General features: G+C 44.6%; 4 protein-coding genes across 4 annotated transcripts; 3 read left to right on the top strand and 1 right to left on the bottom strand.

The window, feature by feature from the left end:
* Positions 1–4,481: 4,481 nt before the first annotated feature.
* Positions 4,482–7,000, bottom strand: xkr9 (XK, Kell blood group complex subunit-related family, member 9; the record flags this gene model as incomplete). The annotated part of the gene is made up of 3 exons (XM_080020395.1): positions 4,482–5,110; positions 6,215–6,417; positions 6,684–7,000. The coding sequence occupies 3 exons, from the start codon at positions 6,998–7,000 to the stop codon at positions 4,482–4,484; spliced, it is 1,149 nt and encodes a 382-aa protein (XP_079876521.1).
* A 3,195-nt stretch (positions 7,001–10,195) lies between these two features.
* tram1 (translocation associated membrane protein 1) lies at positions 10,196–17,922 on the top strand. Its single transcript, XM_080020701.1, has 11 exons — positions 10,196–10,501; positions 12,053–12,116; positions 13,339–13,460; positions 13,564–13,680; positions 14,055–14,113; positions 14,636–14,720; positions 15,060–15,130; positions 15,284–15,388; positions 16,010–16,153; positions 16,601–16,752; positions 17,345–17,922. The coding sequence occupies exons 1-11, from the start codon at positions 10,376–10,378 to the stop codon at positions 17,413–17,415; spliced, it is 1,116 nt and encodes a 371-aa protein (XP_079876827.1). The 5' UTR covers positions 10,196–10,375; the 3' UTR covers positions 17,416–17,922.
* A 42,310-nt stretch (positions 17,923–60,232) lies between these two features.
* Positions 60,233–100,688, top strand: ncoa2 (nuclear receptor coactivator 2; the record flags this gene model as incomplete). The annotated part of the gene is made up of 20 exons (XM_080020694.1): positions 60,233–60,321; positions 63,816–63,988; positions 67,148–67,251; positions 70,632–70,809; positions 74,967–75,149; positions 77,189–77,290; positions 78,440–78,580; positions 79,551–79,698; positions 80,511–81,870; positions 88,046–88,244; positions 88,849–89,055; positions 89,600–89,791; positions 90,256–90,385; positions 90,765–90,939; positions 92,827–93,123; positions 93,711–93,788; positions 94,747–95,209; positions 96,956–97,133; positions 97,906–98,116; positions 100,623–100,688. The coding sequence occupies 20 exons, from the start codon at positions 60,233–60,235 to the stop codon at positions 100,632–100,634; spliced, it is 4,620 nt and encodes a 1,539-aa protein (XP_079876820.1). The 3' UTR covers positions 100,635–100,688.
* Positions 100,689–106,763: 6,075 nt separating this feature from the next.
* On the top strand, positions 106,764–111,553 carry prdm14 (PR domain containing 14; the record flags this gene model as incomplete). The annotated part of the gene is made up of 8 exons (XM_080020396.1): positions 106,764–107,394; positions 107,776–107,829; positions 107,943–108,103; positions 108,910–109,177; positions 109,280–109,482; positions 110,151–110,252; positions 111,066–111,285; positions 111,393–111,553. The coding sequence occupies 8 exons, from the start codon at positions 106,764–106,766 to the stop codon at positions 111,551–111,553; spliced, it is 1,800 nt and encodes a 599-aa protein (XP_079876522.1).
* Positions 111,554–125,557: the final 14,004 nt, after the last annotated feature.

Below are 125,557 nucleotides of genomic sequence, written 5' to 3' on the forward strand. Positions count from 1 at the left end.
GGCAGCAGCACCCAGGGTGTCCGCTGGAGGACCGGGGGAGAAGCAGCCGCAGCAACCACCACAGGTAAACACTGGCAGCTAGCTTCTCCACTGAGCAGCCACCGCTGGGACCATCCAGCAGCCAAGCAGCCAGGCCACGCCTCCAAGCATCCCCCGCAACAGCCCAAGCCCGGCGACGCCTCCACCAGCCAACACAGAAGCTCGAGGCCCCGCGCTCGGGTAGGAAGGAGGGGAGTCTGCATCATCGCCCTGGGTGAAGGAAGCCGGTGGACAACGCTGTTCCAGGGAACCAGGTCCCCTGGAGGTAAATTTGGACATTTGTTGGTTTAAGGTATGGGAACCCTATTTCAGAGTTTATTTTATGTATAGTTACCCTGGGTCAGAGTCTGTATTTTAGGCGCTTTTAAATTTCTTTTTTTGTTCTCTGCTTGGTGGGGGGTGGGGGGCTGTGCTTCGGCCAGGAATTCTCCCTGGCCTCAGTTTGGTGTCGGGGGTATGTGATGTAGGGACGGTGTGGTTTGAGCAGCCACACCTGACCAGGATCTAGGTAAGTGGGGACCCAGGATCAGAGTGGCTGCAGAACTGTTGCTCGTTGGTTGTTTCTAACGAGCAACTGGTCAAAACCCCCATCCCCGCACACACTCAGGAGAGGGGAGCCCTGTCAGGACCCGTCTCCATCCGCTCCGGGGCTTGTTCTATCAAGCCCCCTCTCCACAATAAACATCCGTGTTTTCTACAACCTCGTCTTCTGTGTCTCTGTGCGGCAGGTCCCTGAACACGCCGCTTGGTTGGCGCATGGTAGGTGAAACACACACACGGGAACTTGGAAAACTATCATTTCTGTCAGTAGTCCCAAGGTCTGTTATCTTGTCTGGGCGGGGCCTATTTTATATAATGTGTCATATATCATCAACGCATTATGCTATCATCATCTGAGATGATATGTGCAGGGTATGACAAAAATCCGGTGGTGGAAATAGGTGGCGCTATGGCAATTATAACTCTCATTCTGGGTTTTTTTGCATTTGGTCCAGTGTTCACTAAAATTGGACCACAGCATGTCTGGACTGCCCCGAATATAATTTATCAAATGGATATTGATAGGCCCCATAGGTTGCCAGGGCCTAGTTGACATAATCTGCCATAACCCGTCAACGAATTGTGCTCTCATCATCCAATTTGGTAGATATGTGCAGGATATGACTCTGAGGCATTGTGAAATCTGTCGTACTTTGGTCAGAAGGTGGTTTTAGGTGCCCATTTGCGTCATGATTTTTCCGCCATTTCGAATTTAGTTCAAAACCTTTTTTTTTTTCGTAACTCCTTCTACAAATTTGGTCCAAATAATATACAAAATGGCCACCATCAGCCAATCAAATTGAAAATTCACTACGACAGATGCATCCATTTAGTGAACCATTGAAAGAGCCAACTAACTCCCCATACAAAATCATTTTGCACAATGTTCAAGGACTCATGCCTCATACAGAAGACATTAAATGTGATCGATGGTTTGTGCAATCAGATACGTTCTGCAACAGAAACGTGGTTAAAAGCAGAGCGTTCCCCAGAACACCCTCATCTGCCGGGGTTCTCCCTCCACAGCAAACCAAGATGTGTTTCATTTGATGACAGTGAGCCTATGTTTGCTGAACTGAAGAAGCAGCAGCGTGGTGGCGTTGGGGTGCTCTCCAAAATTGATCTCGAAATACATATCATTGCTTCACCATTTGTTTGTATTGAATGCCTAATGTTCAGTATAGCGCCTCTGAAAGTGTGGCAGACAACCTTCGTGCAAACCGGACGCTTTCCTTCAGAAATAGAAATCGCGGGAGATTCCGAAGGAAATCGATTTAATGCATGCTGTGTTCACAATGTCCTGCAGCGATGCAGATATTCTTCATCGGTAAAAGAGGCAACTACAGACAACGCCACATTAATGGATCATGTACACGTCAAAGATTTCACCACGCATTGCATTGATGTTAAATGCCAACATACTTCAGCTACCACGACAGTATTGTAATTCATAATTCTCCATGATGATGGCTGTTTCCGTAAATTTGAGAGCCCCTTCGAGGAGGGTGTTTGATATTTGTGGCGTTTGCAATTAATTCAGCAATTTCCTTCATTTCAACTAAAGCTAAATATCAACTACAGATGATATACGTATATGAAGTACATCTGCACGGTGGCGCGGTGCATTGCACTGCTGCCTCACAGCAAGAAGGTCCTGGGTTCGATTTCCGTCTGGGGCGCTAGTGGCACCGTGCTCCGGCGGGGTTTTCTCCCAAATAGGAGCCTTTCTGTGTGGAGTTTGCATGTGCTCACAGAGGGTTTCCTCCACCTACCATCAGTAAGGACACCCACCAAAAACATGCACACATCGTCGTCTGACCAGCGATGGACACTCGTCCCCAGGCACGTCGACCAATGCTGCCCACTGCTCCTGGCTGCCCGCCCGGAGGAGGATCAAGCCAGGATGGGTCAAATGCGGAGGCCCCATTTCACCAGCCACCATCCAAAGCGTGTGTGTGTAGGCATATGTTGTGGTGTGTTGCCTGACAATTAAAGATTTTTCTTCTTTCTGTATAGAGTTCACTTGTTTGAGAGCCACCATCTGCTGAGCGTCGATGACATTGTCTTCTCCGTCACCACCAACACCAAGGACATGTTGTCTTTTGTGGTGTTGCCCTTTGTGAGGAATATGCACAAACTGCCACGGTCCCAGAACAGTTGGAATACGAGTCAGGTGCAATGGCAAGTCCGGCCAACAAATATTGCCATGATGATACTGTTGCAGGCTTCTTGCACGGTATCACTCCCATCAAGATTTCCATGAAAACCCAAAGACACCGACGACAAACAAAACAATCCAAAGACCTTTTTATTTTTTATTTTTGCCTGCAATCTTCTCGTGACTAATTTTACAATGGCCTCGTCTTTTAGGCTCGAGGAGCATGCAAGGTTTTTGCAAGCAGACAGCAAGCAAGCGCCGGTGATGCTGCGAAAATGTTCGCAAGAGTTTGAGTAAGTGATCGTTTTATTTGTGGTTAACGGGAGGGTCTCCAGTTTACGTTGTGTAGTACGTTAGTTATCGTTTATATCCGTTTTTTGGCTTTTCTTTACATTTCCGCAATTGCTGCGACTAACCCGGACCCTGTGCATTGCTGCCTGCAGCGATATTTGTGTTCATATTTATTAATCCCATACAGTATATATCTATATTTAAAATTTATATTGTCGACCCACAACCACACGAGTAGCGAGTACCACTTAGCCCCAGCTAAAGCCTTTTAACCAAATTCATCCTGTGCATAGAATCCCATTTGGTATATGCTGTATATTTCTTCATTTCTTTTTTTTGTATATGGCTATTTTCTTTGGCTATTTGGCTATTTTTGCACATTTGGCTATTTCAGTTTTATGTTTCTGGATTTTATTAGGCTTTATTTTTTTATTTTCTTTATGCTAATTTCAAATCTATCAACACTGTAAATGGATGAATTCAAGGGTGTGGGGGTGGGGTGGCTTATTCAAGAACCAACCACCATCACGCTCCTGCGGTGCTCCCAGGTGATCTTAGGGAGGAAGTGCTCTTTCTCAGCTCTTTGACTCAATACACCATATTTTGATCCCAACAGTTGTCAAAACAGAATTATAATTAGCTGGTTTATAAAAAAATAAAATTATATATATATATATATATATATTACTCCTCTGTGGTTCCCACCATGTTGATGGCTTGTTGGTGGAAGATTAAGTTGCCACCCTGGACTTGGGATAGATGGGGTATAGTTTTATTATATGGACATTCACAGATTTCACTGTGATAAATGTGAATAACGGAAGAGCAGAGGAAAAAGAAAAGGAAAGAGACATGGGTTGCTAGAAAACAAATTAGAATGTACTTATTCTAAGAACATATAAATAAAGGTGTGTTTCTAATAAATACATAAGCTCATAAGCATAACTGGGCACAAGAGCCAACGTCAAAAACATCAGTACAATGGCACCACCTCGTGTTGAGTATGTGCCTTGCAAGTGCACTGTGCATTCCTGAGGCTCCACTCCCTCTGGAATGGAATGAAACTGACTTATCTTTGTACCAATGTCTTTTTTTTTTTTTACATTTGTATGGTTTTCAAAATGAGGCTTATGTTGTAAATGAGGCAACGTTGAATTGATAGGAAATGGATGGAACAGTAATAAATCATGAACGAATCATGAACCAAAATATCCGCTGGGAATTAAGGAAAATAACAACAATATTAACAAAAATAAAACTTAATCGTGTGACAAATTAGGGAAATACATGTTAACAGCACCTGAAAACAAGTGATATGGTAAAACATGTAATTAAATGCAATAATGACATCAAGGTAGAACGTCTCGCGGTGGGAGTTTGAGCTTTTGTGCTGCTTGCTGTTCAGCCTCTGGATTCTGACATTGTCACAGGACGTCAAACAAAAAAAACCCGATCAAGGCATCAAAAATAACTCTATTCGGACCTGGGTCTCCGGCTCCTCCCCCAGGCCGTCCAGCTCATCCGCCTCGCGCCACTGGCCTCTGGGATGCAGGAGCGCGTAGTACACCACGAGGCAGACGAGCCCCAGCGCCGCCCCACCGACGATCGCGCAAGTGACCGGCCAAAAATACGCGGCCGCCGCCGTCTCCGGCCTCAGGAGCCACAGCAGCAGCGGAGCCGCGGCGTTCACGAGGGAGAAGAACGCGTAGTAGACGCTCATGGCCACCTTGGTGCCTTGCCCTTTGACGTTGAAAAAGGTGAAGGTGAGGATGACCCCCACGACGGCCCTGTAGAGAGCCTCCTGGATCCTGCTGGAGCAGAAGCTGGTCTGCAGCAGGTTGGCCCAGACCACGCCCAGCAGCCAGACGAGGGCCAGGCCCACCGTGGTGTACTCGCTCAGCGTGAGGAGGACGCCGTAGCTGAGGACGAGGGAGGTGATGGTGCAGAGCTTGTAGGCGGCGTAGACGACGGTGGGCGTGCCGGACCGCATCTCCCTCGCGCTGGGCAGCGACCTGCGCAGGCAGCGCTGGTAGTCCACCAAGGACCAGGCGATGTTGAAGAAGGAAAACGCCATGGACATACCTGGGGTACGACAGAAAGTCAAGATTTGCTGGTTTCATAATTTCCCCCTCGGTGCCGATTGTTCTCCAATCTGTGTTTCTGTCTTTCGTTATTTCCTTCCTTCTTTTCTTCTTCCTCTTTGTTTGGACACTTTCAACACCCCTCCGTTCCGAAACACTATGTTGATTTCCAATTGATTTCTGATAGTTCTGACTAGACACTAACACTTTGAGACGCGGGTTTTAAAAGCAACGTCAGCCAACGAGCGGAATTCCGATTGGGCCAAATAGTCGGCGCCTCAATCTCAGGTCCAGCCGCAGCAAGAACTGCAGAATTATTTCAGGTGTCAAGGATAACGGTCGAAAATCATGGCGTCCTCAGCTAAACACGGACGAACCGCATCGTCAAAGAGGCGCGGTGCGGGTCAATGTTTACCAACACCGAATCCAACGAAATGCCAATGCAACTGGCACAAAACCTGGACCCTTGAGCAAATGGACAAATATTGTCTGATGAGTCATCTTTTACCCGACTTCCTAAACCTGGATGGATTTGTGTTCAGAGGAAACAAAAGGGTGGCCAAAATTTTTGCTGTGAGCTATTTAGCAAACGGGATGGATCCGTAATGATGCCGGCGGGGATCCTGTGGGAGCCGGCATTTGCTTTTCGCGGTCGTATACGTAATGGTCCAGAACCGCACGGCCGTGTTTCAAGACCAAAGAGGCAACCTGTGTTGGAAACACTGTTCCCTCATGAACACCAGGATGCAGTCAGCACCCAACAATGGCCTCCTCAGTCACCTGACGCGACCGTCATTAAAACTTTATGGGATGATCTGGGGCAAAGGTTGCAAAGTCGATGTCTGCCCCCTTCAGCCAACAAAGATACAGACGCTTTTCTCCTTGAAGAGCGCCCCACGTAGAAATGTAGCCGTTGTGAATGCCTGCGTGGCGGACAAAGGGGCGTGGTCAAGCACCGGACGGTTGTTGACCACGCCCTTTTGTCCGCCACAGCATGTAAAGGGAGAAATACTCTCAATTGGGTCCTCGATATCAATACGTATATTACCAGGTCTTTTGGGACACCCCCTTTCATGCGTATGCACACCGACATGCTCACACTCACACTGCATGACGGAGCCGTCATCATATTCCAGTCGGACGTAGAGCTGGAGGAGCAGCTGAGGAACGCTCTCCAGGAAGGCCTCGAACAGTTTGAGCATGCTCAAATCGGTCTCCAGCCCGAGCAGCCGGTGCGCCTCCCGCTGCGCCTCCTCGGAATTGCCGCACCAAACCTCGCGGTATCCGCTCTTCAGGAGGTGGAAATACCTGTCGACGGGGGGAGAGACGTGCTTATTAGCTCTTATCAGAACATCGACTGTGACATGCACGTGTCGCATTCCGGTCCGTGCACTGAGGAAGGAATTCCGAGAGACAATGCCCAAGTACAGCGGCGTGTTTCACATACTGGCACGATGATTAACGGGATAGAGGCTGGTTCCCATTCTTCTGCGGACTCGACGCCATAGCATTTCCTGCGCGGGAACAACAACCAACACCCGTTTAGAGGAAACGTGATCCTGATTCCACTGTACCTGGCGAAGATACCGGTGCCGAACAGATGGAGACCCACGAGACCGGCGGTGGACATGCCCCACGCCGCGGCTTCCCCCTCCGGGTTGAGCAGAACGTTGTTCATGTCGTCCCGGTACCAAGCCAGGCTGAAGAACTGCGTGACCACCAGCCCGCACAAAACAAAAGTAAGAGTCAGTGCGGCCCGGAGCAGGCGTTGGTCCCTGATGTATCTCAGCGCCAGTGCGACATCCGTCCCGATGTCCACGACGTACAAAATCAGGCTGGAGACGGTCAGCAGCCATCGCAGTTTGGTGTATCTGGAGTCTGAGGGATGCATTCCGGGTTTCGGTTTCAGTTTCCCCGGCGGAAGGTTTCAGTTCAGGGTGAGGCTCTTCGGTGAATCAGTCCTCATGATCCTTCCAGGTCCAGAGTGTTTGCCTTGGGAGCGGAGATTTGTGCACGCTGTGTGACTCAGGCGACATTATGATCCATCTGTGAATGTGACAAACAACGTGACAAACTCCTTGTATCTTGGGCATTGCCAACAGTGCACGAGGACAAGTTATCAATGGGGACAAAAACCTTTACACTGTACTGTACTGTTATGCAATCGACGAAACAGGCTCTGGTAGAGTTGCTCTCGTGCTCTGAGATTCTCCAAAGCAGACACACATACAATTTCTCAAATATTTTCGATCTTTTTTTTTTTTATTTCCTTCCGAACAGTTATTCTGATATTCCATTATACGATTAAGTTCTTTTTTACCAGGTTTTATATGATGTAATTGAAGGCAAACAACAAGCCCTAATTCTTATTCTCTTCAAATATAATAATAATTATAGGAATAATAATAATAATAATAATAATAATAATAATGATAATGATGATAATAATAATAATGACAATAATAATAATAATGATAAATGATAATGATGATAATAATAATAATGACAATAATAATAATAATGATAAATGATCATGATAAAAATAACAATAACAATAACAATAACAATAACAACAATAATAACAATAATAATAATAATAATAATAATAATAATAATAATAATAATAATAATAATAATGATGATAATAATAATAATAATAATAATAATAATAATAATGCATCATTTTGTTTTACAGGCACTAAACTATGAAAATATAATAGCATAATCAACAGAAAGTAAGCTCATATTTAAAAAAAATTAAAACAATAAAGTTAAACTGGACACAAGTCAGAATGAATGACTCTGAGCTCTATAAATGCAGATCACAATTTTAGACACAGCACAAAACTAGAAATTTAACTTACTTACAACATAAATGTTCCCAGCGTCGTTGCACTGTGAACCGACATGTAAAAGCGTCTTACTTCTTGACATGTAGATTCTATCTCCATTCCTTTTCCAAACTCCTGTGGGAAGCTCCTCCCAACCGGTGTCTGTCCGCATCACGGTCGAGCCAAGACAAACTTGTGACCTAACAAGGTTGTTACCTGTGATTCATGCCTCATGTCTCCTTCTGTAGCTTTATGTCAGACACACCTGTTTCTTCCTGACAGGCATGCTCCTTTTAACACGCACACACACACACACACACACACACACACACACACACACACACACACACACACACACACACACACACACACACACACACACACACACACACACACACACACACACACACACACACACACACACACACACACACACACACACACACACACACACACACATTATTTTACAAGGTTCAAGGTTTTTATTGTCGTAAGCACAACAAAAATACATCAGATATTACCGGCTACGGAATTCGTATACATAGAGCCAACCACAGCATTGTAAAAAACAAAAGTAATAAAAATGTGATGTATGTATGTGTGTATGCATATACTCTAAAATACAGTTAAAACAATAACCATGCAAATGATATATACTGGACACATACACACACACACACACACACACACACACACACACACACATTATTATACAAGGTTCAAGGTTTTTGTTGTCGTAAGTACAACAAAAATACATCAGATATTACCGGCTACGGAATTCGTATACATAGAGCCAACCACAGCATTGTAAAAAACAAAGGTAATAAAAATGTGATGTAGGTGGCACGGTGGCGCAGTGCGTTGCACTGCTGCCTCACAGCAAGAAGGTCCTGGGTTCGATTCCCGCCTGGGGCGCTGTTGGCACCGCGCTCCGGTGGGTTATCTTCCAAACAGGAGCCTTTCTGTGTGGAGTTTGCATGTTCTCCCCGTGTTCACATGGGGTTTCCTCCACCTCACGTCAGTAAGGACCCCCACCAAAAACATGCACCCATCATCGTCTGACCAGCGATGGACACTTATCACCTGGTCCCCGGGCGCGTCCACGTACGCTGCCCACTGCTCCTGGCTGTACCCCCGGAGGAAGGACAAGCCAGGATGGGTCAAAAGCAGAGGAGCCATTTCACCGGCCACCATCAAGCATGTGTGTGTGTGTGCAAGCATGTGTTGTGGAGTGTCGTGTGACAATTAAAGACTGTTTCTTTCTTTCTTCTATGTATGTGTGTATGCATATACTCTAAAATACAGTTAAAACAATAACCATGCAAATGATATATACTGGACACATACACACACACACACATTATTATACAAGGTTCAAGGTTTTTATTGTCGTAAGTACAACAAAAATACATCAGATATTACCGGCTACGGAATTCGTATACATAGAGTAGTAGTAGTACATAGAGCCAACCACAGCATTGTAAAAAACAAAAGTAATAAAAATGTGATGTATGTATGTGTGTATGCATATACTCTAAAATACAGTTAAAACAATACATTTACATTTTTACATTTAGTCATTTAGCAGACGCTTTTATCCAAAGCGACTTACAAGGGAGAATAACATTCAGCTACATTGCGACAGAGATTAGTGTAATAACAACATTAGTGTAACAATAAATACTGCAAGGTGGTGCTAAGTAAGCAAGGTGGTGCTAAGTAAACCACACTAACTAACACTAACACTAACAACACTAACAATAACCATGCAAATAATATATACTGGATAATTACACTGTTCTGTGCCGTGTTCAGTGACACGGTTCAGTGATAGATCCTTTATTCATCCCCGAGGGATGTTTACAGAAGCAAGCGTCAAAAACAATAGGCAATAATAATCATAAAAATCGAAGAAGAAAATTGGCAATATTCAAAGAACCTAAAAATGTTGAAAATAGAGAAAAAAAAAAAGAACGACTAATGGCTAATACATGCATGCCTATATATATATAATTATTGGTTATTTATTTGTTACTATAATAACATTTCATTCCGTTTCTTTAACTATTTATGGATTTCTTTTCCTATCGAAGGCCACCGCGCCACCCTCCGGCCCAGAAGATGGCGGTGGTCCCGCCGCGGCTCAGTTCTGCAGCCTCCGCTGGAGCGGAGGAGGAAGACGCGGCCGTTCTCCCCTCCCACCCAGAGGAAGAAGAGTGACACGCCATTCAGCCGCTGCTGCCTGCACCGTGGGCTTGCGTGCGTGTGTGCGGGAGAAGAGCGAGCGAGCGAGAAAGGGATCCCAGCTCCGATCGGCGTTTTGTTCCGCGGAGGAAAGTTCGGGGCTGAAGACACTTCGGGTCTTGTTTTTTTTTTGTTTTTGTTGTTGTTTTTTGTTTTCCTCTCCCTCTCCTCTCCTCTCCTCTCCTCCGATCATGGGGATCAGGAAGAAAAGCGCCGCGAAGAACCCTCCGATGCTGAGCCACGACTTCGTGATCCAGAACCACGCGGACATTGTTTCCTGCGTTGCTATGGTGTTCCTGCTCGGGCTGATGTTTGAGGTGGGTCGGCGTGGGGTTCCCCCCCGCGCGGGGTGTGCGGGGGTCGCTTTTGGGCGAGGAAGGTACGGGACGACGCGAGTGGAATCGCACCCCCCCCAAAAAAAAAAAAAAAAAAAAAATGCTTCGATATTTGTTGTTGAAAGTCGGTGCTGCAGGACGGGTCTCCCCATCCTCTTCCTCCCCGCAGGGAATAAACTCCCCCTTTGGAAGGTTTGGTGTTAATTATTGTAGGTTTATTTAGTATTGCTAACTTTTTTTTCCTCCCTGTTTTATTGTGGGTTTTTCTATTGTGTATCAGTGTGTCTGCATGCACACTACTATACATCTATCGTCCACATTACTTCCCGTGGTGATAAAGTTTTATTACGCACTCGAACGATCCTCTGTTGCCTTATCGTATTGTTGTTTTGATTATGCTCGTTTTCGAGCCCGCTGCCGTCCACCCGTCCCGTCCCGTCCCGTCCCGCCCTATCGATATAGACGGGTCCTCCATCGCTCCGCCACCTGGATTTACAGTCGCTAGTTCGCGTCGCTCCCCGAGTCGAACGACAAAATCCCGCACGGCTCCGCTGCGGTGTCGGCGGCGGAACGGCGCTGCGAACGGCGTTTGTTTGTCGCCGGTGCGTTGAGCGCGATGGACACGATTGATGCTCTTCGTGCGTCGCCGAGGTGAGTTTTATGTGTTACGTGGCAATCGGACAACGCGTGAGAGAAGGGCTGTCAAAGCGGCGCGCTGGGAATGCTGACGTAGTCTGGAAGTTGGCCCGACATTCATTTTGAGGGCATTGAACCAACTTCTTTGGCGCGCACAATTTCTGGCGACTAATATGTGGATATACTGTGAATCGAGCTTTATTAAACACTCAAATACGCGTTTTTTGGGGGGGTGGGGGTGTCCAAGCGTACTGCGCGCTGCACTTCCTCCAGACTTCAACGCATCATGGGAGTTGCAGTTTTTGCTTTTTTTTTTTTTTAGTAGATGAAGTTAAATGGCGCTACGCTGAAATAGAAAGTGGAAGTCGGGGTATCTGCGACCCACAAACGTAACATTATATATTTATAGGTAGACAAAAAAAAAAACAATTTTCGATTTTAATACGCCTGCCAAAGACTTGATATCGCTGTAGGTGGCCAGGTTTCCGTGCAGCCCTCGAACGTCCCATAGTGAAACGTGTACACACCTAATACTACTACTACTACTACTACTACTACTACTAATAAGTTTCAGGTCAGAATCTGTTTATTGGGCCAAGTACGTTTTCACGTACAATACATTTGTTTTGGTAGTAGTTGGTGAAATGTATTGTAGTTACAATAGAAAAAAAAAAAAAAAGTATAAGTCTAAATATCCATATGGTCACATCACAATATACAAAATATGCTGCATGCACCAGATATGGCGGTTCCTCTTTCATTATCCTTAATGTGTATTTCCATTCACATTCCCATGGAGGCTGTCGCTTCCTACTGTACTGTACATCATTCATGGCTTTGTGTTTTTCCCTTGTTATTAAAAGTTTTTCCGCCCCCCCCCCCCCCCCCCCCCAACAGGTTACCTCAAAGGCTGCAGTGTTATTCATCACCGTCCAGTACAATGTGACCATCTCATCCAATGGTAAGATATGGGACAGTCGGTAGTCCTGCGAAACGAGGCCCGCTAAAATGTACGTACGTACGAATAAATTTGAAACAAAAGTGGGCCCCTGTGGAGGCACTGTAAGCCTGTGATTTCAGGTTAGGGCCGGGAGCGTCTCATTTGGATTCTGGAGCGGTGCTTGTGTGGCCTTGCACGGAGCCATTCCAGGGCTCCGTCTCCTCCTCAAGCTAAATTTAGTCCGCCTGATTTATAAAGTTCTCTGGTGGCAAGGTTTTGTCGGGTGGATTTAGGCTAAGGTGTAACGCATGACCCTCCCTGGCCGTCTCAAGGTTAACCTCCCCCCCCCCCCCCCCCCCTATCTTGTACTCGAGTTTTCGCCCCGTTTGACCTTAGAATAGTTTATTCCATATGGCTAGAACATGCTGAGGGCTGGAGCTCGCTGCGTGTTTGTAAAACTGTCCCTTATCTAATACACCCTACCACATTCCGTCACTCATTTACAGTGAGTTTCTACTGAGATCAAATAAAAGTGTGTGTGTCCTTAACACATACCCCCTTTTGATGCAGATTTTTTTTTTTTTTTTCTTTAAACCAATTATTGGATGCAGTTGAGTGGGTGATCAGTGCCGCTCTCAGGCTCCTCCAATCTCCAATATTTACTAACTGTTGTAACTGACACAATCATGTCCAAAGATTTTCTAATTGCCTCCTTGTGACCTTGTTTCCTTTCTTCTTTAAGAATTGTTTTTTTTTTTTCTTTTTGCCCTTAATTTTCCCCGCACATCTCACATCTCTTCCTCTACAAACACTCCTCGTGTGGGATTTTGACTCCCATGAAGGAGAATTGGGGCTTGTGCAGAGAACTGGGTCGGTGCCTGTCTGGTCGATAACTGATTAACCTTAAAAATGGAAGCTGGGCTGTAGAAGAAAAAAAAACATCGCTGTAAAGATTTACAACAAGGAGCTACTTTCTTCTGGAAGCTAGTCAAAATTGAATAAGAGGTCAGCAATTACAAAGCACCCCGCAGACCATTAGGATAAAAAAAAAACAAAAAACGCTTAACAGTATGAAAAAAATGGAGAATACAAATATTGATAAAATTGACTAAAAAGTCAAATATATACACTTAAAGTTTCAGAATGTCGTGTTTTTAGATGTATTTGAGAAGAGCTGTGTGTGTGCGTGTGCGCGCGTGTGTGTGTGTGTGTGTGTGTGTGTGTGTGTGTGTGTGTGTGTCAGAAGGCCCAGAAGAAACTGCCGTGAACCACTTCCACCACGGCATCAAAGACTTGGCCACGGTGTTTTTCTACATGCTGGTGGCCATCATCATGCACGCCATCATTCAGGAGTATGTGCTGGATGTGAGTATTAGCTGGACACACACAAACAAACATTTTTTTGCTTTGTTTTTTTGTTTTTTTTATAGTTGTTTTAAGCCACATTTATTTTTTTTCCACTTCGCAGAAAATCAACAGAAAGATGCATTTCTCCAAAACCAAGCACAGCAAGTTCAATGAGTCTGGCCAGCTCAGCGCCTTCTACCTTTTCTCCTTTGGCTGGGGAGCGAGCATCCTGCTTTCCGTACGTACATCCGGCCGCTGTGATCGGTTAAAGATGGTTTCTCCCTAAATTGCATGTTTCGTGTTTTTTTTTGTTTTGTTTTTTTTTCAGGGGAAGCATTGTGTTTTGCAGACACTCTGAGGGTGCATCTGTTTCTAAGTATGCACGCATATGGAAATAGGCATTACTCGATACGAATGTGTGCCTTTTTATTGTAAATATAAGCATGACAAAGAAAAACGTCAAATGTGTGTAGAAAACACAAGCAAAAGATATGTCTGCAACCTCAGACATAGTTCTCCCTGGATTGGAGTTGTTTTGTTTTTCCTTTCAAACAAATGTCTATTAGGTTTGCGATTTAACCCTTTTTTTTTTTTTTTTTCTCCCCCCAACAGGAAAACTTCCTCTCCAATCCCGTCAGCCTGTGGGAGGGATATCCCCACACGTTGATGCCGTGAGTGTAGATTTAAATAATGTTGAAACTAGTGGTGTGTGCATATATATTTTCTAAACTTCGTGGTGTATTTAATGTTCTTTAAAGTGTTTTTTGGTCATAAATAGCTGGTATCAGTCGATGCAGGTTTTATGAGGTGGTTTTTGTTGTGCAGATTAACTTTAAGATTTGAGTAGGTATTAAGAATTGAAATTAAATTTTGAATTGAATACATATGTTTGTCTTTTATTTTTAACATTTTTTTGTTATGATATTAGATTTATCATATTTTTTGTCTTTGGCAAGTGCAATTCATTTTTAATATAATACAAAATATCACAAACTATATGTATACAAAATATAATTAAACCTTCACATGTCGATGTGTTTCTATAAGAATAATTTAAGGCATTGTTAAGAACAGCGCTGGTAATCCTAATGAAATATTTTGCACCCCGAAATAGTTCAAATAATGAACGTCAATGTTTAGTGTAAGTGACATCATCAGATCTCAGGAACTTGTTCTGTGTGATTATTGAACAGATTCCAGATGAAATTCTACTACATCTGTCAGCTGGGCTACTGGCTGCACGCCCTGCCAGAGCTGTACTTCCAGAAGACAAAGAAGGTGTGTGTGTGTGTGTGTGTGTGTGTGTGTGTGTGTGTGTGTGTGTGTGTGTGTGTGTGTGTGTGTGTGTGTGTGTGTGTGTGTGTGTGTGTGTGTGTGTGTGTGTGTGTGTGTGTGTGTGTGTGTGTGAATATAGGACCACAGGACATAGTCTCTCAGATTGGCCCCCTGGGTCCTAAGGATACATTTCCTTATTTATATTTCCACTGGTACTTCTCTAACGACAGAGGGAGGAGAGCATATATGAATTCTCCCTGGTGTAATTATTTCTCAATATATTTCTATTTCTCATGGTCTTTGTATTTTGCTTTTGTTTGATTTATATTTTTTTTAATTCAGGAGGATGTTCCGCGTCAGCTTGTGTACATCTCTCTGTACCTGGTCCACATCGCAGGAGCCTACATTCTGAAGTAAGACCCTCCCTCCTTATCGGTCTTCCTTGAGGATGATATTCTAATCTGAGGGGCGTTTCGTGTAGTTAGAACGCAGCTCGAAGCGGCCTGTCTGCCTGCATGTCTGTCCGTCTGTCTGTCTGACTGTATGTCTGTCTGGCCGTCTTTCAGCCTGAACCGGCTGGGCCTGGTCCTCCTCGTGCTGCACTACTTCGTCGAGCTGATCTTCCACATCTCCCGGCTGCTCTACTTCAGCAACGAGAACAGGCAGACAGGGTGGGTCCTCATTCACAGTCGCTTCCAACTTTTATACATTTTTCATGTACCGAGGAATTTGTTGTGGTGAGGATCGGTGCATTTCTCTATGGACAACTACCGTGTAAAAAAAAATAATAATAAAAAAAAAAAGCTTATCAGTCGGAATTTTTTTTAACAAAAGAACAGCCAAATGTAAAATAAAAAAAGAGAGAATATACAACATGTGATTTTATGCATAGGATAACTGAACTTAAAAGACAATATCTATGTGGCAGCACGGTTGTTAGTATGACTATGGAGGATGAATATAATGATACGGATGTGTGTAATAAAATAAACACAGATAAATGAAGATGGCCAAATATACAGAAATGGCCAAAAATACAGAACAGAAATAGAAAAATAAATATGTATATAGAAATATACAGAATAAACAAAGTGCGATTCTAAGCACAAGGATAAATTATTGGCAAAGGGTGTAAATGAAAACTGTACTTCCTAAATGATAGCGTTATAACTTCCTAGTTACGTTGTTATAACAGTGTTACACACGGTTACAATGTTAAACACGGGGGACAGAAAAGCTCCTCCACCCAGCGCTCTGTGCCGGGTGTCATGGCTGCCCCCTCCCTGCTCCAGGTTCACGGTGTGGGCGCTGATGTTCGTGCTGGGACGGCTCCTGACCCTGTCGCTGTCCGTGCTCACCGTGGGCTTCGGCCTCGCCAACGCCGAGCAGCAGCGCCTCGATCTGGCCGCGGGGAACTTCAACGTTCTCTCCGTGCGGTGAGTGGAGCTTTGGCGGGAAACGGCATCATACCGGGAAACGCTGCCCGCGGCATCGGGTTGGATTCGATCTGGACTCGACTATAATCCAGTCCAGTTTAAAAAAAACGCCCCTGCCCCCTCCGATCTGAGAATATATTTATAGGTTGGGTATGATTTAGTCCAAACCACCACGCCTGTCTATACTATAGTTACAGAGATAACCGTGGAACCAGGATCGAAACAGGACATTAAATAATGGTGAAGTTTGACTATTAATGATTTTGCTGGGGACCCCCAGGAGCCTCTGGGAGGGGACAGGGAGCTCTAGAGAGCCTCCATTGGGGAACATGTGTTTGATAATTGCCGTACCTTGGAGGAACCCCAGCGGACGTGCTCTCTGTCGTCGATCACCTCTGTGGGGCTCCCTTGGCCGAGGTGGTCACGGTGTCTTCCCGCTTCCCGCAGGATCACCGTCCTCGCCGGCATCTGCTTCACCCAGGCCTTCATGATGTGGAAATTCATCAACTTCCAGCTGCGCCTGTGGAGGGAGCAGGCCCAGCCGCAAGCTGCCAAAAAGAAGCAAGGTCCTGCCAAGAGCAAATCAAAGAAAGACAAGGGTGAGAATTTTTTTTTTATTTTTTTTTTATTTTTTTTACTATTATTATTATTTTTTATTTATGAGGTCAATGGCGCGTTGAACCAAACCAAACCAAAAAGTGTTTCACAAACTTTTTTACACACAGGCACAGATTTTACAATGAAATAATTCCACGGCACTGTAGCGCTTTCCTGTTCAACACTAAAAACACCACAAACCCATAGAACCGTCCTCGTTATTACAACCTATTAATAGTTAGCGATGAGAGACTCTGAACGATTCGCTCGCGGCGAACAAATCTTTTAAACGATTCTGGAGTCATAAGAGCGGGCGAGCGGGGGAACTGACGTCTCAATTTGAGTCCAAGGCCAAAAAATAAAAAGGTCTAGTCATTTGGCGTTATTCATATCGAATGTGGTTGATTTACAGTTTGTATTCCACCAAAATAAAAAATGACAGAATTTAAAGTCAGAATACTATTAACCACTCGGAACCAAATGACTCTTCTGGACTCTCTCTCGAAACCCGAGCTCGTTCTGATGAACGCAGAGCTGCTGTTCTGCAGACGAGTCATTGTTTTTGTTTTTTTTCCCCATTCTTCCCTCTTCTAGCGAACGGAGTGAACGGAGTGAGTGCGAACGGAGCCGATTCCCCACGAACAAAGAAGGAGAAGTCGTCGTAAATCCACACCCTACGAACGTTTCCTGTCTTTTTTTTTTTTTTTTTTTTTTCCCTCCCCCTCTCAGCGAACCCGCGCTGTCTCTCTCTCTGTCTGTCTGTCTCTCTCTCTGTCTGTCTCTCTCTCTCTCTCTCTCTCGCTCGTACCTCCTCCCACTCCTTCACCGCAGTCTGAAACTCCAGGTCCCGCAGGAGCGACGCCACCAGTGCACCTTGATTTGAGAATCATTGCTCCGTGGTGCCAATGCAAGTAAAGAAACAAAAATAAAAAACAAAAAAAATAATAATTTAAAAAAAAATTATAATTAAAAATGTAATAAAAAAAAAAAAAAAAGAAAAGATTAGAAAGACCTTATTTAAAAAGTGCCTAATGATACCAACTGTGTGGTACATGGTGTGTGGCTTCAGGAAGGACGACTCAAGTCTTTGCTTTTTCCAAAGTCTGTAAATGTATTTTTCCTTTTTTTTTTTTTTTTTTTTACAAACTACTTTGCCAATTGCATTTTTAAAATTCCATTCATATTTATCACTTTTAGTTCAAATGGTTTCTTCTCTTTGGCCCCCTGTTTTCTTCTTATATTCCTGCAGTTTTTTTGGTTTTTTTTTCCAGTTTGCTTGGAGTTCTTTGACTTTAAACCTACCCTCACCATGTTCCATGACAACAAATGTGTGGAAACCAGCCACTAGTAGCCATAAATAATATTTTTGTATTGACTGTAGCATAATTGTCGATATGTTTTGCTACGCCCCTTTACAGATGAGAGTATGGAGATGTACATGAGTAAATTAAACCATTGGACTAGATTAGTGAAGACGTACAGAACGTTTGACGCTGTGGCTTCGTGTTAATAAATGGATTCCTAATGGAAGACGGCCATGTTGAATCTTAAATTGACGCGCTCACCAAGGACGATATTCTTTGCTTTACAGTTCTGTTGCATTTGTTCCATTTCTGTTTGAAGCCCCGTCAACAAGTAAATACACCCTGTGTTCCATTTCATTTAAACAATGTCTTCAGGACAAGTTTCCTGCGGATAAAATATCCCGTTGTAAGCGTACCCGGTAAAAACCACATCCACTTTGATTTTTGCGTTTGAGGAATGAATCGCTGTGGTTTTCCTAATTTGTCCCTTGAAGAGGTTCACAGGAAATGGCTTATGTGTAATACGGACTGGGAATGCCTTCTACGATTATTATTATTATTATTATTTTATTTTATTTCCCCCCCTCTCTCCCCCCCCCCCCTAACCACCTGTGCCAACTCAATACAAGCATGATTGTGCATTTATATATCTGGTCTTTACCTTCCATTTCACTTGCCAATAAAAAAAAAAAAAAAAAAACCCAACTTTGCACAAATACGAGTTCTGTTCCACTGTTTGTAGGATTTAATTCCGTGCGTAATATCAATCCATTTACCTGGATAACGTCGGCTTTTTGCAAAGGCGACGCGTCGCATCGCCCCGAGCCGCGTTCTGTTTCCATCATATCAAGTCCTCGTGCTCCCGATCAACCCTGGGATTGGACGAGACACTTACCCAGGAGGGGCCTCCCGGGGCCCGGTCGCACACGAACACATGACCACATGATGAACAACATGAACACATGAACACATGATGAACAACATGAACACATGATGAACAACATGAACACATGAACACATGATGAACAACATGAACACATGATGAACAACATGAACACATGACCACATGATGAACAACATGAACACATGATGAACAACATGAACACATGACCACATGATGAACAACATGAACACATGATGAACAACATGACCACATGATGAACAACATGAACACATGAACACATGATGAACAACATGAACACATGAACACATGATGAACACATGACCACATGATGAACAACATGAACACATGATGAACAACATGAACACATGACCACATGATGAACAACATGAACACATGACCACATGATGAACAACATGAACACATGACCACATGATGAACAACATGAACATATGATGAACAACATGAACGCTGCTTTGGTGTGCGGTCCTCGCCTCGGCCTCTCGGGGACGCTGCGGCCCGCGGTTTGCCTGGCGTGACAGCTGACAACGTGCTGACGGGGGAAACGTAAACACGTCGGCCGAGAATTCGAAGTGGATCGCCTCAAAAAAAAGCCGAAAGCTGCGCGGAATGCGTCCGGCTTCGGCTTCCATGTACGTGCATGCATTTTATTTTAGGATAAAATAAAATGTTGAATATATATATATATATATATTTTTTTTAACTTGCACGTGTGCCGTTCCAATACCCGCTCCACGTATTTATGATGCGTATTTCAGTTCAAGCGGTTTCAGGTCAAGAAAAGAGAGAAACGACGAAGCGCGATGCAAAGATCGGGAGGTGTACGATCACGCGTTTTATTTCGTCGGATTTGGGGTTTTGTTTTTTTCCTCCTCTCTTATGTTGATTTTATTTGATTTTTATTTTTATTTTTTAAATCTTATTTGATAGCACGTAACCCGACCTGACGTGACGGACTGGGAGAGCCGCTGCTTCACTTTGATGTACTCTAACCCCGTGATGCGGCGTGTGTATGTATGTATGTATGTATGTATGTATGTATGTATGTATGTGTGTGTGTGTATGTATATATGCGTGTGTGTGTGTGTGTGTGTGTGTGTGCGGTGGGGGGTGGGGGGGGCGTCTCGCGGAGCTAAGCCCCCTCTCTCTCTCTCTCTCTCTCTCTCTCGGTGTCTCCCTCCCTCCCTCTCCCTCCCTCCCTCTCCCACAGTGTGTTCGGAGAGCAGCGGGGCAACATGGCGGCACAGGCAGCCAGCGCTAATGTTGTTTCTCCGCCGCGAAGGTCAGAGCCGCGGCCGAACCGCGGGATTTAACGGGCGGAAGACGCGACCGAAAAGTTTCCAACCGTGAGTAGCCGCACGCCGCGGGACTGCGGGGGGGGAGGAGGAGGGGGTGGCGCCGCTTGTTTTAGCGGCGGAAATCTGTGACCTAACGCAAGGGTCTTCAATCTCGGTTGTGCGTGTGTGTGTGTGTGTGTGTGTGTGTATATGTATGTATGTATGTGTGTATATGTGCGTGTGTGTGTGTGTGTGGCAGCGGCTCCCGTGTTAGCAGTTAGCATGTTAGCATTAGCTCGTAGCCTCGGCGTTTTGCTCCGAGCCCGGGCTGTTAGCTAAGCCCCGCTGACTGTCAGTCGGCAGCGACGGCTAGCGGGCTAACGCTTTAGCCTTTAGCTTCTCAGCGTTCCGAGTTGAACCCCCCCCCCACTCCTCCTCCTCCTCCTCAATCTCGGTCGGATCACGACCCCGTGCGCCGTGTGTTCTGCTCGCTCCCGGGAGCGATTGTTCGGAACGACGCGGCCCGCTCCACCGCAGCGAGCCGTACACATATAGATCGCGTTGTGGTGTTTTGTTTGAGTTTGACCGTGGGATCATCCTGGCGGTGGTGGCTCAGCGATTTTCTTTTTTTTTTTTTTTTTTTTTTTTTTTTTTTAAAACCACGCGAAAATACGAATTAATTTATTCCCCAAAGTTTTCCAGGCGAGCTGTCTTGCGTCCGTTGAAAAAGTCGACTCGCGAAGGTCTGTTTTTTTTTGTGTGTTTGTTTTTTTTTTTTTTGGTGGGGGGTTGTTTTTGGGCAGCGGGGGACACACGAAACAGGCTCCGATCGAACCTCGTTTAAACCGCCAGCGTGTGACTGTCGCCCCCCCCCCCCCCCCCAAAAAAATGGGAAGTGACACGGCAGATGTGGCAATGAAATAATATCCGCAGCTCGATGCGCGGTCACCCCGCTCGGCGCGGTTATATCGGACTCATATCCCAAATTGGGAACCGATCACCCCGGTGCGCGTCGCACGCTTACGGATCCCGTCGATTTAGTCGATCAAACCGTTTCCCTCAATGTGGAAAACAAGTCGCCAAAGGCGTCTGCGTCAGGCTGGTGCCATTCCGATGGTTGGTGTGTGTGCGTGCGTGTGTGTTACACCACCCTGCCCACCTAACGGTGCACAGCCCCCCCTGTCACATCACCACCACCGGCCCTAACGTGACGCGGTGTCCCCGCTGCCGCTTCGGCCTCGACTTCCATCAACCTCCGTCGCTGTTCACGACGGGGCACGTTTTATGCAAATCTGTTTAAAAAAAAAAAAAACACACACAAAAAGCTGCAAGAAAGAGAGAAACGAGTCCAAAGCCGCTTTTGGTTTATTCGCGCAGTGGTGAGAGAATAGTTCTTTCGAGAGATGATACTGTTTTGTGATGGGATTATTCATGCGATTGTAAAAGTAGGTCGATTTATGAATCACCCCTGAGGGAAATTCAGGTGTCACAGCAGACGAACCCCCCCCCCCCCCCCAAAACTGTGCAAGTCAAGAAAGGGATAAAAGTAAAATGGAGATCAAAAAAAACCCCAAAACAGATCATAAGTACACATCTATCCACAGTGTTCAGGTGGAGTAACACTGGTAGTAATGTGCCCAATGTGGGCGAACGGCTGGTTCCCCCGAAAGTAAGTCACGACAGTTTGGGCAATGGACATCACAGCAGCAGCAGGAATAATTACTGTGTAGTTAACTGGATATACTGAACATTGCTTAACGGATTTAGATGGTGTTTTGGACTCGATGGTGAAGTATAGTAGGGTTCTCTCGGTCACTGGTTACCGTTAATTTGTTGGTTATAATAACACAAGTTGAACCATTTGCCACATCTGTCTATCTACGTCTTTATTTATCCATTTAGGGAAATTCAGGGTAGCCGTGCAAGGCACCATTTTTAATCCCAAAGGGAGAACGTTACGGGGTTTCCGCGCCTCGCTCAGGGATATTCCGTCGCGTTACCCGCAGGTGCCGGGGGTCGAAACCGGCGACCCCTTTCTTGCGAGAACTCCCCGTGAAAGAAGCAGCACCCAACGCATGACAGCGCCCATTTGTTGCTTTTAAATTGCTCAGCTTTTATGACTGATTAAGTGTACTTTTTAAGCGGAGCACAGTTAGTACAGCGTTGTGATGTCCAAAAAGGGGGAGGCGGGGACGGAAAGGAAAAGGAAAAAAAAAAAAAAGTGTCATGGCAAAAATAAGTGATTCTACTGTTGATTGGCTGTTGGAGTGTGAAAGTGTGATTTGAGCGTATATGTAAGTATGTGGGTGTTTATACAGGGATCACTGACCAGGGTTTTTCTCACACTGGCCTGGGCGCAGTGCGAGCCTGTGTGTCGGGCTGTAGCAACAGGCCTGTGTGACAAAGTAAGGCCCGGCTCGTCACATGACGGCCAAACAATTTCTGTGCCTCGCTTGCTCTTTGTCCCCTCTCTCTTTCTCTCGCTCTCTCTCTCTCTCTCTCTCTCTCTCCCTCCACTTTGTCACTTGCTTACTCTTCGGCCTTTGCCGGAAGAATTTATGTTCTAAAGAATGGTACCAATGTCGTTATCCCATTGCAAAGATCGCCGCAAATTTCAGAAACTTGAAACGCGCACAATTTGATTTGTGAATTTCCGTATTACAGTAGGTCTCGCTTTCGAACCGAAAATACTCGCACAACACCCCTCCTGCTCTGGTATCCATGCAGTTAATTTAACAACATTGAGTTTAATCAGGGGAACCAGGCTGGAAAATGAAATGCGTGTCTGTGCTGCTCAGTGTGGCGAGCTCCTGAAGAATCCCACAGCACTCTGTTTCACACAGCCTCCTTAATGTCCTCTCACCGGCTCTTTTTTTTCCCTTTATTTATTTTTTTCGAAGGAGTGTCAAATGACTGCTCTCGTTGCAATAATACTTTAGAACCGGCTACCAACCAGATTTAAATGTCCACATTTTAAAACCGAGGCCGCATGCTGCGAGGAACTGCGATAGGGCCGTTCCGAAGTCTGCGCACTTTGAACAGGGAGGTATAAGACGCCGACGATTTACTCTGCTCTCTAAACTGCCTTTGCGCTTTGTGTTTCTGCTCCTTTCAGTTATGAGGATATTGAATAATTTAATCCACACGTTAAACCAGTGTATGTTGTTGGGCCGGCACACACCTCGCAGGCTGGATATTGTGCCATCTGTCCATCAGTAGCGGCCCGTGGCCTCCCGGTATATTCTTGACATGACGCACAGAGCGTCGACCCCCCTCCACCCCCATCTGTTGGCCTTGTCTCACTGGGCATCTCACCCTGCTGCCTCTGCGTTTGTGTTGTCATGGAAACAACAGTGTGACAGGTCCTGGGTGGGCGTGAGGGATGAGCTGTGGGGTAATGGTTGGGTTTTTTTTTTGTTTTTGTTTTTTTTTGACGACGACAGAGGGCAGGAAGAGGAAAGACAGCCGTAGGAAAGCAGAGGTGGCGAAAGGGAAACTTCTTCTAAGGTCTTCTGCTGCCTCTCCGTTTCCGTACACGCTGTCGTTCAGGCCAGTAGCCGGCCCCCCCGGCTCTCCATCTCATAGTTACCTGTTCCTACAGCTTGCGGTACTCGTCATCAGTAATACATTGAACTACACATGAAAGGAAGTGCGTTAATCTGAAAACTCATCAGCATGTCTGCGCTGGCCTGTAGGACAGGAAGAACCACAACACTGCCTCGAGTTTCTGTCAAACAATTTGATACATTGGAAGTTATGACTTTTAGCATCCTTCCCCCCCCGCATATTTTTATTTCGCAACCATGCTAAGAGGATAGAAAGTCGATTACGGTAATTGCGCTGAAATGGAAACATGTCTCTACGACCCCAAATACTTCACTGTTGGGGTGGCCATGCGATCTCGCGGCCCACACCAAAGCTCCTCCATTACCGGTCATAGTAAAGCATCAATATCCGGAGGCCGGGTTATACTGTGTCGTCTGGTGCTGCGGTGTTGTTGTAAAGGAGACTACAGTGTGTGTACCTACGAAACCTCCGATGGTGCTTTCCCAGCTGTTGACATTTGCATTGTGTGGTGGCACTGCGGAGTTGCTGAGAACTGCTCTTTCTGCTCTCTGTGATTTGGACACGCAACTCATTCCTCTCCCATGTCTTTTGTTGTTAAACAAACTAAAGAATAACCAAAGTGTTTTCTTTTTTGAAGTAGTGTATTTTTCACAGAGGATATCAAAGATGGACACATGATTAAATATGAATAAATAAATGTTAATTGGATGTTAAAATGACACAGCTGGTGTGATGAACTAGTGCATGAGCAGAGGAAGCACGTTTAAAATATCTGGGGATTCACTCCTCTCAGTTTGTTTTCCCCACCGCTGCTGTGCTTTTGGCACTGGGTGCTAGCAAGAGTGCTAGCATGTGGTTGGCCCTGTGCCCACTGCCCAGGGTTGAATCCTTGGCACTAAGGGGGAGAGGCAACTTGGACTGTGAAAGTCTCCTGCTGGAGTTGGTGGGTGGCCTGGAAATATGCTGTGTATTTGAGCTCTATAGAAATCAACCACAGAAGCACATTTTTATCCGAGGGAAGCGAGCGCTGTTTCATATCATATACAGGAGCACCACGTGGGGTGCTGGGTAGGGCTGCAGGAACTAAATTTCGAATATATAAAAATTAAATTGCTGCTCAAATGCTGAAATGGCCATTCGATTGTGTATTTATATTTATAAATAAATAATTGATTATAAATGTTTTGACTAACGTTAGCGAATAAACTCTCATGAGATGAGCAATAAAGTTCAATATAAGTTCATCCAGTTCTTTGTACAGTGAGCACACAGAGAGAAGTATTCCCGGTAACTGTGTGCGAAGTCCGCGTTGGCGGAGACGCACGAGCGCACCGGCGTGTTTCCCTCTCCTCCAGCATTTCACTGTGTGTACAAGGGATAGTATGCCTTTGACCAGAGTGTCCAGTAATTCCGCAGATTTGGCAATGAAAGTGGGAAATAAACCAGACCATGAACGACAGAATGTCCTCTAGTGCAGAGGTTCCCAACCACCAGCGCACGGTCCGCGGGGCATTTGTCACCAGACTGTGAGAACATGGGCGGGATTTTTTTCAGGAGAGATTTGCGATCTGCTCCGCAGCAGCAGGAAACGGAGTAAATTAAATGCAACTACAGTTTTTATTTGCTTTGTTCGGAGAAAAGATCGCTCTGATCGGAGCTGTGGAGCTGCAGAACCGTGCCTGACGCCCCGCCCCTACTAAATTTGAGCATTAGAAATGTGGACATGTTAGAATATTAAAAATAATAAAGCATACAAATTCGAATCGGATTATAGAGATATACAGATATTCCCGTATCCCATAAAATGGGATACGGGAATGTCTGCAGCCCTAGTGCTGGGACAGAGGTAGATTAGTGCAAGAAATGGTCAGACTGTGAGCACTTCTCGCTGTCGTGTAATGAAGCCAGAGAGAGTGTGACTTTCATTTTAGGCTTTTGTTTGTGCTCAATGTTGAGGCTTGTAGGAAAGTCGACCAGTCAGGAGCATATATGACAGTGTCTGTGAAAAGGGGACCAAGTTGGCAAACTCGAAGGCCCGCAAATCAAAACAAAAGTTTTTTCCTTTTTTTTTTTTTTTTCCAACATTACAAAAGTTTAAATGTTGAAGAACCCACTCAATATAACAAACAACAATTTTAGGATCACTAAATCATTATAGTTTGTCACCAAAGTAAGCTTGTTTTGGTCTCGTCCGTGGCGCGTTGTGTGGCCGTGGTGATCGATTTGCAACTTTGGTTTCACTGGCTGTTGCTCCAGAGTTTCGCATGAAACCCATCCCACAAACAAAATGCTACACAGCGTCATTGTCAACAGACACATGCTTGTTTCTGTTCATCTATGATGAAAGAAAGTTTCACAGAACAACAAACGATTCACAGTACTATAGTCTGCTACAACACTTCCTACTTTGTAGCTTTGGAAATAGATCTTTGATAACAAAAACTGATGAAATGCATGTTTTGTTTTCGTTGACGGGACTAAAAAGTTAGTGGTGGGCACGGACATTCAAAATGCATGATAGATCCCCCAAATCATGTGTATGCTCCTCGAGTTTTTTTTCCAATCTCTCAACTGGTTTTTAAAACTGAGTTTGGAGTAACTCACCCATTGTTGAACTCTGAGCAACAGCATGAACGGCAAGGTTACGGTTCCTCTGATGCAGATCAAGGTAATCCTTCCGTATTCCGTGTGATGTCAAGTCAGAATGAAACAGTTTAGATAAAAAATTAGGTTATAAATTGTCCTGGACTAGACCGGGTATTCTTCGCATGGCAAAAAAAAACAAAAATGGTGCAGGGATGACTCAGGCTCAAATGGACAAAATGAAGAGCTGATGTCACTTCCGTAACATTTATTATTATTTTTTTAAGAAACAAGCAAAAAATAAAATAAAACACCAAAGCAGGAAATTTTACCTCTCCGTGGTAAGGTATCACCTCTGCGTTGTTATGGACTATAGGAAGAGGGCAGAAGCTCTCATTTATATCGTGGAACTGGCCGCTGGCGGGTGGTGTGGTGCTCCCAGAAAACACCAATTCCCAGAAGGCAAATGGCTGGGAGGACCCTGCCCGTAGCATTCTGGGAAATACTGTCTGGCGATAAGTAAAAAAAGTGAAAGATCTGAAAAGTGACAATTTCTTCAATTCATCATTGTTGTGAAATAATAAAGCCAGGAAATGGGAATGTTTAGAAGTTACAGTATAATGGTGGCGCCATGCTAGTACAGAGAGCATGAACTTAGAATGAAAAATAAATAAAAATTAAAGGATGAACTTGACTTTTTTTCCAATATTTTTATATTAATGATTTAAATACATATAAATCAACAATAAATAAATAACATACTTAGGGGGACTATCATATATTTTCTTGTGTTATATTTTATACTCTTCACACTTACGCCCACAGACAATAATAGTCTAGTCTAGGGGGGGGTTAGGGGTGGAGTTATTGTTCCCACCCATTACCTGCTTCTGAAGTGTGAAAAGCTCCAGGATCTTTGAGGGGCATTTTCTCTGCTAGAGGAGTTCAGTTGTACCAACATTCAAATAACCATATCTTCTTCAAATACTTTTCATTTGAAATTTTAAAATCTGCACTCTCATAATCTGTACAAAACTGAACATTTTTTTTTTTTGTTGTAGCTAATGTGTGTGTGTGTGTGTGTGTGTGTGTGTGTGTGTGTGTGTGTGTGTGTGTGTGTGTGTGTGTGTGTGTGTGTGTGTGTGTGTGTGTGTGTGTGTGTGTGTGTGTATATATGTGTGTATATATGTTCAAAGTTCAAGAGATTATTTGTCACATTCATATACATACAGTCATACATATATGCAGTGAAATGTCATGTGTGTGTGTATGTATGTATATACACACGTGTGTGTGTGTGTGTGTGTATATGTGTGTGTGTATATATATGTGTATATATATATATATATATATATATATATATATATATATATATATATATATATATATATATATATATATATATATACACACGTGTGTGTGTGTGTATGTATGTATGTATGTATGTATGTATGTGTGTGTATATATATAAAGGAATGTTGCCAGTGGTCTTCGATAAAACAAATTGTGCATATGCAATGTCAGGAAATGGTTTACTTAATGTAAAATCTTCTTAATAATACTTTACATTGTGATTATTTAGCCCCATCATTTAGATTGTACCACAGTTGGTTGAGACCGCATGTTGTGGCTGGCATATTCCACCTTAAAGGGCCAATAGACAACCTTTTTGCTTTTACTCATTATGAAGTTAATGTTGATTGCACAGTGTAATGGCTATAGAATAATGACACCTTCGGTGTTTTGATTGGTTCCCTATAAGCCTCGATTTCACTGTGCAATAAGGACTGCCACCTGGTATGATTTCCCGGGAAAATTAAGGATCGATTCTTCGACACAAAGGAAGTGCGTGAACCATTGCGTGTACTAGAATGACTGATAAAGTGTCCTCATGCACGATTACGCGCAGTGCTTTTTTTGTGACAAATACATCTACAATTCAAATACACTGTTATTATTGGTTTTGTTTAGAGAAATGGGGACGCACAGCGGATCGCGCCGTGAAGCAGGATTGTGGTGTTACGTGCCAGGCAGGGGATAAGTGCCTGTTGTGTGTGTGTGTGTGTGTGTGGTTTTTCTTGCATCACCAGTGGAGATGTAACAGCGGAGGTCGGCGGCGCAGCCAGCTCTATTTCAATTTTTTTTGGAAGTTTAAAATTCAGAGAAAATAAAAATCCGAGAGAACGGCGTTGATGGGGTGGGGGGGTTGACAGCTACTAATTTCTTAGGCTGCTTTCACACATGCACTGCAACTCTGAACTTATCTAGACATTACCTGGAGGAGCTGTATGTAAGAAGGCAAATGTCGGAATAAGTTGGACGGGACATTAAACAGACTTTACCCTGCCAGCTCCCTAGTACAAAGTCTGTCATGTCCGATTGAGCCCATGTGTGTCTGTGAATATAGCAGGTCATTGTCCGGAGAATTCACAGCGAGCGGATGGGCGTGTCGATAACGTTGCACATGTGTACTGGCCGCATATAGATCACCTTTTACGACAGTTGACAACTTGACGACATGTCGTGAACGCGCTTGTGTTATACAATGAAACAGCTCCAAGCGCAACAAGCATGTTTCACCGTAGCGTTTCGAGAGGATATTCGTGTGTATGTGTGTGTGTGTGTGTGTGTGTGTGTGTGTGTATGTGTATATGTGTGTGTGTGTGTGTGTATATATATATATATATATATATATATATATATATATATATATATATATATATATATAATGTCCGATATCCGATCCAGTTGCTTTGCTGCCTCCTGCAGGTTCTATCCAGGCGCCACCCTCCGCCTAAAGCAAACAGACTATTTCCAGTAGGCGAGAATGCGTCTGACACAGACAACAATAATACCACTTGGAAATGCTAGGGGAAAGTTAAAAAGTTGTCTATTGCCCTTTCATATCAAACTCTTAACCGGGCAAAAAAAACCCCCAAAAACAAAGCTGTTGTATTATTGAAAATGTTATATGCATGCCTGAGAGTTGCCACGTTTCTAAAATCTCAGTGGTTTTGTAAGACTCCATTGCATGCATAAATTGTTACAGTACATGCTTTGCTTTTCTGTTGACACAGAGTAGATTCTCTACATGAGTCTCTTGTCATGTGATCAATCACCAAGTTAAATTGCCAAACTCTAATAATAATATTTCCATAATTTGCAGATTAAATTCTTCAGTGTTGGTGAACATACCATCACTCCCACAATCATCATGTTGCTGCCAAATGTGAGGACATGCTTGCAAGTGTTTGAGTACATGTTTATCTCTGGGCTGTACTGTGGGAAATGTCATATCTATATTGTTAGCCAGCCACAGTAGTCTGGCTTCAGGAAATGCTTCTCGTTGTGTTTATTGGTTCGATCCACCTATGACCCTGCCAGTTGACTTGCTGGCCTGTTTCCATTCTTATATTCCTTTGCAAATTTGATGGCTTCCTTCCCAGCAGCCTGGCCAACTAGGGATGTCAGTTATTACATAATCACCTGATCCTAATTATCTGAGCTGGTCGCAATAAATAGAATGTGAATTGTGTGAGTTTCCAACGGTTGAGTTTAGGAAAACGAACAATCTAGTGGAATCTTTATGTTCTTATGTTCATGCAAACAATAATAACACTTCATAACATCATAGCTTTATTGTGTAATGTGTATTTTAAAGATCATTAACAATTGCCTTAATAATTGTTGCATATTTATATTTGCCAAAACATTAACAATGGCACCCCACCATTAATCTAATCACACAACATTTGACTATTTTAATAGAATATTCAAATAACATTAAGTTAACCTAACATTGAGGTTCTTGATCAATTTAATATCTAATTTACCCTGATGACATGGAGGTAATTGGTTTCAAAAATACTAATCCCAAATTATTCTTTATAATTATTTAAAATGATATGTTCCATACATTCCTGTGTGTGTGTGTGTGTGTTTGATTTGTGGCTTGTGGGTTTGCATGTTAATGTCTCCCTTCACCCTGGTGGGCCAGAGATGTGTGGTTTTGGCACCTGAAGATGTGGGCAGTCAAAAAAAACCCCGCCTCCTGTTTCATGTAGCAGAATACACAACAAATCTGCGTCGTGGGGATGAGAGGCAGAGCTATGGAGCTGCACTGTTTAGCATGGCTACAGCCACACACGTTGACTGACACAAGCCTAATTTGTGAACACACAATGAGGGAGAGAGGTGGGTGTTCCCTGAGCCTAAATTGTTAAAAACAAACAAAAAAAAAAAAAGAGGCAAAGGCGATGAAAGAATGAAGACATCTGAGAAGCAGGCGCCCCACTGTTCCTCCTTCCAGCATGGCCTAGTTATCAATAAAAGCATCTTAATTGCGTTTAAATGATGAAGGATGAGTGTAAGGAATTTGCTCCTGTCAAAGAAGTGCGTCACACCTCCATCGTTGTTGTGCTCCCCTAAGCTCTCAATTGACTTTGATTATAGCATACTCTAGAAGAGGCAGTAGCCCAAAACACATGGTAGGAATCAGCATTATACATGTGCAACTCAGCAAAACAACTGCGAGCTGGGCTCCGTTGCATGTGTTGGTCACTGTTCTGCCATTTAAGGTTAGTAAACAAGATACACTACTCACAAAAAGTTAGGGATATTTGGCTTTCGGGTGAAATTTCAGGACGAACCTAAAATGCACTATAACCTTTACAGGGGAACTTAATTTGACCTTCTCTAAACTTTTGAATGCACGTGTCCAACTGTTCAATGTTTCAGTACTTTCTGCACAACTTGCTGTTCTCTCACAAGGAGCTGAACGGCAAAATTCACAACAGGTGTTTGATCCATGAATGGACCAATACATTTCCTGGTTCAATTAGAATTGGTATTTAAACAGTCCTCTTCATCATGCTGTTCACATTCTGACGTCATGAGACCAAGACGACCCCTAACAATTGATCAACAGTCCCCCGCCATTGTGAGGCTTCAAACAGGATGTTCTCAGAGGGAAGTGGCCACTGAGCTTAGAGTGTCACAGAGCGTCATCAGCAGGTTGCAACAGAGATACAGAGAGACTGGAAGAGTCACAGAAAGGCATGGAAGTGGACGTCCTTTGGCCACATCTCACACTGATGAGCACTTCATTGTGAACAGTGTTCTGTGGAACCGGATGATGATGCCACTCAACTCCAGGCACATTTAAGGGAGGTGAGAGGCACCCAAGTGTCACGTCAGACCATTCCAAACCGTTGACATCAGCGTGGTCTGCGTGCTAGACGACCTGCAAGGGTACTTGACCACACCACCAGGCACATGCATCATCGTCTTGCACGGGCCAGGGAGCATTTGTGCTGGACAAGGGACCAGTGGCCTCAGTGCTGTTCTCTGATGAAAGTCGATTCACGTTGAGCAGAAATGATGGCCGCCAACGATGTTGGAGACGTCAAGGAGAGCGCTATACATCAGCCACTGTTGTCACCAGACGAGCCTTTGGTGGTGGTGGTGTTACAGTGTGGGCAGGTGTGTCTAGTCAATACAGAACTGCCCTACACTTTGTGAATGGTACAGTGACAAGCCCATACTACCTGAATAACATCATTAATCCAGTCATTGTGCCCCTGCATGAACAACACAGGCCTCATTTCATCTTCATGGACGACAATGCTCCAGCTCATCAAGGTCGCATCATTAGGGAACGGCTGCTGGAGCCTGGGGAACCTCAAATGGAGTGGCCTGCACTTTCTCCAGACCTGAATCCCATAGAAAATCTATGGGATCTGCTGAGTGGCCGTGTAGAGGCTCGTAACTCTGTGCCCCAGAACCTCAATGACCTGAGGGCCACCCTTCAAGAAGAGTGGGGGGCCAGGCCTCAGCAGACAATAAGTCGACTTGTGGACAGCATGATACGTCGTTGTCAAGCTGTAATTGATGCTCAAGGGCACATGACAAGTTATTGAGACATTGACATTTTTTGTTGTGGTAAACCCACCACTGTTGTTGGCTTTGGTTTCAATAAATTGTTTGAGATGAGGAAATCATCATTGCATGCTTCTACTTAAATGCTCTACTTTCATCATATATCATCACTGTAGCATGAACTTTTTACATTTTCCATAAATTTCACCCGAAAGCCAAATATCCCTAACTTTTTGTGAGTAGTGTATATGTATAGGTGCAGATTAACCTTACGGGGTATTCATTCTTGGTTACTTGCAGATACACACTACCAACACCAATAGTCACAATAATGGTGAGATCACTGATTTTGTAGACCTTAGTGTTTTTATTTTCACTATTCATTCATAACATAAGGTAACATTTTATGAATCCAGTTCTGTGGTCAGGAATTCACTGCCTTTGAGTGAACAAAATTGGGTATAACATGAAACTGAGGTCCAAACTGATGCCCTCATCTGTATCTGTCTGTCCCTTAGACCCAGTGTTTTGAATTCAGGACAAGATATGGCCAACATCGAGGCAGGTAACGCTGAAGCTTTACCGGCTCGACCAAAAAGTCACACGCCTTGCAATTTCTGAGAAAATTGAACAAATTAATAATAAAGCCCACTCTAACATCTAGTGGTGCAACGGAGCGTAGTTGATCCGTGATCCGTACGGATCGCCCCCCGTGGTTGAGCTCGCATGTGAACAGCGGGATAATTGCAAAATTCAACCATCATAGTAGAAATACAGTTCCACTCCCGCTGTTACTTTTCAAAGTGAAACTTCCATAAATCTCGATGCAGCGTTGTCGTGAAAATAAGAAAGACAAGACAGATGCGTACTGTGTGTTACTCTGAAGCACAATGATTGGTTTGCGGTACATAGCGTTATGTTGCTGCTACTTTACAACATTTGAAGTGAAGCAATTGTCGCTGCTTTGTTTCTGCTCGTCCGCCATATTGGAGTGGTCGAGAGCCACTAGTAAACAAATGCAATGTGTATTGAGAGATGCAGACTTCTGTACAAAATCGACTGTAACTCGCTTCATTCTGAACTGATTTCATGACATTTGGTTTGTTTTAAAAGTGAGAAATTGAACATGATACTGGTTTCTTATTATTGGAAGTAAATTCAGTTACTGGGGGCGGATCTCATATTTTTTCATGCACTACCATGTTTAAAGGAAGAAGCTATCATGTGTGCCTCATATTGCAGTTAAATTTAACAATTTAATAAATAATATCATATTTTGAGATTTTGTTCAAACATTGGAGATCTTGAATTTTCTTTTCATTGAAGGCCATGGGCAAAGGTTTGTTGCTTTAAGTGTTCTACAGGGAAAAAATGGAAAGCAAAGCTATATTTGTCTCCCTCTTTTTTGATATGAAAAATGATCCCATCCGTGACTCAAAACTCTGATACGATCCGAACGATGAGTTTGGTGATCTGTTGCACCCCTACTAACCTCATAATTCGTTTATGGAACCTTTTTTTTATTGAAGATACAACTTATTCAGCATATCCAAAATGACTAAAAAGCGAATGAGAACAAGTTGGAAACTGAAATGGTTAGCATGAGTCCCAAGTGTTTTCTGCCGAGTGCAGGTTGTTTGTTGCTATGTATTCCTAAACAACACTGCAGTGAATTGAGTTTGAAACTTCAGAGAGAGAATGACACGGTTAAACGCGAGAGAAGTCATATCGAAAGCCAGGGGCCACAAAATGTAGTGTAATGTAAAATGCATGGTAATGTAAAAACTTCTTCTTCTTTTTTTTTTTTTTTTACTGAAATATCGGGTCAAATGATTATCCTCAGTTTTGCCATTAAATGAGTGTAATATTGATTTCAGGCTATACCGTACAGGCTTGAAATCAATATTACAGCAGTATGGTTTGAAAGGAATATTTAACATGGCTAAGCCTAATGACCACCAACTCTGCAAAATATCTGCCAAAATGATATCACAATATGGAAATTCCAAAATATAGTGAAATATGATTACATGCAACAAGATACAGATTGATGTCAGCATTGAAAACCAAATGAAAAAGGTGAACCAGAGGATTGCAGTTACGCTCTTTGCAGACTTTGCAAAAAAACATAGACGCTCAAACCTCAACTCCATGATCTGGGATTTGGTTGCTGTGGGGCCGTGCTGAAGTATGGAATGCGCACGAGCCAATCCACTATTGCTTCCACCTTATCCACTGCACCAATTTATGAAATTGACGACTAATATAATATCACCGGGACTCTGGGACGCAGGGATTTTTTGTTTCATCTCAACGTTGAAAATGTAATAACTAAATAAATACGTACAATACATACATACAAACAATAAAAACACTCGGTCTTTATTGGTTATGTTTGGAGAAATGCACATCGGATCGGGAGCCGCAGCCTACATGTGCCTCATACTTTTGTTATTGTTTTTGTAGAACGAAACACACACCAGAATTATTTTTGAAATACTTACATTTGCATCAGATGCAGTTTCTTCACGGACAGTTGTTATTAATTCCTCTTTCTTTTTAAAGATTTGTTTGTTGAGTTACTCAGATGGGGAGCGGTTTATAATTCTACTGCGGGCCCCGTGACGTAGGAAGACTACAAAAATCTGAGCGGGGCGTTTCAAGACATGTTTTCTGACAAAGGCTGCCCACAAAAAAAACGGACTGAGTCTTATTTCACGGTTGTGTTCGCAGGCCCATCAGAGACCCAAGTGTATGTGCACAAGCACTGAAGCCAAAGTTTTTCATAATAGGTCCCCTTTAAGATTATATCCACACAGCGATGCTGGCGAGTATTTCACATATATAATTCACTGACACGATACGCTGACAGACAGAAAGTTGCCCCATGGTTTTCCGTAGTCGAAATCAGCCCTCCTCTTCCCGAGATAGAGCGTGCATGGATGTATATCTAGGTGTCGGGTGGGGTCGATACGGCATAGTATCTCGTGTTGTAATGGAACGTAGTTGATCCGTGATCCGTACGGGTCGAGCCCCACTTGCATGTGAACCGCGGATCAATTGCAAAATGTAACCGTCATAGTGGAATACAGTTTCACTGCCACTGTTACTTTTTAAGGTAATCATTCCATAAATCTTGATGCAGAGTTGCAGTGAGAAAAAGAAGATCGACAAGACAGATGCGTGCTGTGTTTTACCCTCCAGCGCAATGATTGGTTCACGGTACGTGTTGCTGCTACTTCACGGAATGTCGGGAATGAGCCGCTGTATGTCACCGCTATGCTTCTGCTCGTCCGCCATATTGGAGAGGTCAAGAGCCGCTAGTAAACAAATACAATGTGTATTGACAGATGTAGACTTCTGTACAAAAACGAAAATAAACTGTGACTCGCTTAATTCTGAACCGATTTTCATGAAATTCAGTTTGTTATAAAAGGGAGAAATTGAACATGATACTGGTTTCTTATTGGCATTCAGTTTCTGAGGGCGAATGTAATCATATTTTTTTCATTCACTACCATGTTTAAAGGAAGAAGGTGTCATATAAAGTATTGAATATTTGATATATTTTCATCTAAGACCCAAAGGGCAGAAGTCCTTGCTTTAGGTGTTTTACCGAATAAATGGAAAGCAAAGCTCTATTTATCTCCTTTTAATTTTTTTTTTATTATTACTAATAAAAAAACGTGACTCAAAACCGTGATGCGATCCGAACCGCGAGTTTGGTGATCCGTTGCACCCCTAATAGTATCTTTTTTATAAATGCAATATCTTGCATGGCGATATTGTATTGATACACAGATGACAAGTATCTATATGTTATTATATAAATTGCAAATAGGAATGACAGTGTTTGGTACTAGAATAATTGTTCTTGGCTTGTTCTTGGTTATGGTTTGTGTTTCCAATTGAAACATTGCAGAGCGACTGACCTGGAATCAACACAACACCACAAAGTCCAGAAGAATAAGTAAAGTGACGACAACAAATGACGTGATGCGTCAGCGACTTCGTTCGTCGATGTCACGCGTATGCCACCGTTATCATTTCCGTGCATATAAGGAACCGCTGTCTTGGCTGCGCACTTTTTCCCAATGGAGGATTTGAGTTTTTCAGATTTCTTTTTTTTTTTGTTTTTGTTGTTGCTTCTCTGTTCATTAGCGAGTATAATTTTCATTCCCAGCTACCCACTTTTTGCTTGTTGACGTATCAATAAACACAAAAAAAGGTTGCTTTTATTTCAATATTCAAAACCTGACTGGTGAAAATGTGTGGAAAAAGGGAAACCGCTGTCGAGCTTGTCTCCTACGAAGTGATTATTTGAACAATGGCGGCGTTGGATGTATACCTTACACGTATAGGCTGTCTACTGACCACACTGATGCGTGCACAGGTTAATGTCATGACATCAGCGTTTTCAAGACCAAAACGGAGAAATATGTTTTAAACTTTTTACTGCAGTCAGGTGGGAAAGAAATTATTAATATGTCGCAGTATCGTATCTCAATACTTGGTGTGTTGCAAAACATAAATAATCACAATATTATCATAGCGGGACCCCTGAGATCCCTGGCGATTAACACCTCTATGTATAACGCATACAATTTTGGCATGACTAAGCAGACAACAAAAAATTGTGATCACCATGTTGGAGATGAGTTTGCTTATGTAAGCAGAAAGGACACATAAAAAAGGTAACTAAATGGATATAATATTAAGATAATTAACCCTAATGCTGTTTCCTTGATTCCTATTGACGGATTCATGTGTAAGGATTATTGACGTAGGGCCTCAGTGCAGCTGCGCTGACATTAGCAAATTGAGGTAGGATGTTGAAAATGAGCTTTGCGTCAATGCTACCAAATATTGCTTGACAACGACTGTCATGGATCAATGTCCGAATCTTCACAAATCTCAAAGTCTGTTTCAAAAAACGTGTTTACGCACAGAATAGTTATTGTTTTGTTTCCATGCATGTATGCCCTTTTGAGCACCACCGTGTTTCACTCAGGTACACATTGTTCCAAATTACCAGGGAGCGCTCTACTACAAGTGCAGTTTTCTGGTGGTTGGCCTGCCTTTACTTTCAGCTATTTACTGATCCATAGAAGACTACACAAAACCAAAAAATCCCATAAGAGATGATTGCAAATTGGACAAACTGCTTTGACTCCCACCTTTTATATTTATTTATTTGCAAACCGCCCACCGCTGTCTGCGCCTGTTGTAAGCCACAGATCGGTGTTTACCTCTAGTGGGGGGCTGAACTAACGGGCTGTGGAGCTGAAAAAGCAACAAGGCGAAGCATCATCTTGGTCCCGTCAGTCTTTCACTGGCTCACTTTGCTAAATGAAGGTTAAGTAGCCATAGCTGGAGGGTCTACCTGACCTGGGTGTTGCAGAGCCTTTCAGCAGGGAACTGTGTAAACAGGGGAACGACAGCGAGAAGGCTGTATCTTGTTGCTCTGTCTGCACCAATTATGTGTTCCAGTTTCCGCAGACGAGAACCCTTAATAATGTAATTCAGGGGTCTTTGGCCACGTCCAAATTACACCGGGTAAATCTGAAATGGTGTTTTCGTGCTTAAAGGTTTCCGTCTGCACCAGCGTTGCCACCAGCGTTTTCAACACAGGTGTGGTATTAAACAGGCCCTGAGGCCCTAAGACGGTAGTATCGATAAAGTCCGACTTTAACGCTTCTGTTAACGGTATTGGAGAAATTTATAAAAGCGTTTTCTATTTTTCAGGCTATATAACCGGTTTCTAAATTGCAATAAGATATTCGTCTAAGAAGCATTTTCGCTATTCTCACAAGAGACGTCTCTCCTCTCTCTTTCTCCCGCTCTATCGCCGAGATATGCGCGAGGGGGGGGGCTGGGCCGGCTCCCTCTGCCTGGTACTCACGAGTAGACGAGGACGCAGATTGCGCCCCGATCGCCCCCTCTCCATGCGTAATGCGCAGGGGAAAAAAATCGGTGTTATTCTGCTGTTCATTCGTTTTAGTTTTTCTCTCTACAAACAAACAAAAAAAGAACAGAGAAGAGTACCATTAAAGTACTGGATCCATAGTTGTCGTACCCTTAAAATCCTAATGATACTCATCCCTTCTCGTGCCCTATCCCCACACTGTTTTTAGTTGTTTTATTTGGAGGAGCGTGGCGTGGCATGGCTGTACGCTATCGAGAGCGCACAGAGCTGTGTCCGTGTCCGGACGCGGACGATTCACACACAAAAATATGTTTATGACCCTATTGTTATTCCCCTTATTTATAATTCCTCATTGTCATCCCTGTGCATTTTTGTAAACTTCTGTCAGTTTACTCCTGTTATTGTAATGCACACTAAAAAAAATAATAAAAAAAAGGCTGGTCGACTTTAACCACTATTTTTAAACACACTGCTTACAGTACCAATGTAATTGCGAATATGTCACGAAACAAATGCAAAAATCCAGTGAAGATAGCTGACTTTTTTGTTTGGACGGACGACAGAGTCGAATTACTGCTCAAGGTAACTAATGACTATAAGGTCGCCAGAACTGCCTAGAGCATTGACTGACAAATTATGACGAGATCTTGGACTGTTTCAAGGAGCAGTGTCCATCATCAGCTGATGAAGAGGCTTCATTGGGCAAGGAATATACACACACAAAGGAGGAGATAACGAAAGCTATTATCACCACAAAACTGAAGGGGATTTGCATTGAATACAGACAAGCTGTGGACTCCGGACAAAGAAGTGGCCGTGTGAGCAGATCTGGGGGGGGCTCTCCAGCCACACAGACCATTCAGCGGGGCATAGAAACAGTCGACATTGACGAAGACGCCGCCACGTCTTCGAAGACGGATCGATCAAGTCCTGTTGCTCGCTGTTCGACAGACCCAGACAATGTGGAGGGACTGTTGGAGGAAGAAGGCGGCATGGTGAGGGAGGTACGCTATCGACGTGTTAAGCTTGCCACAAAGCGATCCACACAAAGGCGAGCGGAAGCGGCTGTTTCTGAAAAGGAAACTTTCCAGTGATGAATTTTGTGATCACTTGTGAACCATGCCCAAGTGGATCGAAAGTTAACGAGAAATACTGGAAAATGTTTTGGTCACGGACACCTATTTTGTTGCCAACGTGGACAGATTAATGTCAAACATTGAAAAAGTTAGTTCAATTTCAGACGGTTTTGCACTACTGAGGCAAGCAATGCTTCAGCTTCACTATTCTTCAGCTCTACCACCATAGTACTTCCCCCACAACCAGTGGGGCAGTTTTCATTCTGCTCAAAGCGACCAATGGCCATTTGCAGCATCAAGCCCTATTCCACCCCCGCAAAACACCGGACAGTGTTCCTTTACATAGTCCCTCTTGTCTGACATTGATCCCTAGTTTCCGTCACACTGATCCGACCATTATTGCACTGCAGTGTAACTTACCTTGTATATTTTAAAACAGCATACCATAAAAACCGCACCTTTTATCGTATTTTTCTGTTGAGTGATACTGAAAAGCACACAAGGGACATAATTTCCATTTAGACTATTATTTGTTATTTTGTATCTTGAGTGATGCAAAGGACATTGTTTCCATCTATAATGTATGTGAACTGTTATTTTTGGTTTGTTGAGAAAATCCTCAGGATTTGTATATTTTTATGCTTGTCTGTTACCACCTTATTTGTGGACCAACTTTGTAAAGAACAGTATAGAAATCCATAGAGATGACTCAAAAGGATTTGTGTAAAATCACTTTTCTTTTATTTCAACTCGAAAACAAAACAAATAATGTCTCATCTCACATACATTAAGAAGCCAAGGCTACATATGAAGAAAGAACAACCAATGCATATTATTCACATTTGTTGTAAACATATTCACATTTATTTACATAAGAGAGAACAGTCCGGATTACTTGTTATCCACTGGGGATGAAACATTTCTCACTCTTCTCCCCTCATTTTCATTGTCCCCTCATTTCATTGTCTGTCATATAAGAAGAGATGCAGGATCAGTTTGCTCGGGAACATTTTCTTTTGCCTCAGAAATTATGCAGGACAAAACACGCATAAATAACACATGGAAAATCACAGAGATGAATGTCCATTGCCCCAAACGGTGCTTTCAATCGACCAAAACAGTATTCAATCACCATTTGTGATTCATACAGACATACCAAAACACTGCTCCTGGGGAGTCTGCCCACCGTTGCCGTAGTCTTTCATAACGTAGTGCATTAGGTGGGTAAGCTGGGTAGTCCAACGGAAAGGCAGGGATGGCCTCCTCACCTTCCACCACTACTTTCCTGCACGAAGGTAGCTTTCCGTCTTTCAAGCTGCAATTCACTTCGGAGTTGGCAATTTCACGGGCATCATGGACACTACGGCCATTTAATGACAACGTCCATAGAAGTATACTTGTCATTATTGGTCAGCCGATTGATCGGGCCGATCATCTGCATCTTGCGATGCAGGCATTGGCTGAAGCCTGTGCGCACGAGGCTGATTAACAAAAAAATGTCTGCATAAGGGGGTGGACGGTAAAACGGCTAAGAAAGTACATCCATATGAATCTGCCCTACAGTGTGGACTTTGACTATACCGTTCTGACCGGTAGAGCGTAGGGATGCACCAATTTATCACATGGAACACGAGACCGGAATGGCACGGGGGTAGCGAGGGGGAGGGGTCGACTGCAAAATAAGTTGTTGCTATTTTGGTGACGTACAAAGACTGAAATAAAATACATTAATCTAACCTGGAGCCGCAACTTAATCACCCGACCAACCACCCCACGCGATTCCACCTCGCCCAAATCCTCCGTCTTCTTCGAAGAAGCAGTCTCCATGCAATTAAGAAATGGAAAAAAAAAAAAAACCTTTATGTCAATCAACGATTTTATTTTAAGCCAATTAATTGCGATATTCAAGAGAAAACTGCATCTACCGGCTCCGTCAGCTCCTCGCCTCTAGCTCTGTAATATCCGGTTTTAATTCCATCCCAGAATTTGTTCATAAAAGGATTTTGTTTTTACAGAGTGCACAGTTTTTTTGATTACTTGTGGAACATTTTTTTTAATTATTGTTTGAAATAATAAGTAGAGTGCAGAGTGGGCATCTACTTAAGCAAACAGAGAGGATGCATATTTTTTATTTTCAAATATGTTTTTGTGTTCAAGTGAACAATTCATTAGTGTTAAATAAATGTTCATCGGGACAAAAAACAAATAGACGCTGCGGGGGGCTACTGTGTGCACAAACATTGTCTATTTATTTTTTATTTCTAGGTTTAAGAATCTTCGTTCTCTCTCAGAAAGGAGATGCTGCTATCTTCTGGTAAATGCTGTTTTTAAGGGCACTCAAGCTTTATTTATCTTTCATTCATACGTTTTCTGGGGGGGTTTTTTTAAGTAAAATGTTTTGATTTCCAGTACACATCTATTTAGTTGATACACTTTTTACTTAATATAATTGCACTGCAGACAGAGTGCAGATGTACTTAAGCAAACAGACACTGCAGACAAAAACATTAGTGTTAAATAGACGTTAATTTAAGTTCAGCAATTTTGTGTCATTTGTGATTATTAAATTTTTTTTATTTTTATTTTTTACATCAGATGCAAAAAAAACAAACAAAACCAACAACATGGTAAATATACATCGGCCACTCTGCTCACCACTACTTGTAATTACAACTAGCTTGAACATTGAATAAATATTTTCCCTCCCTGTTTATGTAATCAGTGGAGCTTGATACAGGCTGCTTAATTTCAATATGTGTGCCGTCTACTGCCCCAAGACATTGTGGCATGCCATGTGCTTGGTAAAAGTTTTTCACACGGTCTTCAACTTCAGGCTCTGTGAAAGGCAGTTTGATTTTGTCCGGACCTATATTCCTTGTGATGGCTTTGTACACGTCTCCGATTGTCGTGGACACAACTTGTCGAGATAATCCAAATGCATTGGTGGTGGAGTCCGCCTTCGTCGCTCAAGTAGCACAGAGTACAAGTGACCTTTTTAGCGACATCCACCGGCGGTCTCATGCGTGTCGTCTGACCTTCAATGTGAGGACATAATAGTTTGCTGAGATGCAGTAGAGAGTTTCTATACATTCTGAAATTCTTACGCCGTTCGTCCTGAATCACTACCTCATGGACAAAGTTCTCCCGTCATGCAGTGCGCCGCCCTGGTCTGATCTGAAAAAATCGCCCCTCGTTGTACGGTCGCTATCGCGCTTTGTCCTCGTTGAAATGCGCAGCCCAGCAGTTGTAAACGCAAAGCCTGTTGCCTTGTGTGCATATATACGGCGCGTAGATTGTATGAAGCTATTTTTAACTCTTATCAAGCAATTAAAGTAGAGAGAAGCGAGGACAACACTCGAACGATCTCGGCAGCCATGTTGAATGTGTACGACCCCCACATGACCACATGATGATGATGATGATCACATGACAACCATACGTCATCGTCATCGTTTTCCAAAAGCTGCGTTTTCCCCGCCCACGCTGGTTGGGGACGGAGTAATAACTTAAGACCTTGAAAAAAAAAGTGTCCTCCCCTTTACCGTCTGCATTTTTAATCCACATTGAACCGCTCTGTCGTTGTCCCCCGTGAGTAGAAGCTCGAGATTCGGTGTGTTTGTTCTCCGAGGCTCGTGCCGTTTCACTCCTTTGTTAAGCGGCGTTCTTGGCCCGCTATGTCTTGCCGTCATGACTCACCTTTTTACAACGCACCGTATCAGCCTCATTAGGAACCATAACGCCTTTGTTTTTACCCTCCCTCTGACCACGGCCGGTGACACTGGCTCTCGCAATTTGAGCATCACATGTGAGGGTTGAAATTGAGCAACTGCTTCGAGAAGGGTGTGTGATGAAGAAAAATCTTCGGAATTTTTCGAGAAGAGGAGTGGAATACCTAATGGTGTTATTTTTATTTCCCGGTGAACTTAAATAATTTTTTACTCATGGAGAGAACAGAGGTTTGAAGTAAGTTTATAAATGCTTGGTTGTTCTTTCTATTTACTTTTTGCTTTGCTGCACTCCGAATACGTCCTGCCTACTTTAAAGCGGTCACATAACGCCCAGGCGCTGCCTCGATGTGGTGCACCTGAAACAGAAGTTGCTGAGGTAGAGGAAAACCTGTCTTTTCTCACACATTTAAATGTTTATTTTTTATTATTTTTTTTCCCATCTATCCAATGATATCAAGCGAGGATCATTCGGTCACAAGTGCCTCCCGCAGCCTCTGAGCAGCAACCAGTCCATTTATTAGACTGTGGCTAAATGCTGCGTAACTCTGCCGTTCCACTTTAGATTAGGAATGTTCTGAGATGGCTGCTGGGCGGGTAACCTTGTGACTTGCAGCACCTCACATGTGTAATTGTTTCAGTGCTCCCAAGGTGGAACAAAGCCTATTGATTTATTGGCTAAGGGCAGGATGTTGGCTAATCCTTGGAGTGACCTGTCCGGACCAGAATGCACCAGGCTTTGCCATAAGGTCAGGCCTCAGCCTGATACTTATTGAATTAGAAGGGCCATTAGTGGGCCTATCAAAAGGCAGCCAGCAGGGGCTCCATTGGCGTTTACCCCCCTGTGACCTGGCCATTACAGGCAATTTCTACCGCGTGAAATATCTACCCTGGGTCCCGTCTAATCCCTGGCCGATTAGCTGTCCGGCTCGTTAGCGTTGTTAGCCTGGCCTGAGCAACTGGGCTATATACGGAGGACTCCATCCCAAGTTCCTGGAGGAATGCGGCGGATTACAGCAGCTCTGGCTTCAGAGTGTTTCTGCTCCCCTACTCTGATCGCCTCTCCTCTAACCAGCGCTGACAGGAGACAAGCCAGTTGTCTTGGCAAGATTTTGTTGAAAGGAAGTTCCGAATGGGATATGACCACACACAGCTGAAATGAGTTTCAGAGGTCACACAGCAGCGCCTAAAAGCCTAAAAAGAATGTACAGTTCTCAGCGGTGGGATTTCGGGAATGTTAGCGTTTTGTAGTTTGTGTATCTATTTTTTTGTTGGATTATTTTGTAGAATTATTATTTTACGTTTCTTTTGCCGGATACCGAGTGGCAAACGTGAGCTTCACAGTGAACATGAGATCGGTGTATGGCTCTCAGCATTGCAGCAGTTAAATTGAATGTAATGTGTTTAGTGGGAGCTTGAACTTCTGACCCATCTGACTCTGACCTCACACTAAACACCAACAGATGGCAGGACCCAATCTATTGGTCAGTGAGCTGTACCTGAGATCTTATTTCAGGCAGAAGGCTTTGGGAGTGTAGAAGCTGCATATGTAGATAGATAACCTTTATTTAACCCGGGGAAGGAAGACCAATTGAGGGCAAAGCTCTCATTGACAATGGTGCTGTGCAAATACATAATCAAAATAGGTTATACAATGGAATGCGTAAAAAGTGTAAAAATCAACATTCATATACAAAGCATAAATACAACACAAACACAACACAAAAAAGGGTTAAAAATGTGTCCGACTTAAGGGGGTCCTGGAGCTTATTCCACCCGAGGAGCATAATCGGAGAAGGCAGTTTTTTCCCAGTTGCGTATTCATAAACGGGATATTATGGTAGTGCTTTCTCATGAACGAGTACGGTATCGTACGTATCGGTATGATAGATAATGGAAGCTTATTAAGGATGGCTTTGTTAATTAAAAAAAAGACCAGTGTTGTTCCCCTTTCGAGTGGTTAGTGATGGCCACCCTACCTTCTCATAGAGGATACAATGATGGGTTCTAAAACTGTCACCTGTGATATATCTAAGAGAACTGTGATACGCAGCATCAAGAGGCTTGAGGATATGGGCAGCAGCATGCATATAAATTACATCTGCATAGTCAAGCATTGATAAAAATGTTTCCTGTAGAATCTGCTACCTACTGCTAAAAGTGAAGCACTGCTTATTTCTAAAAGAATAAACCTAATTTTAACTTCAGTCAGTTCCTCAGCATGAGCCTTAAAATATTTTTTTTAAATTAAAATTCAAATTTTTTATTCAAATCAGATACCCAGGTACTTTTAACATGGGATTTTTTTTTTATTTGAGCCCCAGTTATTGTACTAACAGTAAATCTTGAAGGATTTTTTATTTGGGATCTGGTGAAGTGCATGTGAAACATGCACGTGGACAAAAGTCCTATGTGTATATACATTTTTTTCGCGTGTTTTCTTTTTTTAATGCGGCTTGAAAATCACAAGCTACCCTATTGATTATCTTGCGCCAAGGGTTGGGGTAACCTCCAGCTCTGTTAATGCAGCCAGTGAAGCTTGGCGTCAGACTTGGCGCGCGTGCGTGTGCGTGCGTGTGTGTGCGTGTGTGCGTGTGTGCGCGTGCGTGCTCGCATGCTCGCGGTTGTTTAAATTACACCAATGTGTTACTCAACACTCTTGACTAAGCCAAGCAGAATATCCCTTAAAGGGCAGAGAGAGTCTGAAGACGAGAGGAATACTGGCTTTTTCCTGGAGAGCTCCCCCTCCTCCCTTGCTGTGTGTATATCCTCCCGTAACTCGGTGTAACCTGATGCTCGCCGTTGGTCTCGGGTCACTCCTAATTTTGCCACTAATTGTTTAAGGTCAGGAAGACTGACAAGGTTCACCTGGTTCTAATATGTGATGAAGTCCAGTGCAGCCTCATCCCGGTTTTAAAGGGGCGACGTTGTGGATGCTGCGCATGCTTTCTAGCACCAGGCCGTGCAAAAACAACCACTGCCTAATAGACAGAATTGCCCTCTACTCCAACGGTGAATAGTGAGTCATCGTATTGAGTCTAATTTGAAATCTAGATACTGGTTCTGGCAGTGTTGATACCCGGGGGAAAAAAAATAACTCCAATTTAAATTCATAAGCTTAAGTGTACTGTCTGATTTTTTTGACTGGGACTTTTAAAGAAACAGCCATTGAATGTATATTAGTTGGTGTCGAAATGGAATTCTGGAACTTGAATCTTATTACGCTTTCTATAGTGGCCGTGGACGATAATAATAATTAATAGAAAAGATTAATCACGCCAGCAAAAAAAACCCTTTGCGACTGTCTGTATTAGGTTTCATGTGTTGAAGTGTTACTTGTCCTCCTTATTGTCACTGTATCACTTCTTGGCACTCAGCCCTATTCTGTCAGTGGGTGTAGTGATCAGCCAGCGGGGGCAGGGCTTGCGTTGTGAACATGTGACAGAGCACTAAGCTCGGAGGAAATTCCTCCACCGGATAAGAAGTCAGAGCCAAGAAGGGAAGGGGGGCGGGGTGCGCAGCGGCAAAGAGGAAGGTGCAGTTAAAGGAGAGCTTCGCTGTTTTGCAATCTACAACCTCGCTGAGCGCTTTACCGCAGATAAACTTACGACTCTGCTTCTCCTTCCCTCTCTGTTTGAAAGCAGTCCGGTGGGGGGGCAAATGTTAATGCCGAAATTTTAATCTTTTCAAAAGTTGGAGGATCACAACATTGTCAGACCGCCTTGACGGTCTGTTATATCGGGGGGGAAATAATGGCCGCAAACCGTGCGTTTTATCAGGTTTTTCAGGGTGCAAGAGTCAACCTAACTGTCCCGTGACCCTTTTATTTTTAAGGCTTGGGTTGGGAAATGGCTAACCTAACCTTAAGATAACAGCAAAAAGCAGGAGCCTCGGTAGGGTTTGTTTCTAGATGCTTCTCGCTGTCTGTATTACCTGTTAACTCTATTAACTTTTTTTTTTGGCTTTCAACCTTTGAACAACTTCCCATGGCTTTAAAATCTGAAACATTTCAGCAGCCAGAAGCTGGGCTGTTTGGGTGCCTTGGAGCGCGGCTCTTTAAAAAGTGTGATATTACCTTTCCCTCGTGGCTTCTGGACCGCGGCGGTCTTGGGAAGGGTTCAGAAGTGGAGCCGCTCTCCAGTTGCGTCAGCACATGACATCACCTGGGCACTCTCCTCAGCTGGTTTGGTTGGCAGGTATTTTGGAGAAATCCCCAAAGTGGTGTTGGAATTTTTGGAGTGGGGTGGGGGTATAAGCTGGCTCTCCTTTCACCAGGCCCCTTATTCTACAGGACAAGGTCTCTCACTAATACTGTTTCTACGGAAACTTTTTCCAGCATTGCCAAATAGCTTTTCCGTATCCTTTTGGGGCTACTAGTTGCCTTCTCTAATTATCCGAGCGAGAATATGATTTTAAATTGAAAACTCCTTCCTCCTGTCCAATTAATTGCTTGTCGTGATTAAAAATGTGATTCAAGGATGTAATAAGGCTGTGAGGTCTCCCAGGATGGTGAGCAGACCCTACGGACACTTCACGAACAGCTGAAGTGATGCAAACGGTTTGCACTAGATTATGAAACTTGGTTTTTGGCACTAGGCCCCGGTGCTTGTTGACCAAGCTTAGTTTGTTAAACTTGCTTGAGTAAGTGTAGGTTCAGCAAGGTTTTAAGGTTTGCATGTCTAAATTTGGCAGTCTGACCCTGCTGTCGATGACTTTACAGAGCATGTTTTTTTACCGGGCATTAAAATTTGCTAACTGGAGCTTGCATAGAACAAGCCTATCGCTGTTCACATGGTTGTTTACGACTGATCACTTCCTGAAAGTGTTTAATGTGTGTTCCTCAGCTGGCTATTGTGCTATGGCATGGCATTATTTTCACGTTATTACTGTCATATTCTTCTGGAGTAGCTTAAACAGATTCTTGTTTCATATTATGTTATATTCTACCATTGAAAATGGCTGTGGGGGAAAAAAAAGAAAAATAATAATATTAAAAAAATATATATATGTAAATATAAATATATAGATACATTTTGCACAGGGCATTACACTGATTTGAATTATAAAAATATTTATTTGTATTTATTTTTTCACCACTATAATGCTCAGTCACGACCTATGCTGGTTCTGACTGTTTGCCGCATGTCCTCTTTTTGTCGTCGTTCAGCAGGGAGAAGTGGAGGATGCTTAAAAGTTTCCAAGCATTGCCATCCTGCAGCAATGCCCTGAGGGACTCTCTGGACTGAATCCAAGGTGAGACTCGGCCACAGCCTGTTCTCCATCAACCACGTACCCAAAGCCAGCAGCACCCACCCTCACGCAACCACAACACCCCAAGCCACAGCGCCCCCCATTTCTATACACCAGGAAAATTCCTGAACGACTACAAGAAACACCAACTTTTTTTTTTGAGTTCCTTAAATAGCCCAGAATACTAGATGTCCATGCAATGTCCACAACTTTCCCATTCTGTCCCCGGTGTGGGGTGAGGGGCGTTGTCAGCGTTACACAAGTATTGCTTTCTATGTCTTCACTGTTTGTCTTCCTTTTTACTGTGTTTGACTCGGTGGTCAATGAAGGGTGTCTTGGTTACACTAACTGGCTCGTCCACCTGGCAACCTCTTCCCGTACTCCCTTAACACTCTCGTTTTGTTTTATTTTTCCAGTCAGCTTGTTAGTGCCTGTCCACCTGTGTGTTTTTTTTTTTTGTTGTTGTTGTTCTTTTCAAGCAACAGCCGCTTCCAAGATGGCTGTTGGTTTAAAGTGTTCATCCATCACGAGTGAAAACGAGCTTTGCGCTTCAACTCTACCATCTGTTTACTAAATTGCATTTTTTTTCCTTTTTTTTTTTTTCTTTTTTAAGTTGTGTTGGCCTGAAAGTGTCGTATCAACTTACCAAGAATATTGCCAAATGCCATTTTCTGATCCGTTCTATAACAAAAATGTAAGTAACCCTTGGAAATGCATCAGCTTCAATTCATGTCTTTTCTTTATTTTGGATTGGCCACCCTTTTCACTATCTTAGTGTGTATTTCCCTCTGTTGTGGATGAGGTATTTTGCCACAGTAGACATTAATACAGTATGCATAACACATTTAACCAGGCGAAAGGTTGTTTATCTTGATGCCACAGTCTGTATCTGCAGCCCAGATCTTGGCCAGATGAATCACTAGCTGCATTGATGTGGAGAGGTGCTTATTTATACAGTTAATAAAATTAGTTTTCCCGTGTCTCTCATTCTACCTCCTGTCTCTCTCTTTCTTTCCCACTGTCTTGCTCTCTTTCTACTCACACTTTCCTTGGGTTCGGGAGTATGTCAAAAAAAAATTGGGATGTTTGTATTTTTGTCAAAATTCCTCAATATCATTTATTTCACGGATCAATATTTTGGGGATGATGATAGATGATTTCATGAGATATTTACGCACAATACATATTTGATAAATAATCATTAATAGAGGCATCGCTTAGAACAGCTATAACAGTCCATGAAGTTCAAAATAATTGCATTACTTCACTGTAGTGTAGCCCCAATAAGGCCAAGATTTAACTTAGCACAATATAACAATAACCCAAATCCCCGATGATGCATGTATCTGTTCTCACTATACTGATTTTATATGATGAATATATCACCCGGTTCTACTATCTCCCCACACCTGCATCTGGCTTTTTCTTCAGCTGTCACTCCCTTCAACCACAGCTGAAGTCTCTGAACCTCGTCCTCACCCCAGTCTTCCTCGGCTGAGCGTATCGGTTATACAGGTAGCACCCCCCGCCCCCACTTCTCTTTCTGCGACATCTTGAAGCCACTGACAGTGTTAATGATTCATGAGCATGATCAGCTTTCTGTAAATGTGGGGTAGTGGTGCTGGGGGCGGGGGTTCCTATCTGGCACTTTAGAGCCATTACCTTGCAGCAGCGATTCTATCGTGGACGGCTATTGAGTGGAAGCTGTGGCGGTTCACATGCGCAGGCTTGAGTTCAATGACTAAGGCTTTGTTGGATGCGTAGAAGGCATCTTGGTTCTCAAGTTGAGTGTTTTTTTTTTTTCCATCTCCCCGCTTCCCTTCACGCCATGTCCCCGGCTCACAAAGACGAACCGGCGTATGTAGCACAAGGCGGGAGTGAGATGCGCTCTTACCCCCTGACCTCCTTCTGCTCCCCTTGCTTTGTGTTCTCTCTCTCTCTCTCTCTCTCTCTCCGTATTTTCACAGAGCTGCATGTCACTCAGTCACGCCTTGTTAGCGTCACCAAAGATGTCAGCTTTTAACTCTGCCCCCATACACACACATACTTCCTTTTAGTGACTAATTTCTACATAGTGACTCAGACCCTAACATCTCTGCAGACACTTCTTTCTATCACAACATCTGGTTTTATCAATAAGACCGACTCTGTGCCCCTGGACACACGCATTATGTGTGTATCTATGGGTTTGTCTTGAATGGCCTCTGAAATGGCCCCAACCCTACAATACATTTTGCAGCCACTTGTTCTCGCCCACACAAATGAGTGAGCTGTGAATTGAGAAGTACATTTTCCAACCACCCCTGACGTACTTTCTTATCCACTTTTGACTGATAAAGCAGTCCATGATGCAACTCCCCTAGTTGCTGCGGTGTTGTTCTCTGTCTGTTCCGCTCTCTCTCCATCCATTTTCTTGCGGGGTTACAGAGACAGCAGTCTCAGTGTCATGTATACATAAATGACAACATAAATCTATAATAAATATACATCTTTGGTGAATGTCACAACAACCAAACTATCAACACCATCACTCGTGCACAAATGTGTGTGTCTATACAGCAGTGGGGCACCTCTGCTGGTTTATCTTAAGCAAAGATTCGAGCAAAAATTCTCTCTTATCTTTGCCTTTTTCCTGGACCACCTGGACCATTTTTGCCAAGAAGCAATCGGGACAGCTCGCCTGCGAGTATTTTCACCAGTGGGACATTCTTCAATCACTCACTCCAGTGGTTTGGCTCGTTCTGGAAGGGCTTCTGTTATTATAGCAAGAAGACTTAGAACCCCCAATAGCTTCTGAGGCAAATGTGCATTTTAATGCACAGTCATGCTCCTGACTCTCTGGCACCCATAAGCCCTGGGTGTGTCTATGCTACCAAAGCTCTGCTAACCCATATGATTACAGGAATGACATATTGGCACATGCCCTCACCCCTTTGGCAACCAGGCACTGGCAGTGGAAGAGGTTCAGTGTTTTTTGAAGGCCTTTACCCAGAGCACTATGATGTTTCAACATCTGTGTCGGTGTGTGCGTGTGTGTGTGTGCACAACAGGGACTTTGGGGGCCACAAAGAGGGAAAATAAGGCCAATCTGTAAAGTTGCCTTTTCCATTAGGAATCTTGGAGAAAAACAGCCTGTGCCATCGTAACTGAAATGTCATAATTTTGTCAGATTTCTTGGTTACACAGGCGCTAGTCAATGTTGTTTTGGTGAAGGCCATAGTTTTTGCTGCTACAGCAAAGCTTAATGACCTTGCATTACCAGCTGACTGTTGATGTATCTGCAATAATTGAGACTAATTGCTGTAATTCTACCCAAAGGGTAGAATTGAGAATCTGTTACTACCCAAAGGGGTGTGCATTCAAAACTTTAAAATCAGCATCAAATGGGTTTTGTTTTTTTTCACTAGACATTTTCAGTTTGTGAGTATTAAGTATTTAACTGTTAATTCCAATGTATGTTTCCAAATGTTTAAATGTTGGCCTTCATATCAAGACTTGAGTGGCCTTCTAAATATTTGGCAATATATTAATTATGTACCGGCCAACAATATTAGGCATTTTCGCACCGAACAGTTGATGGGACTCCCTGAGGAGCTAGGAACTGGGGAGGTCCCCCGAGAACTAGATACCTTCAAGGGCTTTCTCTTCTGGTTGCGTTCGCACTGCACTGGAACTCTGAAGTGACGCTGAAGTGACGTCAGCCAATGGGGTTTCAGTGTGAGTTCCGTGTTGTATTTACTCTGTAGCTTTCACTTGTTTCACTTTATCAGTCCACTAAAATCTGTTTCTGAACAAATTTGAGGTGAGAAATAAGCATTCCAATTGCTGAACCTTCAATCATATTAGATCTACAAGGCCTAATTTAAAAGTTTGCTCCAATTTTCACAAGGCACAGGCTCGCATCGGGTCACTATACGGGGATTTTTTTGTTTCATTCAATTAACGTCCGAAAATAAAATAAATTGAATAAATACATCTATGATAAAAAATATATTTTTTATTGGTTTTTATTTGTATTGTTTTTTTTTTTGTTTTTTTTTGTTTATTCCCGCTGAGTGAACCTGGGCTCGTCCATACTCGACCTGGAGGACTGTCCTCAGTCGGAGGGACCGGCTAGGGACCGTGCACCTATGTCACTCAAGGTTCCTGTTGTGCCGGTTAGTTCCTGCCCTGGAGCAGGAGCTGAAAAGTTCCTTAAGAAGGGAGTTCTTAAGAACTACAATCCTTTGTAGTTTCTGCAGTATGGATATACAAAAATAGGGACTGTTAATAGGGAAAGTTCCTGCAGTGCGAAAACGCTCTTATATTGTCTGTACTCCAAAGGCTACATAGGATTACGTCGATCAGCGGTAAATTGATCGGTTTCTTATTTCCCTCGAGGTTTTCCAAACATTGTCTGCGACAGTGGCAAACAAACTTATGTAAGTTCCGCCACCTGATTTGCATAGAGAAAGCCGGTGTGGATGTGGTCTGCGCAGACGCAGGCAATGTGTTCTCTACATTCCTTCCAGTCCAGACAACATGGCTCCTGCCTCGGCCAGGAGAACCTGCTCCTGTGTCACCTCAGATTCAAGTGCACAACACACACACCCTCCTATAGTCTCGCTCAGCTGCAGCAAGGCGCTCTTAAATTCAGTACGTTTTTCAAAGTTGTTGATATTTCCCCTGTTGTTTACCTCATGCCGGGTCAGTGGAAGTGCCTGTTTGAAATGAACGGGTTGGTAATTGAGAGATAATGTGGTTTTGGCCGCTGAGCTAGAGCTGCCCAAGCAGTAGCTGTGCGAGGTTAACACTCAAGGCAATTACTAATATGTCTCAGCGATACCCTGTCATTACTGAAACAACCTTAATATCCTATTCATGAAAACCAACTTTCTTTAAGAATAATAGGAAATAGAGAACCTATTTTTGGTAAAATTTCTCCCTAACCAGATTAGGCATATGAAAAAAATGGACTTACAAAAATGTATGAATTTAATGAATGAATATTGAAGATCCTGTCACATGTCAGGATTTGAGAAATCTAATGATGTTTTCACACATGCACTGCAACCCTGAAATTATCGGGACATTACCCGCAGGAGCTATATGTGCAAATGTCGACATTTACATTTACATTTACATTTAGTCATTTAGCAGACGCTTTTATCCAAAGCGACTTACAATTGTTCAAACACCGACGGACGCAGCCATCAGGAGCAATGAGGGGTTAAGTGTCTTGCTCAAGGACACTACAGCATGCTAGGAGGAGGAGCCTGGGATTGAACCAGCAACCTTTAGATCACTAGACCACCAGCTCTACCTCCTGAGCTACCATCCCCCTGAATGAATTGACCCGGACATTACCCGGACTTCATGACTGTACGTGTGAACAGAGCAGGTAATTGTCAGGATCATTCACAGCGAGCGAGTGGGCGTGTCACATGTTGATGACGTCTCTATTATGCCCCAGTTATCTACCTTCGTGCAGATCTTCGTGCAAGGAGTGTAGTTGCTGCATACTCCTTTCTGCTTTCTTTATTATTCTTTTTCACTCTCTCGTTTATATTGTGGATACCTCCAAGTACATGGAGTATCAACGCAAAAAAAGCCCAACTACTGATAGGTCAGTAGCCTCGTCTGCCATCTTGGGTGTGCTGCAATTATCTGCAGCGTCATTGCATCACCTCCCGCCTCCTGCACACTCCACCCAGGCTGCGCCCCTCATCTAAACTAAACAGATTATTTCCAGGTAGTATAAACACATCTGATACTGACAATCTCCATTTTCTTTGCTACATGTGTGAAAGTGTGACTCCGGACAATGTCTGGATAATAAGTTCCGGACATTCCCTGAGTGCATGTGTGAAAGCAGCTTAAATCTAAAAAAAGGGCTAAGCTCACACAGGCAGGGTGGTCGTGTGTGTGTGTGTGTGTGTGTGTGTGTGTGTGTGTGTGTGCGCGTGTGCGTGCGTGCAGTAGAGGTGTTTACTACCCTAATGAAAGTGGAAACCTAAGCTCATAACTGTTGAGAGTAGCTTGAAAACAGTATGAAAGGAAAGTTGCCTCTTCCAGTATAAGTCCCAACCACTCAGTTTCAGTCATGTCTTTGGATTTGTTTCCAGTACCATCCATCAGTCGAGCAGAAGACCACTTTATCATACCAGGGCTACGGACTAACTTTTTCCGCTAGTAGCACTGGTGCTCCCGACTGAAAATTTGAGAAGCAGAAGCGCAAAGTTTAGCAGCACCACTGAAATCTACAACACAACTAGGGCTGTGGCGGTATGATTTTTTTTTTCTTAACCCGGTGAAAAAAAATTTATGTGCTTATGTACGGCTAATGTGCTTTTTATATTTTGAAGGAAAAAGTCACAGTGAAGTGGTACCTTAACATAAAAAATCATTAAGTGATTAATGGGTGCTATTTTAGAGATTTATTTATGAACTGAACCCATTTGTCCTTATTTACTTTTCACATGTTAACAAATAACTGACAGTTTGCATGAACTGGACGTTATCGGTTGTGAAAACTTTTACGACCCTCCTCCTCCTTTTATCTGATTGGCTAAGTGACAATAATGTAACTTTGGCAAGTGCTGCTGCTGTTTGGATCGAGTCGCACGGGAGAGGAAAGCGGCGGCGCATCCTACAGACGAATACAGAGAGCGGATATTTCAACCGGCAGCTCGGGCACGGCACTCAAATGATGCCACGGAAATCTGCATTGCAATTCGGTCCGGTAGATACCGATCTTATAAGAACCGGTGCCATAGTGGTACCGGATTTTGGTACCCAACCCAAACGTCCCGCACACGAATCATGTTTTGTTTCAGAGTATGCACGGAGAGCAGGGGCCATCCGCAAAGGAGTCCGTTGAGAGAACGAGCGAATGAATGCACTACTCTACAATGAAATAAGATTTTACTTATTTTTAATGGTAAAGAAAAAAATTTTAAATCAATATGTGGCGGTCAATGTTGATATTGTGGACACTGGGAGAGCCTCAGCTCTCCAACTCTCTCTATCGCACTCTCTTACTCACACACACACACACAGACCAATTCTTGCTCGCTGCTAGGGTTTCACATAATATAAGAAGATTTAGGGGGGAAAAAAACAGTCGGCATATTTGCGCTGGTGCTCCTAGTTACAAAATTTTGTAGCACTGTCCCCAAAAATGGTCGCAATATACGATTTACTGGTCACAGTTTGGAGCCCTACATATACTGTACCTAGAGTGTAAAATGAGGCCTTGTTTTTTTGTATGTGACATTTGTTTATCACTCACTTTTCTCAGAAGACCATTCAACCCCATGATGTTGTGGATAACATTGCGTCAGCTGTCTTTTTTTCCCCCACACTGTTGTTTCTGAGCAACTCCCTTCCTGCCCTGAGCTGTTTACATTGTATGTAGCGTATAAGTACATACATTGGGAAGTTTATGCAGAATACAAAGGTGACCTCAGTGTGTTTCACCCTTTCCTGTTTGTTACAGAAGTAATGTGGGAAAAAAATCGAAATACAGTTGGGCAAAACTAAGGTTCAATAGAGTTCCCGAAAATTGGCAGACTGAGAACTGCTCATCTTTATATTTACTGCCTTTTTTAAATCCAGTCCCAGAGCCTCACAGTGGTTCTACTATGACTGGAATTAGGTAGCACAGTTTGACTGATAGGCCATGTCTTCCCACTTCCCATCAATTAGTCAGAGATTGATTGTAAGTGATGGCAGAGGTTGTCCAGAATATGGTAGTCAATCACACGCATAATCCAGTTATGGCTGCATTGACCGACAAGGTCCTCCTCTCTTCCTTAGGCCTCCAAGTAGATGCAAGCTGCACATCGCTATAATACAGTTAGCAATTGATAGCTTGCCTTTTATTATGTAGGCAAAAACTTTCGCTAATCTAAAACAGATATCATGCCTCTTAGCACATTAGCCCTTGGAGACTAGAGTCTAGTTCAATCTATCTTAAAAGGCATTTGCTCCCTGAAAGTTTGGTGACTGAACCTGAATAAAGAATCAATTTCTTAAGTTTTGTGCAGAGTCTGCAGACCAACCCGAAAGAAAGCGCGAGAAAAACGTTTGTATGGAAAATCAATGGGGGAGTACAAAAAAGACTTGACTGCTCGGCCATTGCAGCGTAGTTTGTTGTACAAAAATAGCAGCTGTTGGATTTTACTCAACTGTAATGTAGAGAGTGCAATAGCTTTATCAACTTAAATCAGGAGTGCCTCAAAAGCAGGTATTCTTATTCGTACCAAGATGACTTCCAGAGGTGACAGACATAGCATATTTATAGCAACTACTGTAAATAGTCATTCATGTATGAATATTTTCATATGTATCATTGCAACTGTTTACTCAAAATGACTACATTAGCTGCTAGATTCTATAATTTAGTTTAGCACACCACCTATATGTTGTCTGCCTAACTCTGTCATATCACGTTGGTATCCAAGCATTTTTACATGCTTTATTTTTCCACACACGGTGACTTGGTATATCTGATTTTGTTGAAAATAAAGTGACAGATGTATTTTGTTACCTTTTGGTCGGAATGCGTGTTTCAAGTCAAGTCACACTTTATTTATAGAGCGCATTTAATACCAGGGAAACACAATGCGCTTTACAAAGAAATACAAAAAAAAAGAGAGAACGTAGTTGTCAGCCGGTCATTACAAAAGAATGCCCCTGACACAACAGCAACAACAAAAGCAACAACAAAGACAACAAAAACAACAATGAAAGCGACTCCAACCACAGCGGCAGCAACAGCAACAGAAAACAACAACAGCCACAGAAACAACAACAAAGGCAGCAGCAAGATCGACACCAGCAGCAGCAACAACAACAGCAGCAACATACACGCAAAGACGTCACCGGAACCGGAAGTGGCAGCTCTCACCGGACACCGAGATTTCAACTGTGTGCACCATCTACTCTAAATCCAGTCACGTGGATGGTTAAGTTTAGGTATAAAGATAGCAGCAGCAACGACAATGCCAGCAGAAACAATAGCAGCAACAGAAAACAGCAGCAACAATAGTAGCAGCAACAGCGCACAAGCGAAGACGTCACCGGAACTGGAAGTGGGAGCTCTCACCGGAACCAGAAACCTCCTCGTCTGTATTGAGTCAACAGTGTGTACCATCTCATCTCAACGAAGTAACGCAGAGCAAAGACGTCACCGGAACCAGAAATTTCAACTGTGTGCACCGTCTCATCTTAATCCAGTCACGTTCCTTTAATTAGCGTCCCAAAATTATGGGTCAAGTTTTTCATTCTGACCTCGGGAGGGAGATCCTTTTCACTATCTCTCCGAAAGCACACCCTTCTTATAATCTGTTCACTGTAATGTCATAGCAGAAACTACAGCAACAGAAATAGCATTAGCAGCCACAAAACAACAGCAGCAGCAACATCAACTCCAACAGCAGCAACAAAAAACAACAGCAAAAAAGACAACAGCAACGCACACGCAAAGTCGTCACCGGAACCGGAAGTGGTAGCTCCCACCGGAACCGGAGAAGTCACTCAGGTTAGAGACGGTTAAGGTGAGGTATAAGGTTAGAGGTGTTTAAGTTAGGGTATAGGGTTAGAGATGCTTAATTTTAGCCACAAGGTAAGCGAGTGTTAAGTTTCATACCACATGGTCAGAATCCTTAACGTCTAAGCACAGTGACGAGGCTGTGTTCAGAGGAAGAGCAGCACGGCTCTTCACTCTGGTGTCCATGCCTCGGGGTCTCTGCTTGAGCTTGTTCAATGATGCTTGAGATTTTTTTCGGGGAGGATCTCTCCTCTCGCGTCTGACATCGGTAATTAACCCAATGACACGTCTCCATGCAGTGAGCCAGCGAGCAGCCGTGTCTGACTGTATGTAGCTGCCCTGTCATCCAGGGGATTCTTTTGGCCATCTTTGGTCCCGAGCTTGGCAATGGGGAGATTGGAAACCCCCCAGCAACAGCTCTGGTCTGGCCGTCTGCGTGTCTTGTTGGCCGCCTGTGTTGTTATCATTGAGACGTGCCTCGTACCTCCGGTCTCTCCCATTTCTCTCCACGTACAATGACCCTATCGTTATTGCTGTGTCAAGGAGACGACGGCAACCAATCATACCCAACCCAAAGAGACAAGCGCAGCCTATCAGGTTCGGAATCTCCATGGTAACTTGCACTGGAAAGCCTAGAGACAACCAATGAGGACAGAGTGCGGATTGCCTATGATTGTTTAACAGCCTTTTTCTCTTGTCATTAATAAGACTTGTAACCTCTGCTGTAGACACTTTGTTGTAATTTCAGCAGCGTCCCACTGTACAGAAATTGAGGACACAGCATGGCATACACACACCAACGCCAAGGGAAAGTGTTCCGCCTCCCCATATCCCGCTCTCCTTTATTCTATACATACATTGAACAAACATCGACGGCATCTGTTGTCAAGTCACTTGTCAACAGAGCTGTCAAAGAACCGTGGCTGTGAATTTTTCCTCAGAGTCCTCTCTGTCTCTCTGCCCAGTGGCTGTGCTTTGATTTCAGCCGTTTGAGCGCACACTCTACCATTTAGCTTAAAGTAGGCCACTGAAGGCCAGCAGGGAGCCACACTTTAGTTAGCATGGCTGCTAGCTCTCCATTCAAATCTGCAGGTTAGTGCTAGGCTACGCTGCTCCTCTCTGCTCCACATAGTGCTGTGCTGTACCCTGCTCTGCCTTATGTAATGGCTGAGCAGCGAACATTGTGTGCTGTAGCCGTTTCCATGGTTAGGGTGGCTCAGTGTGTATCACAACACGGCATGCCCTGGCCTTGTGTGCTTTGCTGGTGAATTTGTCTCTCTGGTTGTCTGCATCTGCATCTGCATTTGTTTGCTACTGATCACATGTAAACTAGAAGTGAACGGTCTGTTGTGCAGTTAGCAGAGTTAAAAGGGCATGCTTTTAACTCTAGTGTATGTATTTTTCTTTATCAAGATATCACCACTGAGTTTAAACATAAGCACAGTGAGACACAAGAATGTGCCCTTTCACCATGCTGAAAGCCACACCCCCCTTCGCAGGCATCGGATTTTGGTGCAGATGATGATGGTGGTGATTAATAAGGCATTACTTTCTCAATAATTGATCGTGGAGTTCATGTACAGCTATGGGGCTCGGCCTGTGCTGACTCTCCTGGTGGAGGCAGAGAGCAAAGAGGCGTCTTGTGAGGAGAACGCTCTGGATCTTATGCGCACAGTAACAACCCCACAGCTCCCAGGGGGGCTCCAGCATGTCACGTTAGACTTGAATTTCCCTTAATAAGCGCACAATACAGATTCATAGTTGCGCTTCATGGTGTTTGAATGGAGGCCAAAGGTAGCAACACGGGTGTGTATGTGTGGTGTCAGCAACAGACGGAGGCATATTATCCGTCAGTTTGTCAACATAGATAACAAACAACCGCTGAATGAGTGAAAGCTCAATCACTCAAGGGCATTTGCCTTGTAGCGGGAGCTCCAGAAAAGGCGAGTATTGTTGGATCCTTCCACTTGAGACAATAAAGCCTCCTCAATGGCACTCGCAGACACGTGTCCTGTGTGCAAATCCGCTGAGCTTTTGCTGTGAGTTGGCCTGGTTTGCTACCGTAACATATGGGCTTTTCTTGGTGCGGTGTTGCGCGCACAGTCTGGAGAGGGGGTGGTAGTGGGCGGAGGAGTTGGGGGTAGCGGGGGCACAGTGATCTCGTTCAGCCTCTCTGGGGACGGCTGCTCCATCAGGAAAGAAATATGAAATCTCTCTCAACACTCTCTTCATTCACTTCAAGTGGATCAATCTGTGCCCCCCAACACAGGGGTGTGTGTGTGTGTGTGTGTGTGTATATGTGTGTTATCTAGTTAGCGCGCTTAGAGACGGATTTTGTTAAATTAGCAATCCCTGCAACCTTTGTTACCCTTTGTGCTGTATTTTGACTTAAAAAGTGACTGTGCGTCTGAATTGCTTCCCCAGACGCTGATATGCATTGAGGATGAGTGGAGTCGGTGAAAACCAATCTGACCCTGCTCGGGCAGAGTCACGGAAGCGCAAAGAATGTTCTGCAGAACTTTTGGGACCCAGGTAAGACAGCAGCCTATTTCTAACCCCCCCCTTTCCACACAAGATTTACTCTCAAGGGATACAAGAATGACAACATTTTATTGGAGGAAGTCCAGGTTCTAACCGGTCGTAATGTTATTGTCTGCATTGTCTCTGTTTGGTTGAGTTGATCTGCACTCTGTCTGCAGTGCACTTGTTTAAGAAAAACAATGTATCAACTAAATAAATGTCCACAGGTAATCAAAAAGCAAATTATTAATGTAAAATAAATAATAAAGAATTATCACCGATAAATAATAATAAGCTGCGTCATATTGAAGTTCTGGTCGGTTAAAGTTATATACAAGTTAAGTTTTTACTTAATTAAGTCCTATTGCAACGGAAATCGACAAGGAGATGTGCGTGAGGCGGCTCAGCACACACAGGTTTTTTTTTTTTTTGTAACGGGACAATCCCTTAACTCAGTTGTCTTTAAAGATTTGGTTTCATACAAGTAGGAAACAGACAAGAATAAATAGATCTAAGATGAAAACAGAAAAGCCAGCACGGCAACGCACGGCGCACCGCTCTCTGGAGGAGGGGAAAGAAAAAAAAACTCAACTCCAATTTGTTTTGCCTCAAATGCAAAGTCTTTCCAAACAGCACTCCTGCTGTTTTCCTTGTCAACCAAAACCGGTCGCGGAGGCTCTGCACTTGCCGTCTTTAATGAGCTAACAGCATAACAAACTGGAGCGAATGAGACGAGAACAAGACAGCGCTGTGAGTGAGTGAGAGGATGCAGGGCTGTATGGGCACTGCAGCGGTGTGTGTGTGTCAACTCCCTATCTGAGAGAAGAGAGAGCGAGAAGGCGCAGCTGGTACACGTATATATCCAGAGTGCATAAAATGAGCATTGAAACCATTTCAAGTTCTAACCGACTACCTGCGGTCCACCCATTTCACCACTTGACAGTGAACAGTTCCCCGTCCAATCGCTGTCCCTAATTCAGCACGACAGTCTAAAATATTACACAATTGCGTGATCGCAATTGTTATTTGAGCAGATGAAATAGTTTCCGTCCAAATTTAAGGGAAATTTTTAAACCGATGTTTCGAAATGCAATGATGAATAGAATGTGAATTAGCTGAGTTTCCATAAGTTATGTTGAGGAAAATTTGCTGTCTACCCAATGTTTTATTTTCCAATCATCCATGCCAATAAATATATCTTCTGCAACAGACATGTATTATTTTATTCCACGAGTCAACGACTAGTCAGTGTCCCTCAAAATGTTTCTGGATGTGTTGTATGGAGTGTTCCTTCTCTTGTAGATTTGGCGTCAATATACAGTACAATCTTTCATTGTAATAGTTCACAGACAAGGCGCAACAAGTTCGCCAAAATCTTTAAACACAACACGGTTCTTTTTAGTCTTGGTTCAGTAGGGGGAAGCACAGTGGAGCACGGGTGTCCCGATCACAGAAATCCGATACCTTGAGGCCCACTCGCGTTTAAAAAAACAAAACGCACACTATCGCCCTCCTTGCTTTCCGTTGCTATGGAACTTCATTTCGTATAAACTGGATGTTTTTGGGTAAATACTTGACTCGTAACTAATAAATCCTGCATTTCTGTTACGGGGAGACTCTATATCCCGAGCAGACTTCAATATGACGCAGTTTATAATTATTTACTTTTCACTTATCTGTTCTATTTTTTATTTTTTCCAAGTTTAGTTTTTTGATTACCTGTGGACATTTATTTAGTTTCTACATTTTAGTTTATTTAAAATAAGTGCACTGCAGAGACAATGCAAAAAATAACATTCGTCTTAAATAAATTTTCATTTAAGTTCAGCAATGTTGTGTCTCATTTGTTATTATTATTCAATTGATGTATCTTATCAGATGCAAAAAAACAGCAGCATGATATCGGCATTATATATCAGCCACCCGCTCTCTAAATATTGGCATCAGGCATTGAAAAACTCATTGACGACTACGCCGGACCAGAAAAAAACAAAATACATTGTCCGCTCCTGCCAATGGGAAAGGCGTCAATCGCCTATTCCTAACGGGTTAACCTGCATTTTTTTAAAACCCGGATATACCCGTTAATTTCGGTGTAAAAACGGTATCAGTCGCCAGGCAGTTTATTCAAGTTTTTTCGACTGCTACTGCAGTGTCCGTGAAAAGGAGGATGTGGATTCCGACACTGAAGCCGCCACTCGACAGATCCTTCTTCGGTACAGATTGGGTTTGAGCTTTCGTATCTGAGAGCAGACCTTTTAATTACCTTTATGGGTAGAGCGTAACCCTCCTCTGTCGCCGACACGCCACGACAAGGGGCGGAAGAGGGTGGGGTTCGGTGACGTGACTGAGTGTGTTTTTGGGTGTTTAGAGATTCCCCCCCCACACATACACAGTTGGCCCGGCTGACATGATCATAATTAGAGCTCTACGCTATTTTTTACTTAATTCTGCCCAGCGCGATCAAATGCATGAAAAAGTATTGAAACGCCGAGTGCAGTCGAGGCCCAACATGACCTCGGTGCATATTAAGGAGACGTGCATGAAACCCGGGCCCTGGCCCCTCCTTCAATGGACCTCCAGAGCACACTGTATGTACAGTAGTAAACCAGCAGCCGTGGCTAAAAATAGCAGACTGCTACTGTGGCTTCTAACCCCAGGGCCCAGAGACAGCAGGAGCTTGTAAAAATAAATCTGCATTATTCATCTGCAGACAAGCACACATGGATGTATGTTTATCTTCAATGATGTGGCTCCCCATGCCTGCAAACACAACAAAAGGAAGGGGGGGAAAAAAAGTTGCAGACTAGTCTGGACATATATTTGGAGCCTTGATGCATATTTGGTATATTTAAGGTGATTTTGAGTCCGACCCTTCATCCCCCACCACACACGCACACACACCCATTTGTGACCGTGGGTTTTGCAGTGGACATTGAAAATGAGAGACCTCTTAATCCACTGCCGAGAAGCGTGATGACGCTGAGCTCTAACGGTCCGTAACAATGTCGATTTGGGAATGTTTTATGCTCCAGTCTGGCTTTACATTCTCCCACTGTGTGGACGCCTGTTCTCTCCGTCTGCGACACATACAAACAAGTTTAGCTGTCACCAGCTCTTCACAACCATTTTGTAAAATCATTAGATTTCATAATAGTATGAGTGATATATCCAAATGCCATCGGAATTTCAAGCAACATTTTCCAATTTGGCACATTTTCAAAAGTTGAGTTGAAGTTTTGTCTTCTGGTGTTCAATGCCAATATTGGTTGATGTGCTTATTTCATTAATATAAGAATGAGACGGTTTTTCTCATAACAATCTGCACCAGAAATGACAGACTGTACATAATGACCTACACTCCCGCCGTAACACCTCTCCCCTTGCACAGTGAACGTGTCATATTCTCGTTCTATGATCATGTCTTTGTTTTCCCCTCACTCCATCTCTAAAGGTCGGCCCTCTGAGCTCACATTTGGCATGTGCTTTTGTTTCTCTCTCACCAGCCCCAAGCGGAGCAACGAGAGGCGCAACCGCGAACACGAGAACAAATACATAGAGGAGCTCGCCGAGCTCATCTTCGCCAACTTCAACGACATCGACAACTTCAATGTCAAGCCTGACAAATGTGCAATCCTGAAAGAGACCGTGAAGCAGATCAGACAAATAAAGGAGCAAGGTAGGCGTGTTGTTGTTACTGTATCGTTTTTTGTTTTTTTGTGTGGAGAGCGTGCGCGCGCGAGCGTGCGTGCGTGCGTGCGTGCGCGGAACACTCCAGGCCTCTAAATGATCCAGCAGCTTAACAGTGAAAGGGATCCTTAGTTACCACTCAGCTGGACACTTTGTCTGAAGCACGCGCTGTTCAATACCTGTCCAGCGACAGGCATTTCCAATCCTTCTCAATCCCAATCAAGCTAAAAGCCTCCGTGTTCCCTGCGCGCTGTATAACTGAGCTACATGTCAATTGACCCAAATGTGCACGTGTCTGAATTTGCTTGTTGTCGCTGAGGCTGTTAATATGCATGGTGAAATAAGGCTCTAGTGTGGCATTTTAATTTGTGGATTTACTGTCATGAAGAGAACATTTGGTGTGTGTATCATTGGATTATGATCTTGCTTTAGTCACTTGGGTGTCGGTATGGTTTTGTAGTTTGAGTTTGGCTGCAAATTTGCTTTGGTAGATTAGACGTATTATGTTAGTTTGTTTGTTTTTTAGGTTCTAAGTTATTTAGGTTTGTTAGTGAACCGTGACTTTGATCATGTGAAAATGAGCCGAGCAAGTGCGCTCGGCAGAAAGTCGAGAGCTGTAGGTGAATCAGACCGGCTGAAGATGTTGGCTTGCTTTATGTGACTCACACAGCCGAGCGTTATGTAATGGTGAGCAATGTGATGCAAAAATCACACACAAGCACGCTGGCTACCGCCTGTCCGTCCTCCGCGGCTCCCTCCCGTTCTCCTGCCCTTCCTGCGCTCTCCCTTCCTCGTACAAGGCTACCCGATGTCCCCCGGCCGCCTCCCAACACCGCCATCATGTCTGTTCGTCGACCACCAAGAAAACGGCTTATCGGGCCCCATTTCCCTATGTTCTTCACAGTGTTGCTGTAGCCGTCCCAGCAGCTGTGTCTTCCCCCAGTTGTCTGAGGGGAACCACGAAAGCATTTGAAACCTATGACAGGCCGTAGCTTTTTACTACCCATCGGTTTCCCTGCTTTTGATTTGGACGATGTATTAAATGTATGGTGAGTAGTAGCACGGAATCTGTTACGTTCTGCATCCGGAAGACACGATTTTGAGCGTGGGCTGCGTAAGCGATGCGATTGGAATAAAGTATTGTTTGCTTCTGTCCAAATGCATTGTCTATGAATTACAGAAATGTGATTTAATAAAAGCCTGCTGATTGGTGGCGCAGCCCTGGGAGAAAGTGCGATGATGGCCTTTGAAAGAGGAGGCCTCCTAGGGGCGCCAGTTAATTTAGCCCTGTATGTCCTTCCCAAGCTGTCTGCATATATTAAACTAATTGAAATCAAGGCGGAACTGTGTACTTAACAGAATGATATGCCAGGAATACTGGGCTGTTTCCAGCTCACTGTAGCGTCATATACAATGATGCAGAGTAATTGATTTCTTTATAATGCTCAAAGTAATTGCATTTACTTAGTATTTTGTGGTTCTCTGTGCTCAACTGAAAGCCTAAGCAGACAGTAGTTCACTCTGATCAGCTCTGTATTTATTTTATTTTAATATTTACCATCCGTGCAAAATCATACGAGAACAAAATGAGTCGTTAGAAAACCGTTCTGTTTGGACAGAAGTTCAGGAGCTTTTTGCTAAATTAGGACGCGCAGTGTTTCCCTCAGCTGAGTGCCCGGCGCACAGTGGAAGCAACCGGTTCCTGCTCCGTGCACGAGGCTTGGCACTGTGGATGGATCGCAGAGTGTGAAGTTGGTGGGAGCCGTTATGACTTTGACTGATTGCTCTGAGTTTAGGGCAGCTGTGTGAGTGAATCGGGCCCCACTGGGCCGGCAGAGGACCTGCTGATACACACTTCATTACCGCTGAAAGAGATAAATGTGTATTTGTGAGTCGGGGCTTAGTTAGTGCACATATCCGCACAGCAGGGGAAAACCTGTATTGACCCCTGTGTCCAATAGATGCACATGCTGAGAAATGTTCCCTCCCTCTCACCACGTGGTCATCCTTCACCTTGGCGCGGTGCGCAAGTTGAATGCGTCCCCATCCAAGTTTCTCACACTGCACTCGTATCATATTCCTCCTTTTTTATCATCATCCCTAAAAGTAGGGCAACCCGCGTTGAGAACATAAGGCTTCTCTGCGCAGCCATTAACCCAATCACTCACCTGGAGAAATGCGGAGCAGCGTACCCCAGGTACAGGCCAGATACACCTCATATGTTAGCTGCAGGGCAAACCAATAACCTATTAACCACAGATATACAGTGTAGTCGGAGAGAGGATTTCACTTTTCGTCATTAGTGTTTTAACACATTTTTGCCGCTCCTAGGGAGGAGGTTGTCTCAAACTGCAGAAGTGTATTTTCACTTACAGGAAAAAATACCAGTTTTCCCTCGAAACTTGTATGATATGGTTTTCAGTGACATTTTTGTAGGACGGCAATTAAGCCCCCTTCCTCCGCTGGCTTGAAAAATAAGTGCCAATTGGCTAACCTCGAACTTGTAACAAGAGGTGTTTATGCAGTGGAAGCGGCTCCATCTTTCCATAATGGCTCTTTCTTTATGCAGGTTGACAATGTCAGGAAAACCAGAATCCACCAACAGCCCTGCAGCAGTGTGTTTCAGCGCGCCTATTTTCACCGACCTTTCACCTCGCTTGTTGCCAAGCACTTAGGTTTACCCCATGGTACACGCCTTGACAATGGCCACGGCGTTCCAGTGTTTTGTAACGGGAGAGAGAACTTGTTTTTTAAACGTCTGCGTCACAAATGACTTATTTAATGTCGAGAGGAGGTTTCAAAGAAAGAGGGAATTACTTTGACATTGGAATAGTGCTGTTTTTCTCTTATTTCTATTTATTCAGCGGAACGAGTGACACAGAATGCTGTGTCCCACTTTGGGATGGAAGAGTCTGTTTAACCCCAGAGCTGCGTTTAGGAATAGAAAATAAACCATAATCTTACAGATCTGTTTTTTTGTTTTTTTGGTTTTTTTTTATGAAGAGGGCAAATTCATACACAGTCATTTCCCATTGATTCAAGGGGGAAAAGCTTAATTGAGTGTTTGTACAGATGAGCTTAGTCCTCATGTCAGATCCAAGTTTTGTTTTTCAAATTCTCAATCCCAGTGACTCTCTCTTCTTTGCAGAGCAAACGGCGGCGGCCAATGAAGAGGAGGTGCAGAAGGCCGATGTGTCATCGACCGGCCAAAGTGTGATCGACAAAGATGCCTTGGGACCAATGATGCTGGAGGTGGGTGGAGTGCCTCCTCCATGAGGTGATCCCTGTTGGAGCAGCCTGTAGCTGTAGCAGGCTTCACCAGGGCGTCTTCAAATGTCTTAGATCCAGCAACTATTAAGCCTCAACAGTCATTTGTCTTACAGCTGAAATTTTTATTAACATTTTGTCAGATTTTATTCATGCATATTATTTAAGTTTTTCTCCGTCAGAGTCAACATTTCCGATTTTATAAAGCCCGAAAGCCTACCGCTTGAACCTAATACTCGCCTTCATACTTATCTGACTTACCTTACCTGTTATACCTTACCTGTACCTGTTTAACTTACTTTATACTTGGCTGTCATACTTACCTCTAGGGAGAAATGTATGTTTAATTTCATTCAAATGCTTCATTCAAAAAGTCTAAAATTAAAATCTCTGCTACCAACAGAAACCCCGGTATACAGCGAGTGTTCATGTGTTCAAGCAGGGATACATGATGACGAAGGGTGCCAACAGGCCTGTCTGCTACGTGTCGCTGTGCAGAATAAAAAGCTGCCAGCGTCTTGTATCTGCTCTGGAATGTGTGTAAATCACTGAGCGGAGCAATGGCCTTGTTGTCCCGCAGAGGACCACTGAAGCACTAATGTCTAATGGGAAAGCGAGCAACAGCCTGGCGGATGAATCAGTCCATTGAGCCTCTCCGCTCCTCCCCTAGCCTCTTTTTCTCTCGTTCCCCTCCTTTTTTCTCTTCTCTCTGTTTGCCATTAGATCTGTCCTGTCATAGAATATTTATAGCGCTCCTGGTCTAGCGTCACTGAATCGACATGCTAACTCACGGCTAAATTTAGACCAGTGTGGCCCATATGCTTTCCCATCACTCTGCAGCCCCTAGACACACACGCGCACACACACAGACACACACAAACAGACACACACACACACACGCACGCACGCACACACACACGCAGAGGCAGCGACCAGTGACACCCATAGCAGCCACGTCCCCCTTCTCAGCCCCGATTTCATTACAGCCCGCTCGCAGGACAATAGTCGTTAGTAGGAAATGGGACTGCGTGCCCCATGACCCTTCTCTCCGGGCGTCCTCTCTCATGTTGGCGGTATGGACGGCCCGGGAGGGTCCCCGAGAGACAAAATGCCAGCGTGCTATTTGTTTAACCCTTCGGGAGCTGGCCACGACGTGTCTCGTGACCCTCGTTAGATGCGTTTTGCGCCCCACACACACTTCCAAGAATCTGCCGTTGCTGTATGTGGACTATATTCACCCCTTCTTATTAATGGATGATCAATAACACCTCTGCGATGCTGCAATTCTGGTTTTTGTTAAGCAAGAGTTTTGTGGACTTTATTGCATAATTGCCCTTGAGGGTTTGTGTACGGGAACCGGATTTCATTGCCTGTTGTTTTCCTTCGTGTTCTCCTGCAACTGAAAGTGGAAGGTGTACAGCTGCGGCGTGTTTTAACACTTTTTAACTCATCTGTGGAGTGTATATTTAATCAGGGCATTGTAAATCAAAGCATTGGCTAACACTATTATGTAAGCGTGTCTGGAGGAGGGCGAGACTTGGCAGTGGACAGTGTGTTTGCTCTGGTTCTATTTGCCCTACTTGTCCAGTGCGTGGCCCGTCTTCACACAGAGCAGACTTGCACAACGACTCCGCGTGTTGGTGCAGTCCTTGTCATGCAGCAACAAATCAGAGTTTCCTGAAGTCAGTTTATTTTTATTTTATTGAGCTTATTTTTTGTTATCAAAGGCCAGCAGGATCTTAATTCAAAATCCACCGTAGGGCTGGGCGATATTGACAAACTTGTATATCACAATATCTTTCATGAATACCGAGGTTTCGATAATTTGACGATTGGCCGCTATCATAGGGTATTCAGGCACAATACATATTTGAGAAACAATTATTAGTGATGTTGATATATTAGATTGATTAATTAATACAGAAAAGTGCATTACACAAGACAAGATTTAACTATATTACAATCGCCAACATTCCAGACGCTTTCTAGTCTCCTATCACGATATCGATATTATAATGACGTATCGCCGAGCACTAATTCACTGTTTCTTATCTCATCTGACTTTATGTTGACCTCCCTCTAATTTTCACCGTGTGATTGCTGTGTTTGGATCAGCGTCGTTATGTTCGATAGAGTTGTCCCCATCACAGACATGCCACAGATTGTTGACGCAGACACGCTCTTCATTCCGGTGTTTGTCGAGCGCCAATGTTATCATTACGCGATAACTCCGGCACGAGACGCTGGCAGAAGTGTAAAAGTGAAAAACGCTGACCGCCACTATCCAGAACAACACAATACATGTGAGGTTTAAGTTCAGAGGCAAAGCACGGTGCACCATGTGGCAGCGATTGATTTATGATAAATAGCAGCATAAGAAAATCTACAGACTGTGAATAAGTGGTCTCCCCAGGTGGGTGGGTGGGTGGGAGTGTGTGTGTGTGTGTGTGTGTGTGTGTGTGTGTGTGTGTGTGTGTGTGTGTGTGTGTGTGTGTGTGTGTGTGTGTGTGTGTGTGTCTGTGTGTCTGTGTCTGTGCGTGTGCGCGCATTCCTCTAATTCACCGCAGCCTTCTTTTTCGACATGCATCTATAACTCACGGGGAGCTGCTGCGGTTGACTCTCCTGAGCAGATGTGAGGAGGAGACACGTTCGCAGGAGAGCTGTTGTCTTGACACCGGCTCCTACAGCTTTACAGCCACCCCGTTTCCTTGGCCCCGGGGCTGCGGGTGATTCGATGGCCTAATTGACACCATCTTGTGTCTTAATGGCTGACCCAGGGCGCTGTTTTTTCAATTAGACACCTCCTCCTCCCGTTTCCTCTTCAGCAGATAACATCTGCAGTTGTGACTGATGCTCTGAGCACGCATTGGGTAGTTACCCTCATTTCAGACTATACTTGGATGTATCTTACACGCCGTGGATTTTGACAAAGCAAGTGTTGAAACAGGTTCCGGCAGCACCGGTAAAGCTTAAAGGATGGGACGGGACTGTCGCATTCTGTTTCAAAGTAGAACAGTATTTGGATTGTGTTTTCTGGATTTCACTCATGTAACCATTCTAAATCCACCCTTCTTCCTTAATTGTGCTGTTTGAATAAGCAATTATTTCCTGGATTGGTTTTATTTAAAAAATACCTTAAAACAATCAAATACAGCTTCATGACTAAGGTATTGTTAAAATAATACCTTGAATTGAGGTATATTGATCAGCTCTACGTAAGGAAACCTTGACCTTACCAAACCAAAACCTAAACCATTCCTATTAACTACTGTACAACTTTACTTTCAAGAATAGACCTCTGAATAATAAACCTTATTTATTTGATTGGTGGTGACTGAGGACTCTGAACCCTCTTCCCCCCGCAGGCCCTGGACGGCTTCTTCTTCGTGGTGAACATGGAGGGCAACATCGTGTTCGTGTCAGAGAACGTGACGCAGTACCTGCGCTACAACCAGGAGGAGCTGATGAACACCAGCGTCTACAGCGTGCTACACGTCGGGGACCACGCCGAGTTCATCAAGAACCTGCTGCCCAAGTCCTTAGGTGGGAGCACCCGTCGGCTTTTAGGTTTTCATTCTCATGCGCTTTTCTCCTCCCTGCCCTGGTCCATCTCTCACTCGTTTTTTGTTTTTTTTATTATGTCGTACCTCATCCCTGTTTTTCTCCATTCACTCTACACCGCGTTTCAAATTATTATGCAAATTGGATAGTGTCATAAACATTTAATTTTTTGTTTTTCCAATTAAACTTATTGATTGTGTATTGTGTCTCAGGGATCTTTGGATCACTGAAATCAATCTCAGACACCTGTGATAATTAGTTTGCTAGGTGAGCCCAATTAAAGGAAAACTACTTAAGAAGGACGTTCCACATTATTAAGCAGGCCACAGGTTTCAAGCAATATGGGAAAGAAGAAGGATCTCTCTGCTGAAAACATTAGATATTTCAGTAAAACGTAAGCGTGATCACCGTACTGTGAAGAGATTTGTGGCTGATTCAGAGCACGGACAGGTTTGGGCAGATAAAGGCATAATGAGGAAGGTTTCTGCCAGAGAAACTCATTGGATTAAGAGAGCAGCTGCTAAAATGCCATTACAAAGCAGCAAACAGGTATTTGAAGCTGTTGGTGCCTCTGGAATCCCGCGAACCTCAAGCTGTAGGATCCTCCAGACGCTTGCAGTTGTGCATAAACCTACTATTGGGCCACCCCTAACCAATGCTCACAAGCAGAAACGGTTGCAGTGGGCCCAGAAATACATGAAGACTCATTGTCAAACAGTCTCGTTTACTGATGAGTGCCATGCAACCCCGGATGGTCCAGATGGATGGTAGGTGCATGGCCACCATGTCCCAACAAGGCTGTGACATCAGCAGGGAGGTGGCGGAGTCATGTTTTGGGCCGGAATCATGGGGAGAGAGCTGCTAGGCCCCTTTAGGGTCCCCGAAGGTGTGAAATTGACCTCGACAAAGTAAAAAGAGTGTCTGATTGACCACTTTCTTCCATGGTACAAAAAGAAGAACCGTGCCTTCCGTAGCAAAATCATCTTCATGCATGACAATGCACCATCTCATACCGCAAAGAATACCTCTGTGTCCTTGGCTGCTATGGGCATAAAAGGAGAGAAACTCACGGTGTGGCCCCCATCCTCCCCTGACCTCAACCCTATTGAGAACTTTGGCGCATCCTCAAGCGAAAGATCTATGAGGGTAGTCGGCAGTTCGCATCAAAAAAGCAGCTCTGGGGGGCTGTTCTAACATCCTGCAAAGAAATTCAAGCAGAAACTCTCCAAAAACTCACAAGTTCAATGGATGCAAGAATTGTGAAGGTGATATCAAAGAAGGGGTCCTGTGTTAACATGGACCTGTTAAGTTGTTTTTGATTGAAATAGCTTTAGATTTCAGTAAATATGACCTCCTAATGCTGCACATTCAAGAAATGACCATTTTCAGTTCTTTACAACCTATAAAATGTTTTGAAACTCTGTTGTGCATAATAATTTGGAACAGTGCATTTTGAGTTTTTTATTTTTGAAAAAAATACTGTTATCATTGGGAGGTCTGTTCAATAACATTCGATTTATACCCTAACGGTCGATGCCTTGAAAATTATACTGACTGTCATTTGCATCGACTATTTAGGAAAATCAGAGAAACATATCATTTGCATAATATTTTCGAAAGTGGTGTATTAAAACCTCAGCGCTTTAATATTCGATGTTAGAAAACTCTCGCCTGAGCGGCCACAGACAGGAAAGGGGACAGCTGGCCAATGTAAGGTGTTATGTAAGCGTTACATACACAGTAAACGACCAATAGTTTTTTTTTCTTTTTCTATTTTGTTCCTCTTTTTTTTTTTCCTGCCAGTCGCTGATGCTCAGCCACTGCCTGGACCTTCACGCCCTCTCTTACGTCCTCCCTCGCTCTCCCTCCCTCCCTCCGCTTTCAGCTAATTAACTTCCTTTTTCGGCTCCTCTCCCCTGTTAGCAACATCACTCCCACATAGCGTCTCATCTCATGCCCTTCCTTCCGCTTCACTTCTGTTTCCCTCCTGCTTTCTCTCTCTTTTTCTCCCCTCTTCCTGTCCTCTAGTTGCCGCTCTCGTCATCCATTGACCCTATTTCCAATATAGCTCAACTCGCAAGCTCCTCTACTTTTCCTTAATAATTGTCGCCCGCGCCTCTTTTTCCTTTGCCTCTGTCTCGTTTCGCAAATCAATCTCACTTTCTGCCTTTCCCTCTCCTCCCCTCAAGAGGTGGCTGCAATGTATGTCACTCCTCCCCCACCCCTCCGTTCATCAGCCTCGCTCGCTCGCTCTCTCTCTCTCTCTCTCTCTCTCTCTCTCTCTCTCTCTCTCTCTCTCTCTCTCTGTCTCTCCTTATCTCCTCTTCCTCCCCCCTCTCGCTTCTTATCTCGTCTTCCTTCCCTGCCGTTCTCCTGGTGCTGGGGATTGAGGTCTGAGTGCCCAGCCATCTGGGTGGCAGGGCAGCGTCGAGCGGAGCACCCTGGAAATGATCAGCGGGCCCGTGTCCCAGATACTCGGAGATTATCAATGCACCCAATGAGATCACGAACCAGATGGAGTGTGATGGGAGTTTGCAATTGCCGAAGGAGCTGTGTGTGTGTGTGTGTGTGTGTGTGTGTGTGTGTGTGTGTGTGTGTGTGTGTGTGTGTGTGTGTGTGTGTGTGTGTGTGTGTGTGTGTGTGTGTGTGTGTGTGTGTGTGTGTGTGTGTTGGGAGGCCAGTGGAAAGATTGGCAAGGGCGTTTTGGAGGACGTGCATATGGAGCTCTGGCTGTGATGCATAGCTGTGGATACATGGCACCGGGCTCCTCGTCATGACTGATCTCTGCCCCGCAACTTTCTCTGTGCAGCTGCCCTTTTTATTTTCCTGTTGTCCCCCCCCTCCCGCCTCACCCCCTTTATTATGTCTCTCTTGAATGTCGTTGAGCGGATTGAAGCGATTGTCTCTCCTAGGGTTAGGGTTAGGATTAGCGACAAAAAGTAACAAAATTCTCCCAGTATACGTTCAGAACATGACATTGCCAGGGTCCTTACCAGTTCAGGGATACCTTGGAAATCGCCCCTTTTGTGCTGAAGTGCTTGAAAAGTGCTATTCAAATAGTACAGTGATAAAAGGTTTCCAGAATCACTTTAAAGACGTAGCCAGGGAAATGTAAATTTAATCCAGCATGGTAGACACAAAATAGACACTTATGATAGTAGATGACAATGAGATGAATAATATATATATACATATATATAATAGATACCAATATATACACACACTAATATAAATAATAGACAAGGAGACTAAGATATTTTAATTAATAAAGAACACATTGAAAATGTGCAGCGCAGAGCTTGGAGCTCTGCTGGATACGGCAGGGCTTGGGGCTTTCTTGTTTCATTCAGTTACAGAAACGTCGGAAAATAAAATAATTACATCCACGGTTTTGTTTGGAAAAACGCAGGGTGAATTGCGTGCCGCAGGCTACAGTACCTACCTGCCGTGGACACACGCACAGAAAGAAACACACAGCAAGCACTTAACATTTCCCTCGTCTGCAGTTCTGTCACGGGCAGTTGGTATTAATTCCTCTTTCTTTTAAAATGTTTGTGCTGTTCTGTAAGCCAGCAACAGAGCAGTTACCATGCTTAGCTCTTAGCGTCTATGCCAGCGGGTCCGGTTGCGCTCCAGCTGTGGGTGCAGTTACTCAGGTGGAGGGCGTTTCTAATCTAAAGCCGAACGGCTCGTTTTAAGATGTGTTTTCTGAATTAAAATCCTCACAAAAAGCTGACTGGGTTGTCTTATTTCACAGTTTGTGCGTTAGTAGGCCCATCAGAGAGCCAAATGTGTGTGCACAAGCACTGAAAAAGTGAGTCTTGCATAATTGGTCCCCTTTGAAAAGGTACCTGAAAATCATTGAATTTCATTGTGTAATGCCAGAATGAAACTTGTATTACTTAAATGTGATGCAGCCTTAAAGACAACATTTTACTCTATCACAATATTTTGTTAACCAAAATCCGGACGACGATACCTCGTCTCCTGTCACGATATTGATATAACGATATATCGGCCAGCCATACTCTCTCCATGTACGACTTATTTCACAACCTCTTTTTAGTTCTGCTTCATAAGAGTATACAGCCAGATTTACCGTGACCTCACAGTTTAATCATCCTTCACCCCCCCCGCAGTGAACGGCGTCCCGTGGTCCAGCGAGGGTCCCAGGAGGAACAGCCACACCTTCAACTGCAGAATGCTGGTGAACCCGCACAGCGAGAGCCAAGACGAGCCGCACGAGCCGCAGCAGCAGAAATACGAGACCATGCAGTGCTTCGCTGTCTCGGAGCCCAAGTCTATCAAGGAGGATGGAGATGGTACGACCCCGATGTTCTAATGTGTTGTATGCCCTAAAAACCTTGCTCTCTCTACCATTAAAATGGAACCAATTCAGAAAAAAAACAACCACTGGCCGCTAATAATTACAGGGGCTAAAAGAAATAAAAAGTGTCCCGTCTTTTAAATAGGGGGAGTCTCTGTGGGGGTAAAAAAAAAAAAAAAAAAAATTGGTTTTGGAACCCAAATAGCTCTTTCTAGATTCCATTAATTAGGAGAGACAGTTTGAGTCTATCTCAAATAATGGTGTCTTTTACACACATATTTCCAACAAGTTTTAGATAAGACAGTGCAGGGCTGTGCGATAAAACGATCTTGATAATTTTCACGATAAAATCCTCCACGATAACGATGATAAACATAGGAGATTTATTTTCGATACAGTTGGACACAGGGTCCGTTTTCCTATACCGACAAAGACGCGACACGAGCGGCCAATCGTAGAGCAGAGGAACAAACATGTGACGCGAACGGCCAATCGTACAGCATAGTAACCAACATGTGACGCGAACGGCCAATCGTAAAGCAGAGAAACAAACATGTGACACGAACAGCCAATTGTACAGCAGAGGCGCCGGTGCTTCCTCCGCCCTCTCTGCCCGGCCGCGGCACTCTGCGGCCGAGCTCCGCCAGAGCTGACGCGGGCGGATCTTCCTCAAGCATCAACTTGAACTGGAACTCGCCTGACCCCCAACACGAGCCCGGCGCGGCGCCCATCCCCCCTAAAAGGAGAGCGATTCAAGAAAGAATCTGCGATTTTCAGTGACGTGCGTTCTGACACGGTCGGAGAGTGTCCCTCAGTTCCCTCCAAACGTCCCCGCATATAATCGGGAACTTTTTGGCCTGTTCTCAAACGACATTCACGATTACATTAGATATTTAAATGTATATGATGTATATTTATATATTATTTATTGATCGCCTCCATTTATTCAGTGTTGGCGTAAATGTAAAGCCATGAGAATACAATTAAAACTGTAAATTGAGCATTTTTATTATTATTATTCAATATGTATTCGTGACAATTTTCGGCATTGATCAACATTGAAAAAAACAAAAACATATTTTAATAACATTTTTGGCCATATCGTCTAGCCCTAAGACAGTGTATTTATCCCCGGAGGACTAATTTCCTAATCTAAATCTGCAGAAGTTTGCGACTCCAAGGTGGGTCTGATTGAGGTTTTATTATTGTCTTGTTCACCCGCCGCCTCTCTTTGTGTGCCAGCTGTTTAGCCAGCCACACCTTGGCAGAGCGAGCAGCTCCAACCCGGGGCCAGGGAAGTGTGTGTGTGTGTGTGTGTGTGTGTGTGTGTGTGTGTGTGTGTGTGTGTGTGTGTGTGTGTGTGTGTGTGTGTGTGTGTGTGTGTGTGTGTGTCCAGCCAGGATCAGTTGTTTCATTGGCAGGAATGTGCTGAACCGGAGAGAGGGACAGAGGGGGGAGAGGGAGAGAGAATTCAGAGAGACTTGGAAATCTATGGTCAGGACCACCCAAGAGGCCTTGTTTAGACATCAAGAAGTGGTGTGTGTGTGTGTTAGTTTTGGCATCCATCTCCTTTCCTGTATGTGAAGGATTGTGGGCATTGCTGGCACAGGAATGTTAAGTGGCGGACCTTTTTGGGGTCAGGTGTGTGTGATAGAGAGAGATTGAAGCATTCTACCCTTTATGGACTACTGCTGGCCAAGGGATGCTTCATCAGTTTGTGATGGCTCTGCGGAGGAAACCAGCTACACACATGCACCTCAAAGGTCACACTCCATCATGTGCCCTGCCAGCGGTGGCAGCTCCTCCTGCTCATGAAAGCAGTGGAGGAGTGTTCCCCCGCCTTCATTAATAACTGTATTAATTACGCTGCCTGGGAATAACATGCATTTCATTTTCTCTCTCTCCCGCCCTCATTTACGCCACCATCCTGCTTTCCCTCCCTGCCTACTCTCCTCCCTGCTACCTCCTCCTCCTCTATCTCCTGTCCTTCTCCGTCCCCCCCCCCCCCCCCCCCCCCTCCACTGCCGCCACCAGACTTCCAGTCATGTCTGATCTGCGTGGCGCGCCGGGTGCCCATGAAGGAGCGCGCCATCCTGCCAACGTACGAAAGCTTCACCACCCGCCAGGATCTGCAAGGTACCATCACCGATCACACAGCCAGGGCCCCCGACACTCACACTAGACCTGCTTAGACTTTTTTTTTTTTTTTTCCCCACCCCCACTTCAGATCTCACTTGCCCTATTTCCTAATTGTGTAGTGCATAGTGGAAAGAGAACCAGCTGTACCGGGCTCCACTGGACCATTTGTCTGTTTAAAAAGGCATTTGAACATAATTGTGTATCACCTTTTGGTGGTAATTTCTTTTTATCTTTATTAAAGTCAGATTCTATTCTTTTTGGAATACATAGTTTTGGTGTGGTGAGAAAATATGTATGATAATATTATATGTTATATGATAATATATGTTTATAATATAAGATTCATGTGCAAGTCCAAAAAGAGGTGAACATAAAAATTGTATTTAATGTATGTACACATACAAACTGAAGGTAGCACTTCAGTCTGTGTTTTATTAATTTGTGATATATATATATATATATATAGTTTTGGAGTTTCTGTGATGAGATATTATATTGTGATATCATGTTATTTCATATAATTCCCTATGATTAGCACAATAATAAATTCCTCTGTGTCGCCGTGAGGTGCCTGGCAAACACCTCTTCATCCCTTCGGCCTGAGTGCCATCCCATAAATCAGTTCACGCCACAGTTCAGGCGGTTAAGACATGATTACACGCTTGGTCCAAGCCCATGGGATTGACTTCGCCCCTCCTTCCAAACTACCTGTCTGCAGACAGGCGTCTGTCTCTCACTTGGCCTCTGATTTGCTGCTGAAGTCTGCGTGTGGCCAAATGAACACACACATGAGAGCTGTAATTTTGTGTGTGTGTGTGTGTGTGTGTGTGTGTGTGTGTGTGTGTGTGTGTGTGTGTGTGTGTGTGTGTGTGTGTGTGTGTGTGTGTGTGTGTGTGTGTGTGTGTGTGTGTGTGTGTGTGTGTGTGTGTGTGTTGCTTGATTCAGTCCCAGCAGCTGTCACTCTCCTCAGCAGTCTATCAGTCAGCCTTTTAAACGCATCGCTACCTCCATTTATACTGCAGCCTCCAATTACACCCAAGTTCATGATGCTGTTAGGATGGTTGACACACCAACGTCCCCCATTTCTCACTGAATCAGTCTTTGGGTGAGATCACAGCCTACCTCACCACCTCCTTCTGTGTGTAGGCAAGATCACGTCCCTGGACACCAGCCTGCTGAGAGCTTCCATGAAGCCGGGCTGGGAGGACCTGGTGCGGCGCTGCATCCAGAGGTTCCACCTGCAGAACGACGGGGAGATGTCCTTCGCCAAGAGACATCAGCAAGAAGGTGATAGAGGGGTGACCTAGAGATCCATCTCAGCTGGAGAGAGGAGTTTGTATTTAAATTGTTGAGTGGGGTATTTTCCCAGCCGTTGACCGCCCGAGGCGTTATCGTTTATTTCGTAATATGTCCTGTATTAGTCCTTTAATGGAGCAAACATTCCGGTTTGTTTCAAAACAAACTCATGTTAAGGTGAGCCCATGAATGGTGATGAATGAGCTTTTACTGTGTAAATACAACCAACCGGCCAAAATACCAGATTGTATGATATTTTCTCTGTATGAGAAGATACTTGAATTTCCAAATCGATTACACTCTAATAAATAGGTTGTCCTTATTTCTCCAATCTCAAAAGAAACATTTTTTGTTGTCATTTATCACCAACAGTTTAAAAAATAACATGTTATGTAATCAGATTGCTTGGGAGTTACACTTGACAAACCACTTTAGTTTTAGAATTTCAGCAATGTCTTATTTGCATAAGGTTTGTATTGCATTTTCATTAGCCTCTTTTTGGCTAACCAACTAATTTCGTTCAAATTCTGGATACATTTTCATATTTTCAATTATTAATTCAAAGGGAGCAGCATATAGTGCTGCAAGGTGCGAACGTCGAGTGGGGAAACAAGAACCTCCCAATGTACCACGCTAGTTTTTAATGAAACCTTTCCTAATGCTGTCTTTTATTTATTTAAAAAGCAAAATAATTCAGTCATCCTCATCAGGATTACTTTTTTTATAATCCTATTGTAAAAACTTGAAAAATATGATATTGATGATATTGTCTAGCCTCTATATACACTGTCACAGGTAAACATGACATGATTCATCAAAATGCTTGTGTGTGTGTGTGTGTGTGTGTGTGTGTGTGTGTGTGTGTGTGTGTGTGTGTGTGTGTGTGTGTGTGTGTGTGTGTGTGTGTGTGTGTGTGTGTGTGTGTGTGTGTGTGTGTGTGTGTGTGTGTGTGTCCACGCAGTGCTACGGCACGGCCAGGCCTTCAGCCCCATCTACCGGTTCTCCCTCTCGGATGGAACCATCGTGTCGGCCCACACCAAGAGCAAGCTGGTGCGCTCCGCCGCCACCAATGAGCCGCAGCTCTACATGTCCCTGCACATCCTGCAGAGGTATGTCTCTGAGGGATGGGAGGGAGGGTGGGGAAAAGTGGTTCAGTCTGTTTTCCAAAAAAGCAACAGACTTTTTGTGCTGCTGGACTCCTTCTCAAAGGGAACATTTGTCGGAATGAAACAGGGCTTTATTTTACTGTATACTTGATGAATGAATGCATATTCCCCGTGTGATTCACTAGGATTTGTTGTGTTGTGGCAGGGACTTAAAACTCATTTGAAGTCAGGGGCCAAAATGCCACTTCACACGGGCCGTAGTACCTTAACTCTTTATTTACAGTTGTTTTCATTAGTTATTACTTTTGTTTTCCTTCTCCCATGCCCCATTTATGTATTTTGTCATTTTATGAACAAAACTTACCATATTAGCCTCTATATTAGAGTGATTCTAATACAGATGCATCAACTAAGCTGCAGTTGATTCAGTTGCATCTATTCTTTTTTTATTTTTTTATTTTTTTTTATTTTCTAATTGCATGCATATAGATGATAACTGTATGTTACTCTATTTTTCACCAAGTCATCCCGTGGGTCAGGTTGGACCCTTCTGTGGGCCAAATCCAGCCCTCGGGCCATATGTTTGACAGCCCTGTTATACGGTATAAAAGGAAGACAGAATGATATCTTAAGCACAGTGTTCTGTGGGGCCAGAATTTTGTTATCTGACAATATGGCCTGAGAAGCCTGAGGCCAGGGATGAGATCTAAGAGTGTGTGTGTGTGTGTGTGTGTGTGTGTGTGTGTGTGTGTGTGTGTGTGTGTGTGTGTGTGTGTGTGTGTGTGTGTGTGTGTGTGTGTGTGTGTGTCCTCCAGGGAGCAGACCGTGTGTGGAATGGGCCAGGACATGGGCCCCGGCAGCCAGTCCACAGGAATGGGTCCAAAACCTATGAACTCCTCCACGCCGGCCATGACCCCCCCAACCCCGGGCAGCGTGCCAGGCTCTGGGCCCCAGGGCCAGGACGCCACCATCAGCAGCAACAGCACGCCCTTCTCGCCCCCCGGCCCTGCTGGCCCAAGGGAGCCCGCGGCCATGGGGGGCCACATGCAGGGATACCGCTTCGGGTGCCCCCCGCCCCACAGCCACGCTGGGGGCATGCAGCCGCCGCAACAGGGCTCCAACTGGAGAATGAACAGCCCGTCCCGCGGCAGCCCCAGTCCCGCCGGGGGCCCACACCCCCCCCAGCAGAACTCCATGCTGTCTCCGAGGCACCGCGGCAGTCCCGGCGGGGCCGGCAGCCCCCGCGTGGTAGGAGGCCTGCACTCGCCCTCGCCGGTAGGGATGTGTGGCGGAGGCGGCGGTGGGCCCGTAGGCTCAACCGGTGGTGCTGCAGCTAGCGGCCATGCTAACAGCTACACCAGCAGTTCCCTGTCGGCTCTGCAGGCGCTCAGTGAGTGTCACGGGGTCGGCCACGGGCACGGACACCCCCACCCTCACACGCTGGGCTCTCCCGACAGGAAGATGGGCTCCCCAGCCGGAGTTGTGCCGGGTTCGGGAGTCAATCCCCACATGATGTCAAAACTGGGAGGATGCGGTGGCGGGGCCCCTGGCAGCGGAGGGGAGGCATTCGGCCCCAACACAGAGCTCGGACAGGGCCAGGTGGATGGCAGCCTGGTCGAGGCAAAGGAGGATAGGGACGGGGCCTCTGAGGGCCATGACATGCACGGTCGTCTCCACGACAACAAGAGCCACACCAAGCTGCTGCAGCTGCTCACCACTAAGTCAGAGCCTCTGGAGACGCCGTTGTCCCCCACTGCTGGGGGTGACGGTAAGGACCAGATCGGACCGGCCGGCCGAGGGGGGCATGCGGCAGGGAACACCCATGCCACTTCCCTCAAGGAGAAACACAAAATCCTCCACCAGTTGCTGCAGAACAGCACCTCACCCGTGGACTTAGCCAAGCTCACCGCCGAGGCCACCGGCAAAGAGCTAGGTCCGGACCAAAACCAGGGGGCCGGGAACGCCCCCTCCGGGCCCGAGCTCACCCCTAAGCAGGAGCCTCTGAGCCCCAAGAAGAAGGACAACGCCCTGCTGCGTTACCTGCTGGACAAGGACGACTCTGTGCTGAAGGACAAGGCTGCCAAGCTGGAGCCCGGAGAGGTGAAGGTGGAGGGGGGCAAGCACCCCCTGGTGAAGACGGAGAAGCAGGACGCAGGATACGACCGCGCCGAGCAGGTCTGTCCTCGTTGTGTGTGTGTGTGTGTGTGTTCTTAAAAGTTACCGCAACAGATAGGGTACAAACTGTCAGTTATTTGTTAACATGTGAAAAATATATGAAGGACAAATGAGGTTAGTTCATAAACAAATCAAAATAATTGGATTCGGTTTTATTTTACTGAATTTCCTCAATGAAGGAAACCTAACTGAACGAAAAATAACTGCTTGAAATCAAGTAATTTCCGTTTGCGAACAATAAGTAACAGGTGCAGCCGCTTTAATTAACAGTTCACTAAAATAAAAATTTGATCAAATCAAAAATAAATAAATAATAAAGTTTTTGGTGCAGTCCTTCTTCGTCGCGAACTCTCGTCGACATATTTTACACAGTGGTTTTTTACCCTCTGCTTTGGGTCGGAACTTTAATATCCAAAAAAACGCCAAACTATGGATCAATGTGTCCCAGTGCCACATCGTCTTTCTGTTTCTCCTTTGAGTTCTGGACGCTGCGGCTCTGTGTCCGCTCTGTGTGTGTGTTCACAAGCGCAACCTGTCCACGGGGGAGGGGGCGGGGCTTGCTTCTATATCGACAACGTGATTGGTCAGAGGTGAAGCTTTCAGATCAGGTTTAGCTCGTCCAAACTGATTGGCTTCCCAGTGCAACTTGCCAAGCACGGAAATGAACAGATCTGCGGCCTTTTTTTTTTTTTTTTTTTTTTTTTTTTTTAATCAAAAGCCAGCACTAATTCATATTGTGCTTGGAGGGAATTATTTTCACCGGACATTATGACCGGAGAGATTTGAATATGTCAGACAACATATTTTCCCGGCCAAAAATCGGCAATTACCAGATAACGGAAACGCTGGCTGTAACACAGCTGTCCCGGCATTTTTTGTGGAAATGTTTCGAGGTCTTGAGGTGAGAAATTGCCGGAACTGATTTCCCGGAATACCCTCTTCCTATTCACACATGGGAACATTGCTGGGAAAGTGCGAAAGGGGCTTAAGTGCGATCAGGTCAAGTGTGAGGAGTTATTGTTATCACAGCTCTTGTCTGTCTTGACTTGTGTTTCTTCCCCTCTGGAGATTCAAAATCTGTAAAGGATCAGATGAAACACAAACTACAAAGAATTTTCAGGCAGATTTCACGGTCTTGGACCCAATTTTCACAGCTGTGAATTTGGTGGGGCCCTAATTATACCCATATTTCAATATCTGTCACCATTCATGACAGAGTAAATCCGTGCGTCAGGAAGTGATTTTTCTTTGAAGTTTCTAAACATTCTTACATCTGAAAGGTGGTTGAACAGCGGGCAAACATTGGTTGCACGAGATGGTTGACAATGGCCCAAATCCTGTAGCCCGGGGCAACTGGGCAACCGTTATTGTTGGGCCAGGCACTTTATTGACCACTCCTAGTTGGCCCGCACACACCCACGCACTCCGGAAGAGTGGATTTGGGTTGGACACCAGATGGTGGCATCCTTACACGATGTTTCTGTAACACTTGCGCACAAAACGGTCCAGGATGCTAAGACAGAAGACCAGTCTCTGTTCCTCATGCACGCAGTCATTCAGACTGTCCTGTGAACGCTGCATCTGGTCCTTTGCCTGCGAAGTGCGGGCGGCCTGGGCCTCGGGAAGCCGACAACCAGCTTCAAACAGCTGTGACATTTGGAAGAGGCCCCTGTGGTTCCCGGAGGCATTTGATCCTGGTTGCGTTTGGCCAGCACCATCAGGTTTGGCACAGGGTGGCGGCGAAGGCCTGATGTAAGCAGGGAGAGCGCGGGGGTGAGAGAAGGAGAGATAGTGGTGGGGAGTGTGGGTGGGAGGAAGAAATGACAGAATCGGAGACTTCTAGCAGAAAATGGGAGAGGTTGCCGGTGTAACTTGATATATTTCCACATAACAGAAGAAGGGGTGAGCTAATAGTTTGCCGTCGATCTGGCTCGCCTTCCTTTGCCTGCAAGAAACCTGTTTCTTTTTGTTTTGGTAAACAGCATAAGTCGGAGAGAACTGTGTTCTTCCCTCTCTCTCTCTCTCTCCCACCTCATTCATTGAGTAGTTCCTTGGATATGGACTGTACACTTAATAGCTCTGTCTTGTGTATAAAAATTGAGGACAGCTATATGCATGCAGCTACATGTACTTGTGCTAGTGTGTGGTTTAAATAAAGACGGATAGATCGTGACCAGGACTTGGTGAAGTGAAAGGCATGGTGAGGAAGGTGTAGACACCCCCTCGCCCCCCCAGGAGCGAGAGAATCCAGCCTCAGCAGGCAGAGTGAAAATGATGAGCCATATGTTCCAGAATTTGCCCTCCGCTGCCATGGAGATAGAGGAGCAGGGAATCAGGGAGAGCAGGCGCAGACAGCGAAGAGTGTGTGTTGCGGGGGGGGGATATAGCCGATCACGAATGCTTTTAAACAACGGTCATTCAGACGCATTTTAGACTTTGCCTTCGGAAGCAGAATGTTAAGCAGAACGAATGGTGGAGTCGGAGAGAAGCCGCTCGCTCGCCTCTGAGGAATCTGCAGAGCTGGTTAATGTCTTTGACTAAACGGCCAAATATGGTATCTGAACATCGGAACTCGTGATTTGGTATTTAATAAAAGTTCTGATTCTATATACAGTAGCCCGACTGTCTGTAGAGTGTTGCGTAACATGATGACGGTGCATTACATTCAATACGTTGAATACCACTGAGACGCTGCTCGCAAGGCTGTGTGTTTGCATTTCATTTTAGATCTATTCCTCATGTCCTAAATTCCAATAAATGACATTCGGAAATTCCAGGTTTTCACTGCTGGATAGTTATTAAAGAGCTCATAAACCCGAGCTTCGCACAGGGAGAAAGCTGATTTCACTTTAACTACCTGCACAAAAGCACGAGTGGTGCAGTTTGCGCTGAAGGAGAAAGGCATTTGTTTAGTATGGATCCAGGGCTTCATAAACAGTCATTCCAGTTAACCGAGTTGCTCGCTCTCAGTTCTGCTGGAATCGCCGTTAAACCGTGTTTGAATACCGTCTGTGCCATGCAAAAGTCCCCCCACAGATTTCTTTCTTTCTCTCTTTTATCCACCACCTGTTCTCTCCATCTCTGCCTCCCTCTCCCCATCATTGTTTGAGGACTAAATTATTGATGGCCAGAGCAGAGCTAAATGAGAAATCAGAGCAGAGCGAGCTCAGTGGCGGTGGCGTGGCTGATGGCTGAAGACACCGGTGTGGGGCAGACCGCCCTGTCGCCCCTCTGCAGCTGCATTAGACCTGCCCTGTGTGCGTGCGTGCGCGTGCGTGCGTGCGTGCGTGCGCATGCTTGCGTCCGTGCTTGTGTCCGTGTGTGTGTTCGTTCTTCTACGTTTTTTTGGGGTTCTGGAGACCGTATAAACTTGTTTACTGCAGGGACAAGGACAGTAGCGTATTATGTTTTTGTTGGGGTTTGTTTTGTTCTTTAACCAATCTGCAGGCATAAAAAAAAAAGATGTAACTGTTGTTGTTCCGAATGTTGCTTTGAAACCTTTTCAGGGCCTCCAATATATTCCTATTGTTACAAATGAAAAACAAGCATAGACGGCGAGACCATCTGTTCTTGGATGGAGAACAAAACTGTACGTTTTTAGCCTTAAGTTTAAAAGGATGCGGATGCTCCAGCCCGGTGTAAGTTTACATGAATACGCATGAATATTTGGTAAACACATCCATTGGCACAAAAAAACCAAAGCGGATACGTGTGTGACTTGAAACGGCTATTTCAACGCTTTCTCTGAGGATGCATAGATTTTTATAGCTGACAGTAGGCCAAAGTGATAGTAGCATAAGGAGTCACATGGCAGTGGACACTGGCAGTTCTGCTTTCCCAGGTCTCTCCCGCTCTCTGTCTCTCTCTCAGTTCCTCCCCTCCCCGCCAAATGGCACAGGCTGAGACAAAAATGGCATATTGATCTGGCCGCCCTAATGTCAAAGTCCACATTGACATTTGGACACGCTTGTGTGAATGGTTGCTTGAATAGATCCCTCTCGGTCTCTTGATGTGAGAGTATGTTTTTGCTTTCAGATTCCTGAACTTTAAAGTACCCACAGACACAGCAGAGTACCGATCCAATCCATCGCTTTGACTCTATAGACTCGGGCAGTTAGTTTGGGGTTATTATAACATGATGATTGACACACAGTTTATTTTACTCCGTTCGAGACATCTTATACCTCTGTTGGTTTTCTTTATAACCTGACGTGTTTGATATGTTTTTTTGTGTCGGGATGGGTGCAAAAATCCATACCTGTTTCAGCTCGACATCAGGCCGTCATCCGTTACCAGTATTCTTATCGGTGCATACCCAGTTGACGCAAGTCCATTTGCTCTTTGTATAACTCACCACGAGGGGAGGGTGGGAGGGAGGGTGGGAGAGGGAGAGAAAGAGAGCCAGAGATGGGTAAAGCGCAGGGAGAATAGGAAGTGGGAGGGGAAAGAAATGGTGGGCAGGAGGAAGGGAGCAATCTGAGAGCGTACAGGAGCATTACATCATTCCTGACCTCATTAGGGCTTCTCTCTTTCCCTCTCTCACATCCCCCCTTTCTTTATCAACCACCTTTCTGTCCATCATCTTTCTCATTTTCCCTCTCTCCCTTTCCTCACTGTCGTTCTCAGTGTGTCCAGACTCTCCCTCTCCCTCCCTCCCTCCCTCCACCACCCAGCACTCAGTGTGTGGCTGTCGCTTTCACTGTAGCGTCAGCGCTTTATGATAAGGTTTAACATTTAGTCTTCTTTAGCTGATTTAACTCTTTAGTTTTTTTAAAAATTTTTCCATGTACCTATCATTTCTGTCAAATCCTACCTTTTCTTTCTTACTGGATAAAGCCGCAACATGCCCGATTTGGCTTATCACATTTAGACCTGTTTAGTCTCTCTGTGTGTGTGTGTGTGTGTGTGTGTGTGTGTGTGTGTGTGTGTGTGTGTGTGTGTGTGTGTGTGTGTGTGTGTGTGTGTGTGTGTGTGTGTGTGTGTGTGTGTGTGTGTGTGTGTGTGTGTGTGTGTGTGTGTGTGTGTGTCGTGATAGAGATGCCTGGCGTGCTGCCCTCTGCTGGTGGTTAAAACACAGTACACTTTATTTACCTTAAGTCCCTGAGCCCTCCTCCTTCTCCCCCTGCCTCCAAGCACTGTGATCACTAAAATCAATGTTGATGTTTTAGCCTTGTATAGACCATTATTTGCATACCTTCTTCAGTTTTTTGGGGATTCTTTTATTGAGAAAATGGCTGAACCAGTGGGAGCTGAGAGTGGGAATCACATTTGAGAAAGAGTGTGTGTGTGTGTGTGTGTGTGTGTGTGTGTGTGTGTGTGTGTGTGTGTGTGTGTGTGTGTGTGTGTGTGTGTGTGTGTGTGTGTGTGTGTGTGTGTGTGTGTGTGTGTGTGTGAGTGAGTGAGTGAGTGAGTGTTCAGAAATATTCGCAAATATTATTCCCAAATTCCCATTTGGTCTTGCTGTGTTTCAGACAGTTGAGAGTGAAATATGCCGTCCAGATAGTCACCCGCCCGGCCAGGCGTGAATGCAGCCTTGGGCCGCACTGAGCAGACTCGGTACAGTTGTTTACAGTAGGGGCGAACAGAGCAGCGCAAACTTTGGCACAAGCAGAGCTGCAGCCACCTCACCCTGCACCCTAACACAGAAACACACACACCACTGCCTGCAACAGCACCCGCGTGTTTTGTCTTCACCAAGAACAAAATTCTTCCTTCATATTGCACTGTTCCGATGTCTGTATAAAAGTTGCGGATGGGGGGGCGGGGTGGGTAGCGTCGGCCCTTCGTACCTCAACAAAAGCTGCCAATAAGCAGCTGAGGAGTGGCGTGTTAGTCTGATAATGATAAGTCAATGTGAAGTGTGGCCTAGATTTGGTGGAAAGTGGTCCATTTCAGCCCAGGGTAGCTGTCGTATTATCATCGGGGCCCCAGCCTGCTGTTTTCTTGTCATCACCCATATAAAAAACACCTCAAACTCCGCCCAAATTGCTTCTTTTCACACAGACAATACAAACACAATTTGTGCTCTGAATAATTGGGTACGTTTGGACAACATGCGTGTTTATGGGTTTGCTTGGTTGAGGTGGGAGTCAAGACAGGCCTGTCACTTTTTCTCAGTCACCTTGAATTTTTCCTCCTGTCTCTCACTCTCTCTCTACCTCCGTGGCGTGTTTAGTCATCAGAACTGGACGACATCCTGAACGACCTGCAGAATGCCCAGCCCCAGCTGTTCTGCGAGCAGCGGCCCGTCTCGTTGCCCAGCGCCATGGACAAACAGAACATCATCAACGACATCCTGCAGATGTCTGAGAACAACCCGGCCATGGCAGCCCAGCAGCAGGCCAGGGGCCTGGGGCTCGGCATGGGGCCAGCCAGTAAGTCCCAAAGAAAACAGCACCTACATACGGACCACTTGTTGGGTGGGGGGAAAGCCTGTTAGACAACTTTGGGATCATGTGACGACAGATCTCCCATTGAAACACACAAAAATGCAATTGTTTTGGCTCTAGTCTTAGCTAAGCTGCTTTGGTTGGTAAACTCCACCCCACCCACCTTGTGGAGGAATCCCTTTTGTTAAGTGCTAAAAAGTGCTTCCGATAATCTGGTCATCTGGTTTTCCTAGTTTTGCATTTACTTAATACCAGCATCAATCACAATTAATCACTGCAAAAACAAATATTGATCCACGGCCGACGGGTCAGATAGGTGTAGCTATGGGAATATGCACATTATAATGAAAATTTACCTGATTACATTTTTTTATTCAACCTTGTTTCATGACCCATATAGGGCTAAATTGAAAACTCTATATTAAAGAATTCAACCTCAATGTATTTTATTGAACGACAGTCCTATATTTATTTATGACAATCAAGCAAAACAAAAAATCCCTCTAATATTTCAGACCTCTTTTTTTTTTTTTTGAGAAATTTTAGGTCTTATGAACGCATCCAAATCACATCTCCATTCCATTTCTAGACTTTGGCGGGGTCCGGCCGAACCAGCCGGGCAGGGGGCCACCCGCAAGGAGCGTGTCCCTGGACCTCAACATGTCCCCCCAGCAGCCCTCGCTACAGTACCCCCTGAGGGCCTCCAGTCCCTACACGCTCATCCAGCAGCAACAGCAGCAAGGCATGATGGGAAATCATGGCATGATGGCCAACCAGGCCAATATGGTCAACACAGGTGGGCGTCACCGTCATGGTGCTTGTAAATGTGGAATTGGCTTGATTGATTTTTCCATCTTGAGGAGCTCAAGATAACCTGCAGTTATTTGAACTATTTAAGCTTCTTCGTTTGATACAAAAAAAGGTTTAATATAATAAATAAAAATGTCAAATAACTGATGGAATGATTGGATTTCTTTCCTGTCTATACCTGCCATTCTCAATGTTGAAACAAAATCTTTACTGGTTGAAAGATTTAATTTGGGCTTTTCCTGTAAATATTAGATACCACAGTTTCATTTTGTCAGAACGATGAGTCACATAGCAATTTTATTTAAAAAAAACAAGTGGTTTCTAATATGTGATTGAACTCCCACTCAATCAATCTTTTTATCTTATCTCAGTGCACCCTCATCTACCTTGTGCAATGCCAAAGCAGGCACAGACTCTCTTGTAACCCTCAGCCTGTCGTTATTCTTATGTGATCAGCCTTCAACCTCCCGTTGATATGTGGGTGAAGTCTTTCCGTACAATCCGCTGTTTGCTCTGTCCCTCCGACGTAGGACTGGTTGGTCCTGGCGGCCCGCGGCCCAGCTTGCAGCAGCAGGAGGGCTGGATCGGCTCGTCCTCTGCTCCTCCCGCAGGAGCGACTGGACCCGGGCAGCAAGGCCGCATGGGGCCCAACACAGCACCTATGAGGCCCAACAGCCAGCCAGGACCCCGGCAGATGCACCAGTCCCCAATGATGGCCAACAGTGAGAGCCTAGTCCAGCGTCCAAACTCTATCATAATGGTTTCATCAAGAAGCCGATTGAAACTATCTTAATTTGCATATGAATCCATTAAAGGGAAAATTTTACAATTCTGATTCAACTCAAATTTGCAAAGCATTGTGTTACAGAAACAATCAAAATGCTTCCATTAGTCACCTGTTATTTTTAACTGGCTGCATCGTGTCCACCTTAAGACACATTCCACCCACAATCTTAACTCCCTGACTTGACTCAACTTACCATATTCTTCCACAAAGATGTAAAGGCTGCCACCTGGTGGCTAACAGTTGTACAAATCACAATTGACCCATTTAATATGTTCCTGCTCCATACTGTCATTTAACATGAATATGGGTTTATTTTACATCCCCAATTTTCCCGCCTCAACTGAAATGGTCAGCTAAGGTCAACTGCCTCCCTGTAACTTCCGTTTTACTCCCTTTTAGCCCAACCCGGGTTGGACATTGGTATGGCAGGCCACCAGTTCTCCCAGCAGCAGGCCCCGCCCAATCAGACGGCCCCCTGGCCGGACAGCATGATGCCCATCGAGCAGTCGCCTTTTGTCAACCAGAACAGGTAAGCTGCCCTTCCTTAAGCCTTAGAGGGAACACTGAAACCCTATAATCCATATACGGCTTCATAATCTTTTGGGGATCATAATTTGTATTAAACAGTCATAATTACTCTTGAAGCAAAACACAGTCTTTTAGGTGTACCCTTCTGTACATGAACTCATCCTGAGACCTCCCTACGAAGTTGAATGGAATTAAGACCTTATTTTGTATCATGGTTCTTATTGTCCCAGCTATGAAACCCTATTCATCTCATAGCCCATTTGGAGTAGACAAGCAGTTCAAGATTTGTGTCAAATTAACTAGATGATACAGATGCCAGCTGAAAGACATTTAAAGTGTTCTAATGTTCTGCTCCTATTCCTTTCTCTCTCTCTCTCAAGGTCGGTGTACCCAACGCCTCAGGATGAGCTCCTGTGCGGGCCCGGTCCGGGCTCCGGTGACGGCGGGGCGGCGGACGAGGGCGCTCTGCTGTCCCAGCTCTACACAGTGCTCAAGGACTTTGACGGCCTGGAGGAAATTGACCGTGCACTGGGCATCCCTGCTCTGGTAGGACAGGTGAGACGCACCTAACCCTCGTACCTCACCCTTTTTCTCCCTTTTCTCCCATCTCAGGGTGGTCTTTGTTTTGTTTTTACGTTCAACCCCCACCTGTCAAAATGTAAGCAACGGCAAAGCCCAACCCGCAGAGATCTAAGAGAAAGTATCCCAAAATTGTAGAGCTTAATATTGAATTAACATGATTTACCTCTAGATTTACATAAGCTTATCAATAAAGACTCAATTGAAGAAATATATTGTTTTAATTTAAAAATATATGTATTTTATGAATAAACTTCAAATAAATCAGAATAATAATTAATAAAATCCACTGGCGATTGGCGTTCTCCAATCTCTTAGGGCCGACTAACCCATTTTCAACTGCTGTTCACATGGAACCCTCCACTTTGACCTTTCAAAGTTCTCATTTGAATATTTGCTACTACCACCAAGATCTGCACCCATGGCGGCTCCACCCGGGCCCGCGCCCCAGGCTTCCGTGCTCACCGTGGCGGCCCTCCTGCTCGTCGCGGCGTAGCCCCTGTGGCTGTGCTCGCCAGCGACGGCCAGGTATGGGCCCGACGCTCCAGCGCCATCCATTTTCAGGGCTAATTGTCGTGGGCTGCTCCGCAGGGCTCTACATGCCACCCTTGTGCCATAAGTTGGCATACACTGAGAATGGACATGTGTATACACTGATCAGCCATAACATTAAAACCACTACTTTTATTGTGTAGCTCCCCCTCGTGCGGCCAAAACAGCTCTGACCCGTGGAGGCATGGACTCCACAAGACCTCTGAAGGTGTCCTGTGGTATCTGGCACCCAGACGTTAGCAGCAGATCCTTTAAGTCCTGTAAGTTGTGAGGTTGGGCCTCCAGCACATCTGTTGTTCCAGCACATCCACCAGATGCTCGATCAGATTGAGATCTGGGGAATTTGGAGGCCAAGTCAACACCTTGAACTCTTTGTCATGTTCCTCAAACCATTCCTAATTGTTGAGGAATGGTTTGAGGAACATGACAAGATTGCAGTGTGGCAGGGCGCATTATCCTGCTGAAAGGGGCCACTGCCATCAGGGAATACTGTTGCCACAAAGGGGTGTACTTGGTCTGCAACAATGTTTAGGTAGGTGGTACGTGTCAAAGTAACATCCACATGAATACCAGGACCCAGTAGAACATTGCCCAGAGCATCACACTGCCTCCGCCAGCTTGCCTTCTTCCTATAGTGCATCCTGGTGCCATTTCCCCCGGGTAAACGACGCACACGCACCTGGTCATCCACATGATGTAGAAGAAAACTTGATTCATCAGAACAGGCCACCTTCTTCCATTGCTCCATGGCCCAGTTCTGACACTCACGTGCCCATAGTAGGCGCTTTCGGTGGAGTACAGGGGTCAGCGTGGACATTCTGACTGGTCTGGGGCTACACAGCCTCATACACATCAAGTTGTGATGCACTGTGTGTTCTCACACCTTTCTATCATAGCAGCATTAACTTTTTCAGCAATTTGTGCTACAGTAGCTCTCCTGTGGGATCAGACTAGATGTGCTAGACCTCGCTCCCCACACGCATCAATGAGGCCATGGGCGCCCATGACCCTGCCGCCGGTTCACCGGTTGTCCTTCCTTAGACTACTTTTGGTAGGTAGTAACCACTTTATACCAGGAACACCCCACAAGACCTGCTGTTTTGGAGATGCTCTGACCCAGTCGTCTAGCCATCACAATTTGGCCCTTGTCAAAGTGGCTCAGATCCTCACACTTGCCCATTTTTCCTGCTTCCAACACATCAACTTCCTAATATATCCCACCCTTGACAGATGCCATTGGAACGAGATGAGCAATGTCATTCACTTCACCTGTGGCTGATCGGTGTATATCTGCATGCTTGTCTTCCATAGGGTCAGTCCGTGGAGCAGGACCAGTTTCCCCAGGACTCCTCCATGATGCTGGAGCAGAAGCCCCCCATGTATGGTCAACAGTTTGGCCCCCCGCCCTCCCACATGGCCCAGAGGGGCTACCCTGGACCCCCGATGCAGGACCCAGCCTTTCACCCCATGGCGGGCCAGATGGTCCCGCGCCCCGGCTACCCAATGCTGAGGATGCAGGCCCGGCCCGGGCTGCGGCCCACCGGGGTGGTCCCCAACCAGCCCAATACACTACGATTGCAGCTCCAGCATCGGCTCCAGTCTCAACAGGTGCCCGGAAACCACACCCACATACATCCCCACAGTGTGTACATAGCTGGAAGTAATGCTGCGCATTGATTTCTGCCATTGCTTCACTGATGCCCCCACGGCTTTGGGTTGATCAATAGAAATGTGATTGCACACTGGATGGGGAAGTTGTGAAATTAGCCTTTGGCTTGACATTTTGGCAGCGGTTTGAAGTTCATGAGAAATGGCTTGGATGTCTGTGTCCTTGTGCCACCTGCTGGACATTAACGGTATTTGTGAAAATAATATGATTTATTTTTTTCACTCAATAGCCTATCGCATTTAAACTTGCTGTGTGATCAGAAACAATGTAAGATCTAAATGTAGATTTTAGAATATGGCATTTTTTTCATAGTGTGCTTTATTTTATCCAGTGGATTATGCACTACTAAATTGCATAGAAGGGCTTTTAGCACTTGAGGATATACACAAACACTAAAATTGTGGATGTTTTTTTTTTTTTCCCTCCACCTTAAGAATTTCAACACTGCCTTTATTTTTAAATTTATTTTTATTTCTGAATGAAACAGTTTTGGTAAGCAGTTTCTAATGCACCTCCCCTCAAACAGAACCGACAGCCTATGATGAATCAGATGGGCAGTGTCTCAAATGTCAACCTACCTCTAAGAGCCAGCGCTCCAAACCAGGTGAGTCACCAGAAAACCTGGCTGTCAATGCGTTTGACAACTGAAAATACTTGCTTGACTAGCGAGAGTGCTACTGCTGCAGAGATCATTTACTTGAGCGCAGGTAGAATTTGCATTGAGGAGATTGACAGAGTGAGAGTTTCTAATTGTACGTAATTTTTTATTGAGGATTTGGAGGAACGTGATCATTTTCAGTTGACTATATTGTCTGTAACTCATTTGTAAATAACGTAGTCCAGCACAGTGAATCAAGATATTTTTATTTTGTTCACACAATAATGCCGCCTGCCCTAGCGCTATCCCAACGGCATCCAGCATATAAATGCATAGACGGTGAAATGCTTTGCTTTGAGTGGCTCTGGAAATTAAATATTTGAGAAAGTTTGTTTAGATTTCGATACAAATTAATGTTCAAATACTTAGTAGCTATCATCAAATTAGAAAATGGCAAAGTATAATAAAGTATAATAACTTTGTTAAAAACTAGCTCTTCTAGGCAATAAAATACAATTGCCCAGGGTGTCTGCAGGTCCCCGAAAACTCTGAAATTCTGAAAGGTTGCAAATTTATTAAATATTGGGTTCTAGAACACATTAAAAGGTCTTAAATTTGAGTTGATGATTTACTGTGGTACCTATTCACTTGCCTAGCTATCTGACCTCAAGGAAAGTGTTCTTATAACAGGTCATACAATCATTTGGTTCATAACCTTCCCTGTTTCTACCCGATACTTACCTCTCTAGACCAAATATAGTACTTACCTGCAATACCTAAAGTGAGCTGATTTGTCCAAAAATCGGTCTTAATTTTTGTTAAAATTTCATAAAATTTCTAAAATTGAACCGTGAGTGCTGTAGTGAGAATAGTGGCAATTGTTGCTTTCCACCACTTTCCTGCTGGTATTCCCAGACGTACAGTATTTCTTGTAGCGCTGTGACCACTTGCGTGTCTCCACCAGGGGACCATCAACGCCCAGATGCTGGCCCAGCGGCAGCGGGAGCTGCTCAGCAACCACCTGCGGCAGCGGCAGCAGCAGCAGGTGCAGCAGGCGCAGCAGGTGCAGCAGCAGCGTAGCATGGCCATGCGGGCTCAGGGACTCAACCTGCCGCCCAACATGGCCGCCGCCACCGTGACCGGAGGCATGAGCAACGCGCGGATCCCCCAGGCCAGCCCCCAGCAGTTCCCCTACCCGCCCAGCTACGGTACCAGTACAGGCCTGGCCTCGCCACCCCCCACTACCAGCCCCTTCTCCTCCCCTCTGTCCCCCAGCCTGCCTTCTCTCCCCCCCAACCCCCAGCTCCACCTGCATGGCACCTCCACCTCCTCCCAGGTGGCGATGGGAACAAGCATGATGGGCGGACAGTACGGGGCCGTACTCAGCCCCCAAATGCAGCACAGTGCCTTTCAGTTCCCCAACTCAGGTACTGCCCCCACAGCCGAGCCCACCACACTGTACCAACAACGTGTATGCGTGTGGGAGCGTGTGTGTGTGTCATTGTGTGTAAACAGTATCTGTGGCCGCACAACATCACATGCTTCATAGTTGTGTGCCTCATCTGTAACGATGACTGTAATTATCGCGGACGTGATTCAAATCACACCGAAGCTGTCACCATTGTTACGTCATTTGTATTTGCGCTTGCACAATCATTTTGAAAATCGATCATTTTTTTCCATCCAAAGGGGAATTTTAAGACAACGCTTATAATGGTGCAATGAATAGAATACAAAGTTTGCACATTTAATCAGTTGAGTCGAGCAAAGTGAACAGTCTACCCTTTTTAGACTCTTGTTGATGTGTATTATGACACTGTCACAAGCTGATACTATGATAGAGGCATAAAATCAACTAAACACTTACAGTTACATATTTAATCGTCGGGGAACTTTCCTGATCGTGACGCCCTCGTCACAGCATGTTGCTCAGTTATTCAAAACATGGGCAGATCTCCAGTCACACTCAAAATGGTGCGCTTTAACGTGTTAAAAGCCTGTCTCCACTAGAGGGCGGCATGGTCGCACCGCAGAGTTAAGACGAATGCGATTTCACACCGCCGGCGTCACGCGCGCTAATGAAGGCGTAATCCCTCGATCTCGGAGGCGCGGTGTGTAATCGGCGATAATCTGATAATCTAGTGTGATAATAATGTCCCGCTGTCACCGATCCCTCCGCTCCTAATCTGAAAGAATTTTTCCCCTCCTCTCCTCGACTCCTCGTCCCCTCTCTTCCCGTAGACCTCCTCCTGCCTGCTCACTCTACTAACATGCATGGAGATGAACCCCACTGCCTGCCGAAACCCACCCCCCAAAACCCTAAACCCTCTTACCCCGAGTAACACTGTTTTGGTGAAATGGATGGTTAGAACCTCTGACAGCCGCCCCTGTTCCTGCTGTCAGCGTGTCCACGCCTGTGGCCTGTCTCCATGATTGTTTGTTTTTTAATTTGATGAACAATGTTATTTTGTTATTTGATGTTATTCTATTGTGTCTGTCGGGAAATTCCACCAAAGCAAGACGAGGCGGTAATTCAGCTTTGCCGTGATTGTATCGCACTATTGATTGTTTTATTATTATTTTAATCCATCTTCAGTGTCCTATGGTGATATTAAAACATCCTATCCTGATACATAGTATCGTAGTCTAACATATGACATAATCTAAGTTTTTCTCAGGATATGAGGTCTGAAATAATTGAGTTTTATGTGACTATTAGGGTTTTGGCCTGGTTGTTGTACTCGTGACTTCCATACAGTGGATGACCTTTATTTGGCTTCATGACTGTAGGAGGCAATAAGCAAGTTGAACCTCTCTAGAATGTCTGATCAAAAATGACCAATCTTAAACGTAGTTTGTTTTTTTGTTTTTTAAGGTTTTTCATATTGTTTAATTAAATCATATACTGAGAAAGACTGAGTTCACATAATCAAAAACGCATGAATGAAAGAATTCCTGGATTTTTAGATGTAATTTGCATTCTAGGGTTGAACATGGCATTTCACCTAACACCTAAAGCAGATATTGTGGTACATATAATAATAATAATAATAATAATAATAATAATAATAATAATAATATTCCTCCAAGCTGCGCAGCCCTGCAGCAGTGCTCTTGCTCGTCGTGTCCCAGTCAGCCCAGTCTGTCTGACCAGTGTCTGCCTCGCACCACAGGTATGACCCAGCAGGCGGACGCCGGGTTTGGGGGTCCCGGGACCCCCCAGAGCCCCATGCTGTCCCCCCGCATGGCCCATGCCCAGTCCCCCATGATGCAGCAGGGCCAGGGCAACGCAGCCTTCCAGGGCTCCCCGGACATCAACGGCTGGCCTCAGGGCAACATGGCAGGGAACAGGTGAGTGCTTGCATGTTTAAACATGGAACTACTTTTTTAAAGAAATGCCTGTCTGTAAATTGGTGATGAATGATCAATTCAGTATACCACAATATAGAAAGTAACATTCATATCAAAATATATATATGTATATATTTTTTTATCTTTGCTTGTAGTTTATTGCGAACTGTCAACAGTTTTGATCAGTGAGCAGCAGAAATTTCTCTGCACAAATTAAGTCATAAGATCAAGCTTGCATGATTGGATGGATGCAGGTAGACAGGTAGTGCTCCCACCTTTGGTAAATAAATTAAAAATATATATATTTGGTTCTGTAAGGGATTGAACTCGCTGATAACTTTAAGGACTCCCATGAAATTTCCATTGCAAAACTTGTTTTTGGTAAAGTATGTGGCGCAACTATTAGTGTAATTATGGTACCATCTACATCACTGGCTATAAATAGATGGATTTATAGATTAAGAAATTTACTTTTAGAAAAAAAATTCTCAATAGCCTCCAAGCCCGACATGCATCACGATACATCGATCTTTTCCGTAAATTTTCATAAAAAAGTACTTGGTTTCTAGGTTTGACAAAAAAATAAAATGAGCTTCCACCTCCCAAATGCCAATTGAACCCCTGTTGAAAACTTAACATTAAGAGCGACAACTTTTAAATTAGTACAGTAAGTACGTTTTCCTAGCAGCATCCACCAGCCCCCAAATTCTGCTGAAACTCCCCTCTTTACCTTCCTAACCTCTGATCTGGTTTCCCGCCCCCCCCCGAACAGCATGTTCCCCCAGCAGCAGCAGCAGGCGTCCCCCCAGTTCAGCCAGCAGAACAACGCTAACATGTACAACGGCAACGGCATAAACCTCAACAACGTCTCCATGGCGTCCAACATGGCGGCCGGCAGCATGGGCCAGATGTCCGGCCAGATGAGCGTCTCGTCCATGGCCACGGGGCCGTCGCCCGGCATCCCCTCCATGGGCCAGGAACAGGTAAACAGCAGCCGAAAACGTCGGAATAAAGGATGAAGTGGTCAGACTTGGCCTGTGTTTCGGGGTTGCAGTGGTGGGAGAGACCGTGACGTCAGCCTCCTCTCTCAGAAGAATAGCCATTTTAACAACCATGGATTTTGTTTTTCAAGCTTACGAGGGGCTTTCAGGTTTAGAGAATGGAACCCACAGGATGATTCCACAATAAACAAGCGTGTCAGGGGACTCGGAACAACTTAATGACTCTTTTTTTTATTATTGTTATTATTATTTATTTTATTTACTCATCCGTTCTGCACACATTACCTTAAAAATCCTCGTAGCTCCTGTTATTTAATTCAAATGCAGATGAGTTCAGCTGCATATTCAGATGCAAAGTTAAAGGAATGCGGATAACTCCCATATTGTTAACCTGCGGGTGATGCCACGTCCCTCAGTGCAGGAGCTAAGTGTCCCGGTACACTTACGGAGCGGCCGCGCTCGTGAATAATTTACTCTTTATTAGTTGCGTAACTCCTCGAGTCCGAGTTCTACTTGAACTTAGAGGACAGTGATGTAATTAGCTGCGGGCACTTTAGCAGCAGTCCAATTAGCCTGTATATACAGGACCTCAAAGATTGTGTCCTCGCACAAAAACAAAAAAAAAAACATCGTGCTGAATGAACGACACAGGGACACGTCCCTCACGCACATCTGGCAAACGGAACGACGGGCGTGTCACGTCGCTGCCTTGGGTTTAGCGTTAGCCCGCTTATTTCTTTTGTCTCCTCGCGTTGGCTGCCTCTGGTGCTTTTAAGCCCAATTAAAGCCCATGAATATTTAAAAAACCTTGACTGTTATAAGGTACCAGTATATATATCTGTCACTGGATATATAGTTCCTCCCAGTGTATAGGAACATATTGGCACTTAGATTATTTCAATTATTTACCCTTTGGCCATTAGTGTGGCCGCTGTGTGTTTATTGACTCCTTTAAGGTTCTCACAAAGTTTCACTTTGCTCGTTTTGTTTTTTTTTCTTCAGCTCAGCGGCTTGTTTACATTTCTTTAGATGGTCACATGAATTGTCTGATATAAGAGCCTGAGCCTGTTCATCTGCAACAACCTTTTTTTGATGTATCGAATGCAATGACAAGGTGATTATTAATGGGTTGTTTTTTTTGCACATAATAATAATAAAGCTCATAATAAATTAGTTTAGTAATGACAGGGTTCTGGTGTGCTTGAAAGGTCCTTGAAAGAAACGCATGGTTCCAGGATAGTTGCAAATAGACACTTATAATAGTAGATGACAATGAGATTAATAATAATAATAAATATTAGCAGTCGACCGAGTGATCGTTCGGCCGATTAATTGGGCTGATATATTGCGCGTTTTGAGATAATCAGGGCACACACCGCTGCAGGGCCCACATAGCCCCATCTCCTCTCACTCACTCGCTGTCTTCACTCGGTCTCATTCATTTGTTGTGCTGTTAGCTCATTAAAGATGGCAAGTGCAGAGCCTCCGCGACCTGTTTTGAAAGAAAACGGCAGGGGTGCTGTTTGGAAAGACGTAAACCTAACTCAGAGGATTGCACATCACGGGCGCCCCGATGCTCACCATCACGGGCGTCCCAGTCACGGAATTCCACTACCTCCATGCCCATTCATGCGGCACATACGTGGACGTCAAGGGGACTTTTGCAAAAACTGGATGTTTTCGTGTAAATACTTGACTTGGAAATAATATATTATTTCTGTAGCGGGGAGACGCAGTTTATTATTATCTTTTTTTTTTTACCGTTTATAATTATTTCTTTTTCGTTCATTCATGTTGTTGTTTTTTTTCTTATACCACGTTTCATTTTTTTGATTACCTGTGGACATTTATTGAGTTGATACATTTTTTTATTTAAAATAAGTGCACTGCAGAGACATTAACATTAGCGTTAAATAAATGTTCATTTAAGTTCTGTGTCTCATTTGTTGTTATGATTGAATTATTGTTTTATTTTTTATTATTATTATCATTATTATTATTATTTTATCAGATGCAAAAGAAAAACATGATGTCGGCCACTGGAAAAACCCATATCAGTCGACCACTAATAAATCATATATATATATATATATATATATATATATATATATATATATTAGACAATCAGACTAAGATTATATATATTTAAATCAATAAAAGATCACATTTAAAATTGATTATATTTATCTAGCGGGACGTCCTTGGAAAAAGTCCTTGAATTTCATGTTTATGAAATTCCCCAGCATGAACCCTGTCATGAGTATCCTAAACAGTAAGAAAAATATCTCATCGAAATCACAAAACGATGTGAATGTTATATCAATATGTACGTACGGTGGCAGCAGAGTGTGTGCAGTTCAGGTAGATAACCACTGTACGCATAGTTGAATTTGTATTTGTAGATGATTCTGTGACGCGTGGTCAACCAAAACCAACTGAACGTCGCGTGGAAGTCACTCTCTTAATCCCCCCGTGTCTCCTCTTCCAGAAATACTGTTGACCTCGATGGGAACCTTGATCCAGCCCCACCTCAGCGATCAGCTCGTCCAGGGAGCGCGTTGGTCGTCTTTTTAACTCAAAAAAACGAAAACTACCCAACCAACCAACCGACCGACCGACGGCCCCTTGAACCAGCTCGTCTTAAATCAGACCCCTGACCCCCCACCCCCCCCCCCCCCCCCAACCCCCCCAGGACCTGGACCGACGCAGGAGGTCACCGATGGCTTTTTTTTTTTTGGGGGGGGGGGGTGTGGGGGGTGAACCCTGGCCCTCCTGGAGGAGTCTGTCCAGCTGCATTCACCGTAGTGTGACTTACTGTAGGTCCTCCTGGGGGGACGTGGGGGAAACAGCAGGGGGGTGGGGGAGGAGGTTTGGGGGTGGTGGTGAGTGGGGGGGGGGGGGGGGGGATCCCTCGCTCAGATGAATGTATTGCTCTCAGTGGACAGCGGCCATTTTACAATCTGATCATCTCAACAAACAAACAATGTACACTGATCTCGCTCTTCTCCTCCATGCTCCTCCTCTTCCTCCTCCTCCTCCTCCTCCTCCTCCTCCTCCTCCTCCGCCGCCGCCGCCGCCGCTCGGACCCTCGTGCACCCCGTTTCCCGGAGCCGCCTCGGTCTCCGGGAAACGGCGGCAAAGACTTCATACGTTACATTTTGAGAGTTTATGGGTGGAGCTTAAAACACTCGCACGCCAGTTTTGCCTTTTTGCCGTTTTTGTTTTTTTTTTTCTTTGTTTGTTTGTTTGTTTGTTTGTTTGTTTTTTTCCTCTCTTTTTTTTTTTTTTTTGTGTTTCCCGACGAGTGCGAATTAAGACGTAGAATGAAGATGCGGTTTAAAAAACTGATCTTGGGAAGAAAGAAAAAAAAAAAAAAAAAAAAAAAAAAAACCCCCACAAACACTGCGGAAGAACTTTGTCGTCGTGAGTGGAATGATTTGTATGATTAGACTAATTCTAGTCCAGAGGTTTATAGTGTATTAAATTAAGTTTTATTTTTCTGTATAGATTCCTTTTAATTATTGTAGATGATTCTTTATTCCGGTAGAAGAGTGCAAGACACAGATATTTCTAAAAGCTGGTTCAGAGCGTGCGTGTGTGTGTGCAGGTGTGTGTGTGTGTGTGTGTGTTTGCGCAGGTGTGTGTGTGCGTGTGCGTGTGCGGACGCACTTTTTAATCCTCCTATCAAGTGGCGGTCGTGAAAAGACTCGGATCGACTCGACTCTATGGATTCATGGATTCTACTTTGGTCCTGTAGTTTCAGAAAAACAAACAAAAGATGTCAAAATCACGTGGTTCAAAAAAAATACAAAAAAAAATAAACAACAATAAAATAAAACAGAGCGTGTACATACAAAATAACTAGAAACATTTTTCTTTTCCTATTTATTTTATTCCTCCGCCCTGTCTGGTCACGGCCGCGTCTTGGAGCAGAGCATCGCTTTGGTTTTGGTTCATTATTAGTTTAGATTTTTTTGTTTTCGTTTTTTTGGGGGGGGCGGGGGGATTGTTAACCTTCATGTTCCGGTACGATGCAGACAGGGTTGTGTGTGTGTGTGTGTGTGTGTGTGTGTGTGTGTGTGTGTGCGTGTGTGCGTGTGCGTGTGCGTGTGCGGCGGGGTTTACTGGTTTTAGGCGGGTGTGGGGAGGGGGTGGGATTTTGGGTGGGCGGTGGCGTGCTGTGTATACAGTGTACAGATAATCGCTTGCTTTCTCTGCCTTTAGCATAGAACACCACAGAAGAAAAGAGGAAAAAATTAAAATTAAAAATTAAAATAAAAACCTTAAAAGGAAACGGGACAAACTCTCCACAGCCATACAATAACTTCGAAAAAAAACAAAAAAAAAAAACAAAACAAAACAAAAAAAAAAAAACGGAAAAACAAAACAAAGTGTGCTTTCTATGTCGTCTGGAGTAACGAAACGCTTCATACAAGCTGCTAGGTGCAAACTGTTCTGGTGTGATGATGTAAACAAGCAATAACGATTACTTGAGAATTCTGGGTTTTTATTTGACTTTTATTTTTATTTTTTCTTTCTTTCTTTTCTTTTTCTTTTCTTTTTTTTTTTTTTTTTTTTTTTTTGTAATTTTTGTACAGTTTCTTGAAGAAAGAAAGAAGAAACAGGTTTGTTTGTTTTTTTTCTCCGCATTTGGATGCAGTATTAAACACTAGTTTTTTATTGCAGTTTGTACCAAGTAAGTCTTTACACACACACACACACACACACACACACACACACGCATGCACACACACGTTCCTATTAGATTATGCAGCATTGGCCAAGGCTTCGGAACGGAGGGATGCTTTGACGGATGGCGGACCACGTCACGCCCTCTCTGCCTCCAGCCACTCGTCTGTCGCAGGGGCCGGGGCTTAAAGTCACCTGACCCGCCGGACAGACACTTAGCCATATTTAATGACCTCAGGCAGTTACTTCAGCGATCAAGTGTTTGATGGCACCACGCCATCCTCCAAAACCCCGGGAAGTGGTTTGGAGGCTCATAGCAAAATCAAATCGTCTTTAACCTCAAAAGTTGAAATATTCCTAAAAAAAAAAAAAAAAAACCAACGGCAAAAAACGAAAAAAAAAAACCAACTGTTTTGATAAAGAACTATTTTAACCCAGGAAAAAGACTTGGAGAAAGCCAAATAACACGCCTTTTTTTTGTTTTGTTTTTAATTGGATTTCTGAATTCTACCAGCCTCCCGTTTTTTTTTGTTTTTTTTTTAATTTTCCATGGTATAGCGAGGTGATCTACTGGACGTTGTGTTTTAAAGGCCCAACCAAACAGGTTTAATGGAATTCAATGATGTCACTTCACGGGGTCGAGTTCTACTGTGTGCTGGGGAGCGGGACTCGAACTGAATGTATGAAGGATCAAACCAACTCAGATTTAGTCATAAACGTGGTACCATCACTTCTTATTGACGTCGCGCCGGTAAACAGTTACTCAACTATCTTTTAAAGAGTTGTGATTTGAAATTGCCCTTTTTTTTTTTTTTTTTTTCCATTGTTTTAGTTTTCAACGCCTACTAAATTTCCAACTTAATAATTCAAATTTGGGGCATGGAAGTGTGTAGTTCTTCGGTTGCCGGGACAGATTCTGAAGTTGTATAACCGGGTTAAAGTTGTGAAAGTGATTTGAGCACTTTTGATAAACATTTAAAAAACAAAGGAGGGGGGGGGGGGGTTGTTTTTGAATACACCGGTCACGAAGAACAAGCATTTTCGAGTGTTTTTAAAAAGGAATCATCGCACCCCTTTGCAAAAATTTCCAAAGATTGTCAAGATTTTGAAACATAATTAAAAAGCCATGTGGTAGCAATGCATTTTCTAGCATTTGTAACAGGGCAGGAGCAGACCATTTTGTTGCCCCTCAAAGAGAAAAACAAAAAACAGGAAAAAAAAAAAACAAGGCTTTGGACCCACTGACTTAAACAGAAATACGACTTATCTGTTCCTATGATTTTGGAGAACTTTAAACGTGTTTTTTTGTATTGTCTGCCAATTTCTTAGAGCTCAAATGCAAGAACCTTGAAATGCTAAAACCCTAGCATAATGCCTTAGATTTCGTCAGTCCTCGTTCTTGTACATGATGAAGCTGTGTGTGTAAATGTATAATGAGGCTCTACGGTGTTGAATGGGTCATTGCTCAACTTGTCTTAGTTGCTGGAGACTTTGCCTCAGTCCTCTCTCTCTCTCTCTCTCTCTCTCCTCGCTCTCTTCTGTTGGTTTCCGAGGACTGTGTTCTTCGACTCTATTTCTTTTATTTTTTTTGAGCTATGTATGGGGGGGGGGGGGGGAGAGATTATACATAGGGATATTGAAGCAATATGTAATATATGAAATTACATGGGCTTTCCGAGGGATGGCTTAGTGTTTTTTTTTTTTTTGTTTGTTTTTTGGTTTTTTTTTTCTCTGCGTTGTCACAGAAATCACCCGCATCAATTTGTAACCTTAGTGTGAGCGTTTTATGCAAAGTTAGATATACAAGAGAAGTTAAACCACAGTTATGCAAGTTGTGAACTAATATGGCTTCGCTGATGCTCTTTGCCTTGTAAATAAAGAATTCTGTTATTGCAACATTTAACCCGGTCTTTGGTTCACAACGTGACTTGAAGATGATCACTTTAAGAATTTTTAATAGTTGCTGACTCTTCCTGGGTATGGCACTTCTCTTACGGCACACACACGTCTTATTTGTAAATGTGTTTCTTGTTTTCTTGTCATGTTTTTTTTCGAGTTCAAATTTAATTTCACCCGCCACCGGCATGCAGGCGGCACGCTTGGGTTTTTAATTTGTCTTTGATTTGAATTTAAACTGCTTAAGTCAAAAAACCCAAGTGCAATCCATCCAAAATATTTATGCCTCTCCATTCTTGTTTTGGCAAATAGTATAACCATCACCCTTGATATGGGTTTATTTGAATTTAAGTGCGCGCTTATACACACACACACACACACACACACACACACACAAACACACACTTATGGATCAAATTACGGTTTAAGGCTCACTATGTGGACCTTTTTAGATGTTGTACTTTTTGTAATTAAACTTGTGTCAGACACACACAAGGGGTGTGTGTGTGTGTGTGTGTGTGTGTGTGTGTGTGTGTGTGTGTGTGTGTGTGTGTGTGTGTGTGTGTGTGTGTGTGTGTGTGTGTGTGTTGGGGGGCATGGGGGAAGGGCGAGTGTTATCCCTTTGAGATGCATGGGATAGAGCTGCCCTCGGACCAATGGGAGCCCAGTGCTGGGACTGTACAGGAGCAGAGCGTCCTGTTTGCCCTCAGACGAGCACAGAGCAGCCTGGGATCCGCACTCCACCTCCACGGACCCACTTTCCTTTCAGATGGACAGGAGAGGAGGACCCATCCTATGAGTCACTTCAGTTCAGGGAAAAAACAAAACCAAAAATCTCAGGTATAGGTTGTGATTTTTAATTATTTTCTTTTAAGTGTATCTTCTATTTGCATTTTCAAATCTACATTTTTTTTTTTTAACTTTTTCGTGTGTGTTTCAATTTAAAATCTGCACCTTCATTTCGCTATTTTCAACTGAGAGCGCAAACAAACTACAGTTTCTACAAATAAATTAGCATTTTCTTAAGTTGATGAAATGACACCTATCCAATATTTATTTTCAGTGAATTTTTATTTTGTGGTGGGAAAACATTGAGTTCTGTCGCACAGTTAATCACAGAATGCATTGCTCTTGTCTTTTTCTAATGGTCTATAAAAGGCCAAGCTTCATTAATGTTGACCTCTGCTGCTGACCCCCTGTTGGGTGTCAGAAAAAGGGCCTTGTACTTCCACAGCACATTTAAACATATTGACTTTTAAAGACGTTTAAAGACTTGATCCGTGTCCTCTCAGCTGCAAAATAACAAGTGAAGTGGAATTTCATTTTTTTTTAACTGCTGACAGTCTGCTGATCTGGTTATTTCCAAGGTAATTTGGGGAGATCTTTCTCTTCAGTTAATGACAGTGGTCTAAAAAAATGCATATACGGTATTATAGATGAAATATCAGAGTAATTGTAAAACAAAAAATGGACCAACACTGGATTCAGGCTGTTTGTCTGACGTTTAAATATGTGCGAATGTTATTTAAACACTCAAAAGATGAATTTGCCACATAAAATGATGCACTGTACAGCATGTGAATGTTTTTTGGCAACCTCCAGAGACTGTGCTGGAAAAAGTACCAATAGAATACATTTTTCTATAATAGTAAAAATAAATAAATAAATAAAATAATGTAAAAAAAAAAAAAATTGCAATAAGATAAAACATTTAAATATAAATACAAATAAATCTATTCAGCATTAAAGAAAAATATAAACAGAAGCTCTATAATAACAATATACTGTTATTTATAATTATTTCTTATATCTGATACATTTGAATGAATATTATATATGAATTGTTATCAATATGTATTATATATATCTAACATATTAATATTGTATTTTTTTTTACTCAATATTTCTTTATTTTTGCATTTTTAGCTTCATCTAATACCACTTCAAATTTTCCCTCTTTCTTTTCCCTTCGCTCTCTATATTTTAAATCCACCAAGAACACAGCTGCACCTTTATTCCCACGTCCCTTGGTTCCGTCACCGTGATGTCGGTGACCCTGTCCAGCCTCCACCACCACTACCCCCACCACCACCCTTCCCCCGGCATGCTGAGGGCCAGCCCCGGCTTCCACCCGGGGCCGCCTCCACCTCCTCCCCCGCCGCACTACGTGGACCTCTTCGGCGGGACGCGCGGCCTCCTGCACCCGCTCAAGTCGCTCGGCCGCCTGGTCTCGGACACGCACGCGTCCGTGGCGCTCAACTTCTCCGTCGGCTCCTCCACCTCGTCGTCGTCTTCGTTTGTGGCCCTCCACCACCACCACCACCACCACGCCTCCATCCTCCACGCCTCCGGCCGCGTCCCGTGCCCGACGCTCGGACACGACGCTTACCCGAAAGCGGAGGAGCTGGCGGCAGTGGTGACGGAGCACGCCGCGGGGCCCCTGTCGGACTTCAGCCCGTCCAGCGAGCGCTCCTCCTCCGCCGCCCCCGTCTCTCCGCCCGCGGAGCGTCTGTTCCTCCGCCTCCGGGGAGCGGACCCGACACCGGAGACGAAGAGGCAGACGTTTAACTTCAGCGAGGACGACCTGTTCACGGTTCTGTACGGCTATTCCCCCGGACAGGAGAGTGGCGGGGCCCGCCACGCCATGTCAGGGGTGGCCCTGCCTGGGAACTCAGGTGCGGTTAGAATTGAATGGGTGGACGGGCTTTAGTTTGGGGCGTACGATGGGTCTGTTATACATTTCTATTATATTATAAGAGTATATTTGAGGCGGGTTCACTCTTTATTTGAATTCTATTATACAACAACAATAGAGTTGAGTTAAAATGTGCATTTTATTGTTGTGGTTTATAAACGTTTGTTTTACTTTTTAACTTAAAAAAAAAAAAATCCCAAGATCAAATTTGATCGGAATTGTATTTTTTCTTGTGGTCTTTTATAGATATTGATAGAACTTTTATTTTATTTTTTATTTTTTTCACAAAGTTGTGGGGTAGTTGCTGGTTGTTGTTTTTAACTCTCTAACTTTTTTTTTTTTTCTTCCCCCCCCTTTACAGTTTCCAGCCACCACGTCCTCCCATTGGACACCGACACACTTGAACTCCCTGAAGGTACCCTTCCTTCTACCCTTTACCCTTAAGTAAAACTTAAACACTCCGTGTGGTGTGTGTGTGTGTGTGTGTGTGTGCGCGCGTGTGTGATAAAAGTATTTCATATATTTCAGGTTTGACTGTCCTCCAGACCACCTGTGGGAATGTGTCCCACCACGGGGTGTTCGCGGCGGGGAGCGGCCTCCCCAAAGGGAAGCGCTTCGGTCCTTTCCAGGGGAGATTGGTCAACACCAGCGAGGTCAAGACCTACGACGACAACACGCTCATGTGGGAGGTAACTATGGCCAATGCAGCCTCCCGAATAATCTTATCACGATGAATGACGGAACATTAAACATGTAAAACATGATTACATTCGTGGGTTTCTTGATTGAGCTCTCATTAATAAGATTTAAAAAAAAGCCCCCCGCCTGCGTCGCAGAACTTGCTTGCGCCCAGCCTGTATGTCTGAGTTGGAGTACCTGCAGCAAACTGACAAAATGGGGGGGGAATGGACCAAAAGACAAGACATGGCAAACAACTTTAAATTGTTGCTCTTGGTGTAAAACCTCTCTGCTTTTGTAACAGGATGTTATTTACTCATCATTTTGGCTGAACTCCATAGCTTACAGGTGACGCAGATTAAATCAGACTAAGTGTCTGTCATTGAGACTAGCTATAATAGGTACTTAAGGATGAAGTACTTGAGTACCAGGCTTAGAATATGCTCACGCAATGATTAAGAGCTATTTGGTTATTGTCATAGAGCTGCACCAAAATTGCAGCACAATGATGTGTTGCAATTTTGGTGCTTTTATGAGAAATGTAATGGTTTCGTGCTGCTGCACTAGTTGGGATGTGTAGATAATGGTTTGCAGTTTTTCCCTTTTAAAATTCGAGAGAAACCACCATTTAACAGCTATTTGGGGGGAAAAAACCCCCAAGACAAAACACGATTGATGCCCTTTGACCACCCTCTGGACTGATGGAGACCTCAACCACCTTTTCCAAGGGGGTTCCCGTGTCCAACCCAAAACATCCTGACCCCCAAAGTCTATCCCAATCCCCCTCTACAACCTGCTCTCCGTTCTCCTCCGCCAGGTGTTTGAAAACGGCCGCCTGAGCCACTTTGTGGACGGCCGGGGCGGCTCGGGGAACTGGATGTCCCTGGTGAAGTGCGCCCGCTTCGCGGAGGAGCAGAACCTCGTCGCCGTGCAGGTCCAGGGCCAGATCTTCTACGAGGCCTGTAAAGAGATCCGGCCCGGCCAGGAGCTGCTGGTGTGGTACGGGGACTGCTACATCCAGTTTCTGGGCATCCCTCTGACCCTGAAGGAGTCCAGGGAGAACACCGAGACCCTGCCCCCCGAAGGTATGGATCCATGACAAATGCCTAAAAACCCATTCCACATTGTAGTCTCTTTCATACACCGTAAGTGGTGTTAAAATGTGTTTTGTCGTGTGATTTTGTCAGACTCCGAGGAGGGCTTCAAGTGTGACCGCTGTGGGAAGGTGTTTGCGTACCGCTACTACAGGGACAAGCACCTGAAGTACACCCGCTGCGTGGACCAGGGGGACCGCAAGTTCCCCTGCCACCTCTGCAACAGGTCCTTCGAGAAGAGAGACCGCCTGCGCATCCACATACTGCATGTGCACGAGAAGCACAGACCCCACAAGGTGTGTGTGTGTGGGTGTGTGTGTGTGTGCGTGCGCATCCAGACCAATCCCACAATGGTGCTGAAAGGACAGCTTCATGGACCTTAAAAATTAAAACCAATTAGATAGATGGATGGATGGATAGATAGATACAGACATACAGATTGACATATAGATGCACATTGTTAGACATACTGTATATATATTTAAAGATGTACTGTAGATAGATAACAAAAATACATTGTTACAGCTGCACACATCAAAACAAATTGGCTATAATAATAATAATAATAATAATAATAATAATACATTTTATCATATAATTATTATAAAATGAACAGAAATAGAAGAACAATCTCAATAAACCCCAAAAATAAACAATAAACCTGTGTATCAAATTCCATGACAATAGTAATACTACTACTACTACTACTACTACTAATAATAATAATAATAATAATAATACATTTTATCATATAATTATTATAAAATGAACAGAAATAGAAGAACAATCTCAATAAACCCCAAAAATAAACAATAAACCTGTGTATCAAATTCCATGACAATAGTAATACTACTACTACTACTACTACTAATAATAATAATAATAATAATAATAATCATTATTATTGTTGTTATTATTATTATTATAACAATAACATTAACATTTGTTTCTCTCTATCTCCCAGTGCTCGGTGTGTGGTAAGAGTTTCTCCCAGTCCTCCAGCCTGAACAAGCACATGCGTGTGCACTCCGGGGAGCGGCCCTACAAGTGCGTGTACTGCAACAAGGTACGGGAGCAGCACCCAGCCCACTCCCACCGTGTTAGGGTGCGACCGGCCCTCCGCGCGGGCCCTCGGGATCCCACGGCCCCGCAGCCATCGGGCCTCTCTCCCGGTGGTTTCGGGGCTGGCGCGGCGCGCTGCCCCGCGCTTATTATCGCCAGATGCGCCTCCCTCGCACGGTCCGCCCAGATTACACCTCTGATTTACAGCCCTCCGAGGAGCACGAGCCTTGTTTTTTGGGCTCTTTGTTCCCCACGTCCCCCCGGTTTTTTTATTTACTCGGGGGGGGGGGGGTGGGTGAAAAAAGAGGCGTTTTGTTGAATCCATGATCCTCCTGCTCCTCCTCCGAGATAAGGATCGTGCCCGGTCTGAGGATGATTCTCTCATCAAAAAGACATCTCGTTTTTTTGGACCCAATGGCCATTGATCGATGCACCGTTCTCCCTTTTTTTCGATATTAATATGATTTATTTATGATAATTTACACATGTATTTGTAATATTTTTTATTTATGTGGTAATCTCTGTATTTTTCCGTTTATTTATGTATGTATCTAAACATGTATTCGTTTATTTATGTATTAATCTATGTATTCGTTTATTTATGTATCTAATTATTATTTTTTTATGTATGTATTCGTTTATTTATGTATTCACATCAAATTATTCATTCGTTCGATTCTGTATGTATCTGATGACGTATTCGTGAATTTATCTACGTATCAAATTATTTATTCGTTTATTCACGTATCGGTCCAATTATTTATTCGTCGGTTTACGTATTTATTTTTCCGTATTTTCTTTTTTTCCCCCCTTCCAGGCCTTCACCGCCTCCAGTATCCTGAGGACGCACATCCGCCAGCACTCCGGGGAGCGGCCCTTCAAGTGCAAGCACTGCGGCAAGGCCTTCGCCTCCCACGCCGCGCACGACAGCCACGTCCGCCGCACGCACTCCAAGGAGCAGGCGTGGAACTGCGGGGTGTGCGGGGCGGCCTTCCACGACGAGAAGGAGCTGAAATTGCACACGAAAATCCACAAAGGTAAGAACACAAACGAATAATAAAAAAATAAAACAAAAAAAATTATTATTACTATTATTATTATTATTATTATTATTATTATATAAATACAATTTCGTTTTCTCCAGTGACAGACAGGCCGCATTTGGAAACCACGGCTCCTCCATCTTCACCAGGAGAGTTGGATGATGGGATGTGCACGACCAAAGAGACGACACAGAAACGAACACAGAGTTTTAACTTCAGCGGGTTAACGGTCCTAAATCCCGAATACCGGCCCTGGAACTAGGACAACTTGGATTCAAAACAAAAAGAAAAGAACGCTGCTTCTCAACGAAAACGCAATATTTAAATAAATATTTTATTCGATTAACTCTATTTAATGTAAGTCTGTCCATTCATTTTATTATAATGTATTATTGTGTTTTGGCTGAAAGCCGGTGGTTTTGTTAGTTTACATGTTATTAAACGAAATTATTATTATTATTATTATTATTATTATTATTATTATTGTGTTTAGGCAAAGACAACATATCACAGTGTCAGAGAAAGCTTTAAAAGCGCAGTGATGATTCATAGTTGTTTTAGATAGCTAACTCCTACCGTATACAATATACATATTGTACTTATACATATGTTGTGATTTATTGTTTGTAAAAATAACACTTTCAACTGGGATGTAATGGTACAAGAGCATTTGAAAGGGGTTTGCAATTGTCCACCACATGTATAAGGTTCTCAATTAATAATAAATCTCATTTCAGAGCATGGACACACTGTTTTTCCTCGAGTCCTTATTTTGTACTCAGTCCAAACGCAGACGGAAAATGTACGATCTGAACAAATCATTTTGTTAATCTCATGCATGTGATGGGCTTTGATTCAAGCCTTTTTGCAAGTGGATTTATCTCTCCCTGCGTAAGGCCTAATATTTAAGTTGTCGTTTTATTCATAGCCTCTATTCAAAAATCCAAGACCGTCTATTTGAATGTGCACATTTATTTTGGAATTGCAGTACCTTTCTGAGAAGCAAAAGCGAAAAAAGGGAAGTTAAGAAAATTTGGCCCTGCCTATTTGAAGAAACTACAATTTACTATTTAATAATTTTTGATTTTTGAAATTTTCTTAACCTGACTTTTCTTCTTGTTTGTTCTCCCTAAAATGCAATTTCATTCTGTCTCCTTGACGCCTCCTCCATCGATAAATAATATAGATAAATAACGGATAAAACTCCTCATCTAGTTAAAGGTGACCCGTTTAGACATTTTAAGTGAATCACAATGTGAAAAATGTTGTCTCAGGTATGTGCATGTACAAGTGTGTGCATGTGTCTACATTCCGCCTCTCCTCCAGTGTGTGTGCGCGTGTGTGTGTGTGTGTGTGTTTATGCACCGGGTGATGGATCGGGGACCGCATGCTCTCAGTGCTCCCGGCTCCAGTTTACAGAACGAATGACAATGGAGCACAGTGCGGATGAGGAGAGGAAGGCTCTGATTAGGGAGAATGGGCCGGCTCCCGGACAAAGGAAGCCCCCCGTGAGTGACATCTGCTAACCCCGGTGTGTCCCTCGCTGTCACCAACTGCCCCCCCCCCCCCCCCCCCAAAAAAAGCAACAAAACCTCCTTAGAGAGAGAGAGAGATGCACCAAAGCAATGGATTGATACATCAGATAGAGACAATAGCTGACGATAGTAGACTGACCACAGCGATAGGTCGAAACGTGACATTTAAGGGGCCCCAAGTGTGTGTGTGTGTGTGTGTGCATGCGTGAGTCCAATTTGAGCTGTTTTGGTGGCGGCGGCATGGGGTCCGACAGCCGACGCGGCGTTCGGTCTTTGTCTCCGTGCTTTGTTATGTGACCTCTGACCTCTCCGCCGCAACCACACACCAAGGGCATGTAGGAGAAGGGCGAATCGGGAACGTTTGGGAAGGAGTGGAGAAAGAAAGAACTCAGAACACACACACAAGGAAATACAGTTCGGGGCAGATGGCGGCAAAACAGCATTTCTGGACGACTTTGGCCGGAGGGGAAGAACCTTCTTCTTCTCCTTCTTTTCCTCCCACGTTCCAGATGAATGAAGCGCAGCCTGGACCTCCTCTGGTTCCTCCCCATAATGGACTGGAAGGCAGCGCTGGGCGGCGGCGGCGGCGGCGGCGGCGGGGGGGGTCAGGGGTCGCGCTCTTCACCAAACGTTAACCAGCCTCCGCCTCCCTTCAAACGGAGGAAATATGGAGGCTTGAGCAAGTGCAGGTCCACGTTTACGACCCCCGCGCTGCGACGAGGCGCCCGCCGCTGAAAGGAGAGCCACGGCCCCTCCGAGGCGCGGGGGGCCCGGGGGAAGACGACAAAAACAAAAGACAGAAAGTGGAGAGAGAGAGAGGGAGAGAGAGAGAGAGAGAGAGAACGAGCTGAGACACACACTGTCAGGGGCCGTTGGCTTTTCAACCAGCGCTGCGCTCTGATTGGTTGATTTAAGAGGCTGCGGCAGGAACTTTTATCGAGGTTGTTTTTCACCTATTGATTTCACACTCAACGTCGTCACATTAACATATGTATTAATGTGGGATTAATGATCACCTCCCTGGCTGTTCTATCACTTTAACTCATCTTTTCTCTCTCTCTCTGTCTCTCTTTATCTAACATTCTCTTTATCCATCTATCTATCTATCTATCTATCTATCTATCTATCTATCTATCTATCTATCTATCTATCCATCATCTATCTATCTAGGTGTGCCTTTAATTTAGGGCTGATGTGATATACTGACCTTTTTAATTTCATTTTTTTGTGTTCATTATATATGTATGGATACACGCTGGAGAAAGAAAATCACCTGAAAGTTAACTCAACATTATTCACTTGACATTATTATTCACACTGGGATGAACATTCATTGCGTTCATATTATGATGTTAAAAGTGGAGCTTTCCTCTCCTGAGTGGTCCACTGCCCTGATCTATTAGCCCCCATTGATCGCCTAATAGCGGTGTGTGTGTGTGCGTGGGTATGTGTGTGTGTGTGTGTGTGTGTGTGTGTGTGTGTGGCAGACAGGTTAAAGAGAAGGCTGACCTCACGCGGCAGACGGGCCTCGGGCTCTCAGCAGAGTGAACTCATAAACCCTCCGAGCTGCGACCGCGCCAACCCCGCCTCCATCCGCCTCCCCTCACCTCCAGCTCCACCATCTCTCCATCCCTGCCGTTCCCACCTCCGAGAGAAAGAGGAGGACGGAGAGGAAGGACGTAGGCCCAGTTCACTTAACGCAGTCGATCTGTGATGTGGGAGGCGTCCACCGGATGAACTGTCTTTTGATTTCGATCAATTTTGATGCACATTTATCGAAACTTCCTGTTTCTTTTTTGCGGTTTCCTTCCTGTCCTATTGATATCAGCCTGATCTCCTTGTTCTCAGATTCAGAGAAGTGTGGGAATATGGGGGGGCGCGGTGGTGGGTCGTTTTGGCAACTGTTATTGTTATGCCGTCAATGGGTGGAATATCCCTTTAATTCAGCTTAATTTAATTGCCATTTTTTTGTTAAAAGGAATTTCCTAAAGATATAACCGGTCACAATCCCTCACCAGATGACATCCCCCTGCACTTTGTTTATGTTTGAAGATTAACCGTAATGTTGGCTCAGTTTGTTCGGTCGGAGCAGAGGGAGAAACAGTGTCTTACCGCATTCCGTTTCTATTTTGATTCTTTACCGGCTTTATGCCTCTTTATGTCTCTCGATTCCGCTCGGCATGTTGAATTTCCACTCCTCCATCCGCTCATTGAATAAACCTGGAGGCGCTCTCAATGGTGCTCAATGACTTGATGATGTTGATCCAAGGCGTGTTGAAGTGCCTGCTTTAAAACACGGGGGGGGCATCGGTAGATAAAAAAAACAAGGCAGAACGTTGGGGACACCGAGGACCCCCAGGTTGAATCATCATTTGGGGGAGTAGTGACAAAGAAATGTACAAGTAATGAAAAAACATTTTTTTAATGTTTAATCATCATAGACGCAACCTCTTAACGTGACCCTTCATGTAACCTGTAGCTCCCATCAGGTGAAATAAGATCCATTTTGTCAGGTAGTCTGTATCAATTTATAATAAGCAGTTTGGTGATTAAGAAAACCAATCTGATTTTCACATTCGGGAGCAAACCTTTTTTTTTTTATCCCCCATGGAAACCACCACCACCACCACCGTCGGACCGGGTCCACCGGCGTGCCGTCCCACTGGTGGTTGAGGAGGATCTGTTTGTGCGGTGTTGCTCGCTGTGTTACCCACTGATGATTTCCACTGGGACGGTGAGCGAGGGAGGGAGAGAGGGAGAGGGAGAGAGAGAGAAAGAGAGAGAGGCTCAATACCCTGCATGCTGCTGGATGGATGAAAGGCAGATCAAACAGAACGCAAAGCCTCTCCATATTGCCGCCGAGCAGTGTATCTGTGTGTGTGTGTGTATGTGTGTGTGTGTGTGTGTGTGTGTGTGTGTGTGTGTGTGTCTTAAGAGTGAAGAGGGCAGATGGTCTTATCCCGCTCTGTGGGGACTGGTGTGGGGTTCCACCATGATCCCGTGGGGCAATGGACTGGGGGCCGGCCCACCCAGCCCCCTATCTATCTATCTATCTATCTATCTATCTATCTATCTATCTATCTATCTATCTATCTATCTATCTGGTTGTCTGTCTGTCCATCCATCATCGATCTATCTACCCCTTTATCTCGTACAGTATATCCCTCTTAATTACTGTCGGATAATTCGTTCATCACTTTCATTTCATTGTCTTCTGTGGCATCTTGGCCTCAGAAGCAGCGTTTGGTGCTGGAGATCCCTACTTTCTCTATTCAGTTTAAACCCGGCTCCGCTGCTGCGGAGATCCTCGTTTGAGGCCGATTCAAATGCGCCAGCGCTCAGAGGAGGAGTAAAATCTGCTTGTAGGTTGACATCTGGCATTGTGATTCAGGATGTTAGAAAGTGTTGTGGGGCTCTTCTCCCCGTGCGTCACGCTATACAATGGCTCCCGGTGTGCTATTTGTGTGTCTTTATGCGCAAGGCCATTGTGAGTGCCCTGGTGTTATTCCTGCTGGTGAGCGAGCAGTAGGGTAGCTGCAAGACAAAGAACTGTTACAGTACTCTCTCTTTCACTCTCTCTCTCCCCCTCTCTCCCGCGCTCTCTAACACCCTCTATCCCCTTTTCCCCCAATTGGTTACTCTCCATCTTCACTGTACGCCATGAGCTTTTGTGTCTCTGTGAATAGGTAAGAGGGCTGGACTGAAAATGGCACACTTCATCTACTGCACTCGCTCTTAAACTCACCACGACTACTACTACAACACACACGCACGCACGCACGCACGCACGCACACACACACGCACACACACACACACAAACACGCACATACACTCTGTCATGCGTTCCAGTGGACCGTGACCATGTAAATCCACAGCGATGGCCGCCTTATGTTGTTGCCGTCGCCTGCTGTGCCTGACTCTATTCTCAGGCGAATGTGTCTCTCAGCGGGGCGGCGGTGGAGACCCCACGCTGCCGCGACACCAAAGGCCAAAGGAAAAGGCACACTCTGGACCCTTTCCTGTAGGGCACTATTGACCTAACCAGGGGATCCATTAAGGAGATCCATTTTTTTTGGGCTCCAAATCTACGGGTGTTATATTCAACAGGCAGTTGGAAGAGCGATCTCTGATGGTTCTTATTCGCTGGACAGTGTGGGACGAGGCAAGGGGCGGGAATCAAACAGGGCTCTGACTTTACACATACTTCATCCGTCATTCGTGTCATGAACGGTAAGATAGGATCAAATGAGTTGTTTTTTTTCCTCCGAATAAGACTCAAGAACGTGTCGTGTGTTCCCTGGGGGGGGATTGACAGCATAAGGACACCGTAGTCCAGCCACATGCGCATCCATGTGCCGACACGGCCGCGCCTCTGCCTCTAAGACGTTTGCTGTTAGCCTAACTAATCCCGCTTAAGCTGTCCTTTCGGAGTGACACTAGAGGAGCCCGGCCATATCCAGAGAGGTACGGCAGGCTGCCACCCCCCATCCCCCCACCTCCACCCATCCAGGCAAACAGAGCTGTTTGCCTGCCCTCTGCTACTGTTGGAGAGAGAGAGGCTTTCTCCATCTTCCTCCCTCTGACCACCTCGCCCTCCCCCCAGGGCACCTGGTCACCAGAAGCCACACAGTACAGCTAATGATCCACTCCCTCTTGGACAGTTCTCGGAATCACAATGAGCCAAGTAGTATATATATGCACACATGTCATCGCACACACACACACTGGGTGATAGAAGGCTGGCCAGCTACGTGCATATCAATCAATAGCTGTCACTCGGACTCGACAAGGGTTCCAGAACAGGGACAAGGGGGGACCGCTGCCGTACCGTACTTCAAACAAAGTAAGAGCTTGAGAACCACAAGGAGCCAAAAGGACCACAGCCGACCTTATATGTATGCACGACCATGCAATCCCAAGTGGAACTTGATCAACCATGGCGCAGCAAACCCTGTGATATTTGGACCAATGGGATGAATAGGAGGAAAGTTGTCAAGCTGTTGGCAAACAATAATAATTTTCGCCGGGGGGCGTGCACGCACACAGCAAGACGCAAACTTGGAACATTGTGCGCCTTTGTTCATGGCTTGTCCGCAACACTTTCTTTGCTGGAAAAGTTCTGTTTTGCCTTGAATATACTGGTGCCTTTAATTCTCTTGGTGCTTATGGCCCTTAACCTCATCAACGCCACATCAACACATGATCCTCTTGTGGAATCTGTGCCAGGACAGCTGATGATGTAGGTATGAGGAAGCTGGTGGATGACTGAGGAGTTGGATATTTTAACGGGTAATAGGCTGAGATGAGTATATTGTACATTCCCAGTGTAATAGGTCTGTACCACAGGGCTGAGTGAAGTAAGTAGAAGTTTTTTTTAGACGTTTTTGCTTGCCGCTCTTGGGGTCGATGTCTGAGATTATTTGGCAGATTCATAACGGCAAATGGGTCGGGCGGTATCAAAGATGTGTCGGAGGAGCATGAAGAGACCGAGTGCTGACTGTTGAGAAATAGACCTCAACACCCTTATGACTTTTGCACATCTTCTCCTTGGTCGTTTACTTTTTGAGCAGGCAACAGGAGAAAAGGTGAGAAAGAAAAAGTGACACCGTCATAGAGAACAGTATATCAGAAGGGCTTTCCATTACGTCTGATTGTCTCTGTTTCCTGTGGCTCTGCATCTTCCGAGAGATCATCCATTGACTGCCCTATCTCCATCAAAAACACAGCTGTTTTCAACCGGGGGGGACATTTCTTTGGTGGTTTGAGTCAGTGATTTAGTCTTGTCCTCGGGCCTGGGTTCATGTCAACAAACAAGCTCTCCTTTCATATGCAGAGCCTTCAAAAACACTGCCGCTATGGTCTCACTCCTATAGAAGCTGTTATGGACGGCTATTTAGAATATCAATCATGAAGTCAATGCCAGAGTTCATGTCCACCTCACTATGCTTAAAGGAAAAATCTGTTTAATGGTCGGTGTAATTGGTCAATAATGGTATCAACCCTCCTTCCCCAAAAACCATTGTTCAAGGGACAATTGGTCATGACCTGAGGCATCTCCCAAAGGTCCGAGAGGTCAAAGGGGAGCAGAACCTCGACGGCCCCTGATGTGTCGATGTGTAGGAGCTACACAGGGCCTGGGAATGACTGTTTAAGCACCTGATGCTTAGCAACGGCGCCGAGCGTTAGCGGACGTCGGACCTGGGGGTCCTAAAGCTTCTCTGCCAAGTAAGACAGGGCCATTATTCAACCGTCGCTGCTGACAGTGATGAAGACAAACCCCGTGGCCGAAGAGGTGAGCTCTGAGTGCTCTACCACACTTAAATGCACTGGCGTCTACGTGCATGTTTATCAAGGTACGCAGAGAATATGGGCCTGTGCACGTGACTCACCACCACCAGAGAGCGGCGTTCATGGCCCCGGAGCCACAGTCCTCTCCCCCCACTGAGTCCTGATGGATTTTTTTTTTACAGAGGACCTGGAAAACAAATGCCCCTCCCCATCCTGCTGAAACATTCATGAAGCCTTATGACCCTCTCTCCCTCTAATGTACCCTAACGGGGCTTTATGGCCTCTCTCTAGCCTAGCACCACCTCACTGGCTACTTCCCGGCATCTAACTTTTTAACACCCCGCCGCTACCGCTAGGCCTTCACACTCCTGCAGCACTTTGCTGGTTGAAGCCTCTGATTTAACCCCTTCAGCGCAGGACGGACGCTCTAACATTGTTACCCCAAAAGATATATGCTGTACAAGGGGTACGGGGTCACTCTTTCTGAAGGGTGGAGGAGGTCTATGCGACTTAAAAAAGAAACTTTTTTCAGAAGCGCGTGGATCCGTGGTCTTCTCCCCCGTTTCCTTCCCCGTCGTCCTCTCTTTCGCGTGTGGTCATCCTGAAACCCGACGCTCGGGGGACGCATTGATCTGTTAAGGTTTTCACTTGAAAAAAAAAGAGGCCCCATTAGGGGGGTTTAAGGTTTGGACAGTTGATATCAACATCCTTTGGCGTCGTGACAGGTTTGAGCCCACCGTGACCCGCAGGGAGCGGAGGGTGCGCTGGTGGGTGGTGGTGCGCAGGTGGTGGCGAGCGGGGACGAGAAGGTAAGAACTAGGCGGAGAGAGGAAAGGGTCTTTTGAACGATGAACAACAAAAGGAGTGACGCAAAGACCATTAAAAAATAACAACTAACTAGAATGACCTCAGCTTGTCATTGGAACTGGACAATGTGCTCCGTCTCCATCCCTTTGTGTGTGTGTGTGTGTGTGTGCGTGTGTGTGTGCGTGCCTGCCTGTGTGTGTGTGTGTGTGTGTGTGTGTGTGTGTGTGTCCGTTCAACCTGTGCGCGGGTCCTCGGGGATGTCTGGCTGGAGCAGTGTGTTTTACTGTTCATCCTGGCCTCCCCACTGTGTTTACTCCTCCGTGGTAAAAAGGCCAGATGCTGAACGGTCTAGCGTTACGGCTCCGGTTTCCGTCGGCCCCACACACTCCAGGACGATATCGCCGCCATATTCCCGCCCTATAAAGTGGAGCATCCATTGATCTGTTTGTGCTTTTTAACAATCTCCCAACACATGAGATTCATCTCGAGCACGGACAATCTTCTGATGGCCATTGATTCATCTGGTAACGCTACACCAATTAATTAGCCGCGGCAACAATCATTATTGCTTTTCTGTACTCAATGCGTTATCAATTACCGTATATTCCTTTTTGCCAATAGTCTGGACTGCGGTGTGTGTGTGTGTGTGTGTGTGTGTGTGTGCGGCCACAGAGAGTGAAGATGGAGCAATTTCTCGGGGCTTTTCTAATGTGTTTGCTTCTAAATAAGAAGCCCATAAAATATTCAACACCAGAAAAAGACACAAATCCCGACAAAAATCAAAACGATACATCAGACTGCATTATGGGTAATGCATTTATTGACCGAAGTAAAATAAGTTGTTCAGAATACCAGTAAGAGGCTGCGGATGTCTCAAGATAATGCACTTTTCTGTGGAAAACCGCAGTAGGCATTTATTGTATATATTTATTTATTTATTTATTTACTTATTTATTTATTTAGACAAAAGTGCGGTATGGGATGTAACTGGTGAGTGTCTAGAATTCAACTAAAAACATCTCTTTCATGCGTTAATGCATTCTGTGTGTCCCTGTAGTTGCAGTGATTTGTATTGAGGTTTTTTTTCTGCAGCCTTTGGGAGTTTTGTAATTCTACCCTTGACTTTTAGACTTTTCGTCGAATTGGATATTACAAATACGTTTACATAACAGTTGCAAAATTGGAAAAATTTGGCTGGTTCAAATGGAACGGGAACTTTGGTGTGCATGTAAACACACCGAATGACATCAGCGATAGTGATCAGACATTCACTTGACCACATGGGACGTCTTGCGGCTGGACTGACACTTTTAAAGGCATTAAAGTGTCAGACTTTTGAGAAACATTCAAGTATATTCCAGCGGGTTCCCTTGAAGTAGGAGTCAAACCGCCCAAACTACCTGCTCAGGACCCTTATATTAGGGTGATTTGATTGTTGTGTGTGCGTGCATGCGTGTGTGCGTGCGTGCATGTGTATGTGTGTGTGTTTGTGTGTGTGTGTGCACGTGTGTGTGTGTGTGTGTGTGTGTGTGCGCGTATTGATGGACTGTGATGGACCTTATTGTGAGTACATTTTCAAGCAGCGGACAGGACTGCAATTCACTTATTCACTTGTAAGAGACAAATTGATCCAGGCCCAGTTTTGTCAGAGCCTGAGCCCCTGATGATGTCACCCCGTGACATCATCGAGCAGAACCTCGCTCCCGTTCCTTTGGCTTCTTTGTTGTCCGCGTGGCTGCGACTCAGTGCCGGCTCCCGCGCTATTACTCTGGAAGCTCCCGCAGTAGATCAATGTCTCTGAAATGGAGCTGAGCGGCAGCCACGTTAATGGTGCACATCATCTTAAAGGGCTCTTCCCAGAAGACCTGCCCGCTCACACTCTCTCAACGCCAGGCCGTGCACGCCGGCCAGCAAAGGGGAAATAGAGGTCAATACGCACGAGGGTCATTTAGCCTGGCTCGCTGCTTACTGAGGCTCCTTAAACCAGGGGGAATGGCCGGCCTGCTGTCTTACTCTTCTCGCCACAAAGGGTGGCAGTTTCCAACGTGAAATGATCAATGCCGGCGTCCAAAGAGGGCGCCGTATTCGTTGTTTTCCAGGAGATGAGTACCGCATTGTATGGCAGGGGACAAGCACGTCATCTGGAACTCAATCCCGTTTGAAGGTTGACCGGCCGCTTTAAGCGAGGAATGTCACCTTCAGACAATGCCAGCACACCGCCGCTGTAAAGGCCGCTGCAGGCTGACTGCCTCCATTCGGGGTCAAATTAGCTTCGGCGAGGAGCCTCTCAGCTCCGCAGGCCTGGGAGGAGCTGAGGGGGCTTCCTCTGGGGAATAGGTTTTTTTTTCGATGTGTCCCTTCTCCGTTCGCCGACTCTGGAAAGACACACCCCGACGGGACGCCATGAAAAGATAATGGAGGTTGGGCCACCGCTCATCGACTAGATCTTCCCAGGGTGACATGGACACAGGGCTAAGTTTCAGTGGAGGGGGACCACTGAAATGTTTGGTGGTGAGCTGCAATCCTTTGGCTCTCTCCATTCAGCAGTTTTTGCTTCGTGTCGGGCGGGGCATGCAGCGCCTAGGCCCTAGGGCGGGCTGACTAAAATGGTGAACAATTTTGATCCAAAACTCGCGTCAAAACACCTTCACAAATACCCAAAAGAAGAGCGAGAGACGACAAGTCCCCCAGAGTCTGCTGCGATGACTCGATTATTTCTGCAAACCAGGACCAACACAAAAAACAACAAAGAACGTTTTTTGCAAAAATAATCCAGTTCTTGCAACCGGGGAGGTGCTGTCGCTGCCTCTCATGGGACTTCTTTTGGGTTTACTTTCACCAAAAAGGGGATGCTCAAAGTATGGGGGCTGAAAGAAGAGTCCTGAGTGACACTTTAGTCAATTTACAAAAATTACTTCATATAATATAATAACCATAGTAATCACCTCCGCGCAAAATCGTTATTGGGTCGTGTCCAGAAAGTAATTTAGATGGAAAAAAGTGTTCCACTAACTAAATCAGTCCTGACATTACATATAGTGTATAATTTTTGTTAAATGAATGTGACTTTTCTATAAACTCTTCAGTCATTACTAAAAATGTATTTGTTATATCACTCTTCCCAAATTAATCGCTTGTTAAAAACCAGGAAGGAGTGTTATTCTAAAGCAGTGATTTTCAACTCGTGGTGCATGAGGGCACTGTACTGGAAGTCGTCAGCCCATTATTGCCAAGGCATAGCGGTATTCGATTTTAATGAATTATTTTTGATTAAAACAATGAAAAAGGGACGCCATGCTGTTTTACAAAACATTAAAAAAAAATCAAATTAAATAAATGGTTTTTTTTTGTTTTTTTTTCAAATCGGGCGTGAGTCCGAACATGTCGCCGAGGATTTTCACCATTGTGTGTTCCGCCGTCCAACCCAGTGTCGATCGTCCACAGCGGACGTGCTAATCACACCGCGGTGCTTCTGTCCACCCCCTCTGCCGGAGCAGAGGACAGTGGCAGCACTTTTTCCTCCTTCGTCCTTCCAATGTTCAGGCCCGGCGCCTTATTGATCACAAGGAGTAAGTTAATCAGCTTTGGGCTCATCCATCAGCAGGGTAGAGACTGGAACTGCATACGGGGGCTTAATCAAGATGTCAGCGCCCGCCGAGCATGAAGACAGTAATTAAAGGAAGAGGGAGCGTGGAGGAGCTAGAGAGAGCAAGAGAGAGAGAGAGAGAGAGAGAGAGAGAGAGAGAGAGAGAGAGAGAGAGGCAGAGGGGGGGGACTAGGGGGTCTATAGGGGAGGCCTTAGACAGAGATAGAGAACTTCCCACTCCCTCTCTCTCTCTCTATCTCCTTCACTCTCTCTCTCTCTCTCTGTTTCATACTTATACATCTATCTATCTATCTATCTATCTATCTATCTATCTATCTGTCTAACTCTATCTATCTATCTATCTATCTATCTATCTATCTATCTATCTATCTATCTATCTATCTATCTATCTATCTATCTATCTATCTATCTATCTATCTGTCTAACTCTATCTATCTATCTATCTATCTATCTATCTATCTATCTATCTATCTATCTATCTATCTATCTATCTATCTATCTATCTATCTATCTATCTATCTATCTATCTATCTATCTATCTATCTATCTATCTATCCGTCTATCTATCTATCTATCTATCTGTCTAACTGTCTATCTATCTGTCTAACTGTCTATCTATCTGTCTGTCTATCTATCTATCTATCTATCTATCTATCTATCTATCTATCTATCTATCTATCTATCTATCTATCTATCTATCTATCTGTCTAACTCTATCTATCTATCTATCTATCTATCTATCTATCTATCTATCTATCTATCTATCTATCTATCTATCTATCTATCTATCTATCTATCTATCTATCTGTCTAACTCTATCTATCTATCTATCTATCTATCTATCTATCTATCTATCTATCTATCTATCTATCTATCTATCTGTCTAACTCTATCTATCTATCTATCTATCTATCTATCTATCTATCTATCTATCTATCTATCTATCTATCTATCTATCTATCTATCTATCTATCTATCTGTCTAACTCTATCTATCTATCTATCTATCTATCTATCTATCTATCTATCTATCTATCTATCTATCTATCTATCTATCTATCTATCTATCTATCTATCTATCTATCTATCTATCTATCTATCTATCTATCTATCTATCTATCTATCTATCTATCTATCTATCTATCTATCTATCTATCTGTCTAACTCTATCTATCTATCTATCCATCTATCTATCTATCTATCTATTTATTTATTTTTGCCATACTGTCTCATAGTCCAGGCACGTTTTTTTTTTATGATTCACCAGTACTCATTCACTCGTCTTCCTTCCTTTCCTCATGTGGGATTAATAAAGCGAGTGAGCGGTCGGGATGAAAGACAAATAAAAAGATGGAGGATGGCGGTGGAGCGAAGGCTCTTGCCGCTTTTCGCCGTTTCCGCCGTAAACTTCGGCTCGGCGTTAATCTCGTGCCCAAGTTAATCAACGGCTGAAATACAATCAGCTACGTGATCCAAACAGTGCACCCGGGACAGCCGATCCATCCCGGGCCTGAGTGGGCCATAACGTCCCCTCACCGCACACACACACACACCGCACGCACGCACGCACGCACACACACACACACACACACACACACATATATATACACACATTGGAGAAGAAGGAGAAGAACAACACCACCTTCCTCCCCCTAATGACACACACAGTGGTGGAAATCACCAATAATCACCGGCATCATCATCCTCGATATTTCACCGCTGTAACAGAGGCATCACGGAGGGGGGAGGGTGGGGGAGTCTGGGGGGGAGGGATGGGGGTGAGCGAGCTCATTGCTGGATTTACGACTGGACGCCTGAGCGATGATGCTCCCGTGACGCTCCTCTCTGGAATAGAGGCGGAGGAGGTGGAGGGGGTTGCAATTGGCTCCTGGGGCCCCGGGTCCCTGATTTAGAGTGTGATCTCACCCTCCGTCCAGCCGACAGAGGTGTAGAACCAGTGCGGAGGTGGAGGCGGAGCTCAGAATGGACGCCGGTGACGAGGAAGGACGTCTTAATAAAGTCTGTGGAG

The sequence above is a fragment of the Zeus faber genome (genome assembly GCF_960531495.2).
Source record: "Zeus faber genome assembly, chromosome: 19".
NCBI classification, from domain to species: Eukaryota; Metazoa; Chordata; class Actinopteri; order Zeiformes; family Zeidae; genus Zeus; species Zeus faber.

Bases quoted from the DNA above. Each gene is read 5' to 3' on its own strand.
- tram1 (XM_080020701.1), top strand. From the start codon at position 10,376: ATGGGGATCAGGAAGAAAAGCGCCGCGAAGAACCCTCCGATGCTGAGC. The intron at 14,721-15,059 runs GTGTGTGTGTGT...TTTTTAATTCAG, and splicing joins ACTTCCAGAAGACAAAGAAG to GAGGATGTTCCGCGTCAGCT. The intron at 15,131-15,283 runs GTAAGACCCTCC...GCCGTCTTTCAG, and splicing joins GCAGGAGCCTACATTCTGAA to CCTGAACCGGCTGGGCCTGG.